Source organism: Lepidochelys kempii, chromosome 5 (assembly GCF_965140285.1).
Source record: "Lepidochelys kempii isolate rLepKem1 chromosome 5, rLepKem1.hap1, whole genome shotgun sequence".
NCBI classification, from domain to species: domain Eukaryota; kingdom Metazoa; phylum Chordata; order Testudines; family Cheloniidae; genus Lepidochelys; species Lepidochelys kempii.
The window spans coordinates 124,419,427-124,541,223 of record NC_136384.1 but is presented as its reverse complement, the minus strand read 5'-3'; the positions used below and the strand labels follow the sequence as shown (position 1 = coordinate 124,541,223).

General features: G+C 50.9%; 12 protein-coding genes across 12 annotated transcripts in view; all 12 read right to left on the bottom strand.

Annotated features, from left to right (window-relative positions):
• The window catches only part of LOC140912143 (perilipin-3), a 6,028-nt gene extending 3,473 nt beyond the window's left edge, over positions 1-2,555 (bottom strand). Inside the window, exons 1-3 of the mRNA XM_073346309.2 lie at positions 2,495-2,555; positions 1,040-1,110; positions 203-398 (exon numbers count right to left, since the gene is read on the bottom strand). Of these exons, the coding sequence (XP_073202410.1) occupies positions 203-398; positions 1,040-1,110; positions 2,495-2,555 (328 nt within the window). The remainder of the gene's footprint in view (positions 1-202; positions 399-1,039; positions 1,111-2,494) is intronic.
• Positions 2,556-7,469: 4,914 nt separating this feature from the next.
• Positions 7,470-13,228, bottom strand: LOC140912142 (perilipin-3). Its single transcript, XM_073346308.2, has 8 exons — positions 13,168-13,228; positions 12,089-12,159; positions 11,258-11,453; positions 10,472-10,554; positions 10,087-10,372; positions 9,172-9,362; positions 8,033-8,155; positions 7,470-7,935 (listed from the first exon to the last, which is right to left on the bottom strand). Exons 1-8 carry the CDS (start codon positions 13,226-13,228, stop codon positions 7,564-7,566), a joined length of 1,383 nt encoding a protein of 460 aa, XP_073202409.1. The 3' UTR covers positions 7,470-7,563.
• A 5,068-nt stretch (positions 13,229-18,296) lies between these two features.
• Positions 18,297-23,907, bottom strand: LOC140912141 (perilipin-3). Its single transcript, XM_073346307.2, has 8 exons — positions 23,856-23,907; positions 22,784-22,854; positions 21,964-22,159; positions 21,168-21,250; positions 20,783-21,068; positions 19,864-20,054; positions 18,768-18,890; positions 18,297-18,668 (listed from the first exon to the last, which is right to left on the bottom strand). Exons 2-8 carry the CDS (start codon positions 22,835-22,837, stop codon positions 18,297-18,299), a joined length of 1,305 nt encoding a protein of 434 aa, XP_073202408.1. The 5' UTR covers positions 22,838-22,854; positions 23,856-23,907.
• Positions 23,908-28,559: 4,652 nt separating this feature from the next.
• On the bottom strand, positions 28,560-34,844 carry LOC140912140 (perilipin-3). The gene is made up of 8 exons (XM_073346306.1): positions 34,784-34,844; positions 33,342-33,412; positions 32,496-32,691; positions 31,702-31,784; positions 31,326-31,596; positions 30,450-30,640; positions 29,313-29,435; positions 28,560-29,213 (listed from the first exon to the last, which is right to left on the bottom strand). The coding sequence occupies exons 1-8, from the start codon at positions 34,842-34,844 to the stop codon at positions 28,842-28,844; spliced, it is 1,368 nt and encodes a 455-aa protein (XP_073202407.1). The 3' UTR covers positions 28,560-28,841.
• A 4,337-nt stretch (positions 34,845-39,181) lies between these two features.
• LOC140912139 (perilipin-3) lies at positions 39,182-45,124 on the bottom strand. The gene is made up of 8 exons (XM_073346305.1): positions 45,064-45,124; positions 43,960-44,030; positions 43,140-43,335; positions 42,344-42,426; positions 41,953-42,238; positions 41,037-41,227; positions 39,900-40,022; positions 39,182-39,800 (listed from the first exon to the last, which is right to left on the bottom strand). The coding sequence occupies exons 1-8, from the start codon at positions 45,122-45,124 to the stop codon at positions 39,429-39,431; spliced, it is 1,383 nt and encodes a 460-aa protein (XP_073202406.1). The 3' UTR covers positions 39,182-39,428.
• Positions 45,125-49,772: 4,648 nt separating this feature from the next.
• On the bottom strand, positions 49,773-55,751 carry LOC140911974 (perilipin-3). The gene is made up of 8 exons (XM_078852680.1): positions 55,691-55,751; positions 54,587-54,657; positions 53,767-53,962; positions 52,971-53,053; positions 52,580-52,865; positions 51,663-51,853; positions 50,526-50,648; positions 49,773-50,426 (listed from the first exon to the last, which is right to left on the bottom strand). The coding sequence occupies exons 1-8, from the start codon at positions 55,749-55,751 to the stop codon at positions 50,055-50,057; spliced, it is 1,383 nt and encodes a 460-aa protein (XP_078708806.1). The 3' UTR covers positions 49,773-50,054.
• Positions 55,752-60,399: 4,648 nt separating this feature from the next.
• Positions 60,400-66,380, bottom strand: LOC140912137 (perilipin-3). The gene is made up of 8 exons (XM_073346302.1): positions 66,320-66,380; positions 65,216-65,286; positions 64,396-64,591; positions 63,600-63,682; positions 63,207-63,492; positions 62,290-62,480; positions 61,153-61,275; positions 60,400-61,053 (listed from the first exon to the last, which is right to left on the bottom strand). The coding sequence occupies exons 1-8, from the start codon at positions 66,378-66,380 to the stop codon at positions 60,682-60,684; spliced, it is 1,383 nt and encodes a 460-aa protein (XP_073202403.1). The 3' UTR covers positions 60,400-60,681.
• A 4,645-nt stretch (positions 66,381-71,025) lies between these two features.
• Positions 71,026-77,310, bottom strand: LOC140912136 (perilipin-3). Its single transcript, XM_073346301.1, has 8 exons — positions 77,250-77,310; positions 75,808-75,878; positions 74,962-75,157; positions 74,168-74,250; positions 73,792-74,062; positions 72,916-73,106; positions 71,779-71,901; positions 71,026-71,679 (listed from the first exon to the last, which is right to left on the bottom strand). Exons 1-8 carry the CDS (start codon positions 77,308-77,310, stop codon positions 71,308-71,310), a joined length of 1,368 nt encoding a protein of 455 aa, XP_073202402.1. The 3' UTR covers positions 71,026-71,307.
• Positions 77,311-81,641: 4,331 nt separating this feature from the next.
• On the bottom strand, positions 81,642-87,891 carry LOC144930543 (perilipin-3-like). The gene is made up of 8 exons (XM_078852679.1): positions 87,831-87,891; positions 86,389-86,459; positions 85,543-85,738; positions 84,749-84,831; positions 84,373-84,643; positions 83,497-83,687; positions 82,360-82,482; positions 81,642-82,260 (listed from the first exon to the last, which is right to left on the bottom strand). The coding sequence occupies exons 1-8, from the start codon at positions 87,889-87,891 to the stop codon at positions 81,889-81,891; spliced, it is 1,368 nt and encodes a 455-aa protein (XP_078708805.1). The 3' UTR covers positions 81,642-81,888.
• Positions 87,892-92,222: 4,331 nt separating this feature from the next.
• LOC140912135 (perilipin-3) lies at positions 92,223-98,164 on the bottom strand. Its single transcript, XM_073346300.1, has 8 exons — positions 98,104-98,164; positions 97,000-97,070; positions 96,180-96,375; positions 95,384-95,466; positions 94,993-95,278; positions 94,078-94,268; positions 92,941-93,063; positions 92,223-92,841 (listed from the first exon to the last, which is right to left on the bottom strand). The coding sequence occupies exons 1-8, from the start codon at positions 98,162-98,164 to the stop codon at positions 92,470-92,472; spliced, it is 1,383 nt and encodes a 460-aa protein (XP_073202401.1). The 3' UTR covers positions 92,223-92,469.
• A 4,642-nt stretch (positions 98,165-102,806) lies between these two features.
• Positions 102,807-109,091, bottom strand: LOC140912134 (perilipin-3). Its single transcript, XM_073346299.2, has 8 exons — positions 109,031-109,091; positions 107,589-107,659; positions 106,743-106,938; positions 105,949-106,031; positions 105,573-105,843; positions 104,697-104,887; positions 103,560-103,682; positions 102,807-103,460 (listed from the first exon to the last, which is right to left on the bottom strand). Exons 1-8 carry the CDS (start codon positions 109,089-109,091, stop codon positions 103,089-103,091), a joined length of 1,368 nt encoding a protein of 455 aa, XP_073202400.2. The 3' UTR covers positions 102,807-103,088.
• A 4,556-nt stretch (positions 109,092-113,647) lies between these two features.
• Positions 113,648-117,402, bottom strand: LOC140912133 (perilipin-3). The gene is made up of 7 exons (XM_073346298.2): positions 117,349-117,402; positions 116,529-116,724; positions 115,733-115,815; positions 115,342-115,627; positions 114,439-114,629; positions 114,119-114,241; positions 113,648-114,019 (listed from the first exon to the last, which is right to left on the bottom strand). Exons 1-7 carry the CDS (start codon positions 117,400-117,402, stop codon positions 113,648-113,650), a joined length of 1,305 nt encoding a protein of 434 aa, XP_073202399.2.
• Between the last annotated feature and the right edge of the window lie 4,395 nt (positions 117,403-121,797).

Sequence of the window (121,797 nt, the reverse complement as noted above, 5' to 3'; positions counted from 1 at the left end):
AGGCCAATGCCTTGGCCAGATCACGTCTAGGAGCTAGCTGAGTTGAGAGGAGCAGGAGAAGGGAGTCTGTGGATTCTGTTTGCGGCCAGTTGGAGGCCGAGTTCAGTAGTGGGCCTAGAGCCACTGTAGGCTGAGCCTGCCCCCAGACCCACCTCCCCCGCCACACACACAGGAGTGTTCCTGCCTCCCTTCCCTTACTCACGCTGTGGCTCCAGCTGGGCCAGGATGGGCTGTGCCCTGTTGATAGCAGCAGAGGTGATGGCCCTCTCCCCAGTCTCTACCACCTCACAGACCCCTTTGATGCCTGGGTGGGTCTCTTTGGTGGCAGCGTACCTGGCAGAGGCCATCTCACAGGCAGAGCTGACCAAGGGCAGGCCAGCCACCCTGTCCCCTGCAGTCTGGGGGAGGGAAAGAATCGTCAGCTGGGGAAGAGCTCCTGGCTTCTTAAGATGCCCCTCCTGTCTCTTTCCCTTTGCAACTGCCGATTCTGTAGGAGACTGTCCTCAGAGCTAGGCAGTCTCCTGTCCCTGTCAGCAGGGGTTCAGTGGCCTGCCTGTGACATTAGTTACACACCCAGAAGCCTGGTCCCATTGCTGAATATTGGCAGCTGTTCCAATCTCAGGAATGCCATTTGCACCTTGGCACTCCCACCAACAAAACAGAACTGTGTCACAGTCTCGTTCTGTCAGTGAGAGCAGGATGGAGAGACCTTTTGTCTTTCCCAGTGCAGTCTCTCCCGATCAGAAACCATGTCTCAGTCCGGGACACGGTACAATGCCCCACTCTTTTTTGAGGGCCCTTGGGCATTAGTCAGCGGGATTTGCCAGTGTTACAGTGCAGCCAGCAGTCAAAGGATCCCCAGTGCTCCTCCTGGCTTCAGGGGGCACTTGTGGGCAGCGACTACGGCACTCCGAGAACTAGAAATTGGAGCATTAGCTACTGTTGTGGTTACGAGTCCCTGTCTCCAGCAGTGGAGACATTCAAGCTAGAACAGCCCTTCCAGCCGCCAAGCACACCTGCCTCCCCAGGAGGGACCCACCTGTTGCTCCTCTGCCTGTGTCTCCACCTGTGGTTCATTTTCCTTAGCAGACATGGTGGAGTGAGATGTCCCTGTAAGACCCAAAAAGGAATATTGAGTGGCTACAGCAGGAAATAAAATCAGTATTGTGTAGGAACATCAGGAGAGCTGCTCCCGGTCCGTTTTCTCTAAGAGCCAGACCAGGTTGTCCCCCTGTAGGAAGTCTCTCTACAGAGAGAACAGGCCAGGGCCTTAGACCTTTCATGTAAGGCAGGCCCAGAAACAGAAACAGCCAGTTCGTCTGGGTGTTGTCTTCTATCCCCTCTAGTGGCACCAGGACCAGTTAGAGAGAGATTAACGCATCCACTCTACAGTCTTAGCTAAGAGCCATATGGCTTTTAGCTCATGCAGTGGAGCTAAATGCATGAGCCTCCAAAGGGCCTGGGTTTGATCCTGCTGATGACCAGGGTCTGTTGGTGTTACACATAGATAGATCGATATTATAGTCAGAAGAGACCATTATTGTCATCTAATCTGACCTCCTGCACAACGCAGGCCACAGAATCTCACCCACCCACTCCTGCAAAAACCCTCTCACTTATGTCTGAGCTACTGAAGTCCTCAAATCGTGGTTTAAAGACTTCAAGGAGCAGAGAATGCTCCAGCAAGTGAACCGTGCCCCATGCTATAGAGAGAGGGGTAAAACCTGCAGGACATTTTCCAATCTGCCCAAGAGGAAAATTCCTTCCTGACCGCAAATATGGCAATCAGCTAAACCCTGAGCATATGGGCAAGATCCACCAGCCAGATAACCAGGAAAGAATTCTCTGTAGCAACTCAGATCCCACCCGATGTAACACCCCATTTACACACTCCCAAAGCTTCTACTCTGACTTCAAGACCCAACAATACCTCCCAAGGGGAGCACCAGGACACCTGCACAGCTCATCAGAGGCATCTTCCTAGCTTAGTCTTTTCCCAGATTATACTCTGGGACAAATGGAATTAGCCCCAGTACAATCACTGACAGAAGTTATCCTGCTGAAGGTAGTAGCCATTGACTACACACACAGAACACTGAATTGAGAAGGTACCACTGGGGAGCCTTCAGGGACCTCCTGAGTGAGTAGTGTAGGAGTCTCCCTGGATACTGAATTACATAGGAGATGATCATAATGGTGCTTTCTGACCTTAATATCTATGAGTCTACATAGGAGATGCCCACTATGGCAGGCTGGTTATTTTAAAGCCGATTTAGCTGGTAAAAATACAAATATTTTCTATTGTCAGTTAAAGACTGGTCTGGTAAAGAAACAGATTCCAGTTCAGGTAAATTGACACCATCACTCCTAGAGGCAAGAGTGAGACCACTAACTAGAAAGCTAGGGCCAGGAAGCATTTCCCTTTCGGGAAGGCACCAGGCCTGTTTTCTTTTAGTGTTTCCTGCATTATCTGTTTCAGATACATATTGATTACCCAGCACTCCAGTCTCAGCTGAATCAGCCACCTCAGTCAAGTGTTTCCACCTGCAGATCATTAGGACAAACCAGAATTCAGACCACAGGCAGCAGTCCCAATCCCCATCCCAGAATGGGGGCAGCATAGCTTAGCTCAGCTCAGGTAGAGAGGGGAGTGGAGAGTTTTCCCATAGTCCAAGCTCTAATTTAGTTCTCTTTGTTAAATAGTCTATTCTTCTCTAGGGAAGCCTCCATCTCCTAGAACATACCATTAATCCAGGCCTCCCAGTCTGGAAGGCAGACAGTTACCTTCCCTGGACTGTTTGCTCAGAAGACTCAGCTAGAAATGCTTTACACAAGTACAGCTAGAAAGTACTGAAAGAAGCTAAGAGCTTCTGATCATTCAATCCTAGCTATTACTGGCCACCAGGAAAGACATTGGGTCACAATCTGTGTAAGAAAGAGCCCCCCTCTAAACACCCAGAGACATAGTACAGAGCTTAACCACACATCTTACCAAACTTCTACACTCCTAATCTTTCACCAATACTCAGACCTTCCCCAGGTCTCAGCCATTATATTCCTGTGATGATGTCATCATGGGGCTGGACACACTAAACAGACAGCTCAGGAGACCAATCACACAGCTGCATTCCCAACTTTACCCCGTGAGGGCTGTGAGCCTCTGAAAAGTTACAGGGTTTCGGAGTTGCCAGTTTTGGCTCCCGTTGGTCTCTCTGAAGAGCGCTTTTACGCTCCATTTCCCTGGTAACATTTTCAGTGTAGAAGGTTTTTTCTCACTAAAACAATCTAAGAGAGGAGAGTGCTGATTGCTCAAAGAGAGTTAGGTTGCCCTACACTGGGCAATAAGGGGTTAAAGACTGAGTGCAGTTAGCAGTTCCAATATAAGGGTCAGTTCAATACATGGAACCCCAGGCTCAGGGGAGCATTTGGGAAATGATGGTGTTGCCGGCACCCAGTGCCGAGAGGCTGAACAACAGCTTGAGTTGGTTCGTGACCCGGTGTGCTACACCCAATAATCACAACGCGGTGGAGAAGCAGAAAAGTTTATTTGCAGCTGCAAAAAGGTACAGGGAGAATACAATCTCAAATCCTGCACACAGAGGAGGAAGTTACACAGGCTTTTATACATCCTTTTTCCCAGCATACTTATCCAATAGCAAGCTGCCCCAAGTATCCATATAGCCAGCCAATCCAGTTCCCAGCTAGTTCCCTGAGTCTGTGTATCATTTGTTAAACTATACATAAAGCTGCTTTATTCAGCATTGTTCTTCCATATCTCCCCTGTTTGGCCTTGCTTAGTTTCAGGCAGTCTGACTCTGCAACATACTGTTGCAGATTCTCAGCATAACTGCTGTGTGTGCCTCCAGGCGGGGGGGCCAAGGACACTTGGGCCTAGTACGCAGAGCTGCTGCGAGTGCCTCCAGGCAGGAGGGGGGACCAAGGACACCTGGGCCTAGTGCGAGGGGGCTTCATCGACACTCGTGGTCTTCCATCCCCTCGAGTTACCTAGTGGCCATGCCCCAGTGTCCCCAACAATGGGGATGACACAGCCATAGGGAAGGACTAAGGGGGGAGACAAGCTCAGGGAAAAGTTTGGGCATGGGGGAGTCAGTCATAGCCACGATGCTCGGCTCTACCCTCTCCCCATTGTCATTCCTGGCCTAGTTACTCCAGTGCCAGGGCCCTTCCCAGCTGGAGTGACAGCAGATCACAGCATGTATAACTTCTTCCCATAACCTCCCCATCGCCCTTCACACAGGGAGTAAAATCAAAGCAGGGAATGACAGTGGCCTGGGGCTGAGGCAGGTGCTCACCTCACTCCTTTAAAGCAAGCCTAGATGTTCACACTCATGTGTCTGTCCCACAGGGGGATGTGAGTGGGCCTCCATCCAGACACACGACCTTCAGCGGTTGCAAAGGCTAGAGTGGGGCAGTGTTAGGCCCTGATTCTACAATGAGCCCTGCACAAACCAGCCCCTGCATTTACTCAGACCTCCAGTAACTTCAACAGGCAGTTGGGAAGAGTAGCTGAGTTCCAGAGAGCTCTGCACAGGTGCAAGTAACACCAGCACAGAGAGACCATTGCATGGTCAGGGCTTAGAAACCACCTTCCCACCCATAGCCCTCCCACACAGGCAGCCAGCAGAAAAAGCAAGCCCAACCATGTTCAGAACACACTACAAGTCTTTCTACCTGGTAGCTACAATCCCTAATTATGCAGGCAGTAGTGCCCTGGAAAGATAGCCAGTTGGGGGCAAGAAGCATCTCTTTCCTTTTCCAATTTCTCCTTTTAATATTCAGACCATTGGAGTGTAGCAAGTGTGATCTCTATGCTCACACCTTGGATCCTCCAACAGGCCTTTGGATTAAAGACTTGAGCCCATGGGTGAATCATGCTGGGGTTTGCTGAAATAACTCACTGCTCCTTGTGCCATAAATACTGTATCTGGTGGGTTAGTCAGTTACTGCATTTGCTTTGTATAACTTAAGATTGGTCCAGCAACTTTTTTGATGTGGTATCTTACGGCTGACCCTGGCTTGAGGATGTGTTAGAACCACCCCTTCCCTATGGAAAAATTAGCTGTAAGGGCTGTGCTGGGGAAATGTAGGCTGCAATGCTCTTCATGGTGTAAAGAAAATCCAGCTTCTTTCCAAGTTTGAAGCAAATATCTGCTGATGTGAAATCCACTCATTGACCTCACACATTTTATTAGACTTGGACTAAAGAGGAAAGAGCTTCACTGGGCTTGAACACAGAAGTCAGATTAGCTGACCAGTACTCCTGCAGTCTGTACTTACTCTTCCATATCCCTAAAAGGAGGAGGCTAAGACCTTTACTCACTCCAGCAGGGCTCCACCTAGCTATTGCTTTTACTCACTCTTCCCCGTGAGTTTGCTGGAGGGGCCATTTTTAATCCATAACAGAGCAGGGATTAAAACACACCTCCAGTTCCACAGGCAGACTAGCTTCAGTAATTGCTCCCTGTCAGTTAGGGAGTTTCTGACTTTTCTGCAGAAAAGGACCTAGGGGTTACAGTGGACAAGAAGCTGGATAGGAGTCAACAGGGTGCCCTTGTTGCCAAGGCGGCCAATGGCATTTTGGGCTGTATAAGTAGGGGCACTGCCAGCAGATCGAGGGATGTGATCGTCCCCCTCTATTTGACATTGGTGAGGCCTCATCTGGAGTAGTGTCTCCAGTTTTGGTCCCCACATTACAAGGAGGTGGTGAAAAAATTGGAAAGCGTCCAGCACAGGGCAACAAAAGTGATTAGGGGACGGGAACACATGACTTATGAGGAGGGGCTGGGGGAACTGGAATTGTTTAGTCTGCGGAAGAGAAGAATGAGGGGGGATTTGATAGCAGCTTTCAACTACCTGAAAGGGGATTCCAAAAAGGATGGATCTAGACTGTTCTCAGTGGTAGCAGATGACAAAACAAGGATCAATTGTCTCAAGCTGCAGTGGGTGAGGTTTAGGTTGGATATTAGAAAAAAACTTTTTCCACTAGGGGGGTAGTGAAGCACTGGAATGGGTTACCTCGGGAGGTGGTGGAATCTCCTTCCTTTGAAGTTTTTAAGGTCAGGCTTGACAAAGCCCTGGCTGGGATGCTTTAGTTGGGGATTGGTCCTGCTTTGAGCAGGGGGTTGGACTAACTGGCCTTCTGAGGTCCCTTCCAACCCTGATATTCTATGAAGAGCTTGGTATCCTCAGTCGATTGGAGAACAAGGCAGGCCCTTTCCAATGAGATGACCACTTTGTTACTAGTCTCCATCTCTGGGAGCAACACAGCCATTCCTGCTCATGATGCTGTTGCAGTGCTGAACCCGAGAGACCTTTCTATCCTAACTCAGGCTTGAGCTACTAAGGAACAGTGATGGAGCTGCCTAGATGACACTACCTACTTGTGACTTCAAGCACAGACAGAAGCTCTCAGGAAAATGCATTACAAGCCCAGCACTGGTCTGATTATGGATCTCCCACAACCCTGAGCCATGTGCCTGTACGGTTATTGACCAGGCTAGGTTTACACTAGGAAGTAGGAAAGGTTAGGCAGGTGCTTGGCTAACAGCAGGGAGGAAGGACGCAGGCTGGCTGATGTCCATGCTTCAGCAAGACTGGCTGCTGCTCTCTCTTGCAGCTGGTCTCCCTGTGTGTGCGCGCAGGGGTGCGTTTTGACAACTCCAGGCAACTGGGATTTAACAATTCACCATTCCTTTTCCTGAACACTTCCAACCTGTTGAGCTTCTTACACTGGATTAGAGGCAAAGCCTGGCAGTCTCCCACCACTGTATGTGACCCTTTTAACTTCGCTCATTACCAGTAGTAGGTTCTCAGCTCTCCACACACCCCATTTCCTCTCAAGGCCATAGTGCCGTAACACACTGGGCTCTTCCCTCTGTTACTTGGTCTCACAGTCTGTATTGTTGCCTCACTACACACTGGAAGCCAGATGAGTGCTCTCAATGGGCTGTTGCCTCCTTCTACATGAGAAAAGTCTCAATGGAAGAGAGTCAAATGGAGGCACCTGAAGAGATGCCTTCACCCAGGAGACAAGCTCAGCCATTCTGGAGCCCTGCCAGAGAAAAAGTAGGTGCAAGGGTGTGTGTGTGTGAGAGAAGAAGAGGGGGATGGGGTCATCTGTACAGTAAATGTTTGTAGAGAGCACGAGTCGGGGAGGGAATCACATTAAGCAGACAGGAATTTGAATGCAGTTGCAGTTTATTGGGACATTAAACCCTAGTTTTACACATTACACAGCTAGGAAAAAGATCAAGCTCAGGAGCACTTCCTATGTACGGAGGAAGACAGCTGTATGTATGTCCTGAGAGAAGCAGACTAGCCCTGCAAGGGATGCAGTCCTGCATGACTAGTGATGCCACCCTGTAACTGGTAATACATGGTTCTGGAGAAGTGGGCCTGGGAAAGGCCATTCAGGTTCTGCAGAAGGAAGACCTGACCTCAGTCCACCATCTGCCAAAGCAGGACTACGGCCTCAGCGAGGAGACCCCACACTAGCTATGCAGGCAATTCAGCTGGATTCCTTCCAGCAGCAGGGGGAACCCTTCAGGCCTCCACCTTCTTTCCTTCCTCCACCAGCTCATCAGGACACTGTGGGGAGTCTCCCACGGGAGTGAAGGGTCCCACAATCCAGTCCAGGGGAATGTTCTGCATCACGTATTCCAGGAGCTCATCCAGGGACTCCTGGGCCTTGGTCACCATCTCCCGACTCCGGGCAAGGGCACTGCTGGACAGATCTTGGAAACAGCCAGCACTGGAGAAGGACACCTGGAGCTCTTGTATACTGCTCGAGACCTGCTGGGCCTTGTCCTGGATAGTGCTGGGAAGGCCCTGGATGCTGCCCAGGAGAGTAAGGCAGGTGGTTTTCAGTTGCTGGGTGAGGCTCTGGGACATGGCTAGAGCCTGAGCTTCAACCTGCTGGAAGGAGAAAGAGACTGGAGTATCTGCAAGTTTCCCCTACAGATGGGGGGAGTTCACTGGAGCAAGGCTGTGAGGGCGAGAAGGAGGAGAATACCTTTGCGGAGTCAGGATCCTCCTGCCCTTCCAACTTCCCCCTGCAGTACTGGAGCCACATCTGGTACAGACGGTCCTGGCCATTGTGAAGCTTCTGATCTACGGCCTGCTTGGCATGGCTGATCTGCAGGAGGAGAGGGCAGTTAGCTGGGAAGAGCAGGAGGCGGCTGGCCAGGGAAGCTCTCCCACAGCTAGGTGTGGGCAGCAGGCAGGCAGCACTACTGCAGCGACACAGCTGGGCCCAGGAACAAACAGTGCCAATGGTACTGAGCATGGGAGGCTGCAGAGACCATGTCAAGGTTCCTCCCTGACTCTGAACTCTAGGGTACAGATATGGGGACCTGCATGAAAACCTCCTAAGCTTACTTTCACCAGCTTAGGTTAAAACTTCCCCAAGGTACAAATTAATTTTACCCTTTGCCCTTGGAATTTCTACTGCCACCACCAAACTCTAACTGGGTTTACTGGGAAACGTAGTTTGGACACGTCTTTCCTCCCAAAAACCCTTCCAACCTTTGCACCCCACTTCCTGGGGAAGGTTTGGTAAAAATCCTCACCAATTTGCATAGGTGACCTCAGACCCAAACCCTTGGATCTTAGCACAGTGAAAAAGCATTCAGTTTTCTTACAAGACAACTTTTAATAGAAGTAAAGGAATCACCTCTGTAAAATCAGGATGGTAGATACCTTACAGGGTAATTAGATTCAAAACAGAGAATCCTTCTAGGCAAAACCTTAAGTTACAAAAAAGACACACAGACTGGGATAGTCATTCTAGTCAGCACAAATCCTTTCTTAGCCATTTAAAGAAATCATAATCTAACACATACCTAGCTAGACTACTTACTAAAACGTTCTAAGACTCCATTCCTGTTCTGTTCCCAGCAAAAGCAGCATACAGACAGACACAGACCCTTTCTGTCTCTCCCTCCTCCCAGCTTTTGAAATTATCTTGTCTCCCCATTGGTCATTTAGGTCAGGTGCCAGCAAGGTTACCTTTAGCTTCTTAACCTTTTACTGGTGAGAGGACTTTTCCTCTGGCCAGGAGGGATTTTAAAGTGGTTTACCCTTCCCTTTATATTTATGACAGACCATGACCCACAGCAGCTACAGGGCAGGGGAGAGGGGTCTTGTTCCTACCAGGTCAATGATTTGCTGGAGCTGGGAGAGGGCCTCCAGGGTGCACTGCCTGGCTTGTCTCATCTTGCCCAGGGCGTGCTGGTAGGCTCGCTGGCGCAGCGTGCTCGACAGGGAACCCAGACGCACGTAGTAAGTCCGCTGCTCTGCGGGAGCCTCTCCAGACCCCTCCAGGGGAGTTGTGGCAAGCTCAGCTGGAAGGGGGAAGGGGTCAGTTGGCAGCAGTGGTGCAAGTCAGGCAGTAAGGTCAGGTACGCCGCACCATTAAGACATTTGTTGCTGGGATGACGTACTGAAATGACGTTCGGTATCCACTGAAAACCGCAGGGCTCTCAGGAACCGCAGCAGCGAAAGGAGCAGAATGCTGGCACCTCCTCCGGTGTGTCTGTACCGCCCCCAGCTGGCCCCCCACCAGCCCTTTCACGTAGTTGCATCTCCTGTCTGGAGTCTGTAGAGCCCCCCCACACAAGGCAGGGTGGGGTCACTTGGGGGGAGTCATGTGCTTCCCCCCCCCACGCTTGGGTCCCTCCCATGAGTCGCTGTACTGGTAAGAATTAAAACCTACGTGTACCACTAGTTGGTACGGCCAGGATACAAGGCAGGGATGCGTTCAGCCCTCCCAAAGCTTGTGACCAATGCAATCTTTCCCAGGGCACGTTTCGGTGCCCTGCAGCACTGACCAGTAAGGCAGCAGGTAGCTGCACAGGGAGCAGCATCAGAGGCATCAGACAGGGCGAGCGGAGGGCCCAGCATGAAGCAACTAAGGGAGGGCTAGGAGCCAAGCTAGGTCGCAAGCTAGCCCGAAGGAGAGGTGGCTCTTCTGGCAGCTCAGATGTGAACACTGAACAGCTGTGAATCCAAGCCGTGCCCGAAGACACCAGGGTCACATTGGTTTGTATTCAGCAGAGGGGATCTTACCAAGCTCCTCCTCCGTCATGGGGAGGTAGTAGTCCACCAGCTGCTCAGATTTCCCCAATGCTGTGTCTATGCCACTTGCAGCCATCTGCCCCATGCGGGAGCCCATCACTGTGCTCATGCTGCTGGTCATGGCAGATTTGGTCACCTCCACGCTCTCCTGGACAGCCCCTTGGGCCATGCCTACCATGCTGGTCACTGCATCCTTGGCCTCAGTGACAGGGCTGCAGACTGCATCCTTGACACCCACCATTGTGGCACGCACGAGGTCTTGGGCATCCAAAGCCACCTAGAGGAAAAGGGGTCAGAAGAGAGGTCACTGAACACCTAGCGGAAGTGAAGGGCCCACAGCCTCACCCTGCTCCAGCCGTGACACTCGTGTGGTTACCTTCTCAATCGGCTGCTGCAGGATGGGCAGCTGCTCCTCTAGTCTGTCCAGACTCCGACAGGCATATTCATTGGCTGCTGCAACTGAAACACAACCACAGAACTTGTTCCCTTAATTCCTTCATGTGCACAGATCTTGTGGGGCTGCTAATCTGTGTACATTGGAGGACTGGTGTTCCGAAGCAAGTGTCCCCAGGTTAGTGATGGGAAAGCCAAGGAAGAGGGGTTGGGCAAGTTGCCCAAGGCTATGGAGCCAGTCTGTTTCAGAGCCAGGTTTAGCACTTAGGAGATCCGGCTGCCAGTCATCTGTTCTGACACCCTCTGGAGAAGCTGGGGGTGGATGGAGTTTCCAGTACCTACAATGGGCTCAGATCCCTTCAGCATTGGAGCTGCTTCCTGTGCCCTCTAGCAGGTATTGCTCCATGGCATTAGGTGCCATACACAGTGCATGTGGCTGTGTGGTACTGGGCCAGCTATGCACACCAGGGATTGTGCCTGGGCACTGCCTGCCTCTAGGCCGGCCCAGCTCAGCACCAGTACCTGAGCAAGAGTCCCCAACAGCAGCTGCTGCAGTCCTCAGAGTCTCTCCACACAAGGCCAATGCCTTGGACAGATCACGTTTAGGAGTTCAAGGGAGCAGGAGAAAGGACTCTGTGGATTCCGTTTGTGGCCAGTTGGAGGCCGAGTTCAGTAGTGGGCCTAGAGCCACTGTAGGCTGAGCCTGTCCCCAGACCCACCTCCCCCGCAACACACACAGGAGTGTTCCTGTCTCCCTTCCCTTACTCACACTGTGGCTCCAGCTGGTCCAGGATGGGCCGTGCCCCGGTGATGGCAGCAGAGGTGATGGTCCTCACCCCAGTCTCTGCCACCTCACATATCGCTTTGATAGCTGGGTGGGTCTCTTTGGTGGCAGCGTAGCTGGCAGAGGCCATCTCACAGGCAGAGCTGACCAAGGGCAGGCCAGCCACCCTGTGCCCTGCAGTCTGAGGGAGGGAAAGAGGAGTCAGCTGAGGAAGAGCTCCTGGCTTCTCAAGGTGCCCCTCCTGTCTCTTTCCCTCACAACTACTGATTCTGTAGGAGACTGTCCTCAGAGCTAGGCAGTCTCTGGTCCCTGTCAGGAGGGGTTCAGTGGCCTGCCTGTGACATTAGTTACACACCCAGAAGCCTGGTCCCATGAGAACAGCTGCCTATATCCAGCAAGGTCTCAGGAACGCTGCTTTCGTCCTGGCACACCCACCAACAAAACAGAACTGTGTCACGGTCTCGTTCCATCAGTGAGAGCAGGAATGGAGAGACCTTTTGTCTTTCCTAGTGCAGTCTCTCCTGATCAGGTACCATGTCTCGCTCTAGCACCCGGTACAATGCCCCTACTGGGCATTATAATCAGCGGGATTTGCCAGTGTTCGAGTGGAGACAGCATACAGAGGGTCACCAGTGCCGATGCTCCTCCTGGCATCAGGGGGCACTTGTGGGCAGTGACTACGGCACTCTGAGAACTAGAACTTGGAGCTTTAGCTAGTGTTGTGGTTACGAGTCCCTGTCTCCAGCAGTGGAGACATTCAAGCTAGAACAGCCCTTCCAGCTGCCAAGCACACCTGCCTCCCCAGGAGGGACCCACCTGTTGCTCCTCTGCCTGGATCTCCACCTGTGGTTCATTTTCCTTAGCAGACATGGTGGAGTGAGATTTCCCTGCAAGACCCAAAAAGGAATATTGAGTGGCTACAGCAAGAAATAAAATCAATATTGTGTAGGAACACCAAGAGAGCTGCTCCCGGTCTGTTTTCTCTAAGAGCCAGGCCAGGTTGTCCCCCTGCAGTAAGTCTCTCTCTACAGAGAATAGGCCAGGGCCTTAAACCTTTGATCTAAGGCAGGCTCAGATACAGCCAGTCCCTCAAGCCCAGGGATGCACTTGTAATCCACACATCTTGTGGGTGTGTTCTTCTGTCCCATGTCGTGGCACCAGGACCAGTTAGAGAGGCAGAGATTAATTTATCGGCTTTACGGTCTTAGCTAAGAGCCTTATGGTCCAGAGGTCCCAGGTTTGATCCTGCCCATTACCAGGGTCGTTTGGCGTTACACACTCCCAAAGCTTCTCCTCAGACTTCTAGACCCAACAATGCCTCCCAAGGGGAGCACCAGGACACCTGCACAGCTCATCAGAGGCACCCTCCTAGTTTAGTCTTTTCCCAGATAGTACCGGGGCTAATTCCATTCGTCCCAGAGTACAATCACTGACAGAAGTTATCCTGCTGAAGGTAGTAGCCATTGACTACACACACAGAACACTGAATTGAGAAGGTACCACTGGGGAGCCTTCAGGGACCTCTTGAGTGAGTAGTGTAGGAGTCTCCCTGGATACGGAATTATATAGGAGATGATCATAATGGTGCCTTCTGACCTTAATATCTATGAGTCCACATGCCCACTATGGCAGGCAGATGCCCACTATGGCAGGCTGGTTATTTTAAAGCCAATTTAGCTGGTAAAAATACAAATATTTTCTACTGTCCGTTAGAGACTAGTCTGGAAAAGAAACAGATTCTAGTTCAGGTAAGTTGACACCATAACTCCTAGAGGCGAGAGTGAGACCACTAACTAGAAAGCTATGGCTAGGAAGCATTTCCCTTATGGGAAGGCACCAGGCCTGTTTTCCTTTAGTGTTTCCTGCATTATCTGTTTCAGATACATCTTGGTTACCCAGCACTCCAGTCTCAGCTGAATCAGCCACCTCAGTCAAGTGTTTCCACCTGCAGATCATTAGGACAAGCCAGAACTCAGACCACAGCCAGCAGTCCCAATCCCCATCCCTGAGTGGGAACAGCATAGCTTTGCTCAGGTAGAGAGGTAAGTGGGAGATTTTCCCCTAGTCCAAGCTCTAATTTAGTTCTCCTTCTTAAATATTCTATTCTCCTCTAGGGAAGCCTCCATCTCCTAGAACATACCATTACTCCAGGCCTCCCAGTCTGGAAGGCAGACAGTTACCTTCCCTGGACTGTTTGCTCAGAAGACTAAACTCAAAATGCTTTACAGAAGTACAACTACAAAGTACTGAAAGTAGTTAAGAGCTTCTGATCATTCAATCCTAGCCACTACTGGCCATCAGGCAAGACACTGGGTAACACTCTGTGTAAGAAAGAGCCCCCATCTAAACACCCAAAGAACCAGAAACATAGTACAGAGGTTAACCACACATCTTACCAAACTTCCACACTACTAATCCTTTGCCAGTAGTGGGACCTACCCCCCTCAGCCATTATATTCCTGTGATGATGTCATCATGGGGCTGGACACACTTGACAGACAGCTCAGGAGACCAATCACACAGCTGCATTCCCAACTTTACCCAGTGAGGGCTGTGAGCCTCTGAAAAGTTACAGGGTTTCGGAGTTGCCAGTTTTGGCTCCCGTTGGTCTCTCTGAAGAGTGCCTTTATGCTCCATTTCCCTGGTAACATTTTCAGTGTAGAAGGTTTTTTCTCACTAAAACAATCTAAGAGAGGAGAGTGCTGATTGCTCAAAGAGAGTTAGGTTGCCCCACCCTGGGCAATAAGGGGTTAAAGACTGAGTGCAGTTAGCAGTTCCAATATAAGGGTCAGTTCAATACGTGGAACCCCAGGCTCAGGGGAGCATTTGGGAAATGATGGGGATGACACAGCCACAGCGAAGGACTAAGAGGGGAGACAAGCTCAGGGAAAACTTTGGGCTGGGGGAGAGTCAGTCATAGCCACTATGCTCGGCTCTACCCTCTCCCCATTGTCATTCCTGGCCTAGTTACTCCAGTGCCAGGGCCCTTCCCAGCTGGAGTGACAGCAGATCACAGCATGTATAACTTCTTCCCATAACCTCCCCATCGCCCTTCACACAGGGAGTAAAATCAAAGCAGGGAGTGACAGTGGCCTGGGGCTGAGGCAGGTGCTCACCTCCCTCTTTTAAAGCAAGCCTAGATGTTCACACTCATGTGTCTGTCCCACAGGGGGATGTGAGTGGGCCTCCATCCAGACACACGACCTTCAGCTTTAGTGGCTGCAAGGGCCAGAGTGGGGCAGTGTTAGGCCCTGGTTCTACAATGAGCCCTGCACAAACCAGCCCCTGCCTTTACTCAGACCCCTAGTAACTTCAACAGGCAGTTGGGAAGAGTAGCTGAGTTCCAGAGAGCTCTGCACAGGTCCAAGTATCCCTAGCACAGAGAGACCATTGCATGGTCAGGGCTTAGAAACCACCTTCCCATCCATAGCCCTCCCACACAGGTAGCCAGAAGAAGAAGCAAGCCCAACCACGTTCAGAGCACACTACAAGTCTTCCTACCTGGGATCTACAGCTACAATCACTAATTATCCAGAGGGTGCAACCCAGGAGAAAAAGCCAGCCGGGGGCAGGAAGCATCTCTTTCCTTTTCCCATTCCTCCTTCTAATATTCAGACCATTGGGGTGTAGCTGGTGTGATCTCTATGCTCACACCTTGGATCCTCCAACATGCCTTTGTATTAAACACTCGAGCCCGTTGGTTTGGGGTTTGCTGAAATAACACACTGCTCCTTGTGCCATAAACTCTGCATGCGGTGGGTTAGTCAGTTACTGCATTTTCTTTGTATAGCTTCAAACTGGTCCAGCAACATTTTCAGTTGGGTTTCTTAGGTCTGACCCTGGCTTGGGGATGTGCTAGAACCGCTCCTTCTCTACGGAAAGATTAGCGGTAGGGGCTGTGCTTGGGAAATGTAGGCTGCAATGTTCTTCACAGTTGTCTTAATATAAAGGGAAGGGTAAACCCCTTTAAAATCCCCTTCTGGCCAGAGGAAAAATCCTCTCACCTAATAAAGGGTTAAGAAGCTAAAGGTAACCTCGCTGGCACCTGACCAAAATGACCAATGAGGAGACAAGATACTTTCAAAAGCTGGGAGGAGGGAGAGAAACAAAGGGTCTGGGGCTGCTGCTTTTGCCGGGGATAGACCAGGAATGGAGTCTTAGAACTTTTAGTAAGTAATCTAGCTAGATATGTGTTAGATTATGATTTCTTTAAATGGCTGAGAAAAGAATTGTGCTGAATTGAATGACTATTTCTGTCTGTGTGTCTTTTTTGTAACTTAAGGTTTTGCCTAGAGGGATTCTCTATGTTTTGAATCTAATTACCCTGTAAGGTATCTATGATCCTGATTTTACAGAGGTGATTCCTTTACTCCTATTTCTATTAAAAGTTTTCTTGTAAGAAAACTGAATGCTTTTTCCTTGTTCTCAGATCCAAGGGTTTGGGTCTGTGGTCACCTATGCAAATTGGTGAGGATTTTTACCAAACCTTTCCCAGGAAGTGGGATACAAGGGTTTGGAGGATTTTGGGGGGAAAGAAGTGTCCAAACTACATTTCCCAGTAAACCCAGTTTGAGTTTGCTGGTGGCAGTGGATATTCCAAGGACAAAGGATAAAATTAATTTGTACCTTGGGGAAGTTTTAACCTCAGCTGGTAAAAGTAAGCTTAGGATGTTTTCATGCAGGTCCCCACATCTGTACCCTAGAGTTCAGAGTGGGGGAGGAACCTTGACAACGGTGTAAAGAAAATCCAGCTCCTACCCAGGTTTGCAGCGAATATTTGCTAATGTGAAATCCACTCATTGACCTCATGCATTTTATTAAACTTGGACTAAAGAGGAAAGAGCTTCATTGGGCTTGAACACAGAAGACAGATTAGCTGACCAGCACTCCTGAAATCTGCATTTACTCTTCCACATCCCTAAAATGAGGCAGCTAGGACCTTTACTCACGCCAGCAGGGCTCCACCTAGCTAGCGTTGGAGGGGCTTCTGTTCAGCCAGAGCACAGCAGGGTTTGTAACACACCTCCAGTTACACAGGCAAATTAGCCTCTCAGTTAGGGAGTTTCTGACTTTGATATGAGACAACAGTGTGCCCTTGTTTCCAAGATGGCCAATGGCATTTTGGGCTGTGTAAATAGGGACATTGCCAGCAGATCGACAGACATGATTGTTCCCCTCTATTTGACATTGGTGAGGCCTCATCTGGACTACTATGTCCAGTTTTGGGCCCCACACTACAAAAAGGATGTGAAAAAAGTGTCCAGCAGAGGGCAACGATAATGATTAGGGGGACTGTACCATGACTTATGAGGAGCTTTCAACTACCTGAAAGGGGGTTCCAAAAAGGATGGATCTAGACTGTTCTCAGTGGTAGCAGATGACAAAACAAGGATCAATGGTCTCAAGCTGCAGTGGGCGAGGTTTAGGTTGGATATTAGGAAAAACTTTTTCCACTCGGAGGGTGGTGAAGCACTGGAATGGGTTACCTCGGGAGGTGGTGGAATCTCCTTCCTTTGAAGTTTTTAAGGTCAGGCTTGACAAAGCCCTGGCTGGGATGCTTTAGTTGGGGATTGGTCCTGCTTTGAGCAGGGGGTTGGACTAACTGGCCTTCTGAGGTCCCTTCCAACCCTGATATTCTATGAAGAGCTTGGTATCCTCAGTCGATTGGAGAACAAGGCAGGCCCTTTCCAATGAGATGACCACTTTGTTACTAGTCTCCATCTCTGGGAGCAACACAGCCATTCCTGCTCATGATGCTGTTGCAGTGCTGAACCCGAGAGACCTTTCTATCCTAACTCAGGCTTGAGCTACTAAGGAACAGTGATGGAGCTGCCTAGATGACACTACCTGCTTGTGACTTCAAGCACAGACAGAAGCTCTCAGGAAAATGCATTACAAGCCCAGCACTGGTCTGATCATGGATCTCCCACAACCCTGAGCCATGTGCCTGTACGGTTATTGACCTGGCTAGGTTTACACTAGGAAGTAGGAAAGGTTAGGCAGGTGCTTGGCTAACAGCAGGGAGGAAGGACGCAGGCTGGCTGATGTCCATGCTTCAGCAAGACTGTCTGCTGCTCTCTCTTGCAGCTAGTCTCCCTGTGTGTGCGCGCAGGGGTGCGTTTTGACAACTCCAGGCAACTGGGATTTAACAATTCACCATCCCTTTTCCTGGACACTTCCAACCTGTTGAGCTTCTTACACTGGATTAGAGGCAAAGCCTGGCAGTCTCCCACCACTGTATGTGACCCTTTTAACTTCGCTCATTACCAATAGTAGGTTCTCAGCTCTCCACACACCCCATTTCCTCTCAAGGCCATAGTGCCGTAACACACTGGGCTCTTCCCTCTGTTACTTGGTCTCACAGTCTGTATTGTTGCCTCACTACACACTGGAAGCCAGATGAGTGCTCTCAATGGGCTGTTGCCTCCTTCTACATGAGAAAAGTCTCAATGGAAGAGAGTCAAATGGAGGCACCTGAAGAGATGCCTTCACCCAGGAGACAAGCTCAGCCATTCTGGAGTCCTGCCAGAGAAAAAGTAGGTGCAAGGGTGTGTGTGTGTGTGAGAGAAGAAGAGGGGGATGGGGTCATCTGTACAGTAAATGTTTGTAGAGAGCACGAGTCAGGGAGGGAATCACATTAAGCAGACAGGAATTTGAATGCAGTTGCAGTTTATTGGGACATTAAACCCTAGTTTTACACATTACACAGCTAGGAAAAAGATCAAGCTCAGGAGCACTTCCTATGTACGGAGGAAGACAGCTGTATGTATGTCCTGAGAGAAGCAGACTAGCCCTGCAAGGGATGCAGTCCTGCATGACTAGTGATGCCACCCTGTAACTGGTGATACATGGTTCTGGGGAAGTGTGCGTGGGAAAGGACATTCAAGTTCTGTTCCTTCTGCAGAAGGAAGAGTTGACCTCAGCCCACCATCTGCCAAAACAGGACTACGGCCTCAGCGAGGAGACCCCACACTAGCTATGCAGGCAATTCAGCTGGATTCCTTCCAGCAGCAGGGGGAACCCTTCAGGCCTCCACCTTCTTTCCTTCCTCCACCAGCTGAGCAGGACACGGTGGGGAGTCTCCAGCAGGAGTGAAGGGTCCCACGATCCAGTCCAGGGGAATGTTCTGCGTCACGTATTCCAGCAGCTCATCCAGGGACTCCTGGGTCTTGGTCACCATCTCCCGACTCCGGGCCAGGACACTGCTGGACAGATCCTGGAAACAGCCGGCACTGGAGAAGGAGGCCTGGAGCTCTTGTATACTGCTCGAGACCTGCTGGGCCTTGTCCTGGATAGTGCTGGGAAGGCCCTGGATGCTGCCCAGGAGAGTAAGGCAGGTGGTTTTCAGTTGCTGGGTGAGGCTCTGGGATGTGGCTAGAGCCTGTGCTTCAACCTGCTGGAAGGAGAAAGAGAGACTGGAGTATCTGCAAGTCTCCCCTGCAGATGGGGGAAGTTCACTGGAGCAAGGCTGTGAGGGCGAGAAGGAGGAGAATACCTTTGCGGAGTCAGGATCCTCCTGCCCTTCCAACTTCCCCCTGCAGTACTGGAGCCACATCTGGTACAGACTGTCCTGGCCATTGTGAAGCTTCTGATCTACGGCCTGCTTGGCATGGCTCATCTGGAGGAGGAGAGGGCAGTTAGCTGGGAAGAGCAGGAGGCGGCTGGCCAGGGAAGCTCTCCCACAGCTAGGTGTGGGCAGCAGGCAGGCAGCACTACTGCAGCGACACAGCTGGGTCCTTGGAACCAACAGTGCCATTTACACTGAGCATGGGAGGCTGCAGAGACAGAGTCAAGGTTCCTCCCCCACTCTGAACTCTAGGGTACAGATATGGGGACCTGCATGAAAAACCTCCTAAGCTTACTTTCACCAGCTTAGGTTAAAACTTCCCCAAGGTACAAATTAATTTTACCCTTTGCCCTTGGAATTTCTACTGCCACCACCAAACTCTAACTGGGTTTACTGGGAAACGTAGTTTGGACACGTCTTTCCTCCCAGAAACCCTCCCAACCTTTGCACCCCACTTCCTGGGGAAGGTTTGGTAAAAATCCTCACCAATTTGCATAGGTGACCACAGACCCAAACCCTTGGATCTTAGCACAATGAAAAAGCATTCAGTTTTCTTACAAGACGACTTTTAATAGAAGTAAAGGAATCACCTCTGTAAAATCAGGATGGTAGATACCTTACAGGGTAATTAGATTCAAAACAGAGAATCCCTCTAGGCAAAACCTTAAGTTACAAAAAAAATACACAGACTGGGATAGTCAATCTAACACATACCTAGCTAGACTACTTACTAAAACATTCTAAGACTCCATTCCTGTTCTGTTCCCAGCAAAAGCAGCATACAGACAGACACAGACCCTTTCTGTCTCTCCCTCCTCCCAGCTTTTGAAAGTATCTTCTCTCCCCATTGGTCATTTAGGTCAGGTGCCAGCAAGGTTACCTTCAGCTTCTTAACCTTTTACTGGTGAGAGGACTTTTCCTCTGGCCAGGAGGGATTTTAAAGTGGTTTACCCTTCCCTTTATATTTATGACAGACCATGACCCACAGCAGCTACAGGGCAGGGGAGAGGGGTTGTGTTCCTACCAGGTCAATGATTTGCTGGAGCTGGGAGAGGGCCTCCAGGGTGCACTGCCTGGCTTGTCTCATCTTGCCCAGGGCGTGCTGGTAGGCTCGCTGACGCAGCGTGCTCGACAGGGAACCCAGACGCACGTAGTAACTCCGCTGCTCTGCGGGAGCCTCTCCAGGCCCCTCCAGGGGAGTTGTGGCAAGCTCAGCTGGAAGGGGGAAGGGGTCAGTTGGCAGCAGTGGTGCAAGTAAGGCAGTAAGGTCAGGTACGCCGCGCCGTTAAGACATTTGTTGCTGGGATGACGTACTGGAATGACGTTCGGTAGCCGCTGAAAACCGCAGGGCTCTCAGGAACCGCAGCAGCGAAAGGAGCAGAATGCTGGCACCTCCTCCGGTGTGTCTGTACCGCCCCCAGCTGGCCCCCCACCAGCCCTTTCACGTAGTTGCATCTCCTGTCTGGAGTCTGTAGAGCCCTCCCCGCACAAGGCAGGGTGGGGTCACTTGGGGGGAGTCATGTGCTTCCCCCCCCCCCCACGCTTGGGTCCCTCCCATGAGTCGCTGTACTGGTAAGAATTAAAACCTACGTGTACCACTAGTTGGTACGGCCAGGATACAAGGCAGGGATGCGTTCAGCCCTCCCAAAGCTTGTGACCGATGCAATCTTTCCCAGGGCACGTTTCGGTGCCCTGCAGCACTGACCAGTAAGGCAGCAGGTAGCTGCACAGGGAGCAGCATCAAAGGCATCAGACAGGGCGAGCGGAGGGCCCAGCATGAAGCAACTAAGGGAGGGCTAGGAGCCAAGCTAGGTCGCAAGCTAGCCCGAAGGAGAGGTGGCTCTTCTGGCAGCTCAGATGTGAACACTGAACAGCTGTGAATCCAAGCCGTGCCCAAAGACGCCAGGGTCACATTGGTTTGTATTCAGCAGAGGGGATCTTACCAAGCTCCTCCTCCGTCATGGGGAGGTAGTAGTCCACCAGCTGCTCAGATTTCCCCAATGCTGTGTCTATGCCACTTGCAGCCATCTGCCCCATGCAGGAGCCCATCACTGTGCTCATGCTGCTGGTCACGGTAGATTTGGTCACCTCCATGCTCTCCTGGACAGCCCCTTGGGCCATGCCCACCATGCTGGTCACTGCATCCTTGGCCTCAGTGACCGTGCTGCAGACTGCGTCCTTGGCACCCACCATTGTAGCACGCACGAGGTCTTGGGCATCCAAAGCCACCTATAGGAAAAGGGGTCAGAAGAGAGGTCACTGAACACCTAGCGGAAGTGAAGGGCCCACAGCCTCACCCTGCTCCAGCCGTGACACTCGTGTGGTTACCTTCTCAATCGGCTGCTGCAGGATGGGCAGCTGCTCCTCCAGTCTATCCAGACCCCGACAGGCATATTCATTGGCTGCTGCAACTGAAACATAACCACAGAACTCGTTCCCTTAATTCCTTCATGTGCACAGATCTTGTGGGGCTCCTAATCCGTATACACTGGAGGACTGGTGTTCCTAAGCAAGTCTCCCCAGGTTACTGATGGGAAAGCCAAGGAAGAGGGGTTGGGCCAATTGCCCAAGGCTCTGCAGCCAGTCTGTTTCAGAGCCAGGTTTAGCACTCAGGAGATCCGGCTGCAAGTCATCTGTTCATCCACCCCCAGCTTCTCCTAGAGGGTTTCAGGAGTCTCCAGTGCCTGCCATGGGCTCAGATCCTTTTAGCATAGGAGCTGCTCCCTGTGCCCTCTAGCAGGTATTGCTCCATGGCATTAGGTGCCATACACAGTGCATGTGGCTGTGTGGTACTGGGCCAGCCATGCACACCAGGGATTGTGGCTGGGCACTGCCTGCCTCTAGGCTGGTCCAGCTCACCCCTGGTACCTGAGCAGGAATCCCCACCAGCAGCTGCTGCAGCCGTCAGAACTCCTCCGCACAAGGCCAATGCCTTGGCCAGATCAAGTTTAGGAGCTCGCTGAGTTCAGGGGAGCAGGAGAAGAGAGTTTGTGGATTCTGTTTCCTGCCAGTTGGAGGCAGAGTTCAGTAGTGGGCCTAGAGCCACTGTAGGCTGAGCCTGCCCCCAGACCCACCTCCCCCGCCACACACACAGGAGTGTTCCTGCCTCCCTTCCCTTACTCACGCTGTGGCTCCAGCTGGTCCAGGATGGGCTGTGCCCCGGTAATGGCAGCAGAGGTGATGGCCCTCACCCCAGTCTCTACTACCTCACAGACCCCTTTGATGGCTGGGTGGGTCTCTTTGGTGGCAGCGTAGCTGGCAGAGGCCATCTCACAGGCAGAGCTGACCAAGGGCAGGCCAGCCACCCTGTTCCCTGCAGTCTAGGGGAGGGAAAGAGGAGTCAGTTGAAGAAGAGCTCCTGGCTTCTCAAGGTGCCCCTCCTGTCTCTTTTCCTCTGCAACTACTGATTCTGTAGGAGACTGCCCAGCTCTGAGGACAGTCTCCTGTCCATTTCAGCTGGGTTTCAGTGGCCTGCCTGTGAGATTAGTTACAGACCCAGAAGCCTGGTTCCATTGGAACAGCTGCCAATATTCAGCAAGGTCTCAGGAAAGCCGTTTCCATCCTGGCACACCCACCAACAAAACAGAATTGTGACACGATCTCGTTCCGTCAGCGAGAGCAGGAATGGAGAGACCTTTTGTCTTCTCAAGTGCAGTCTCTCTCGATCAGGAACCATGTCTCGGTCCAGCACCCGGTACAATGCCCCCACTGGGCATTGTAATCAACGGGAATTGCCAGTGTTCTAATGCAGACAGCATTCACAGGGTCACCTGAGCTCCTCCCGGATTCAGGAGGCACATGTGGGCAGTGACTACGGCACTCTGAGAGCTAGAATCATTGCCTAGTGTTGTGGTTATGAGTCCCTGTCTCCAGCAGTGGAGACATTCAAGCTTGAACAGCCCTTCCAGCCGCCAAGCACACCTGCCTCCCCAGGAGGGACCCACCTGTTGCTCCTCTGCCTGGATCTCCACCTGTGGTTCATTTTCCTTAGCAGACATGGTGGAGTGAGATGTCCCTGCAAGACCCAAAAAGGAATATTGAGTGGCTACAGCAGGAAACAGTGAAATCAAGGAATACCAGGAGAGCTGCTCCTGGTCCGTTTTCTCTAAGAGCCAGACCAGGTTGTCCCCCTGCAGTAAGTCTCTCTCTACAGAGAGCAGGCCAGGCCCTTAAAGCTTTGATCTAAGGCAGGCTCAGAAACAGCCAGTTCTTCAAGCCCAGGGATGCACTTGTAATCCACACATCTTGTGGGTGTGTTCTTCTGTCCCATGTCGTGGCACCAGGACCAGTTAGAGAGACAGAGATTAATTTATCGGCTTTACGGTCTTAGCTAAGAGCCTTATGATCCAGACGTCCCAGGTTTGATCCTGCCCATTACCAGGGTCTTTTGGCGTTACACACTCCCAAAGCTTCTCCTCAGACTTCTACACCCAACAATGCCTCCCAAGGGGAGCAAGAGGACACCTGCACAGCTCATCAGAGACACCCTCCTAGTTTAGTCTTTTCCCAGATAGTACCGGGGCTAATTCCATTTGTCCCAGAGTACAATCACTGACAGAAGTTATCCTGCAGAAGGAAGTCGCCATTGACTACACACACAGAACACTGAATTGAGAGGGTACCACTGGGGAGCCTTCAGGGACCTCTTGAGTGAGTAGTGTAGGAGTCTCCCTGGATACTGAATTACATAGAAGATGATCATAATGGTGCCTTCTGACCTTAATATCTATGAGTCCAAATGCCCACTATGGCAGGCAGATGCCCACTACGGCAGGCTGGTTATTTTAAAGCCAATTTAGCTGGTAAAAATACAAATATCTTCTATTGTCAGGTAAAGATGGTCTGGTAAAGGAACAGATTCCAGTTCAGGTAAGTTGACACCATCACTCCTAGAGGCGAGCGTGAGACCACTATCTAGAAAGCTATGGCCAGGAAGCATTTCCCTTATGGGAAGGCACCAGGCTTGTTTTCCTTTAGTGTTTCCTGCATTATCTGTTTCAGATACATATTGGTTACCCAGCACTCCAGTCTCAGCTGAATCAGCCACCTCAGTCAAGTGTTTCCACCTGCAGATCTTTAGGACAAGCCAGAACTCAGACCACAACCAGAAGTCCCAATCCCCATCCCTGCATGGGAACAGCATAGCTTTGCTCAGGTAGAGAGGTGAGTAGGAGTTTTTCCCCTAGTCCAAACTCTAATTTAGTTCTCCTTGTTAAATATTCTATTTTCCTCTAGGGAAGCCTCCATCTTCTTGAACATACCATTAATCCAGGCCTCCCAGTCTAGAAGGCAAATAGTTTCCTTCCCTGGACCATTTGCTCAGAAGACTGAACTCAAAATGCTTTACACAAGTACAACTACTAAGCACTGAAACTAGCTAAAAGCTTCTGACCATTCAATCCTAGCCACTACTGGCCATCAGGCAAGACATTGGGTCACACTCTGTGTAAGAAAAGAGCCCCCATCGAAACAAATACAGAACCTAGGAACCAGAGACATAAGACAGAAGTTAACCACACATCTTACCAAACTTCTACACTGCTAATCCTTCACCAATACTCAAACCTCCCTTAAGTCTCAGCCATTATATTCCTGTGATGATGTCATCATAGGGCTGGGCACACTTGACAGACAGCTCAGGAGACCAATCACACAGCTGCATTCTCTACTTTGCCCAGTGAGAGCTGTGAGCCCATGAAAAGTTACAGGGTGTGAGAGTTGCCAATCTTGGTTGGATGTGTTCCTGGAGGTCTCATCACATGACAATCTTTAATTAAAGATTAATCTTTAATTCCTAGAGAGTTCAGGACAATCCTGGAGGGCTGGCAAACCTAGTTTCAGATTATGAGCTGTTTGGGGCAGGCCTTTTACTCTGTGTTAAGACAGTACCTAGCACGATGGGATTTCAGTTCTGATTTTTGCTTTGAAATGCTACGGTCATACAAATAATAATAATGGTTCATATTCTCAGAGTACTCCGGTTGTTCTCTCTGAAGAGCGCCTTTACGCTCCATTTCCCTGGTCACATTTTCAGTGTAGAAGATTTTTGACAGTAAAACCATCTAAGAGAGGAGAGTGCTGGTAGCTGTTGTATTATTTTCCTTTCCTGCCCACTCCAAAAGAGGCTGGGGAAGTTATTCTGGCCCAGCTGGCACAAGATACTCCTCAGTACATTTATAGCTTTCCTGTTGGTTGATTTGTCCAGGGAAGAGAACATGGCACAGGTTTTTAAAGGTATTTAGCTATTGCTCCTCTCAGCATTGCAAGGCCTAAGTGAGTTAGGCCCAGAACCTCAAAGAGAGTCAGGTAGCCCCACACTGGGCAATAAGGGGTTAAAGACTGAGTGCAATTAGCAGTTCTAATATAAGTGTCAGTTCAATACGTGGAACCCCCAGGCTCAGGGGGAATCTGGGGAGCATTTGGGCAGATGCTGGGGGTGACACAGCCAAAGGGAAGCACTGAGTGGGGAGACAAGCTCAGGGAAAAATTTGGGGGGGGGTGTCAGTTATAGCCACTCGGCTCGGCTCTGCCCTTTCCCCATTATCATTCCTGGCCTAGTTACTCCAGTGCCAGGGTCCTTCCCAGCCAGAGTGACAGCAGATCACACCAGGCATAACTTCGTCCCATAACCTCCCTACACCTTTCACACAGGGAGTAAAATCAAACCAGGGAGTGCAAATTCCTGGAGCAGCTGAGCAGAGTGACAGTGGCCTGGGGCTGAGGCAGGTGCTCACCTCACTCCTTTAAAGCAGGCCTAGATGTTCATACCCATGTGTCTGTCCCACAGAGGGATGTGAGAGGGCCTCCATCTAAACACACAATCTTCAGTTTCAGTGGCTGCAAGGGCCAGAGTAGGGCCGTTTTAGGCTCTGATTCTACAATGAGCCCTGCACAAACTAGCCCCTGCATTTACTCAGACCCCCAGTAACTTCAACAGGCAGTTGGGAAGAGTAGCTGAGTTCCAGAGGGCTCTGCACAGGTGCAAGTATCTCTAGCACAGAGAGACCATTGCATGCTCAGGGCTTAGAAACCACCTTCCCATCCATAGCCCTCCCACACAGGCAGCCAGAAGAAGCAACAAGCCCAACCATGTTGAGAGCACACTACAAGTCTTCCTACCTGGGATCTACAGCTACAATCATTAATTATCGAGAGGGTGCCACCCAGGAGAGAAAGCCAGCTGGGGGCAGGAAGCATCTCTTTCCTTTTCCCATTCCTCCTTCTAATATTCAGACCATTGGGGTGTAGCTGGTGTGATCTCTATGCTCACACGTGGATCCTCCAACAGGCCTCTGGATTAAACAGTCGAGCCCATTGGTTTGGGGTTTGCTGAAATAACTCACTGCTCTTTGAATAAATACTGCACCTGGTGGGTTAGTCAGTCACTGAATTTGTTTTATATAACTTGAGAGTGGTGCAGCAACATTTTCCATCGGGTTTCTTAGGTCTGACCCTGCTTGGGGATGTGTTAGAACCGCTCCTTCTCTACGGAAAGAGTAGCTGCAGGGGCTGCGCTCGGGAAACGTAGGCTGCAATGTTCTTCATGGCGTAAAGAAAATCCAGCTCCCACTTCTCTCCAAGTTTGAAGCTAAGATCTGTTGATGTGAAATCCACTCATTGACATCACACATTTTATTAGACTTGGACGACAGAGGAAAGAGCTTCACTGGGCTTGGATACAGAAGTCACGTTAGCTGACCAGCACTCCTGAAGTCTATACTTACTCTTCCATATTCCTAAAAGGAGCAGACTAGGACCTTTACTCACCCCAGCAGGGCTCCACCTAGCTAGTGTGTTGGAGGGGCCTCTGTTAATCCAGAACACAGCAGGGTATGTAACACACTTCCAGTTACACAGGCAAATTAGCCTCAGTGATCGCTCACTGTCAGTTAGGGAGTTTCTGACTTTTCTGCAGAAAAGGACCTCGAAGTTACAGTGGACAAGAAACTGGCTATGAGTCAACAGTGTGCCCTTGTTGCCAAGACGGCCAATGACATTTTGGGTTGTGTAAATAGGGGTATTGCCAGCAAATCGACAGACATGATTGTTCTCCTCTATTCAACACTTGTGAGGCCTGATCTGGAGTACTATGTCCAGTTTTGGGCCCTACACTACAAAAAGGATGTGAAAAAATTGGAAAGTGTCCAGCAGAGGGCAGCAAAAATGTTTAGGGGACTGGAACACATGACTTATGAGGAGAGGCTGAGGGAACTGGAATTGTTTAGCCTGCAAAAGAGAAGAAGGGTGTGGGGGGGAGAATTGATAGCTGCTGTCAGCTACCTGAGAGGGAGTTCCAAAGAGGATGCATCTGGACTGTTCTCAGGGATACAGATGACAGAACAAGGATCAATGGTATCAAGTTGTAGTGGGGAAGGTTTAGGTTGGATATTAGGAAAAACTTTTTCACTAGAAGGGTGGTGAAGCACTGGAATGCGTTACCTAGGAAGGTGGTGGAGTCTCCTTCCTTTGAAGTTTTTAAGGTCGGGTTTGACAAAACCCTGGCTGGGATGATTTGACTGGGGATTGGTCCTGCTTTGATCAGGGGGTTGGATTAGATGACCTCCTACGGTCCATTCCAACCCCCATATTCTAGGGGTCTATGAAAACCTTTGTAGCCCCAGTCCACTGGGAGTACAAGACAGGCCCTGTTCAATGAGATCAGGAGTAACTAGCCCTGGGAGCTGCATCCATCACCACTTTGATTACTAGTCTCTATCTTTGAGAGCTACACACCCATTCCTGCTCATGGTGCTGTTGCAGTGCTGAACCCGAGAGACATTTCCTTGCCTGAAGCTTATTAATAGCTCAAGCCGGAGTTAGGATAAGCAAAAGTGATGGAGCTGCCTAGATGACACTAGGCACTTGTGACTTCAAGCATAGACACAAGCTCTCAGGAAAATGCATTACAAGCCCAGCACTGGTCCTACTATGGATCTCCCACAACCCTGAGCCATTAGCCTGGCTAGGTTTACACTAGGCAGTAGGAAATGTTAGGCAGGTGCTTGGCTAATGGCAGGTAGGAAGGATGCAGGCTGGCTGATGTCCATGCTTCAGCAGGACTATCTGCTGCTCTCTCTCTTGCAGCTAGTTTCCCTGTGTGTGTTTTGTTAAATCCCAGTTGCCTGGAGTTGTCAATTCACCATCTTTTCCTAGACACTTCCAACCTGTTGAGCTTCTTGCACTGAACTAGAGGCAAGGCCCGGCAGTCTCCCACCACTGTATGTGACCCTTTTAACTTTGCTCATTACCAGTAGTAGGTTCTCAGTTCTCCACACACCTCATTTCCTCTCAAGGCCATAGGGCACTATCTCAACAACCTGGGTCTTTCCCTCTGTTAGTTGGGTCTCAGAGCCTGTAATGTTGCCTTGCTAGCCACTGGAAGCCAGACGAGTGTTCTCAATGGGGAGAACACTGTTGCCTTCTTCTACATGAGGAAAGTCTCAATGGAAGAGTGTCAAATGGAGGCACCTGAAGAGATGCCTTCACCCAGGAGATGAGCTCAGCCATTCTGGAGCCCTTCCAGAGAAAGTGGGTGGAGGGGGTTTGTGTGTGTGAAGAAGAGGGGCATGGGGTCACCTCTACAGTATATGTTTCTACAGAGCATGAGCCAGGGAGGGAATCACATTAAGCAGACAGAAATTTGAATGCAGTTGAGGTTTATTGTAACATTAAACCCTAGTTTTACACATTAGAAAGCTAGGGAAAAGATCAAGCTCAGGAGCACTTCCTATGTACAGAGGAAGACAGCTGTATGTATGTCCTGAGAGAAGCAGACTAGCCCTGCAAGGGATGCAGTCCTGCATGACTAGTGATGCCACCCTGTAACTGGTAATACATGGTTCTGGAGAAGTGGGCCTGGGAAAGGCCATTCAGGTTCTGCAGAAGGAAGACCTGACCTCAGTCCACCATCTGCCAAAGCAGAACTGTGGCCTCAGCAGGGAGACCCCACACTAGCTATGCAGGCAATTCAGCTGGATTCCTTCCAGCAGCAGGGGGAACCCTTCAGGCCTCCACCTTCTTTCCTTCCTCCACCAGCTCAACAGGACACGGTGGAGAGTCTCCAGCAGGAGTGAAGGGTCCCACGATCCAGTCCAGGGGAATGTTCTGCGTCACGTATTCCAGCAGCTCATCCAGGGACTCCTGGGCCTTGGTCACCATCTCCCGACTCCGGGCCAGGGCACTGCTGGACAGATCCTGGAAACAGCCGGCACTGGAGAAGGAGGCCTGGAGCTCTTGTATACTGCTCGAGACCTGCTGGGCCTTGTCCTGGATAGTGCTGGGAAGGCCCTGGATGCTGCCCAGGAGAGTAAGGCAGGTGGTTTTCAGTTGCTGGGTGAGGGTCTGGGACGTGGCTAGAGCCTGAGCTTCAACCTGCTGGAAGGAGAAAGAGAGACTGGAGTATCTGCAAGTCTCCCCTGCAGATGGGGGGAGTTCACTGGAGCAAGGCTGTGAGGGCGAGAAGGAGGAGAATACCTTTGCGGAGTCAGGATCCTCCTGCCCTTCCAACTTCCCCCTGCAGTACTGGAGCCACATCTGGTACAGACGGTCCTGGCCATTGTGAAGCTTCTGATCTACGGCCTGCTTGGCATGGCTGATCTGCAGGAGGAGAGGGCAGTTAGCTGGGAAGAACAGGAGGCGGCTGGCCAGGGAAGCTCTCCCACAGCTAGGTGTGGGCAGCAGGCAGGCAGCACTACTGCAGCGACACAGCTGGGCCCAGGAACAAACAGTGCCAATGGCACTGAGCATGGGAGGCTGCAGAGACAGAGTCAAGGTTCCTCCCCCACTCTGAACTCTAGGGTACAGATATGGGGACCTGCATGAAAACCTCCTAAGCTTACTTTCACCAGCTTAGGTTAAAACTTCCCCAAGGTACAAATTAATTTTACCCTTTGCCCTTGGAATTTCTACTGCCACCACCAAACTCTAACTGGGTTTACTGGGAAACGTAGTTTGGACACGTCTTTCCTCCCAAAAACCCTCCCAACCCTTGCACCCCACTTCGTGGGGAAGGTTTGGTAAAAATCCTCACCAATTTGCATAGGTGACCTCAGACCCAAACCCTTGGATCTTAGAACAATGAAAAAGCATTCAGTTTTCTTACAAGACGACTTTTAATAGAAGTAAAGGAATCACCTCTGTAAAATCAGGATGGTAGATACCTTACAGGGTAATTAGATTCAAAACAGAGAATCCCTCTAGGCAAAACCTTAAATTACAAAAAAGACACACAGACTGGGATAGTCCTTGTAGCCAGCACAAATCTTTTCTTAGCCATTTAAAGAAATCATAATCTAACACATACCTAGCTAGACTACTTACTAAACGTTCTAAGACTCCATTCCTGTTCTGTTCCCAGCAAAAGCAGCATATAGACAGACACAGACCCTTGGTTTTCTCCCTCCTCCCAGCTTTTGAGAGTATCTTGTCTCCTCATTCGTCATTTAGGTCAGGTGCCAGCAAGGTTACCTTTAGCTTCTTAACCCTTTACAGGTGAGAGGACTTTTCCTCTGACCGGGAAGGATTTTAAAGTGGTTTACACTTCCCTTTATATTTATGACAGACCGTGACCCACAGCAGCTACAGGGCAAGGGAGAGGGGTCGTGTTCCTACCAGGTCAATGATTTGCTGGAGCTGGGAGAGGGCCTCCAGGGTGCGCTGCCTGGCTTGTCTCATCTTGCCCAGGGCGTGCTGGTAGGCTCGCTGGCGCAGCGTGCTCGACAGGGAACCCAGACGCACATAGTAACTCCGCTGCTCTGCGGGAGCCTCTCCAGACCCCTCCAGGGGAGTTGTGGCAAGCTCAGCTGGAAGGGGGAAGGGGTCAGTTGGCAGCAGTGGTGCAAGTCAGGCAGTAAGGTCAGGTACGCCGCGCCATTAATACATTTGTTGCTGGAATGACGTTCGGTATCCACTGAAAACCGCAGGGCTCTCAGGAACCGCAGCAGCGAAAGGAGCAGAACGCTGGCACCTCCTCCGGTGTGCCTGTACCACCCCCAGCTGGCCCCCCACAAGCCCTTCCACATAGTTGCATCTCCTGTCTGGAGTGTGTAGAGCCCTCCCCGCACGAGGCAGGATGGGGTCGTTTGGGGGGAGTGATGTGCCCCCCCACACTTTTGGGTCTGTCCCATGAGTTGCCGTACTGGTAAGAATTAAAATCTACTTGTACCACTGGTTGTCAGGGCCAGGATACAAGGCAGGAATGCGTTCAGTCCTCCCAGAGCTTGTGACCGATGCAATCTTTCCCAGGGCACCTTTGGATGCCCTGCAGCACCGACCAGTAAGGCAGTGGGTAGCAGCACAGAGAGCGTCAGAGCCATCGGACAGGGCTAGCGAGGGCCCAGCATGGAGGGCTAGTAGCCAAGCTAGGTTGCAAGGCAGCCCAAAGGAGAGGTGGCTCTTTTGGCAGCTCAGCTGTGAGCACTGTGAGTCCAAGCCACGCCCGAAGACACCAGGGTCACCTTGGTTTGTATTCAGCAGAGGGGATCTTACCGAGCTCCTCCTCTGTCATGGGGAGGTAGCAGTCCATCAGCTGCTCAGATTTCCCCAATGCTGCATCTATGACACTCGCAGCCATCTGCCCCATGCTGGAGCCCATCACTGTGCTCATGCTGCTGGTCACGGTGGATTTGGTCACCTCCACGCTCTCCTGGACAGCCCCTTGGGCCACACTCACCCTGCTGGTCACTGCATCCTTGGCCTCAGTGACCGTGCTGCAGACTGCATCCTTGGCACCCACCAGGTCTTGGGCATCCAAAGCCACCTAGAGGAAAAGGGGTCAGAGGAGAGGTCACTGAACACCTAGCGGAAGTGAAGGGCCTACAGCCTCATCCTGCTCCAGGACCAGCCGTGACACTCGTGTGGTTACCTTCTCAATCGGCTGCTGCAGGATGGGCAGCTGCTCCTCCAGTCTGTCCAGACCCCGACAGGCATATTCATTGGCTGCTGTAACTGAAACATAACCAAAGAACTCATTAACTTAATTCCTTCATGTGCACAGATCTTGTGGGGCTCCTAATCCGTGTACATTGGAGGACTGGTGTTCCTAAGCAAGTGTCCCCAGGTTACTGATGGGAAAGCCAAGGAAGAGGGGTTGGGCAAGTTGCCCAAGGCTATGGAGCCAGTCTGTTTCAGAGCCAGGTTTAGCACTCAGGAGATCCGGCTGCAAGTCATCTGTTCATCCACCCCCAGCTTCTCCTAGAGGGTTTCAGGGGTCTCCAGTGCCTGCCATGGGCTCAGATCCTTTTAGCATTGGAGCTGCTTCCTGTGCCCTCTAGCAGGTATTGCTCCATGGCATTAGGTCCCATACACAGTGCATGTGGCTGTGTGGTACTGGGCCAGCCATGCACACCAGGGATTCTGCCTGGGCACTGCTTGCCTCTAGGCTGGTCCAGCTCACCGCTGGTACCTGAGCAAGAATCCTTAACAGCAGCTGCTGCAGCAGTCAGAGCTGCTCCGCACAAGGCCAATGCCTTGGCTAGATCATGTCTAGGAGCTAGCTGAGTTGAGAGGAGCAGGAGAAGGGAGTCTGGATTCTGTTTGTGGCCAGTTGGAGGCTGAGTTCAGTAGTGGGCCTAGAGCCACTGTAGGCTGAGCCTGCCCCCAGACCCACCTCCCCCACTACACATACAGGAGTGTTCCTGTCTCCCTTCCCTTACTCACGCTGTGGCTCCAGCTGGGCCAGGATGGGCCGTGCCCCGTTGATAGCAGCAGAGGTGATGGCCCTCTCCCCAGTCTCTACCACCTCACAGACCCCTTTGATGCCTGGGTGGGTCTCTTTGGTGGCAGCGTAGCTGGCAGAGGCCATCTCACAGGCAGAGCTGACCAAGGGCAGGCCAGCCACCCTGTCCCCTGCAGTCTGGGGGAGGGAAAGAGTCGTCAGCTGGGGAAGAGCTCCTGGCTTCTTAAGATGCCCCTCCTGTCTCTTTCCCTTTGCAACTGCCGATTCTGTAGGAGACTGTCCTCAGAGCTAGGCAGTCTCCTGTCCCTGTCAGCAGGGGTTCAGTGGCCTGCCTGTGACATTAGTTACACACCCAGAAGCCTGGTCCCATTGGAACAGCTGCCAATATTCAGCAATCTCAGGAATGCCATTTGCACCTTGGCACTCCCACCAACAAAACAGAACTGTGTCACAGTCTCGTTCTGTCAGCGAGAGCAGGAATGGAGAGACCTTTTGTCTTTCCCAGTGCAGTCTCTCCCGATCAGGAACCATGTCTCAGTCCAGGAAACGGTACAATGCCCCACTCTTTTTTGCATTAGTCAACTTTTTTGGGCATTAGTCAACGGGATTTGTCAGTGTTACAGTGCAGCCAGCAGTCAAAGGGTCCCCAGTGCTCCTCCTGGCTTCAGGAGGCACTTGTGGGCAGTGACTACGGCACTCCGAGAACTAGAACTTGGAGCATTAGCTAGTGTTGTGGTTACGAGTCCCTGTCTCCAGCAGTGGAGACATTCAAGCTAGAACAGCCCTTCCAGCCGCCAAGCACACCTGCCTCCCCAGGAGGGACCCACCTGTTGCTCCTCTGCCTGGGTCTCCACCTGTGGTTCATTTTCCTTAGCAGACATGGTGGAGTGAGATGTCCCTGTAAGACCCAAAAAGGAATATTGAGTGGCTACAGCAGGAAATAAAATCAGTATTGTGTAGGAACATCAGGAGAGCTGCTCCCGGTCCGTTTTCTCTAAGAGCCAGACCAGGTTGTCCCCCTGTAGGAAGTCTCTCTACAGAGAGAACAGGCCAGGGCCTTAGACCTTTCATGTAAGGCAGGCCCAGAAACAGAAACAGCCAGTTCGTCTGGGTGTTGTCTTCTATCCCCTCTAGTGGCACCAGGACCAGTTAGAGAGAGATTAACGCATCCACTCTACAGTCTTAGCTAAGAGCCATATGGCTTTTAGCTCATGCAGTGGAGCTAAATGCATGAGCCTCCAAAGGGCCTGGGTTTGATCCTGCTGATGACCAGGGTCTGTTGGTGTTACACATAGATAGATCGATATTATAGTCAGAAGAGACCATTATTGTCATCTAATCTGACCTCCTGCACAACGCAGGCCACAGAATCTCACCCACCCACTCCTGCAAAAACCCTCTCACTTATGTCTGAGCTACTGAAGTCCTCAAATCGTGGTTTAAAGACTTCAAGGAGCAGAGAATGCTCCAGCAAGTGACCCGTGCCCCATGCTATAGAGAGAGGGGTAAAACCTGCAGGACATTTTCCAATCTGCCCAAGAGGAAAATTCCTTCCTGACCCCAAATATGGCAATCAGCTAAACCCTGAGCATATGGGCAAGATTCACCAGCCAGATAACCAGGAAAGAATTCTCTGTAGCAACTCAGATCCCACCCGATGTAACACCCCATTTACACACTCCCAAAGCTTCTACTCTGACTTCAAGACCCAACAATACCTCCCAAGGGGAGCACCAGGACACCTGCACAGCTCATCAGAGGCATCTTCCTAGCTTAGTCTTTTCCCAGATTATACTCTGGGACAAATGGAATTAGCCCCAGTACAATCACTGACAGAAGTTATCCTGCTGAAGGTAGTAGCCATTGACTACACACACAGAACACTGAATTGAGAAGGTACCATTGGCGAGCCTTCAGGGACCTCCAGAGTGAGTAGTGTTTAAGTCTCCCCAGATTCTGAGTTACATAGGAGAGGATCATAACGGTCCCTTCTGATCTATGATCTAGGAGATGCTCACTATGGCAGGCTGGTTATTTTAAAGCCGATTTAGCTGGTAAAAATACAAATATTTTCTATTGTCAGTTAAAGACTGGTCTGGTAAAGAAACAGATTCCAGTTCAGGTAAATTGACACCATCACTCCTAGAGGCAAGAGTGAGACCACTAACTAGAAAGCTAGGGCCAGGAAGCATTTCCCTTTCGGGAAGGCACCAGGCCTGTTTTCTTTTAGTGTTTCCTGCATTATCTGTTTCAGATACATATTGGTTACCCAGCACTCCAGTCTCAGCTGAATCAGCCACCTCAGTCAAGTGTTTCCACCTGCAGATCATTCGGACAAACCAGAATTCAGACCACAGCCAGCAGTCCCAATCCCCATCCCAGAATGGGGGCAGCATAGCTTAGCTCAGGTAGAGAGGTGAGTGGAGAGTTTTCCCATAGTCCAAGCTCTAATTTAGTTCTCCTTGTTAAATAGTCTATTCTTCTCTAGGGAAGCCTCCATCTCCTAGAACATACCATTAATCCAGGCCTCCCAGTCCGGAAGGCAGACAGTTACCTTCCCTGGACTGTTTGCTCCGAAGACTCAGCTAGAAATGCTTTACACAAGTACAGCTAGAAAGTACTGAAAGTAGCTAAGAGCTTCTGATCATTCAATCCTAGCTATTACTGGCCACTAGGAAAGACATTGGGTCACAATCTGTGTAAGAAAGAACCCCCATCTAAACACCCAAAGAACGAGAGACATAGTACAGAGCTTAACCACACATCTTACCAAACTTCAACACTCCTAATCTTTCGCCAATACTCAGACCTTCCCCAGGTCTCAGCCATTATATTCCTGTGATGATGTCATCATGGGGCTGGACACACTTGACAGACAGCTCAGGAGACCAATCACACAGCTGCATTCCCAACTTTACCCCGTGAGGGCTGTGAGCCTCTGAAAAGTTACAGGGTTTCGGAGTTGCCAGTTTTGGCTCCCGTTGGTCTCTCTGAAGAGCGCTTTTACGCTCCATTTCCCTGGTAACATTTTCAGTGTAGAAGGTTTTTTCTCACTAAAACAATCTAAGAGAGGAGAGTGCTGATTGCTCAAAGTGAGTTAGGTTGCCCCACACTGGGCAATAAGGGGTTAAAGACTGAGTGCAGTTAGCAGTTCCAATATAAGGGTCAGTTCAATACGTGGAACCCCAGGCTCAGGGGAGCATTTGGGAAATGATGGTGTTGCCGGCACCCAGTGCCGAGAGGCTGAACAACAGCTTGAGTTGGTTCGTTACCCGGGGTGCTACACCCAATAATCACAACGGGGTGGAGAAGCAGAAAAGTTTATTTGCAGCTGCAAAAAGGTACAGGGAGAATACAATCTCAAATCCTGCACACAAAGGAGGAAGTTACACAGGCTTTTATACATCCTTTTTCCCAGCATACTTATCCAATAGCAAGCTGCCCCAAGTATCCATATAGCCAGCCAATCCAGTTCCCAGCTAGTTCCCTGAGTCTCTGTATCATTTGTTAAACTATACATAAAGCTGCTTTATTCAGCATTGTTCTTCCATATCCCCCCTGTTTGGCCTTGCTTAGTTTCAGGCAGTCTGACTCTGCAACATACTGTTGCAGATTCTCAGCATAACTGCTGTGTGTGCCTCCAGGCGGGGGGGCCAAGGACACTAGATGTTCACACTCATGTGTCTGTCCCACAGGGGGATGTGAGTGGGCCTCCATCCAGACACACGACCTTCAGCGGTTGCAAAGGCTAGAGTGGGGCAGTGTTAGGTCCTGATTCTACAATGAGCCCTGCACAAACCAGCCCCTGCATTTACTCAGACCTCCAGTAACTTCAACAGGCAGTTGGGAAGAGTAGCTCAGTTCCAGAGAGCTCTGCACAGGTGCAAGTAACACCAGCACAGAGAGACCATTGCATGCTCAGGGCTTAGAAACCACCTTCCCACCCATAGCCCTCCCACACAGGCAGCCAGCAGAAAAAGCAAGCCCAACCATGTTCAGAACACACTACAAGTCTTTCTACCTGGTAGCTACAATCACTAATTATGCAGGGGGTAGTGCCCTGGAAAGATAGCCAGCTGGGGGCAGGAAGCATCTCTTTCCTTTTCCCATTTCTCCTTCTAATATTCAGACCATTGGAGTGTAGCAAGTGTGATCTCTATGCTCACACCTTGGATCCTCCAACAGGCCTTTGGATTAAACACTTGAGCCCATGGGTGAATCATGCTGGGGTTTGCTGAAATAACTCACTGCTCCTTGTGCCATAAATACTGCATCTGGTGGGTTAGTCAGTTACTGCATTTGCTTTGTATAACTTGAGATTGGTCCAGCAACTTTTTTGATGTGGTATCTTACGTCTGACCCTGGCTTGAGGATGTGTTAGAACCACCCCTTCCCTATGGAAAAATTAGCTGTAAGGGCTGTGCTGGGGAAATGTAGGCTGCAATGCTCTTCATGGTGTAAAGAAAATCCAGCTTCTTTCCAAGTTTGAAGCAAATATCTGCTGATGTGAAATCCACTCATTGACCTCACACATTTTATTAGACTTGGACTAAATAGCAAAGAGCTTCACTGGTCTTGGAAACAGAAGTCAGATTAGCTGACCAGTACTCCTGCAGTCTGTACTTTTCCATATCCCTAAAAGGAGGAGGCTAAGACCTTTACTCACTCCAGCAGGGCTCCACCTAGCTATTGCTTTTACTCACTCTTCCCTGTGAGTTTGCTGGAGGGGCCATTTTTAATCCATAACAGAGCAGGGTTTAAAACACACCTCCAGTTCCACAGGCAGACTAGCTTCAGTAATTGCTCCCTGTCAGTTAGGGAGTTTGACTTTTCTGCAGAAAAGGACCTAGGGGTTACAGTGGACAAGAAGCTGGATAGGAGTCAACAGTGTGCCCTTGTTGCCAAGAAGGCCAATGGCATTTTGGGCTGTATAAGTAGAGGCACTGCCAGCAGATCGAAGGATGTGATCGTCCCCCTCCATTCGACATTGGTGAGGCCTCATCTGGAGTAGTGTCTCCAGTTTTGGTCCCCACATTACAAGGAGGTGGTGAAAAAATTGGAAAGCGTCCAGCACAGGGCAACAAAAGTGATTAGGGGACGGGAACACATGACTTATGAGGAGTGGCTAGGGGAACTGGAATTGTTTAGTCTGCAGAAGAGAAGAACGGGGGGGGGGGGGTGGAATTTGATCGCAGCTTTCAACTACCTGAAAGGGGGTTCCAAAAAGGATGGATCTAGACTGTTCTCAGTGGTAGCAGATGAACAAACAAGGATCAATGGTCTCGAGCTGCAGTGGGCGAGGTTTAGGTTGGATATTAGGAAAAACTTTTTCCACTCGGAGGGTGGTGAAGCACTGGAATGGGTTACCTCGGGAGGTGGTGGAATCTCCTTCCTTTGAAGTTTTTAAGGTCAGGCTTGACAAAGCCCTGGCTAGGGTGATTTAGTTGGGGATTGGTCCTTCTTTGAGCAGGGGGTTGGACTAGATGACCTTCTGAGGTCCCTTCCAACCCTGATATTCTATGAAGAGCTTGGTATCCTCAGTCGATTGGAGAACAAGGCAGGCCCTTTCCAATGAGATGACCACTTTGTTACTAGTCTCCATCTCTGGGAGCAACACAGCCATTCCTGCTCATGGTGCTGTTACAGTGCTGAACCTGAGAGACCTTTCTATCCTAACTCAGGCTTGAGCTACTAAGGAACAGTGATGGAGCTGCCTAGATGACACTACCCCCTTGTGACTTCAAGCACAGACACAAGCTCTCAGGAAAATGCATTAAAAGCCCAGCACTGGTCTGATTATGGATCTCCCACAACCCTGAGCCATGTGCCTGTACGGTTATTGACCTGGCTAGGTTTACACTAGGCAGGAGGAAAGGTTAGGCAGGTGCTTGGCTAACAGCAGGGAGGAAGGACGCAGGCTGGCTGATGTCCATGCTTCAGCAAGACTGTCTGCTGCGCTCTCTCTTGCGGCTAGTCTCCCTGTGTGTGCGCGCAGGGGTGCGTTTTGACAACTCCAGGCAACTGGGATTTAACAATTCACCATCCCTTTTCCTGGACACTTCCAACCTGTCTGTTGAGCTTCTTACACTGGATTAGAGGCAAAGCCTGGCAGTCTCCCACCACTGTATGTGACCCTTTTAACTTCGCTCATTACCAATAGTAGGTTCTCAGCTCTCCACACACCCCATTTCCTCTCAAGGCCATAGCGCCGTAACACACTGGGCTCTTCCCTCTGTTACTTGGTCTCACAGTCTGTATTGTTGCCTCACTACACACTGGAAGCCAGATGAGTGTTCTCAATGGGGAGAACCCTGTTGCCTCCTTCTACATGAAAAAAGTCTCAATGGAAGAGAGAGTCAAATGGAGGCACCTGAAGAGATGCCTTCACCCAGGAGACAAGCTCAGCCATTCTGGAGCCCTGCCAGAGAAAAAGTAGGTGCAAGGGGTGTGTGTGTGTGGAGAAGAGGTGGATGGGGTCATCTGTACAGTAAATGTTTGTACAGAGCACGAGTTGGGGAGGGAATCACATTAAGCAGACAGGAATTTGAATGCAGTTGCAGTTTATTGTGACATTAAACCCTAGTTTTACACATTACACAGCTAGGAAAAATATCAAGCTGAGAAGCACTTCCTGTGTACAGAGGAAGACAGCTCTAGGTATGTCCTGAGAGAAGCAGACTAGCCCTGCAAGGGATGCAGTCCTGCATGACTAGTGATGCCACCCTGTAACTGGTAATACATGGTTCTGGGGAAGCATGCGTGGGAAATGACATTCAGGTTCTGTAATTCTGAGGTCAGCTCTTCCTTCTGCAGTCCACCATCTGCCAAAGCAGGACTACGGCCTCAGCGAGGAGACCCCACACTAGCTATGCAGGCAATTCAGCTGGATTCCTTCCAGCAGCAGGGGGAACCCTTCAGGCCTCCACCTTCTTTCCTTCCTCCACCAGCTCATCAGGACACTGTGGGGAGTCTCCCACGGGAGTGAAGGGTCCCACGATCCAGTCCAGGGGAATGTTCTGCATCACGTATTCCAGGAGCTCATCCAAGGACTTCTGGGCCTTGGTCACCATCTCCCGACTCCGGGCCAGGGCACTGCTGGACAGATCCTGGAAACAGCCAGCACTGGAGAAGGAGGCCTGGAGATCTTGTATACTGCTCGAGACCTGCTGGGCCTTGTCCTGGATAGTGCTGGGAAGGCCTTGGATGCTGCCCAGGAGAGTAAGGCAGGTGGTTTTCAGTTGCTGGGTGAGGCTCTGGGACATGGCTAGAGCCTGAGCTTCAACCTGCTGGAAGGAGAAAGAGAGACTGGAGTATCTGCAAGTCTCCCCTGCAGATGGGGGGAGTTCACTGGAGCAAGGCTGTGAGGGCGAGAAGGAGGAGAATACCTTTGCGGAGTCAGGATCCTCCTGCCCTTCCAACTTCCCCCTGCAGTACTGGAGCCACATCTGGTACAGACGGTCCTGGCCATTGTGAAGCTTCTGATCTACGGCCTGCTTGGCATGGCTGATCTGCAGGAGGAGAGGGCAGTTAGCTGGGAAGAGCAGGAGGCGGCTGGCCAGGGAAGCTCTCCCACAGCTAGGTGTGGGCAGCAGGCAGACAGCACTACTGCAGCGACACAGCTGGGCCCAGGAACAAACAGTGCCAATGGCACTGAGCATGGGAGGCTGCAGAGACAGAGTCAAGGTTCCTCCCCCACTCTGAACTCTAGGGTACAGATATGGGGACCTGCATGAAAACCTCCTAAGCTTACTTTCACCAGCTTAGGTTAAAACTTCCCCAAGGTACAAATTAATTTTACCCTTTGCCCTTGGAATTTCTACTGCCACCACCAAACTCTAACTGGGTTTACTGGGAAACGTAGTTTGGACACGTCTTTCCTCCCAAAAACCCTCCCAACCCTTGCACCCCACTTCGTGGGGAAGGTTTGGTAAAAATCCTCACCAATTTGCATAGGTGACCTCAGACCCAAACCCTTGGATCTTAGAACAATGAAAAAGCATTCAGTTTTCTTACAAGACGACTTTTAATAGAAGTAAAGGAATCACCTCTGTAAAATCAGGATGGTAGATACCTTACAGGGTAATTAGATTCAAAACAGAGAATCCCTCTAGGCAAAACCTTAAATTACAAAAAAGACACACAGACTGGGATAGTCCTTGTAGCCAGCACAAATCTTTTCTTAGCCATTTAAAGAAATCATAATCTAACACATACCTAGCTAGACTACTTACTAAACGTTCTAAGACTCCATTCCTGTTCTGTTCCCAGCAAAAGCAGCATATAGACAGACACAGACCCTTGGTTTTCTCCCTCCTCCCAGCTTTTGAGAGTATCTTGTCTCCTCATTCGTCATTTAGGTCAGGTGCCAGCAAGGTTACCTTTAGCTTCTTAACCCTTTACAGGTGAGAGGACTTTTCCTCTGACCGGGAGGGATTTTAAAGTGGTTTACACTTCCCTTTATATTTATGACAGACCGTGACCCACAGCAGCTACAGGGCAGGGGAGAGGGGTCGTGTTCCTACCAGGTCAATGATTTGCTGGAGCTGGGAGAGGGCCTCCAGGGTGCGCTGCCTGGCTTGTCTCATCTTGCCCAGGGCGTGCTGGTAGGCTCGCTGGCGCAGCGTGCTCGACAGGGAACCCAGGCGGACGTAGTAAGTCCGCTGCTCTGCAGGAGCCTCTCCAGGCCCCTCCAGGGGAGTTGTGGCAAGCTCAGCTGGAAGGGGGAAGAGGGCAGTTGGCAGCAGTGGTGCAAGTCAGGCAGTAAGGTCAGGTACGCCGTGCCGTTAAGACATTTGTTGCTGGGATAATGTACTGGAATGACTTTCAGTAGCCGCTGAAAACTGCAGGGCTCTCAGGAACCGCAGCAGCGAAAGGAGCAGAACGCTGGCACCTCCTCCGGTGTGTCTGTACCGCCCCCAGCTGGCCCCCCACCAGCCCTTCCATGTAGTTGCATCTCCTGTCTGGGGTCTGTAGAGCCCCCCACACAAGGCAGGGTGGGGTCGTTTGGGGGGGGGGGTCATGTGCCTCCCCCCGTTTTTGGGTCCCTCCCATGAGTTGCCATACTGGTAAGAGTTAAAATCTACTTGCACCACCGGTTGGCAGGGCCAGGATACAAGGCAGGGATGCCTTCAGCCCTCCCAAAGCTTGTGACCGATGCAATCTTTCCCAGGGCACGATTGGATGCCCTGCAGCACCGACCAGTAAGGCAGCAGGTAGCTGCACAGGGAGAAGCGTCAGAGCCATCAGAGAGGGCTAGCAGAGGGCCCAGCATGAAGGAACTAAGGGAGGGCTAGTAGCCAAGCTAGGTTGCAAGCTAGCCTTAAGGAGAGGTGGCTCTTTTGGCAGCTCAGCTGTGAGTACTGTGAACAGCTGAGAGTCCAAGCCGTGCCCAAAGACACCAGGGTCACATTGGTTTGTATTCAGCAGAGGGGAACTTACCGAGCTCCTCCTCTGTCATGGGGAGGTAGTAGTCCACCAGCTGCTCAGATTTCCCCAATGCTGTGTCTATGACACTCGCAGCCATCTGCCCCAAAGAGGAGCCCATCACTGTGCTCATGCTGCTGGTCACGGCAGATTTGGTCACCTCCACGCTCTCCTGGACAGCCCCTTGGGCCATGCCCACCATGCTGGTCACTGCATCCTTGGCCTCAGTGACCGGGCTGCAGACTGCATCCTTGGCACCCACCATTGTGGCACGCACGAGTTTTTGGGCATCCAAAGCCACCTAGAGGAAAAGGGGTCAGAAGAGAGGTCACTGAACACCTAGCAGAAATGAAGGGCCCACAGCCTCATCCTGCTCCAGGACCAGTCGTGACACTCGTGTGGTTACCTTCTCAATCGGCTGCTGCAGGATGGGCAGCTGCTCCTCCAGTCTGTCCAGACCCCGACAGGCATATTCATTGGCTGCTGCAACTGAAACATAACCACAGAACTCGTTCCCTTAATTCCTTCATGTGCACAGATCTCGTGGGGCTGCTAATCCCTGTACACTGGAGGACTGGTGTTCCTAAGCAAGTGTCCCCAGGTTACTGATGGGAAAGCCAAGGAAGAGGGTTTGGGCAATTTGCCCAAGGCTATGGAGCCAGTCTGTTTCAGAGCCAGGTTTAGCAGTCAGGAGATCTGGCTGCCAGTCATCTGTTCATCCACCCCCAGCTTCTCCTAGAGGTTTTCAGGAGTCTCCAGTGCCTGCCATGGGCTCAGATCCTTTTAGCATGGGAGCTGCTTCCTGTAGCCTCTAGCAGGTGTTGCTCCATGGCATTAGGTCCCATACACAGTGCATGTGGCTGTGTGGTACTGGGCCAGCCATGCACACCAGGGATTGTGGCTGGGCACTGCCTGCCTCTAGGCTGGTCCAGCTCACCCCTGGTACCTGAGCAGGAATCCCCACCAGCAGCTGCTGCAGCCGTCAGAACTCCTCCGCACAAGGCCAATGCCTTGGCCAGATCAAGTTTAGGAGCTCGCTGAGTTCAGGGAAGCAGGAGAAGGGAGTTTGTGGATTCTGTTTGCGGCCAGTTGGAGGCCGAGCTCAGTAGTGGGCCTAGAGCCACTGTAGGCTGAGCCTGCCCCCAGACCCACCTCCCCCGCCACACACACAGGAGTGTTCCTGCCTCCCTTCCCTTACTCACGCTGTGGCTCCAGCTGGTCCAGGATGGGCTGTGCCCCGGTAATGGCAGCAGAGGTGATGGCCCTCACCCCAGTCTCTACTACCTCACAGACCCCTTTGATGGCTGGGTGGGTTTCTTTGGTGGCAGCGTAGCTGGCAGAGGCCATCTCACAGGTAGAGCTGACCAAGGGCAGGCCAGCCACCCTGTCCCCTGCAGTCTAGGGGAGGGAAAGAGGAGTCAGTTGAGGAAGAGCTCCTGGCTTCTCAAGGTGCCCCTCCTGTCTCTTTTCCTCTGCAACTACTGATTCTGTAGGAGACTGCCCAGCTCTGAGGACAGTCTCCTGTCCATTTCACCTGGGTTTCAGTGGCCTGCCTGTGAGATTAGTTACAGACCCAGAAGCCTGGTTCCATTGGAACAGCTGCCTATATTCAGCAAGGTCTCAGGAATGCCGTTTCCATCCTAGCACACCCACCAACAAAACAGAACTGTGTCATGATCTCGTTCCGTCAGCGAGAGCAGGAATGGAGAGACCTTTTGTCTTTCCAAGTGCAGTCTCTCTCGATCAGGAACCATGTCTCGGTCCAGCACCCGGTACAATGCCCCCACTGGGCATTGCAATTAATGGGATTTGCCAGTGTTCTAATGCAGACAGCATTCACAGGGTCACCTGTGCTCCTCCCAGATTCAGCAGGCACATGTGGGCAGTGACTACGGCACTCTGAGAGCTAGAATCATTGGCTAGTGTTGTGGTTACGAGTCCCTGTCTCCAGCAGTGGAGACATTCAAGCTAGAACAGCCTTTCCAGCCGCCAAGCACACCTGCCTCCCCAGGAGGGACCCACCTGTTGCTCCTTTGCCTGGATCTCCACCTGTGGTTCATTTTCCTTAGCAGACATGGTGGAGTGAGATGTCCCTGCAAGACCCAAAAAGGAATATTGAGTGGCTACAGCAGGAAACAGTGAAATCAATCTTGTGTAGGAATACCAGGAGAGCTGCTCCCGGTCCGTTTTCTCTAAGAGCCAGACCAGGTTGTCCCCCTGCAGTAAGTCTCTCTCTACAGAGAGCAGGCCAGGCCCTTAAACCTTTGATCTAAGGCAGGCTCAGAGACAGCCAGTTCTTCAAGCCCAGGGATGCACTTGTAATCCACACATCTTGTGGGTGTGTTCTTCTGTCCCATCTCGTAGCACCAGGACCAGTTAGAGAGGCAGAGATTAATTTATTGGCTTTACCGTCTTAGCTAAGAGCCTTATGGCTTTTAACTCATGCAGTAGAGGCTCATGCATTTAGGACCAGAGGTCCCAGGTTTGATCCTGCCCATTACCAGGGTCTTTTGGCGTTACACACTCCCAAAGCTTCTCCTCAGACTTCTAGACCCAACAATGCCTCCCAAGGGGAGCACCAGGATACCTGCACAGCTCATCAGAGGCACCCTCCTACTTTAGTCTTTTCCTAGATTGTACCGGGGCTAATTCCATTCATCCCAGAGTACAATCACTGACAGAAGTTATCCTGCTGAAGGTAGTAGCCATTGACTACACACACAGAACACTGAATTGAGAAGGTACCACTGGGGAGCCTTCAGGGACCTCTTGAGTGAGTAGTGTAAGAGTCTCCCTGGATACTGAATTACATAGGAGATGATCATAATGGTGCCTTCTGACCTTAATATCTATGAGTCTACATAGGAGATGCCCACTATGGCAGGCTGGTTATTTTAAAGCCAATTTAGCTGGTAAAAATACAAATATCTTCTATTGTCAGGTAAAGATGGTCTGGTAAAGGAACAGATTCCAGTTTAGGTAAGTTGACACCATCACTCCTAGAGGCGAGAGTGAGACAACTAACTAGAAAGCTAGGGCCAGGAAGCATTTCCCTTATGGGAAGGCACCAGGCCTGTTTTCCTTTCATGTTTCCTGCAATATCTGTTTCAGATCCATATTGGTTACCCAGCACTCCAGTCTCAGCTGAATCAGCCACCTCAGTCAAGTGTTTCCACCTGCAGATCATTCGGACAAGCCAGAACTCAGACCACAACCAGAAGTCCCATTCCCCATCCCTGAGTGGGAACAGCATAGCTTTGCTCAGGTCGAGAGGTGAGTAGGAGTTTTTCCCCTAGTCGAAACTCTAAGTTAGTTCTCCTTCTTAAATATTCTATTCTCCTCTAGGGAAGCCTCCATCTCCTAGAACATACCATTACTCCAGGCCTCCCAGTCTGGAAGGCAAATAGTTTCCTTCCCTGGACCGTTTGCTCAGAAGACTGAACTCAAAATGCTTTACACAAGTACAGCCACTAAGCACTGAAACTAGCTAAGAGCTTCTGACCATTCAATCCTAGCCACTACTGGCCATCAGGCAAAACATTGGGTCACACTCTGTGTAAGAAAAGAGCCCCCATCGAAACCAATACAGAACCTAGGAACCAGAAACATAACACAGAGGTTAACCACACATCTTACCAAACTTCCACACTACTAATCCTTCACTAATGCTCAGACCTCCCTCAAGTCTCAGCCATTATATTCCTGTGATGATGTCATCATAGGGCTGGGCACACTTGACAGACAGCTCAGGAGACCAATCACACAGCTGCATTCTCTACTTTGCCCAGTGAGAGCTGTGAGCCCATGAAAAGTTACAGGGTGTGAGAGTTGCCAATCTTGGTTGGATGTGTTCCTGGAGGTCTCATCACATGACAATCTTTAATTAAAGATTAATCTTTAATTCCTGGAGAGTTCAGGACAATCCTGGAGGGCTGGCAAACCTAGTTTCAGATTATGAGCTGTTTGGGGCAGGCCTTTTACTCTGTGTTAAGACAGTACCTAGCACGATGGGATTCCAGTTCTGATTTTTGCTTTGAAATGCTACGGTCATACAAATAATAATAATGGTTCATATTCTCAGAGTACTCCAGTTGTTCTCTCTGAAGAGCGCCTTTACGCTCCATTTCCCTGGTCACATTTTCAGTGTAGAAGATTTTTGACAGTAAAACCGTCTAAGAGAGGAGAGTGCTGGTAGCTGTTGTATTATTTTCCTTTCCTGCCCACTCCAAAAGAGGCTGGGGAAGTTATTCTGGCCCAGCTGGCACAAGATACTCCTCAGTACATTTATAGCTTTCCTGTTGGTTGATTTGTCCAGGGAAGAGAACATGGCACAGGTTTTTAAAGGTATTTAGCTATTGCTCCTCTCAGCATTGCAAGGCCTAAGTGAGTTAGGCCCAGGACCTCAAAGAGAGTTAGGTAGCCCCACACTGGGCAATAAGGGGTTAAAGACTGAGTGCAATTAGCAGTTCCAATATAAGTGTCAGTTCAATACGTGGAACCCCCAGGCTCAGGGGGAATCTGGGGAGCATTTGGGCAGATGCTGGGGGTGACACAGCCAAAGGGAAGCACTAAGTGGGGAGACAAGCTCAGGGAAAAATTTTGGGGGGGGGTGTCAGTTATAGCCACTCGGCTCGGCTCTGCCCTCTCCCCATTATCATTCCTGGCCTAGTTACTCCAGTGCCAGGGTCCTTCCCAGCCAGAGTGACAGCAGATCACACCAGGCATAACTTCGTCCCATAACCTCCCTACACCTTTCACACAGGGAGTAAAATCAAACCAGGGAGTGCAAATTCCTGGAGCAGCTGAGCAGAGTGACAGTGGCCTGGGGCTGAGGCAGGTGCTCACCTCACTCCTTTAAAGCAGGCCTAGATGTTCATACCCATGTGTCTGTCCCACAGAGGGATGTGAGAGGGCCTCCATCTAAACACACGATCTTCAGTTTCAGTGGCTGCAAGGGCCAGAGTAGGGCCGTTTTAGGCTCTGATTCTACAATGAGCCCTGCACAAACTAGCCCCTGCATTTACTCAGACCCCCAGTAACTTCAACAGGCAGTTGGGAAGAGTAGCTGAGTTCCAGAGGGCTCTGCACAGGTGCAAGTATCTCTAGCACAGAGAGACCATTGCATGCTCAGGGCTTAGAAACCACCTTCCCATCCATAGCCCTCCCACACAGGCAGCCAGAAGAAGCAACAAGCCCAACCATGTTGAGAGCACACTACAAGTCTTCCTACCTGGGATCTACAGCTACAATCATTAATTATCGAGAGGGTGCCACCCAGGAGAGAAAGCCAGCTGGGGGCAGGAAGCATCTCTTTCCTTTTCCCATTCCTCCTTCTAATATTCAGACCATTGGGGTGTAGCTGGTGTGATCTCTATGCTCACACGTGGATCCTCCAACAGGCCTCTGGATTAAACAGTCGAGCCCATTGGTTTGGGGTTTGCTGAAATAACTCACTGCTCTTTGAATAAATACTGCACCCGGTGGGTTAGTCAGTCACTGAATTTGCTTTATATAACTTGAGAGTGGTGCAGCAACATTTTCCATCGGGTTTCTTAGGTCTGACCCTGCTTGGGGATGTGTTAGAACCGCTCCTTCTCTACGGAAAGAGTAGCTGCAGGGGCTGCGCTCGGGAAACGTAGGCTGCAATGTACTTCATGGCGTAAAGAAAATCCAGCTCCCACTTCTCTCCAAGTTTGAAGCTAAGATCTGTTGATGTGAAATCCACTCATTGACATCACACATTTTATTAGACTTGGACGAAAGAGGAAAGAGCTTCACTGGGCTTGGATACAGAAGTCACGTTAGCTGACCAGCACTCCTGAAGTCTACACTTACTCTTCCATATTCCTAAAAGGAGCAGACTAGGACCTTTACTCACCCCAGCAGGGCTCCACCTAGCTAGTGTGTTGGAGAGGCCTCTGTTAATCCAGAACACAGCAGGGTATGTAACACACTTCCAGTTACACAGGCAAATTAGCCTCAGTGATCGCTCACTGTCAGTTAGGGAGTTTCTGACTTTTCCTGCAGAAAAGGACCTCGAAGTTACAGTGGACAAGAAACTGGCTATGAGTCAACAGTGTGCCCTTGTTGCCAAGACGGCCAATGACATTTTGGGTTGTGTAAATAGGGGTATTGCCAGCAAATCGACAGACATGATTGTTCTCCTCTATTCAACACTTGTGAGGCCTGATCTGGAGTACTATGTCCAGTTTTGGGCCCTACACTACAAAAAGGATGTGAAAAAATTGGAAAGTGTCCAGCAGAGGGCAACAAAAATGTTTAGGGGACTGGAACACATGACTTATGAGGAGAGGCTGAGGGAACTGGAATTGTTTACCCTGCAGATGAGAAGAAGGTGGGGGGGGGGGGGGGGATTTGATAGCTACTTTCTGCTACTTGTCTCGAGTTCCAAAGAGGATGCATCTAGACTGTTCTCAGTGGTACAGATGACAGAACAAGGATCAATGGTATCAAGTTGTAGTGGGAAAGGTTTAGGTTGGATATTAGGAAAAACTTTTTCACTAGAAGGGTGGTGAAGCACTGGAATGCGTTACCTAGGAAGGTGGTGGAGTCTCCTTCCTTTGAAGTTTTTAAGGTCGGGTTTGACAAAACCCTGGCTGGGATGATTTAACTGGGGATTGGTCCTGCTTTGAGCAGGGGGTTGGATTAGATGACCTCCTACGGTCCATTCCAACCCCCATATTCTAGGGGTCTATGAAAACCTTTGTAGCCCCAGTCCACTGGGAGTACAAGACAGGCCCTGTTCAATGAGATCAGGAGTAACTAGCCCTGGGAGCTGCATCCATCACCACTTTGATTACTAGTCTCTATCTTTGAGAGCTACACACCCATTCCTGCTCATGGTGCTGTTGCAGTGCTGAACCCGAGAGACATTTCCTTGCCTGAAGCTTATTAATAGCTCAAGCCGGAGTTAGGATAAGCAAAAGTGATGGAGCTGCCTAGATGACACTAGGCACTTGTGACTTCAAGCATAGACACAAGCTCTCAGGAAAATGCATTACAAGCCCAGCACTGGTCCTACTATGGATCTCCCACAACCCTGAGCCATTAGCCTGGCTAGGTTTACACTAGGCAGTAGGAAATGTTAGGCAGGTGCTTGGCTAATGGCAGGTAGGAAGGATGCAGGCTGGCTGATGTCCATGCTTCAGCAGGACTATCTGCTGCTCTCTCTCTTGCAGCTAGTTTCCCTGTGTGTGTTTTGTTAAATCCCAGTTGCCTGGAGTTGTCAATTCACCATCTTTTCCTAGACACTTCCAACCTGTTGAGCTTCTTGCACTGAACTAGAGGCAAGGCCCGGCAGTCTCCCACCACTGTATGTGACCCTTTTAACTTTGCTCATTACCAGTAGTAGGTTCTCAGTTCTCCACACACCTCATTTCCTCTCAAGGCCATAGGGCACTATCTCAACAACCTGGGTCTTTCCCTCTGTTAGTTGGGTCTCAGAGCCTGTAATGTTGCCTTGCTAGCCACTGGAAGCCAGACGAGTGTTCTCAATGGGGAGAACACTGTTGCCTTCTTCTACATGAGGAAAGTCTCAATGGAAGAGTGTCAAATGGAGGCACCTGAAGAGATGCCTTCACCCAGGAGATGAGCTCAGCCATTCTGGAGCCCTTCCAGAGAAAGTGGGTGGAGGGGGTTTGTGTGTGTGAAGAAGAGGGGCATGGGGTCACCTCTACAGTATATGTTTCTACAGAGCATGAGCCAGGGAGGGAATCACATTAAGCAGACAGAAATTTGAATGCAGTTGAGGTTTATTGTAACATTAAACCCTAGTTTTACACATTAGAAAGCTAGGGAAAAGATCAAGCTCAGGAGCACTTCCTATGTACAGAGGAAGACAGCTGTATGTATGTCCTGAGAGAAGCAGACTAGCCCTGCAAGGGATGCAGTCCTGCATGACTAGTGATGCCACCCTGTAACTGGTAATACATGGTTCTGGAGAAGTGGGCCTGGGAAAGGCCATTCAGGTTCTGCAGAAGGAAGACCTGACCTCAGTCCACCATCTGCCAAAGCAGAACTGTGGCCTCAGCAGGGAGACCCCACACTAGCTATGCAGGCAATTCAGCTGGATTCCTTCCAGCAGCAGGGGGAACCCTTCAGGCCTCCACCTTCTTTCCTTCCTCCACCAGCTCAACAGGACACGGTGGAGAGTCTCCAGCAGGAGTGAAGGGTCCCACGATCCAGTCCAGGGGAATGTTCTGCGTCACGTATTCCAGCAGCTCATCCAGGGACTCCTGGGCCTTGGTCACCATCTCCCGACTCCGGGCCAGGGCACTGCTGGACAGATCCTGGAAACAGCCGGCACTGGAGAAGGAGGCCTGGAGCTCTTGTATACTGCTCGAGACCTGCTGGGCCTTGTCCTGGATAGTGCTGGGAAGGCCTTGGATGCTGCCCAGGAGAGTAAGGCAGGTGGTTTTCAGTTGCTGGGTGAGGCTCTGGGACATGGCTAGAGCCTGAGCTTCAACCTGCTGGAAGGAGAAAGAGAGACTGGAGTATCTGCAAGTCTCCCCTGCAGATGGGGGGAGTTCACTGGAGCAAGGCTGTGAGGGCGAGAAGGAGGAGAATACCTTTGCGGAGTCAGGATCCTCCTGCCCTTCCAACTTCCCCCTGCAGTACTGGAGCCACATCTGGTACAGACGGTCCTGGCCATTGTGAAGCTTCTGATCTACGGCCTGCTTGGCATGGCTGATCTGCAGGAGGAGAGGGCAGTTAGCTGGGAAGAGCAGGAGGCGGCTGGCCAGGGAAGCTCTCCCACAGCTAGGTGTGGGCAGCAGGCAGGCAGCACTACTGCAGCGACACAGCTGGGCCCAGGAACAAACAGTGCCAATGGCACTGAGCATGGGAGGCTGCAGAGACAGAGTCAAGGTTCCTCCCCCACTCTGAACTCTAGGGTACAGATATGGGGACCTGCATGAAAACCTCCTAAGCTTACTTTCACCAGCTTAGGTTAAAACTTCCCCAAGGTACAAATTAATTTTACCCTTTGCCCTTGGAATTTCTACTGCCACCACCAAACTCTAACTGGGTTTACTGGGAAACGTAGTTTGGACACGTCTTTCCTCCCAAAAACCCTCCCAACCCTTGCACCCCACTTCGTGGGGAAGGTTTGGTAAAAATCCTCACCAATTTGCATAGGTGACCTCAGACCCAAACCCTTGGATCTTAGAACAATGAAAAAGCATTCAGTTTTCTTACAAGACGACTTTTAATAGAAGTAAAGGAATCACCTCTGTAAAATCAGGATGGTAGATACCTTACAGGGTAATTAGATTCAAAACAGAGAATCCCTCTAGGCAAAACCTTAAATTACAAAAAAGACACACAGACTGGGATAGTCCTTGTAGCCAGCACAAATCTTTTCTTAGCCATTTAAAGAAATCATAATCTAACACATACCTAGCTAGACTACTTACTAAACGTTCTAAGACTCCATTCCTGTTCTGTTCCCAGCAAAAGCAGCATATAGACAGACACAGACCCTTGGTTTTCTCCCTCCTCCCAGCTTTTGAGAGTATCTTGTCTCCTCATTCGTCATTTAGGTCAGGTGCCAGCAAGGTTACCTTTAGCTTCTTAACCCTTTACAGGTGAGAGGACTTTTCCTCTGACCGGGAGGGATTTTAAAGTGGTTTACACTTCCCTTTATATTTATGACAGACCGTGACCCACAGCAGCTACAGGGCAGGGGAGAGGGGTCGTGTTCCTACCAGGTCAATGATTTGCTGGAGCTGGGAGAGGGCCTCCAGGGTGCGCTGCCTGGCTTGTCTCATCTTGCCCAGGGCGTGCTGGTAGGCTCGCTGGCGCAGCGTGCTCGACAGGGAACCCAGGCGGACGTAGTAAGTCCGCTGCTCTGCAGGAGCCTCTCCAGGCCCCTCCAGGGGAGTTGTGGCAAGCTCAGCTGGAAGGGGGAAGAGGGCAGTTGGCAGCAGTGGTGCAAGTCAGGCAGTAAGGTCAGGTACGCCGTGCCGTTAAGACATTTGTTGCTGGGATAATGTACTGGAATGACTTTCAGTAGCCGCTGAAAACTGCAGGGCTCTCAGGAACCGCAGCAGCGAAAGGAGCAGAACGCTGGCACCTCCTCCGGTGTGTCTGTACCGCCCCCAGCTGGCCCCCCACCAGCCCTTCCATGTAGTTGCATCTCCTGTCTGGGGTCTGTAGAGCCCCCCACACAAGGCAGGGTGGGGTCGTTTGGGGGGGGGGGGTCATGTGCCTCCCCCCGTTTTTGGGTCCCTCCCATGAGTTGCCATACTGGTAAGAGTTAAAATCTACTTGCACCACCGGTTGGCAGGGCCAGGATACAAGGCAGGGATGCCTTCAGCCCTCCCAAAGCTTGTGACCGATGCAATCTTTCCCAGGGCACGATTGGATGCCCTGCAGCACCGACCAGTAAGGCAGCAGGTAGCTGCACAGGGAGAAGCGTCAGAGCCATCAGAGAGGGCTAGCAGAGGGCCCAGCATGAAGGAACTAAGGGAGGGCTAGTAGCCAAGCTAGGTTGCAAGCTAGCCTTAAGGAGAGGTGGCTCTTTTGGCAGCTCAGCTGTGAGTACTGTGAACAGCTGAGAGTCCAAGCCGTGCCCAAAGACACCAGGGTCACATTGGTTTGTATTCAGCAGAGGGGAACTTACCGAGCTCCTCCTCTGTCATGGGGAGGTAGTAGTCCACCAGCTGCTCAGATTTCCCCAATGCTGTGTCTATGACACTCGCAGCCATCTGCCCCAAAGAGGAGCCCATCACTGTGCTCATGCTGCTGGTCACGGCAGATTTGGTCACCTCCACGCTCTCCTGGACAGCCCCTTGGGCCATGCCCACCATGCTGGTCACTGCATCCTTGGCCTCAGTGACCGGGCTGCAGACTGCATCCTTGGCACCCACCATTGTGGCACGCACGAGTTTTTGGGCATCCAAAGCCACCTAGAGGAAAAGGGGTCAGAAGAGAGGTCACTGAACACCTAGCAGAAATGAAGGGCCCACAGCCTCATCCTGCTCCAGGACCAGTCGTGACACTCGTGTGGTTACCTTCTCAATCGGCTGCTGCAGGATGGGCAGCTGCTCCTCCAGTCTGTCCAGACCCCGACAGGCATATTCATTGGCTGCTGCAACTGAAACATAACCACAGAACTCGTTCCCTTAATTCCTTCATGTGCACAGATCTCGTGGGGCTGCTAATCCCTGTACACTGGAGGACTGGTGTTCCTAAGCAAGTGTCCCCAGGTTACTGATGGGAAAGCCAAGGAAGAGGGTTTGGGCAATTTGCCCAAGGCTATGGAGCCAGTCTGTTTCAGAGCCAGGTTTAGCAGTCAGGAGATCTGGCTGCCAGTCATCTGTTCATCCACCCCCAGCTTCTCCTAGAGGTTTTCAGGAGTCTCCAGTGCCTGCCATGGGCTCAGATCCTTTTAGCATGGGAGCTGCTTCCTGTAGCCTCTAGCAGGTGTTGCTCCATGGCATTAGGTCCCATACACAGTGCATGTGGCTGTGTGGTACTGGGCCAGCCATGCACACCAGGGATTGTGGCTGGGCACTGCCTGCCTCTAGGCTGGTCCAGCTCACCCCTGGTACCTGAGCAGGAATCCCCACCAGCAGCTGCTGCAGCCGTCAGAACTCCTCCGCACAAGGCCAATGCCTTGGCCAGATCAAGTTTAGGAGCTCGCTGAGTTCAGGGAAGCAGGAGAAGGGAGTTTGTGGATTCTGTTTGCGGCCAGTTGGAGGCCGAGCTCAGTAGTGGGCCTAGAGCCACTGTAGGCTGAGCCTGCCCCCAGACCCACCTCCCCCGCCACACACACAGGAGTGTTCCTGCCTCCCTTCCCTTACTCACGCTGTGGCTCCAGCTGGTCCAGGATGGGCTGTGCCCCGGTAATGGCAGCAGAGGTGATGGCCCTCACCCCAGTCTCTACTACCTCACAGACCCCTTTGATGGCTGGGTGGGTTTCTTTGGTGGCAGCGTAGCTGGCAGAGGCCATCTCACAGGTAGAGCTGACCAAGGGCAGGCCAGCCACCCTGTCCCCTGCAGTCTAGGGGAGGGAAAGAGGAGTCAGTTGAGGAAGAGCTCCTGGCTTCTCAAGGTGCCCCTCCTGTCTCTTTTCCTCTGCAACTACTGATTCTGTAGGAGACTGCCCAGCTCTGAGGACAGTCTCCTGTCCATTTCACCTGGGTTTCAGTGGCCTGCCTGTGAGATTAGTTACAGACCCAGAAGCCTGGTTCCATTGGAACAGCTGCCTATATTCAGCAAGGTCTCAGGAATGCCGTTTCCATCCTAGCACACCCACCAACAAAACAGAACTGTGTCATGATCTCGTTCCGTCAGCGAGAGCAGGAATGGAGAGACCTTTTGTCTTTCCAAGTGCAGTCTCTCTCGATCAGGAACCATGTCTCGGTCCAGCACCCGGTACAATGCCCCCACTGGGCATTGCAATTAATGGGATTTGCCAGTGTTCTAATGCAGACAGCATTCACAGGGTCACCTGTGCTCCTCCCAGATTCAGCAGGCACATGTGGGCAGTGACTACGGCACTCTGAGAGCTAGAATCATTGGCTAGTGTTGTGGTTACGAGTCCCTGTCTCCAGCAGTGGAGACATTCAAGCTAGAACAGCCTTTCCAGCCGCCAAGCACACCTGCCTCCCCAGGAGGGACCCACCTGTTGCTCCTTTGCCTGGATCTCCACCTGTGGTTCATTTTCCTTAGCAGACATGGTGGAGTGAGATGTCCCTGCAAGACCCAAAAAGGAATATTGAGTGGCTACAGCAGGAAACAGTGAAATCAATCTTGTGTAGGAATACCAGGAGAGCTGCTCCCGGTCCGTTTTCTCTAAGAGCCAGACCAGGTTGTCCCCCTGCAGTAAGTCTCTCTCTACAGAGAGCAGGCCAGGCCCTTAAACCTTTGATCTAAGGCAGGCTCAGAGACAGCCAGTTCTTCAAGCCCAGGGATGCACTTGTAATCCACACATCTTGTGGGTGTGTTCTTCTGTCCCATCTCGTAGCACCAGGACCAGTTAGAGAGGCAGAGATTAATTTATTGGCTTTACCGTCTTAGCTAAGAGCCTTATGGCTTTTAACTCATGCAGTAGAGGCTCATGCATTTAGGACCAGAGGTCCCAGGTTTGATCCTGCCCATTACCAGGGTCTTTTGGCGTTACACACTCCCAAAGCTTCTCCTCAGACTTCTAGACCCAACAATGCCTCCCAAGGGGAGCACCAGGATACCTGCACAGCTCATCAGAGGCACCCTCCTACTTTAGTCTTTTCCTAGATTGTACCGGGGCTAATTCCATTCATCCCAGAGTACAATCACTGACAGAAGTTATCCTGCTGAAGGTAGTAGCCATTGACTACACACACAGAACACTGAATTGAGAAGGTACCACTGGGGAGCCTTCAGGGACCTCTTGAGTGAGTAGTGTAAGAGTCTCCCTGGATACTGAATTACATAGGAGATGATCATAATGGTGCCTTCTGACCTTAATATCTATGAGTCTACATAGGAGATGCCCACTATGGCAGGCTGGTTATTTTAAAGCCAATTTAGCTGGTAAAAATACAAATATCTTCTATTGTCAGGTAAAGATGGTCTGGTAAAGGAACAGATTCCAGTTTAGGTAAGTTGACACCATCACTCCTAGAGGCGAGAGTGAGACAACTAACTAGAAAGCTAGGGCCAGGAAGCATTTCCCTTATGGGAAGGCACCAGGCCTGTTTTCCTTTCATGTTTCCTGCAATATCTGTTTCAGATCCATATTGGTTACCCAGCACTCCAGTCTCAGCTGAATCAGCCACCTCAGTCAAGTGTTTCCACCTGCAGATCATTCGGACAAGCCAGAACTCAGACCACAACCAGAAGTCCCATTCCCCATCCCTGAGTGGGAACAGCATAGCTTTGCTCAGGTCGAGAGGTGAGTAGGAGTTTTTCCCCTAGTCGAAACTCTAAGTTAGTTCTCCTTCTTAAATATTCTATTCTCCTCTAGGGAAGCCTCCATCTCCTAGAACATACCATTACTCCAGGCCTCCCAGTCTGGAAGGCAAATAGTTTCCTTCCCTGGACCGTTTGCTCAGAAGACTGAACTCAAAATGCTTTACACAAGTACAGCCACTAAGCACTGAAACTAGCTAAGAGCTTCTGACCATTCAATCCTAGCCACTACTGGCCATCAGGCAAAACATTGGGTCACACTCTGTGTAAGAAAAGAGCCCCCATCGAAACCAATACAGAACCTAGGAACCAGAAACATAACACAGAGGTTAACCACACATCTTACCAAACTTCCACACTACTAATCCTTCACTAATGCTCAGACCTCCCTCAAGTCTCAGCCATTATATTCCTGTGATGATGTCATCATAGGGCTGGGCACACTTGACAGACAGCTCAGGAGACCAATCACACAGCTGCATTCTCTACTTTGCCCAGTGAGAGCTGTGAGCCCATGAAAAGTTACAGGGTGTGAGAGTTGCCAATCTTGGTTGGATGTGTTCCTGGAGGTCTCATCACATGACAATCTTTAATTAAAGATTAATCTTTAATTCCTGGAGAGTTCAGGACAATCCTGGAGGGCTGGCAAACCTAGTTTCAGATTATGAGCTGTTTGGGGCAGGCCTTTTACTCTGTGTTAAGACAGTACCTAGCACGATGGGATTCCAGTTCTGATTTTTGCTTTGAAATGCTACGGTCATACAAATAATAATAATGGTTCATATTCTCAGAGTACTCCAGTTGTTCTCTCTGAAGAGCGCCTTTACGCTCCATTTCCCTGGTCACATTTTCAGTGTAGAAGATTTTTGACAGTAAAACCGTCTAAGAGAGGAGAGTGCTGGTAGCTGTTGTATTATTTTCCTTTCCTGCCCACTCCAAAAGAGGCTGGGGAAGTTATTCTGGCCCAGCTGGCACAAGATACTCCTCAGTACATTTATAGCTTTCCTGTTGGTTGATTTGTCCAGGGAAGAGAACATGGCACAGGTTTTTAAAGGTATTTAGCTATTGCTCCTCTCAGCATTGCAAGGCCTAAGTGAGTTAGGCCCAGGACCTCAAAGAGAGTTAGGTAGCCCCACACTGGGCAATAAGGGGTTAAAGACTGAGTGCAATTAGCAGTTCCAATATAAGTGTCAGTTCAATACGTGGAACCCCCAGGCTCAGGGGGAATCTGGGGAGCATTTGGGCAGATGCTGGGGGTGACACAGCCAAAGGGAAGCACTAAGTGGGGAGACAAGCTCAGGGAAAAATTTTGGGGGGGGGTGTCAGTTATAGCCACTCGGCTCGGCTCTGCCCTCTCCCCATTATCATTCCTGGCCTAGTTACTCCAGTGCCAGGGTCCTTCCCAGCCAGAGTGACAGCAGATCACACCAGGCATAACTTCGTCCCATAACCTCCCTACACCTTTCACACAGGGAGTAAAATCAAACCAGGGAGTGCAAATTCCTGGAGCAGCTGAGCAGAGTGACAGTGGCCTGGGGCTGAGGCAGGTGCTCACCTCACTCCTTTAAAGCAGGCCTAGATGTTCATACCCATGTGTCTGTCCCACAGAGGGATGTGAGAGGGCCTCCATCTAAACACACGATCTTCAGTTTCAGTGGCTGCAAGGGCCAGAGTAGGGCCGTTTTAGGCTCTGATTCTACAATGAGCCCTGCACAAACTAGCCCCTGCATTTACTCAGACCCCCAGTAACTTCAACAGGCAGTTGGGAAGAGTAGCTGAGTTCCAGAGGGCTCTGCACAGGTGCAAGTATCTCTAGCACAGAGAGACCATTGCATGCTCAGGGCTTAGAAACCACCTTCCCATCCATAGCCCTCCCACACAGGCAGCCAGAAGAAGCAACAAGCCCAACCATGTTGAGAGCACACTACAAGTCTTCCTACCTGGGATCTACAGCTACAATCATTAATTATCGAGAGGGTGCCACCCAGGAGAGAAAGCCAGCTGGGGGCAGGAAGCATCTCTTTCCTTTTCCCATTCCTCCTTCTAATATTCAGACCATTGGGGTGTAGCTGGTGTGATCTCTATGCTCACACGTGGATCCTCCAACAGGCCTCTGGATTAAACAGTCGAGCCCATTGGTTTGGGGTTTGCTGAAATAACTCACTGCTCTTTGAATAAATACTGCACCCGGTGGGTTAGTCAGTCACTGAATTTGCTTTATATAACTTGAGAGTGGTGCAGCAACATTTTCCATCGGGTTTCTTAGGTCTGACCCTGCTTGGGGATGTGTTAGAACCGCTCCTTCTCTACGGAAAGAGTAGCTGCAGGGGCTGCGCTCGGGAAACGTAGGCTGCAATGTACTTCATGGCGTAAAGAAAATCCAGCTCCCACTTCTCTCCAAGTTTGAAGCTAAGATCTGTTGATGTGAAATCCACTCATTGACATCACACATTTTATTAGACTTGGACGAAAGAGGAAAGAGCTTCACTGGGCTTGGATACAGAAGTCACGTTAGCTGACCAGCACTCCTGAAGTCTACACTTACTCTTCCATATTCCTAAAAGGAGCAGACTAGGACCTTTACTCACCCCAGCAGGGCTCCACCTAGCTAGTGTGTTGGAGAGGCCTCTGTTAATCCAGAACACAGCAGGGTATGTAACACACTTCCAGTTACACAGGCAAATTAGCCTCAGTGATCGCTCACTGTCAGTTAGGGAGTTTCTGACTTTTCCTGCAGAAAAGGACCTCGAAGTTACAGTGGACAAGAAACTGGCTATGAGTCAACAGTGTGCCCTTGTTGCCAAGACGGCCAATGACATTTTGGGTTGTGTAAATAGGGGTATTGCCAGCAAATCGACAGACATGATTGTTCTCCTCTATTCAACACTTGTGAGGCCTGATCTGGAGTACTATGTCCAGTTTTGGGCCCTACACTACAAAAAGGATGTGAAAAAATTGGAAAGTGTCCAGCAGAGGGCAACAAAAATGTTTAGGGGACTGGAACACATGACTTATGAGGAGAGGCTGAGGGAACTGGAATTGTTTACCCTGCAGATGAGAAGAAGGTGGGGGGGGGGGGGGGGATTTGATAGCTACTTTCTGCTACTTGTCTCGAGTTCCAAAGAGGATGCATCTAGACTGTTCTCAGTGGTACAGATGACAGAACAAGGATCAATGGTATCAAGTTGTAGTGGGAAAGGTTTAGGTTGGATATTAGGAAAAACTTTTTCACTAGAAGGGTGGTGAAGCACTGGAATGCGTTACCTAGGAAGGTGGTGGAGTCTCCTTCCTTTGAAGTTTTTAAGGTCGGGTTTGACAAAACCCTGGCTGGGATGATTTAACTGGGGATTGGTCCTGCTTTGAGCAGGGGGTTGGATTAGATGACCTCCTACGGTCCATTCCAACCCCCATATTCTAGGGGTCTATGAAAACCTTTGTAGCCCCAGTCCACTGGGAGTACAAGACAGGCCCTGTTCAATGAGATCAGGAGTAACTAGCCCTGGGAGCTGCATCCATCACCACTTTGATTACTAGTCTCTATCTTTGAGAGCTACACACCCATTCCTGCTCATGGTGCTGTTGCAGTGCTGAACCCGAGAGACATTTCCTTGCCTGAAGCTTATTAATAGCTCAAGCCGGAGTTAGGATAAGCAAAAGTGATGGAGCTGCCTAGATGACACTAGGCACTTGTGACTTCAAGCATAGACACAAGCTCTCAGGAAAATGCATTACAAGCCCAGCACTGGTCCTACTATGGATCTCCCACAACCCTGAGCCATTAGCCTGGCTAGGTTTACACTAGGCAGTAGGAAATGTTAGGCAGGTGCTTGGCTAATGGCAGGTAGGAAGGATGCAGGCTGGCTGATGTCCATGCTTCAGCAGGACTATCTGCTGCTCTCTCTCTTGCAGCTAGTTTCCCTGTGTGTGTTTTGTTAAATCCCAGTTGCCTGGAGTTGTCAATTCACCATCTTTTCCTAGACACTTCCAACCTGTTGAGCTTCTTGCACTGAACTAGAGGCAAGGCCCGGCAGTCTCCCACCACTGTATGTGACCCTTTTAACTTTGCTCATTACCAGTAGTAGGTTCTCAGTTCTCCACACACCTCATTTCCTCTCAAGGCCATAGGGCACTATCTCAACAACCTGGGTCTTTCCCTCTGTTAGTTGGGTCTCAGAGCCTGTAATGTTGCCTTGCTAGCCACTGGAAGCCAGACGAGTGTTCTCAATGGGGAGAACACTGTTGCCTTCTTCTACATGAGGAAAGTCTCAATGGAAGAGTGTCAAATGGAGGCACCTGAAGAGATGCCTTCACCCAGGAGATGAGCTCAGCCATTCTGGAGCCCTTCCAGAGAAAGTGGGTGGAGGGGGTTTGTGTGTGTGAAGAAGAGGGGCATGGGGTCACCTCTACAGTATATGTTTCTACAGAGCATGAGCCAGGGAGGGAATCACATTAAGCAGACAGAAATTTGAATGCAGTTGAGGTTTATTGTAACATTAAACCCTAGTTTTACACATTAGAAAGCTAGGGAAAAGATCAAGCTCAGGAGCACTTCCTATGTACAGAGGAAGACAGCTGTATGTATGTCCTGAGAGAAGCAGACTAGCCCTGCAAGGGATGCAGTCCTGCATGACTAGTGATGCCACCCTGTAACTGGTAATACATGGTTCTGGAGAAGTGGGCCTGGGAAAGGCCATTCAGGTTCTGCAGAAGGAAGACCTGACCTCAGTCCACCATCTGCCAAAGCAGAACTGTGGCCTCAGCAGGGAGACCCCACACTAGCTATGCAGGCAATTCAGCTGGATTCCTTCCAGCAGCAGGGGGAACCCTTCAGGCCTCCACCTTCTTTCCTTCCTCCACCAGCTCAACAGGACACGGTGGAGAGTCTCCAGCAGGAGTGAAGGGTCCCACGATCCAGTCCAGGGGAATGTTCTGCGTCACGTATTCCAGCAGCTCATCCAGGGACTCCTGGGCCTTGGTCACCATCTCCCGACTCCGGGCCAGGGCACTGCTGGACAGATCCTGGAAACAGCCGGCACTGGAGAAGGAGGCCTGGAGCTCTTGTATACTGCTCGAGACCTGCTGGGCCTTGTCCTGGATAGTGCTGGGAAGGCCCTGGATGCTGCCCAGGAGAGTAAGGCAGGTGGTTTTCAGTTGCTGGGTGAGGGTCTGGGATGTGGCTAGAGCCTGAGCTTCAACCTGCTGGAAGGAGAAAGAGAGACTGGAGTATCTGCAAGTCTCCCCTGCAGATGGGGGGAGTTCACTGGAGCAAGGCTGTGAGGGCGAGAAGGAGGAGAATACCTTTGCGGAGTCAGGATCCTCCTGCCCTTCCAACTTCCCCCTGCAGTACTGGAGCCACATCTGGTACAGACGGTCCTGGCCATTGTGAAGCTTCTGATCTACGGCCTGCTTGGCATGGCTGATCTGCAGGAGGAGAGGGCAGTTAGCTGGGAAGAGCAGGAGGCGGCTGGCCAGGGAAGCTCTCCCACAGCTAGGTGTGGGCAGCAGGCAGGCAGCACTACTGCAGCGACACAGCTGGGCCCAGGAACAAACAGTGCCAATGGCACTGAGCATGGGAGGCTGCAGAGACAGAGTCAAGGTTCCTCCCCCACTCTGAACTCTAGGGTACAGATATGGGGACCTGCATGAAAACCTCCTAAGCTTACTTTCACCAGCTTAGGTTAAAACTTCCCCAAGGTACAAATTAATTTTACCCTTTGCCCTTGGAATTTCTACTGCCACCACCAAACTCTAACTGGGTTTACTGGGAAACGTAGTTTGGACACGTCTTTCCTCCCAAAAACCCTCCCAACCCTTGCACCCCACTTCGTGGGGAAGGTTTGGTAAAAATCCTCACCAATTTGCATAGGTGACCTCAGACCCAAACCCTTGGATCTTAGAACAATGAAAAAGCATTCAGTTTTCTTACAAGACGACTTTTAATAGAAGTAAAGGAATCACCTCTGTAAAATCAGGATGGTAGATACCTTACAGGGTAATTAGATTCAAAACAGAGAATCCCTCTAGGCAAAACCTTAAATTACAAAAAAGACACACAGACTGGGATAGTCCTTGTAGCCAGCACAAATCTTTTCTTAGCCATTTAAAGAAATCATAATCTAACACATACCTAGCTAGACTACTTACTAAACGTTCTAAGACTCCATTCCTGTTCTGTTCCCAGCAAAAGCAGCATATAGACAGACACAGACCCTTGGTTTTCTCCCTCCTCCCAGCTTTTGAGAGTATCTTGTCTCCTCATTCGTCATTTAGGTCAGGTGCCAGCAAGGTTACCTTTAGCTTCTTAACCCTTTACAGGTGAGAGGACTTTTCCTCTGACCGGGAGGGATTTTAAAGTGGTTTACACTTCCCTTTATATTTATGACAGACCGTGACCCACAGCAGCTACAGGGCAGGGGAGAGGGGTCGTGTTCCTACCAGGTCAATGATTTGCTGGAGCTGGGAGAGGGCCTCCAGGGTGCGCTGCCTGGCTTGTCTCATCTTGCCCAGGGCGTGCTGGTAGGCTCGCTGGCGCAGCGTGCTCGACAGGGAACCCAGGCGGACGTAGTAAGTCCGCTGCTCTGCAGGAGCCTCTCCAGGCCCCTCCAGGGGAGTTGTGGCAAGCTCAGCTGGAAGGGGGAAGAGGGCAGTTGGCAGCAGTGGTGCAAGTCAGGCAGTAAGGTCAGGTACGCCGTGCCGTTAAGACATTTGTTGCTGGGATAATGTACTGGAATGACTTTCAGTAGCCGCTGAAAACTGCAGGGCTCTCAGGAACCGCAGCAGCGAAAGGAGCAGAACGCTGGCACCTCCTCCGGTGTGTCTGTACCGCCCCCAGCTGGCCCCCCACCAGCCCTTCCATGTAGTTGCATCTCCTGTCTGGGGTCTGTAGAGCCCCCCACACAAGGCAGGGTGGGGTCGTTTGGGGGGGGGGGGTCATGTGCCTCCCCCCGTTTTTGGGTCCCTCCCATGAGTTGCCATACTGGTAAGAGTTAAAATCTACTTGCACCACCGGTTGGCAGGGCCAGGATACAAGGCAGGGATGCCTTCAGCCCTCCCAAAGCTTGTGACCGATGCAATCTTTCCCAGGGCACGATTGGATGCCCTGCAGCACCGACCAGTAAGGCAGCAGGTAGCTGCACAGGGAGAAGCGTCAGAGCCATCAGAGAGGGCTAGCAGAGGGCCCAGCATGAAGGAACTAAGGGAGGGCTAGTAGCCAAGCTAGGTTGCAAGCTAGCCTTAAGGAGAGGTGGCTCTTTTGGCAGCTCAGCTGTGAGTACTGTGAACAGCTGAGAGTCCAAGCCGTGCCCAAAGACACCAGGGTCACATTGGTTTGTATTCAGCAGAGGGGAACTTACCGAGCTCCTCCTCTGTCATGGGGAGGTAGTAGTCCACCAGCTGCTCAGATTTCCCCAATGCTGTGTCTATGACACTCGCAGCCATCTGCCCCAAAGAGGAGCCCATCACTGTGCTCATGCTGCTGGTCACGGCAGATTTGGTCACCTCCACGCTCTCCTGGACAGCCCCTTGGGCCATGCCCACCATGCTGGTCACTGCATCCTTGGCCTCAGTGACCGGGCTGCAGACTGCATCCTTGGCACCCACCATTGTGGCACGCACGAGTTTTTGGGCATCCAAAGCCACCTAGAGGAAAAGGGGTCAGAAGAGAGGTCACTGAACACCTAGCAGAAATGAAGGGCCCACAGCCTCATCCTGCTCCAGGACCAGTCGTGACACTCGTGTGTGGTTACCTTCTCAATCGGCTGCTGCAGGATGGGCAGCTGCTCCTCCAGTCTGTCCAGACCCCGACAGGCATATTCATTGGCTGCTGCAACTGAAACATAACCACAGAACTCGTTCCCTTAATTCCTTCATGTGCACAGATCTCGTGGGGCTGCTAATCCCTGTACACTGGAGGACTGGTGTTCCTAAGCAAGTGTCCCCAGGTTACTGATGGGAAAGCCAAGGAAGAGGGTTTGGGCAATTTGCCCAAGGCTATGGAGCCAGTCTGTTTCAGAGCCAGGTTTAGCAGTCAGGAGATCTGGCTGCCAGTCATCTGTTCATCCACCCCCAGCTTCTCCTAGAGGTTTTCAGGAGTCTCCAGTGCCTGCCATGGGCTCAGATCCTTTTAGCATGGGAGCTGCTTCCTGTAGCCTCTAGCAGGTGTTGCTCCATGGCATTAGGTCCCATACACAGTGCATGTGGCTGTGTGGTACTGGGCCAGCCATGCACACCAGGGATTGTGGCTGGGCACTGCCTGCCTCTAGGCTGGTCCAGCTCACCCCTGGTACCTGAGCAGGAATCCCCACCAGCAGCTGCTGCAGCCGTCAGAACTCCTCCGCACAAGGCCAATGCCTTGGCCAGATCAAGTTTAGGAGCTCGCTGAGTTCAGGGAAGCAGGAGAAGGGAGTTTGTGGATTCTGTTTGCGGCCAGTTGGAGGCCGAGCTCAGTAGTGGGCCTAGAGCCACTGTAGGCTGAGCCTGCCCCCAGACCCACCTCCCCCGCCACACACACAGGAGTGTTCCTGCCTCCCTTCCCTTACTCACGCTGTGGCTCCAGCTGGTCCAGGATGGGCTGTGCCCCGGTAATGGCAGCAGAGGTGATGGCCCTCACCCCAGTCTCTACTACCTCACAGACCCCTTTGATGGCTGGGTGGGTTTCTTTGGTGGCAGCGTAGCTGGCAGAGGCCATCTCACAGGTAGAGCTGACCAAGGGCAGGCCAGCCACCCTGTCCCCTGCAGTCTAGGGGAGGGAAAGAGGAGTCAGTTGAGGAAGAGCTCCTGGCTTCTCAAGGTGCCCCTCCTGTCTCTTTTCCTCTGCAACTACTGATTCTGTAGGAGACTGCCCAGCTCTGAGGACAGTCTCCTGTCCATTTCACCTGGGTTTCAGTGGCCTGCCTGTGAGATTAGTTACAGACCCAGAAGCCTGGTTCCATTGGAACAGCTGCCTATATTCAGCAAGGTCTCAGGAATGCCGTTTCCATCCTAGCACACCCACCAACAAAACAGAACTGTGTCATGATCTCGTTCCGTCAGCGAGAGCAGGAATGGAGAGACCTTTTGTCTTTCCAAGTGCAGTCTCTCTCGATCAGGAACCATGTCTCGGTCCAGCACCCGGTACAATGCCCCCACTGGGCATTGCAATTAATGGGATTTGCCAGTGTTCTAATGCAGACAGCATTCACAGGGTCACCTGTGCTCCTCCCAGATTCAGCAGGCACATGTGGGCAGTGACTACGGCACTCTGAGAGCTAGAATCATTGGCTAGTGTTGTGGTTACGAGTCCCTGTCTCCAGCAGTGGAGACATTCAAGCTAGAACAGCCTTTCCAGCCGCCAAGCACACCTGCCTCCCCAGGAGGGACCCACCTGTTGCTCCTTTGCCTGGATCTCCACCTGTGGTTCATTTTCCTTAGCAGACATGGTGGAGTGAGATGTCCCTGCAAGACCCAAAAAGGAATATTGAGTGGCTACAGCAGGAAACAGTGAAATCAATCTTGTGTAGGAATACCAGGAGAGCTGCTCCCGGTCCGTTTTCTCTAAGAGCCAGACCAGGTTGTCCCCCTGCAGTAAGTCTCTCTCTACAGAGAGCAGGCCAGGCCCTTAAACCTTTGATCTAAGGCAGGCTCAGAGACAGCCAGTTCTTCAAGCCCAGGGATGCACTTGTAATCCACACATCTTGTGGGTGTGTTCTTCTGTCCCATCTCGTAGCACCAGGACCAGTTAGAGAGGCAGAGATTAATTTATTGGCTTTACCGTCTTAGCTAAGAGCCTTATGGCTTTTAACTCATGCAGTAGAGGCTCATGCATTTAGGACCAGAGGTCCCAGGTTTGATCCTGCCCATTACCAGGGTCTTTTGGCGTTACACACTCCCAAAGCTTCTCCTCAGACTTCTAGACCCAACAATGCCTCCCAAGGGGAGCACCAGGATACCTGCACAGCTCATCAGAGGCACCCTCCTACTTTAGTCTTTTCCTAGATTGTACCGGGGCTAATTCCATTCATCCCAGAGTACAATCACTGACAGAAGTTATCCTGCTGAAGGTAGTAGCCATTGACTACACACACAGAACACTGAATTGAGAAGGTACCACTGGGGAGCCTTCAGGGACCTCTTGAGTGAGTAGTGTAAGAGTCTCCCTGGATACTGAATTACATAGGAGATGATCATAATGGTGCCTTCTGACCTTAATATCTATGAGTCTACATAGGAGATGCCCACTATGGCAGGCTGGTTATTTTAAAGCCAATTTAGCTGGTAAAAATACAAATATCTTCTATTGTCAGGTAAAGATGGTCTGGTAAAGGAACAGATTCCAGTTTAGGTAAGTTGACACCATCACTCCTAGAGGCGAGAGTGAGACAACTAACTAGAAAGCTAGGGCCAGGAAGCATTTCCCTTATGGGAAGGCACCAGGCCTGTTTTCCTTTCATGTTTCCTGCAATATCTGTTTCAGATCCATATTGGTTACCCAGCACTCCAGTCTCAGCTGAATCAGCCACCTCAGTCAAGTGTTTCCACCTGCAGATCATTCGGACAAGCCAGAACTCAGACCACAACCAGAAGTCCCATTCCCCATCCCTGAGTGGGAACAGCATAGCTTTGCTCAGGTCGAGAGGTGAGTAGGAGTTTTTCCCCTAGTCGAAACTCTAAGTTAGTTCTCCTTCTTAAATATTCTATTCTCCTCTAGGGAAGCCTCCATCTCCTAGAACATACCATTACTCCAGGCCTCCCAGTCTGGAAGGCAAATAGTTTCCTTCCCTGGACCGTTTGCTCAGAAGACTGAACTCAAAATGCTTTACACAAGTACAGCCACTAAGCACTGAAACTAGCTAAGAGCTTCTGACCATTCAATCCTAGCCACTACTGGCCATCAGGCAAAACATTGGGTCACACTCTGTGTAAGAAAAGAGCCCCCATCGAAACCAATACAGAACCTAGGAACCAGAAACATAACACAGAGGTTAACCACACATCTTACCAAACTTCCACACTACTAATCCTTCACTAATGCTCAGACCTCCCTCAAGTCTCAGCCATTATATTCCTGTGATGATGTCATCATAGGGCTGGGCACACTTGACAGACAGCTCAGGAGACCAATCACACAGCTGCATTCTCTACTTTGCCCAGTGAGAGCTGTGAGCCCATGAAAAGTTACAGGGTGTGAGAGTTGCCAATCTTGGTTGGATGTGTTCCTGGAGGTCTCATCACATGACAATCTTTAATTAAAGATTAATCTTTAATTCCTGGAGAGTTCAGGACAATCCTGGAGGGCTGGCAAACCTAGTTTCAGATTATGAGCTGTTTGGGGCAGGCCTTTTACTCTGTGTTAAGACAGTACCTAGCACGATGGGATTCCAGTTCTGATTTTTGCTTTGAAATGCTACGGTCATACAAATAATAATAATGGTTCATATTCTCAGAGTACTCCAGTTGTTCTCTCTGAAGAGCGCCTTTACGCTCCATTTCCCTGGTCACATTTTCAGTGTAGAAGATTTTTGACAGTAAAACCGTCTAAGAGAGGAGAGTGCTGGTAGCTGTTGTATTATTTTCCTTTCCTGCCCACTCCAAAAGAGGCTGGGGAAGTTATTCTGGCCCAGCTGGCACAAGATACTCCTCAGTACATTTATAGCTTTCCTGTTGGTTGATTTGTCCAGGGAAGAGAACATGGCACAGGTTTTTAAAGGTATTTAGCTATTGCTCCTCTCAGCATTGCAAGGCCTAAGTGAGTTAGGCCCAGGACCTCAAAGAGAGTTAGGTAGCCCCACACTGGGCAATAAGGGGTTAAAGACTGAGTGCAATTAGCAGTTCCAATATAAGTGTCAGTTCTATACGTGGAACCCCCAGGCTCAGGGGGAATCTGGGGAGCATTTGGGCAGATGCTGGGGGTGACACAGCCAAAGGGAAGCACTAAGTGGGGAGACAAGCTCAGGGAAAAATTTTGGGGGGGGGTGTCAGTTATAGCCACTCGGCTCGGCTCTGCCCTCTCCCCATTATCATTCCTGGCCTAGTTACTCCAGTGCCAGGGTCCTTCCCAGCCAGAGTGACAGCAGATCACACCAGGCATAACTTCGTCCCATAACCTCCCTACACCTTTCACACAGGGAGTAAAATCAAACCAGGGAGTGCAAATTCCTGGAGCAGCTGAGCAGAGTGACAGTGGCCTGGGGCTGAGGCAGGTGCTCACCTCACTCCTTTAAAGCAGGCCTAGATGTTCATACCCATGTGTCTGTCCCACAGAGGGATGTGAGAGGGCCTCCATCTAAACACACGATCTTCAGTTTCAGTGGCTGCAAGGGCCAGAGTAGGGCCGTTTTAGGCTCTGATTCTACAATGAGCCCTGCACAAACTAGCCCCTGCATTTACTCAGACCCCCAGTAACTTCAACAGGCAGTTGGGAAGAGTAGCTGAGTTCCAGAGGGCTCTGCACAGGTGCAAGTATCTCTAGCACAGAGAGACCATTGCATGCTCAGGGCTTAGAAACCACCTTCCCATCCATAGCCCTCCCACACAGGCAGCCAGAAGAAGCAACAAGCCCAACCATGTTGAGAGCACACTACAAGTCTTCCTACCTGGGATCTACAGCTACAATCATTAATTATCGAGAGGGTGCCACCCAGGAGAGAAAGCCAGCTGGGGGCAGGAAGCATCTCTTTCCTTTTCCCATTCCTCCTTCTAATATTCAGACCATTGGGGTGTAGCTGGTGTGATCTCTATGCTCACACGTGGATCCTCCAACAGGCCTCTGGATTAAACAGTCGAGCCCATTGGTTTGGGGTTTGCTGAAATAACTCACTGCTCTTTGAATAAATACTGCACCCGGTGGGTTAGTCAGTCACTGAATTTGCTTTATATAACTTGAGAGTGGTGCAGCAACATTTTCCATCGGGTTTCTTAGGTCTGACCCTGCTTGGGGATGTGTTAGAACCGCTCCTTCTCTACGGAAAGAGTAGCTGCAGGGGCTGCGCTCGGGAAACGTAGGCTGCAATGTACTTCATGGCGTAAAGAAAATCCAGCTCCCACTTCTCTCCAAGTTTGAAGCTAAGATCTGTTGATGTGAAATCCACTCATTGACATCACACATTTTATTAGACTTGGACGAAAGAGGAAAGAGCTTCACTGGGCTTGGATACAGAAGTCACGTTAGCTGACCAGCACTCCTGAAGTCTACACTTACTCTTCCATATTCCTAAAAGGAGCAGACTAGGACCTTTACTCACCCCAGCAGGGCTCCACCTAGCTAGTGTGTTGGAGAGGCCTCTGTTAATCCAGAACACAGCAGGGTATGTAACACACTTCCAGTTACACAGGCAAATTAGCCTCAGTGATCGCTCACTGTCAGTTAGGGAGTTTCTGACTTTTCCTGCAGAAAAGGACCTCGAAGTTACAGTGGACAAGAAACTGGCTATGAGTCAACAGTGTGCCCTTGTTGCCAAGACGGCCAATGACATTTTGGGTTGTGTAAATAGGGGTATTGCCAGCAAATCGACAGACATGATTGTTCTCCTCTATTCAACACTTGTGAGGCCTGATCTGGAGTACTATGTCCAGTTTTGGGCCCTACACTACAAAAAGGATGTGAAAAAATTGGAAAGTGTCCAGCAGAGGGCAACAAAAATGTTTAGGGGACTGGAACACATGACTTATGAGGAGAGGCTGAGGGAACTGGAATTGTTTACCCTGCAGATGAGAAGAAGGTGGGGGGGGGGGGGATTTGATAGCTACTTTCTGCTACTTGTCTCGAGTTCCAAAGAGGATGCATCTAGACTGTTCTCAGTGGTACAGATGACAGAACAAGGATCAATGGTATCAAGTTGTAGTGGGAAAGGTTTAGGTTGGATATTAGGAAAAACTTTTTCACTAGAAGGGTGGTGAAGCACTGGAATGCGTTACCTAGGAAGGTGGTGGAGTCTCCTTCCTTTGAAGTTTTTAAGGTCGGGTTTGACAAAACCCTGGCTGGGATGATTTAACTGGGGATTGGTCCTGCTTTGAGCAGGGGGTTGGATTAGATGACCTCCTACGGTCCATTCCAACCCCCATATTCTAGGGGTCTATGAAAACCTTTGTAGCCCCAGTCCACTGGGAGTACAAGACAGGCCCTGTTCAATGAGATCAGGAGTAACTAGCCCTGGGAGCTGCATCCATCACCACTTTGATTACTAGTCTCTATCTTTGAGAGCTACACACCCATTCCTGCTCATGGTGCTGTTGCAGTGCTGAACCCGAGAGACATTTCCTTGCCTGAAGCTTATTAATAGCTCAAGCCGGAGTTAGGATAAGCAAAAGTGATGGAGCTGCCTAGATGACACTAGGCACTTGTGACTTCAAGCATAGACACAAGCTCTCAGGAAAATGCATTACAAGCCCAGCACTGGTCCTACTATGGATCTCCCACAACCCTGAGCCATTAGCCTGGCTAGGTTTACACTAGGCAGTAGGAAATGTTAGGCAGGTGCTTGGCTAATGGCAGGTAGGAAGGATGCAGGCTGGCTGATGTCCATGCTTCAGCAGGACTATCTGCTGCTCTCTCTCTTGCAGCTAGTTTCCCTGTGTGTGTTTTGTTAAATCCCAGTTGCCTGGAGTTGTCAATTCACCATCTTTTCCTAGACACTTCCAACCTGTTGAGCTTCTTGCACTGAACTAGAGGCAAGGCCCGGCAGTCTCCCACCACTGTATGTGACCCTTTTAACTTTGCTCATTACCAGTAGTAGGTTCTCAGTTCTCCACACACCTCATTTCCTCTCAAGGCCATAGGGCACTATCTCAACAACCTGGGTCTTTCCCTCTGTTAGTTGGGTCTCAGAGCCTGTAATGTTGCCTTGCTAGCCACTGGAAGCCAGACGAGTGTTCTCAATGGGGAGAACACTGTTGCCTTCTTCTACATGAGGAAAGTCTCAATGGAAGAGTGTCAAATGGAGGCACCTGAAGAGATGCCTTCACCCAGGAGATGAGCTCAGCCATTCTGGAGCCCTTCCAGAGAAAGTGGGTGGAGGGGGTTTGTGTGTGTGAAGAAGAGGGGCATGGGGTCACCTCTACAGTATATGTTTCTACAGAGCATGAGCCAGGGAGGGAATCACATTAAGCAGACAGAAATTTGAATGCAGTTGAGGTTTATTGTAACATTAAACCCTAGTTTTACACATTAGAAAGCTAGGGAAAAGATCAAGCTCAGGAGCACTTCCTATGTACAGAGGAAGACAGCTGTATGTATGTCCTGAGAGAAGCAGACTAGCCCTGCAAGGGATGCAGTCCTGCATGACTAGTGATGCCACCCTGTAACTGGTAATACATGGTTCTGGAGAAGTGGGCCTGGGAAAGGCCATTCAGGTTCTGCAGAAGGAAGACCTGACCTCAGTCCACCATCTGCCAAAGCAGAACTGTGGCCTCAGCAGGGAGACCCCACACTAGCTATGCAGGCAATTCAGCTGGATTCCTTCCAGCAGCAGGGGGAACCCTTCAGGCCTCCACCTTCTTTCCTTCCTCCACCAGCTCAACAGGACACGGTGGAGAGTCTCCAGCAGGAGTGAAGGGTCCCACGATCCAGTCCAGGGGAATGTTCTGCGTCACGTATTCCAGCAGCTCATCCAGGGACTCCTGGGCCTTGGTCACCATCTCCCGACTCCGGGCCAGGGCACTGCTGGACAGATCCTGGAAACAGCCGGCACTGGAGAAGGAGGCCTGGAGCTCTTGTATACTGCTCGAGACCTGCTGGGCCTTGTCCTGGATAGTGCTGGGAAGGCCCTGGATGCTGCCCAGGAGAGTAAGGCAGGTGGTTTTCAGTTGCTGGGTGAGGGTCTGGGATGTGGCTAGAGCCTGAGCTTCAACCTGCTGGAAGGAGAAAGAGAGACTGGAGTATCTGCAAGTCTCCCCTGCAGATGTGGGGAGTTCACTGGAGCAAGGCTGTGAGGGCGAGAAGGAGGAGAATACCTTTGCGGAGTCAGGATCCTCCTGCCCTTCCAACTTCCCCCTGCAGTACTGGAGCCACATCTGGTACAGACGGTCCTGGCCATTGTGAAGCTTCTGATCTACGGCCTGCTTGGCATGGCTGATCTGCAGGAGGAGAGGGCAGTTAGCTGGGAAGAGCAGGAGGCGGCTGGCCAGGGAAGCTCTCCCACAGCTAGGTGTGGGCAGCAGGCAGGCAGCACTACTGCAGCGACACAGCTGGGCCCAGGAACAAACAGTGCCAATGGCACTGAGCATGGGAGGCTGCAGAGACAGAGTCAAGGTTCCTCCCCCACTCTGAACTCTAGGGTACAGATATGGGGACCTGCATGAAAACCTCCTAAGCTTACTTTCACCAGCTTAGGTTAAAACTTCCCCAAGGTACAAATTAATTTTACCCTTTGCCCTTGGAATTTCTACTGCCACCACCAAACTCTAACTGGGTTTACTGGGAAACGTAGTTTGGACACGTCTTTCCTCCCAAAAACCCTCCCAACCCTTGCACCCCACTTCGTGGGGAAGGTTTGGTAAAAATCCTCACCAATTTGCATAGGTGACCTCAGACCCAAACCCTTGGATCTTAGAACAATGAAAAAGCATTCAGTTTTCTTACAAGACGACTTTTAATAGAAGTAAAGGAATCACCTCTGTAAAATCAGGATGGTAGATACCTTACAGGGTAATTAGATTCAAAACAGAGAATCCCTCTAGGCAAAACCTTAAATTACAAAAAAGACACACAGACTGGGATAGTCCTTGTAGCCAGCACAAATCTTTTCTTAGCCATTTAAAGAAATCATAATCTAACACATACCTAGCTAGACTACTTACTAAACGTTCTAAGACTCCATTCCTGTTCTGTTCCCAGCAAAAGCAGCATATAGACAGACACAGACCCTTGGTTTTCTCCCTCCTCCCAGCTTTTGAGAGTATCTTGTCTCCTCATTCGTCATTTAGGTCAGGTGCCAGCAAGGTTACCTTTAGCTTCTTAACCCTTTACAGGTGAGAGGACTTTTCCTCTGACCGGGAAGGATTTTAAAGTGGTTTACACTTCCCTTTATATTTATGACAGACCGTGACCCACAGCAGCTACAGGGCAAGGGAGAGGGGTCGTGTTCCTACCAGGTCAATGATTTGCTGGAGCTGGGAGAGGGCCTCCAGGGTGCGCTGCCTGGCTTGTCTCATCTTGCCCAGGGCGTGCTGGTAGGCTCGCTGGCGCAGCGTGCTCGACAGGGAACCCAGACGCACATAGTAACTCCGCTGCTCTGCGGGAGCCTCTCCAGACCCCTCCAGGGGAGTTGTGGCAAGCTCAGCTGGAAGGGGGAAGGGGTCAGTTGGCAGCAGTGGTGCAAGTCAGGCAGTAAGGTCAGGTACGCCGCGCCATTAATACATTTGTTGCTGGAATGACGTTCGGTATCCACTGAAAACCGCAGGGCTCTCAGGAACCGCAGCAGCGAAAGGAGCAGAACGCTGGCACCTCCTCCGGTGTGCCTGTACCACCCCCAGCTGGCCCCCCACAAGCCCTTCCACATAGTTGCATCTCCTGTCTGGAGTGTGTAGAGCCCTCCCCGCACGAGGCAGGATGGGGTCGTTTGGGGGGAGTGATGTGCCCCCCCACACTTTTGGGTCTGTCCCATGAGTTGCCGTACTGGTAAGAATTAAAATCTACTTGTACCACTGGTTGTCAGGGCCAGGATACAAGGCAGGAATGCGTTCAGTCCTCCCAGAGCTTGTGACCGATGCAATCTTTCCCAGGGCACCTTTGGATGCCCTGCAGCACCGACCAGTAAGGCAGTGGGTAGCAGCACAGAGAGCGTCAGAGCCATCGGACAGGGCTAGCGAGGGCCCAGCATGGAGGGCTAGTAGCCAAGCTAGGTTGCAAGGCAGCCCAAAGGAGAGGTGGCTCTTTTGGCAGCTCAGCTGTGAGCACTGTGAGTCCAAGCCACGCCCGAAGACACCAGGGTCACCTTGGTTTGTATTCAGCAGAGGGGATCTTACCGAGCTCCTCCTCTGTCATGGGGAGGTAGCAGTCCATCAGCTGCTCAGATTTCCCCAATGCTGCATCTATGACACTCGCAGCCATCTGCCCCATGCTGGAGCCCATCACTGTGCTCATGCTGCTGGTCACGGTGGATTTGGTCACCTCCACGCTCTCCTGGACAGCCCCTTGGGCCACACTCACCCTGCTGGTCACTGCATCCTTGGCCTCAGTGACCGTGCTGCAGACTGCATCCTTGGCACCCACCAGGTCTTGGGCATCCAAAGCCACCTAGAGGAAAAGGGGTCAGAGGAGAGGTCACTGAACACCTAGCGGAAGTGAAGGGCCTACAGCCTCATCCTGCTCCAGGACCAGCCGTGACACTCGTGTGGTTACCTTCTCAATCGGCTGCTGCAGGATGGGCAGCTGCTCCTCCAGTCTGTCCAGACCCCGACAGGCATATTCATTGGCTGCTGTAACTGAAACATAACCAAAGAACTCATTAACTTAATTCCTTCATGTGCACAGATCTTGTGGGGCTCCTAATCCGTGTACATTGGAGGACTGGTGTTCCTAAGCAAGTGTCCCCAGGTTACTGATGGGAAAGCCAAGGAAGAGGGGTTGGGCAAGTTGCCCAAGGCTATGGAGCCAGTCTGTTTCAGAGCCAGGTTTAGCACTCAGGAGATCCGGCTGCAAGTCATCTGTTCATCCACCCCCAGCTTCTCCTAGAGGGTTTCAGGGGTCTCCAGTGCCTGCCATGGGCTCAGATCCTTTTAGCATTGGAGCTGCTTCCTGTGCCCTCTAGCAGGTATTGCTCCATGGCATTAGGTCCCATACACAGTGCATGTGGCTGTGTGGTACTGGGCCAGCCATGCACACCAGGGATTCTGCCTGGGCACTGCTTGCCTCTAGGCTGGTCCAGCTCACCGCTGGTACCTGAGCAAGAATCCTTAACAGCAGCTGCTGCAGCAGTCAGAGCTGCTCCGCACAAGGCCAATGCCTTGGCTAGATCATGTCTAGGAGCTAGCTGAGTTGAGAGGAGCAGGAGAAGGGAGTCTGGATTCTGTTTGTGGCCAGTTGGAGGCCGAGTTCAGTAGTGGGCCTAGAGCCACTGTAGGCTGAGCCTGCCCCCAGACCCACCTCCCCCACTACACATACAGGAGTGTTCCTGTCTCCCTTCCCTTACTCACGCTGTGGCTCCAGCTGGGCCAGGATGGGCCGTGCCCCGTTGATAGCAGCAGAGGTGATGGCCCTCTCCCCAGTCTCTACCACCTCACAGACCCCTTTGATGCCTGGGTGGGTCTCTTTGGTGGCAGCGTAGCTGGCAGAGGCCATCTCACAGGCAGAGCTGACCAAGGGCAGGCCAGCCACCCTGTCCCCTGCAGTCTGGGGGAGGGAAAGAGTCGTCAGCTGGGGAAGAGCTCCTGGCTTCTTAAGATGCCCCTCCTGTCTCTTTCCCTTTGCAACTGCCGATTCTGTAGGAGACTGTCCTCAGAGCTAGGCAGTCTCCTGTCCCTGTCAGCAGGGGTTCAGTGGCCTGCCTGTGACATTAGTTACACACCCAGAAGCCTGGTCCCATTGGAACAGCTGCCAATATTCAGCAATCTCAGGAATGCCATTTGCACCTTGGCACTCCCACCAACAAAACAGAACTGTGTCACAGTCTCGTTCTGTCAGCGAGAGCAGGAATGGAGAGACCTTTTGTCTTTCCCAGTGCAGTCTCTCCCGATCAGGAACCATGTCTCAGTCCAGGAAACGGTACAATGCCCCACTCTTTTTTGCATTAGTCAACTTTTTTGGGCATTAGTCAACGGGATTTGTCAGTGTTACAGTGCAGCCAGCAGTCAAAGGGTCCCCAGTGCTCCTCCTGGCTTCAGGAGGCACTTGTGGGCAGTGACTACGGCACTCCGAGAACTAGAACTTGGAGCATTAGCTAGTGTTGTGGTTACGAGTCCCTGTCTCCAGCAGTGGAGACATTCAAGCTAGAACAGCCCTTCCAGCCGCCAAGCACACCTGCCTCCCCAGGAGGGACCCACCTGTTGCTCCTCTGCCTGGGTCTCCACCTGTGGTTCATTTTCCTTAGCAGACATGGTGGAGTGAGATGTCCCTGTAAGACCCAAAAAGGAATATTGAGTGGCTACAGCAGGAAATAAAATCAGTATTGTGTAGGAACATCAGGAGAGCTGCTCCCGGTCCGTTTTCTCTAAGAGCCAGACCAGGTTGTCCCCCTGTAGGAAGTCTCTCTACAGAGAGAACAGGCCAGGGCCTTAGACCTTTCATGTAAGGCAGGCCCAGAAACAGAAACAGCCAGTTCGTCTGGGTGTTGTCTTCTATCCCCTCTAGTGGCACCAGGACCAGTTAGAGAGAGATTAACGCATCCACTCTACAGTCTTAGCTAAGAGCCATATGGCTTTTAGCTCATGCAGTGGAGCTAAATGCATGAGCCTCCAAAGGGCCTGGGTTTGATCCTGCTGATGACCAGGGTCTGTTGGTGTTACACATAGATAGATCGATATTATAGTCAGAAGAGACCATTATTGTCATCTAATCTGACCTCCTGCACAACGCAGGCCACAGAATCTCACCCACCCACTCCTGCAAAAACCCTCTCACTTATGTCTGAGCTACTGAAGTCCTCAAATCGTGGTTTAAAGACTTCAAGGAGCAGAGAATGCTCCAGCAAGTGACCCGTGCCCCATGCTATAGAGAGAGGGGTAAAACCTGCAGGACATTTTCCAATCTGCCCAAGAGGAAAATTCCTTCCTGACCCCAAATATGGCAATCAGCTAAACCCTGAGCATATGGGCAAGATTCACCAGCCAGATAACCAGGAAAGAATTCTCTGTAGCAACTCAGATCCCACCCGATGTAACACCCCATTTACACACTCCCAAAGCTTCTACTCTGACTTCAAGACCCAACAATACCTCCCAAGGGGAGCACCAGGACACCTGCACAGCTCATCAGAGGCATCTTCCTAGCTTAGTCTTTTCCCAGATTATACTCTGGGACAAATGGAATTAGCCCCAGTACAATCACTGACAGAAGTTATCCTGCTGAAGGTAGTAGCCATTGACTACACACACAGAACACTGAATTGAGAAGGTACCATTGGCGAGCCTTCAGGGACCTCCAGAGTGAGTAGTGTTTAAGTCTCCCCGGATTCTGAGTTACATAGGAGAGGATCATAACGGTCCCTTCTGATCTATGATCTAGGAGATGCTCACTATGGCAGGCTGGTTATTTTAAAGCCGATTTAGCTGGTAAAAATACAAATATTTTCTATTGTCAGTTAAAGACTGGTCTGGTAAAGAAACAGATTCCAGTTCAGGTAAATTGACACCATCACTCCTAGAGGCAAGAGTGAGACCACTAACTAGAAAGCTAGGGCCAGGAAGCATTTCCCTTTCGGGAAGGCACCAGGCCTGTTTTCTTTTAGTGTTTCCTGCATTATCTGTTTCAGATACATATTGGTTACCCAGCACTCCAGTCTCAGCTGAATCAGCCACCTCAGTCAAGTGTTTCCACCTGCAGATCATTCGGACAAACCAGAATTCAGACCACAGCCAGCAGTCCCAATCCCCATCCCAGAATGGGGGCAGCATAGCTTAGCTCAGGTAGAGAGGTGAGTGGAGAGTTTTCCCATAGTCCAAGCTCTAATTTAGTTCTCCTTGTTAAATAGTCTATTCTTCTCTAGGGAAGCCTCCATCTCCTAGAACATACCATTAATCCAGGCCTCCCAGTCCGGAAGGCAGACAGTTACCTTCCCTGGACTGTTTGCTCCGAAGACTCAGCTAGAAATGCTTTACACAAGTACAGCTAGAAAGTACTGAAAGTAGCTAAGAGCTTCTGATCATTCAATCCTAGCTATTACTGGCCACTAGGAAAGACATTGGGTCACAATCTGTGTAAGAAAGAACCCCCATCTAAACACCCAAAGAACGAGAGACATAGTACAGAGCTTAACCACACATCTTACCAAACTTCAACACTCCTAATCTTTCACCAATACTCAGACCTTCCCCAGGTCTCAGCCATTATATTCCTGTGATGATGTCATCATGGGGCTGGACACACTTGACAGACAGCTCAGGAGACCAATCACACAGCTGCATTCCCAACTTTACCCCGTGAGGGCTGTGAGCCTCTGAAAAGTTACAGGGTTTCGGAGTTGCCAGTTTTGGCTCCCGTTGGTCTCTCTGAAGAGCGCTTTTACGCTCCATTTCCCTGGTAACATTTTCAGTGTAGAAGGTTTTTTCTCACTAAAACAATCTAAGAGAGGAGAGTGCTGATTGCTCAAAGTGAGTTAGGTTGCCCCACACTGGGCAATAAGGGGTTAAAGACTGAGTGCAGTTAGCAGTTCCAATATAAGGGTCAGTTCAATACGTGGAACCCCAGGCTCAGGGGAGCATTTGGGAAATGATGGTGTTGCCGGCACCCAGTGCCGAGAGGCTGAACAACAGCTTGAGTTGGTTCGTTACCCGGGGTGCTACACCCAATAATCACAACGGGGTGGAGAAGCAGAAAAGTTTATTTGCAGCTGCAAAAAGGTACAGGGAGAATACAATCTCAAATCCTGCACACAAAGGAGGAAGTTACACAGGCTTTTATACATCCTTTTTCCCAGCATACTTATCCAATAGCAAGCTGCCCCAAGTATCCATATAGCCAGCCAATCCAGTTCCCAGCTAGTTCCCTGAGTCTCTGTATCATTTGTTAAACTATACATAAAGCTGCTTTATTCAGCATTGTTCTTCCATATCCCCCCTGTTTGGCCTTGCTTAGTTTCAGGCAGTCTGACTCTGCAACATACTGTTGCAGATTCTCAGCATAACTGCTGTGTGTGCCTCCAGGCGGGGGGGCCAAGGACACTAGATGTTCACACTCATGTGTCTGTCCCACAGGGGGATGTGAGTGGGCCTCCATCCAGACACACGACCTTCAGCGGTTGCAAAGGCTAGAGTGGGGCAGTGTTAGGTCCTGATTCTACAATGAGCCCTGCACAAACCAGCCCCTGCATTTACTCAGACCTCCAGTAACTTCAACAGGCAGTTGGGAAGAGTAGCTCAGTTCCAGAGAGCTCTGCACAGATGCAAGTAACACCAGCACAGAGAGACCATTGCATGCTCAGGGCTTAGAAACCACCTTCCCACCCATAGCCCTCCCACACAGGCAGCCAGCAGAAAAAGCAAGCCCAACCATGTTCAGAACACACTACAAGTCTTTCTACCTGGTAGCTACAATCACTAATTATGCAGGGGGTAGTGCCCTGGAAAGATAGCCAGCTGGGGGCAGGAAGCATCTCTTTCCTTTTCCCATTTCTCCTTCTAATATTCAGACCATTGGAGTGTAGCAAGTGTGATCTCTATGCTCACACCTTGGATCCTCCAACAGGCCTTTGGATTAAACACTTGAGCCCATGGGTGAATCATGCTGGGGTTTGCTGAAATAACTCACTGCTCCTTGTGCCATAAATACTGCATCTGGTGGGTTAGTCAGTTACTGCATTTGCTTTGTATAACTTGAGATTGGTCCAGCAACTTTTTTGATGTGGTATCTTACGTCTGACCCTGGCTTGTGGATGTGTTAGAACCACCCCTTCCCTATGGAAAAATTAGCTGTAAGGGCTGTGCTGGGGAAATGTAGGCTGCAATGCTCTTCATGGTGTAAAGAAAATCCAGCTTCTTTCCAAGTTTGAAGCAAATATCTGCTGATGTGAAATCCACTCATTGACCTCACACATTTTATTAGACTTGGACTAAATAGCAAAGAGCTTCACTGGTCTTGGAAACAGAAGTCAGATTAGCTGACCAGTACTCCTGCAGTCTGTACTTTTCCATATCCCTAAAAGGAGGAGGCTAAGACCTTTACTCACTCCAGCAGGGCTCCACCTAGCTATTGCTTTTACTCACTCTTCCCTGTGAGTTTGCTGGAGGGGCCATTTTTAATCCATAACAGAGCAGGGTTTAAAACACACCTCCAGTTCCACAGGCAGACTAGCTTCAGTAATTGCTCCCTGTCAGTTAGGGAGTTTGACTTTTCTGCAGAAAAGGACCTAGGGGTTACAGTGGACAAGAAGCTGGATAGGAGTCAACAGTGTGCCCTTGTTGCCAAGAAGGCCAATGGCATTTTGGGCTGTATAAGTAGAGGCACTGCCAGCAGATCGAAGGATGTGATCGTCCCCCTCCATTCGACATTGGTGAGGCCTCATCTGGAGTAGTGTCTCCAGTTTTGGTCCCCACATTACAAGGAGGTGGTGAAAAAATTGGAAAGCATCCAGCACAGGGCAACAAAAGTGATTAGGGGACGGGAACACATGACTTATGAGGAGTGGCTAGGGGAACTGGAATTGTTTAGTCTGCAGAAGAGAAGAACGGGGGGGGGGGTGGAATTTGATCGCAGCTTTCAACTACCTGAAAGGGGGTTCCAAAAAGGATGGATCTAGACTGTTCTCAGTGGTAGCAGATGAACAAACAAGGATCAATGGTCTCGAGCTGCAGTGGGCGAGGTTTAGGTTGGATATTAGGAAAAACTTTTTCCACTCGGAGGGTGGTGAAGCACTGGAATGGGTTACCTCGGGAGGTGGTGGAATCTCCTTCCTTTGAAGTTTTTAAGGTCAGGCTTGACAAAGCCCTGGCTAGGGTGATTTAGTTGGGGATTGGTCCTTCTTTGAGCAGGGGGTTGGACTAGATGACCTTCTGAGGTCCCTTCCAACCCTGATATTCTATGAAGAGCTTGGTATCCTCAGTCGATTGGAGAACAAGGCAGGCCCTTTCCAATGAGATGACCACTTTGTTACTAGTCTCCATCTCTGGGAGCAACACAGCCATTCCTGCTCATGGTGCTGTTACAGTGCTGAACCTGAGAGACCTTTCTATCCTAACTCAGGCTTGAGCTACTAAGGAACAGTGATGGAGCTGCCTAGATGACACTACCCCCTTGTGACTTCAAGCACAGACACAAGCTCTCAGGAAAATGCATTAAAAGCCCAGCACTGGTCTGATTATGGATCTCCCACAACCCTGAGCCATGTGCCTGTACGGTTATTGACCTGGCTAGGTTTACACTAGGCAGGAGGAAAGGTTAGGCAGGTGCTTGGCTAACAGCAGGGAGGAAGGACGCAGGCTGGCTGATGTCCATGCTTCAGCAAGACTGTCTGCTGCGCTCTCTCTTGCGGCTAGTCTCCCTGTGTGTGCGCGCAGGGGTGCGTTTTGACAACTCCAGGCAACTGGGATTTAACAATTCACCATCCCTTTTCCTGGACACTTCCAACCTGTTGAGCTTCTTACACTGGATTAGAGGCAAAGCCTGGCAGTCTCCCACCACTGTATGTGACCCTTTTAACTTCGCTCATTACCAATAGTAGGTTCTCAGCTCTCCACACACCCCATTTCCTCTCAAGGCCATAGCGCCGTAACACACTGGGCTCTTCCCTCTGTTACTTGGTCTCACAGTCTGTATTGTTGCCTCACTACACACTGGAAGCCAGATGAGTGTTCTCAATGGGGAGAACCCTGTTGCCTCCTTCTACATGAGAAAAGTCTCAATGGAAGAGAGAGTCAAATGGAGGCACCTGAAGAGATGCCTTCACCCAGGAGACAAGCTCAGCCATTCTGGAGCCCTGCCAGAGAAAAAGTAGGTGCAAGGGGTGTGTGTGTGTGGAGAAGAGGTGGATGGGGTCATCTGTACAGTAAATGTTTGTACAGAGCACGAGTTGGGGAGGGAATCACATTAAGCAGACAGGAATTTGAATGCAGTTGCAGTTTATTGTGACATTAAACCCTAGTTTTACACATTACACAGCTAGGAAAAATATCAAGCTGAGAAGCACTTCCTGTGTACAGAGGAAGACAGCTCTAGGTATGTCCTGAGAGAAGCAGACTAGCCCTGCAAGGGATGCAGTCCTGCATGACTAGTGATGCCACCCTGTAACTGGTAATACATGGTTCTGGGGAAGCATGCGTGGGAAATGACATTCAGGTTCTGTAATTCTGAGGTCAGCTCTTCCTTCTGCAGTCCACCATCTGCCAAAGCAGGACTACGGCCTCAGCGAGGAGACCCCACACTAGCTATGCAGGCAATTCAGCTGGATTCCTTCCAGCAGCAGGGGGAACCCTTCAGGCCTCCACCTTCTTTCCTTCCTCCACCAGCTCATCAGGACACTGTGGGGAGTCTCCCACGGGAGTGAAGGGTCCCACGATCCAGTCCAGGGGAATGTTCTGCATCACGTATTCCAGGAGCTCATCCAAGGACTTCTGGGCCTTGGTCACCATCTCCCGACTCCGGGCCAGGGCACTGCTGGACAGATCCTGGAAACAGCCAGCACTGGAGAAGGAGGCCTGGAGATCTTGTATACTGCTCGAGACCTGCTGGGCCTTGTCCTGGATAGTGCTGGGAAGGCCTTGGATGCTGCCCAGGAGAGTAAGGCAGGTGGTTTTCAGTTGCTGGGTGAGGCTCTGGGACATGGCTAGAGCCTGAGCTTCAACCTGCTGGAAGGAGAAAGAGAGACTGGAGTATCTGCAAGTCTCCCCTGCAGATGGGGGGAGTTCACTGGAGCAAGGCTGTGAGGGCGAGAAGGAGGAGAATACCTTTGCGGAGTCAGGATCCTCCTGCCCTTCCAACTTCCCCCTGCAGTACTGGAGCCACATCTGGTACAGACGGTCCTGGCCATTGTGAAGCTTCTGATCTACGGCCTGCTTGGCATGGCTGATCTGCAGGAGGAGAGGGCAGTTAGCTGGGAAGAGCAGGAGGCGGCTGGCCAGGGAAGCTCTCCCACAGCTAGGTGTGGGCAGCAGGCAGGCAGCACTACTGCAGCGACACAGCTGGGCCCAGGAACAAACAGTGCCAATGGCACTGAGCATGGGAGGCTGCAGAGACAGAGTCAAGGTTCCTCCCCCACTCTGAACTCTAGGGTACAGATATGGGGACCTGCATGAAAACCTCCTAAGCTTACTTTCACCAGCTTAGGTTAAAACTTCCCCAAGGTACAAATTAATTTTACCCTTTGCCCTTGGAATTTCTACTGCCACCACCAAACTCTAACTGGGTTTACTGGGAAACGTAGTTTGGACACGTCTTTCCTCCCAAAAACCCTCCCAACCCTTGCACCCCACTTCGTGGGGAAGGTTTGGTAAAAATCCTCACCAATTTGCATAGGTGACCTCAGACCCAAACCCTTGGATCTTAGAACAATGAAAAAGCATTCAGTTTTCTTACAAGACGACTTTTAATAGAAGTAAAGGAATCACCTCTGTAAAATCAGGATGGTAGATACCTTACAGGGTAATTAGATTCAAAACAGAGAATCCCTCTAGGCAAAACCTTAAATTACAAAAAAGACACACAGACTGGGATAGTCCTTGTAGCCAGCACAAATCTTTTCTTAGCCATTTAAAGAAATCATAATCTAACACATACCTAGCTAGACTACTTACTAAACGTTCTAAGACTCCATTCCTGTTCTGTTCCCAGCAAAAGCAGCATATAGACAGACACAGACCCTTGGTTTTCTCCCTCCTCCCAGCTTTTGAGAGTATCTTGTCTCCTCATTCGTCATTTAGGTCAGGTGCCAGCAAGGTTACCTTTAGCTTCTTAACCCTTTACAGGTGAGAGGACTTTTCCTCTGACCGGGAAGGATTTTAAAGTGGTTTACACTTCCCTTTATATTTATGACAGACCGTGACCCACAGCAGCTACAGGGCAAGGGAGAGGGGTCGTGTTCCTACCAGGTCAATGATTTGCTGGAGCTGGGAGAGGGCCTCCAGGGTGCGCTGCCTGGCTTGTCTCATCTTGCCCAGGGCGTGCTGGTAGGCTCGCTGGCGCAGCGTGCTCGACAGGGAACCCAGACGCACATAGTAACTCCGCTGCTCTGCGGGAGCCTCTCCAGACCCCTCCAGGGGAGTTGTGGCAAGCTCAGCTGGAAGGGGGAAGGGGTCAGTTGGCAGCAGTGGTGCAAGTCAGGCAGTAAGGTCAGGTACGCCGCGCCATTAATACATTTGTTGCTGGAATGACGTTCGGTATCCACTGAAAACCGCAGGGCTCTCAGGAACCGCAGCAGCGAAAGGAGCAGAACGCTGGCACCTCCTCCGGTGTGCCTGTACCACCCCCAGCTGGCCCCCCACAAGCCCTTCCACATAGTTGCATCTCCTGTCTGGAGTGTGTAGAGCCCTCCCCGCACGAGGCAGGATGGGGTCGTTTGGGGGGAGTGATGTGCCCCCCCACACTTTTGGGTCTGTCCCATGAGTTGCCGTACTGGTAAGAATTAAAATCTACTTGTACCACTGGTTGTCAGGGCCAGGATACAAGGCAGGAATGCGTTCAGTCCTCCCAGAGCTTATGACCGATGCAATCTTTCCCAGGGCACCTTTGGATGCCCTGCAGCACCGACCAGTAAGGCAGTGGGTAGCAGCACAGAGAGCGTCAGAGCCATCGGACAGGGCTAGCGAGGGCCCAGCATGGAGGGCTAGTAGCCAAGCTAGGTTGCAAGGCAGCCCAAAGGAGAGGTGGCTCTTTTGGCAGCTCAGCTGTGAGCACTGTGAGTCCAAGCCACGCCCGAAGACACCAGGGTCACCTTGGTTTGTATTCAGCAGAGGGGATCTTACCGAGCTCCTCCTCTGTCATGGGGAGGTAGCAGTCCATCAGCTGCTCAGATTTCCCCAATGCTGCATCTATGACACTCGCAGCCATCTGCCCCATGCTGGAGCCCATCACTGTGCTCATGCTGCTGGTCACGGTGGATTTGGTCACCTCCACGCTCTCCTGGACAGCCCCTTGGGCCACACTCACCCTGCTGGTCACTGCATCCTTGGCCTCAGTGACCGTGCTGCAGACTGCATCCTTGGCACCCACCAGGTCTTGGGCATCCAAAGCCACCTAGAGGAAAAGGGGTCAGAGGAGAGGTCACTGAACACCTAGCGGAAGTGAAGGGCCTACAGCCTCATCCTGCTCCAGGACCAGCCGTGACACTCGTGTGGTTACCTTCTCAATCGGCTGCTGCAGGATGGGCAGCTGCTCCTCCAGTCTGTCCAGACCCCGACAGGCATATTCATTGGCTGCTGTAACTGAAACATAACCAAAGAACTCATTAACTTAATTCCTTCATGTGCACAGATCTTGTGGGGCTCCTAATCCGTGTACATTGGAGGACTGGTGTTCCTAAGCAAGTGTCCCCAGGTTACTGATGGGAAAGCCAAGGAAGAGGGGTTGGGCAAGTTGCCCAAGGCTATGGAGCCAGTCTGTTTCAGAGCCAGGTTTAGCACTCAGGAGATCCGGCTGCAAGTCATCTGTTCATCCACCCCCAGCTTCTCCTAGAGGGTTTCAGGGGTCTCCAGTGCCTGCCATGGGCTCAGATCCTTTTAGCATTGGAGCTGCTTCCTGTGCCCTCTAGCAGGTATTGCTCCATGGCATTAGGTCCCATACACAGTGCATGTGGCTGTGTGGTACTGGGCCAGCCATGCACACCAGGGATTCTGCCTGGGCACTGCTTGCCTCTAGGCTGGTCCAGCTCACCGCTGGTACCTGAGCAAGAATCCTTAACAGCAGCTGCTGCAGCAGTCAGAGCTGCTCCGCACAAGGCCAATGCCTTGGCTAGATCATGTCTAGGAGCTAGCTGAGTTGAGAGGAGCAGGAGAAGGGAGTCTGGATTCTGTTTGTGGCCAGTTGGAGGCCGAGTTCAGTAGTGGGCCTAGAGCCACTGTAGGCTGAGCCTGCCCCCAGACCCACCTCCCCCACTACACATACAGGAGTGTTCCTGTCTCCCTTCCCTTACTCACGCTGTGGCTCCAGCTGGGCCAGGATGGGCCGTGCCCCGTTGATAGCAGCAGAGGTGATGGCCCTCTCCCCAGTCTCTACCACCTCACAGACCCCTTTGATGCCTGGGTGGGTCTCTTTGGTGGCAGCGTAGCTGGCAGAGGCCATCTCACAGGCAGAGCTGACCAAGGGCAGGCCAGCCACCCTGTCCCCTGCAGTCTGGGGGAGGGAAAGAGTCGTCAGCTGGGGAAGAGCTCCTGGCTTCTTAAGATGCCCCTCCTGTCTCTTTCCCTTTGCAACTGCCGATTCTGTAGGAGACTGTCCTCAGAGCTAGGCAGTCTCCTGTCCCTGTCAGCAGGGGTTCAGTGGCCTGCCTGTGACATTAGTTACACACCCAGAAGCCTGGTCCCATTGGAACAGCTGCCAATATTCAGCAATCTCAGGAATGCCATTTGCACCTTGGCACTCCCACCAACAAAACAGAACTGTGTCACAGTCTCGTTCTGTCAGCGAGAGCAGGAATGGAGAGACCTTTTGTCTTTCCCAGTGCAGTCTCTCCCGATCAGGAACCATGTCTCAGTCCAGGAAACGGTACAATGCCCCACTCTTTTTTGCATTAGTCAACTTTTTTGGGCATTAGTCAACGGGATTTGTCAGTGTTACAGTGCAGCCAGCAGTCAAAGGGTCCCCAGTGCTCCTCCTGGCTTCAGGAGGCACTTGTGGGCAGTGACTACGGCACTCCGAGAACTAGAACTTGGAGCATTAGCTAGTGTTGTGGTTACGAGTCCCTGTCTCCAGCAGTGGAGACATTCAAGCTAGAACAGCCCTTCCAGCCGCCAAGCACACCTGCCTCCCCAGGAGGGACCCACCTGTTGCTCCTCTGCCTGGGTCTCCACCTGTGGTTCATTTTCCTTAGCAGACATGGTGGAGTGAGATGTCCCTGTAAGACCCAAAAAGGAATATTGAGTGGCTACAGCAGGAAATAAAATCAGTATTGTGTAGGAACATCAGGAGAGCTGCTCCCGGTCCGTTTTCTCTAAGAGCCAGACCAGGTTGTCCCCCTGTAGGAAGTCTCTCTACAGAGAGAACAGGCCAGGGCCTTAGACCTTTCATGTAAGGCAGGCCCAGAAACAGAAACAGCCAGTTCGTCTGGGTGTTGTCTTCTATCCCCTCTAGTGGCACCAGGACCAGTTAGAGAGAGATTAACGCATCCACTCTACAGTCTTAGCTAAGAGCCATATGGCTTTTAGCTCATGCAGTGGAGCTAAATGCATGAGCCTCCAAAGGGCCTGGGTTTGATCCTGCTGATGACCAGGGTCTGTTGGTGTTACACATAGATAGATCGATATTATAGTCAGAAGAGACCATTATTGTCATCTAATCTGACCTCCTGCACAACGCAGGCCACAGAATCTCACCCACCCACTCCTGCAAAAACCCTCTCACTTATGTCTGAGCTACTGAAGTCCTCAAATCGTGGTTTAAAGACTTCAAGGAGCAGAGAATGCTCCAGCAAGTGACCCGTGCCCCATGCTATAGAGAGAGGGGTAAAACCTGCAGGACATTTTCCAATCTGCCCAAGAGGAAAATTCCTTCCTGACCCCAAATATGGCAATCAGCTAAACCCTGAGCATATGGGCAAGATTCACCAGCCAGATAACCAGGAAAGAATTCTCTGTAGCAACTCAGATCCCACCCGATGTAACACCCCATTTACACACTCCCAAAGCTTCTACTCTGACTTCAAGACCCAACAATACCTCCCAAGGGGAGCACCAGGACACCTGCACAGCTCATCAGAGGCATCTTCCTAGCTTAGTCTTTTCCCAGATTATACTCTGGGACAAATGGAATTAGCCCCAGTACAATCACTGACAGAAGTTATCCTGCTGAAGGTAGTAGCCATTGACTACACACACAGAACACTGAATTGAGAAGGTACCATTGGCGAGCCTTCAGGGACCTCCAGAGTGAGTAGTGTTTAAGTCTCCCCGGATTCTGAGTTACATAGGAGAGGATCATAACGGTCCCTTCTGATCTATGATCTAGGAGATGCTCACTATGGCAGGCTGGTTATTTTAAAGCCGATTTAGCTGGTAAAAATACAAATATTTTCTATTGTCAGTTAAAGACTGGTCTGGTAAAGAAACAGATTCCAGTTCAGGTAAATTGACACCATCACTCCTAGAGGCAAGAGTGAGACCACTAACTAGAAAGCTAGGGCCAGGAAGCATTTCCCTTTCGGGAAGGCACCAGGCCTGTTTTCTTTTAGTGTTTCCTGCATTATCTGTTTCAGATACATATTGGTTACCCAGCACTCCAGTCTCAGCTGAATCAGCCACCTCAGTCAAGTGTTTCCACCTGCAGATCATTCGGACAAACCAGAATTCAGACCACAGCCAGCAGTCCCAATCCCCATCCCAGAATGGGGGCAGCATAGCTTAGCTCAGGTAGAGAGGTGAGTGGAGAGTTTTCCCATAGTCCAAGCTCTAATTTAGTTCTCCTTGTTAAATAGTCTATTCTTCTCTAGGGAAGCCTCCATCTCCTAGAACATACCATTAATCCAGGCCTCCCAGTCCGGAAGGCAGACAGTTACCTTCCCTGGACTGTTTGCTCCGAAGACTCAGCTAGAAATGCTTTACACAAGTACAGCTAGAAAGTACTGAAAGTAGCTAAGAGCTTCTGATCATTCAATCCTAGCTATTACTGGCCACTAGGAAAGACATTGGGTCACAATCTGTGTAAGAAAGAACCCCCATCTAAACACCCAAAGAACGAGAGACATAGTACAGAGCTTAACCACACATCTTACCAAACTTCAACACTCCTAATCTTTCACCAATACTCAGACCTTCCCCAGGTCTCAGCCATTATATTCCTGTGATGATGTCATCATGGGGCTGGACACACTTGACAGACAGCTCAGGAGACCAATCACACAGCTGCATTCCCAACTTTACCCCGTGAGGGCTGTGAGCCTCTGAAAAGTTACAGGGTTTCGGAGTTGCCAGTTTTGGCTCCCGTTGGTCTCTCTGAAGAGCGCTTTTACGCTCCATTTCCCTGGTAACATTTTCAGTGTAGAAGGTTTTTTCTCACTAAAACAATCTAAGAGAGGAGAGTGCTGATTGCTCAAAGTGAGTTAGGTTGCCCCACACTGGGCAATAAGGGGTTAAAGACTGAGTGCAGTTAGCAGTTCCAATATAAGGGTCAGTTCAATACGTGGAACCCCAGGCTCAGGGGAGCATTTGGGAAATGATGGTGTTGCCGGCACCCAGTGCCGAGAGGCTGAACAACAGCTTGAGTTGGTTCGTTACCCGGGGTGCTACACCCAATAATCACAACGGGGTGGAGAAGCAGAAAAGTTTATTTGCAGCTGCAAAAAGGTACAGGGAGAATACAATCTCAAATCCTGCACACAAAGGAGGAAGTTACACAGGCTTTTATACATCCTTTTTCCCAGCATACTTATCCAATAGCAAGCTGCCCCAAGTATCCATATAGCCAGCCAATCCAGTTCCCAGCTAGTTCCCTGAGTCTCTGTATCATTTGTTAAACTATACATAAAGCTGCTTTATTCAGCATTGTTCTTCCATATCCCCCCTGTTTGGCCTTGCTTAGTTTCAGGCAGTCTGACTCTGCAACATACTGTTGCAGATTCTCAGCATAACTGCTGTGTGTGCCTCCAGGCGGGGGGGCCAAGGACACTAGATGTTCACACTCATGTGTCTGTCCCACAGGGGGATGTGAGTGGGCCTCCATCCAGACACACGACCTTCAGCGGTTGCAAAGGCTAGAGTGGGGCAGTGTTAGGTCCTGATTCTACAATGAGCCCTGCACAAACCAGCCCCTGCATTTACTCAGACCTCCAGTAACTTCAACAGGCAGTTGGGAAGAGTAGCTCAGTTCCAGAGAGCTCTGCACAGATGCAAGTAACACCAGCACAGAGAGACCATTGCATGCTCAGGGCTTAGAAACCACCTTCCCACCCATAGCCCTCCCACACAGGCAGCCAGCAGAAAAAGCAAGCCCAACCATGTTCAGAACACACTACAAGTCTTTCTACCTGGTAGCTACAATCACTAATTATGCAGGGGGTAGTGCCCTGGAAAGATAGCCAGCTGGGGGCAGGAAGCATCTCTTTCCTTTTCCCATTTCTCCTTCTAATATTCAGACCATTGGAGTGTAGCAAGTGTGATCTCTATGCTCACACCTTGGATCCTCCAACAGGCCTTTGGATTAAACACTTGAGCCCATGGGTGAATCATGCTGGGGTTTGCTGAAATAACTCACTGCTCCTTGTGCCATAAATACTGCATCTGGTGGGTTAGTCAGTTACTGCATTTGCTTTGTATAACTTGAGATTGGTCCAGCAACTTTTTTGATGTGGTATCTTACGTCTGACCCTGGCTTGTGGATGTGTTAGAACCACCCCTTCCCTATGGAAAAATTAGCTGTAAGGGCTGTGCTGGGGAAATGTAGGCTGCAATGCTCTTCATGGTGTAAAGAAAATCCAGCTTCTTTCCAAGTTTGAAGCAAATATCTGCTGATGTGAAATCCACTCATTGACCTCACACATTTTATTAGACTTGGACTAAATAGCAAAGAGCTTCACTGGTCTTGGAAACAGAAGTCAGATTAGCTGACCAGTACTCCTGCAGTCTGTACTTTTCCATATCCCTAAAAGGAGGAGGCTAAGACCTTTACTCACTCCAGCAGGGCTCCACCTAGCTATTGCTTTTACTCACTCTTCCCTGTGAGTTTGCTGGAGGGGCCATTTTTAATCCATAACAGAGCAGGGTTTAAAACACACCTCCAGTTCCACAGGCAGACTAGCTTCAGTAATTGCTCCCTGTCAGTTAGGGAGTTTGACTTTTCTGCAGAAAAGGACCTAGGGGTTACAGTGGACAAGAAGCTGGATAGGAGTCAACAGTGTGCCCTTGTTGCCAAGAAGGCCAATGGCATTTTGGGCTGTATAAGTAGAGGCACTGCCAGCAGATCGAAGGATGTGATCGTCCCCCTCCATTCGACATTGGTGAGGCCTCATCTGGAGTAGTGTCTCCAGTTTTGGTCCCCACATTACAAGGAGGTGGTGAAAAAATTGGAAAGCGTCCAGCACAGGGCAACAAAAGTGATTAGGGGACGGGAACACATGACTTATGAGGAGTGGCTAGGGGAACTGGAATTGTTTAGTCTGCAGAAGAGAAGAACGGGGGGGGGGGTGGAATTTGATCGCAGCTTTCAACTACCTGAAAGGGGGTTCCAAAAAGGATGGATCTAGACTGTTCTCAGTGGTAGCAGATGAACAAACAAGGATCAATGGTCTCGAGCTGCAGTGGGCGAGGTTTAGGTTGGATATTAGGAAAAACTTTTTCCACTCGGAGGGTGGTGAAGCACTGGAATGGGTTACCTCGGGAGGTGGTGGAATCTCCTTCCTTTGAAGTTTTTAAGGTCAGGCTTGACAAAGCCCTGGCTAGGGTGATTTAGTTGGGGATTGGTCCTTCTTTGAGCAGGGGGTTGGACTAGATGACCTTCTGAGGTCCCTTCCAACCCTGATATTCTATGAAGAGCTTGGTATCCTCAGTCGATTGGAGAACAAGGCAGGCCCTTTCCAATGAGATGACCACTTTGTTACTAGTCTCCATCTCTGGGAGCAACACAGCCATTCCTGCTCATGGTGCTGTTACAGTGCTGAACCTGAGAGACCTTTCTATCCTAACTCAGGCTTGAGCTACTAAGGAACAGTGATGGAGCTGCCTAGATGACACTACCCCCTTGTGACTTCAAGCACAGACACAAGCTCTCAGGAAAATGCATTAAAAGCCCAGCACTGGTCTGATTATGGATCTCCCACAACCCTGAGCCATGTGCCTGTACGGTTATTGACCTGGCTAGGTTTACACTAGGCAGGAGGAAAGGTTAGGCAGGTGCTTGGCTAACAGCAGGGAGGAAGGACGCAGGCTGGCTGATGTCCATGCTTCAGCAAGACTGTCTGCTGCGCTCTCTCTTGCGGCTAGTCTCCCTGTGTGTGCGCGCAGGGGTGCGTTTTGACAACTCCAGGCAACTGGGATTTAACAATTCACCATCCCTTTTCCTGGACACTTCCAACCTGTTGAGCTTCTTACACTGGATTAGAGGCAAAGCCTGGCAGTCTCCCACCACTGTATGTGACCCTTTTAACTTCGCTCATTACCAATAGTAGGTTCTCAGCTCTCCACACACCCCATTTCCTCTCAAGGCCATAGCGCCGTAACACACTGGGCTCTTCCCTCTGTTACTTGGTCTCACAGTCTGTATTGTTGCCTCACTACACACTGGAAGCCAGATGAGTGTTCTCAATGGGGAGAACCCTGTTGCCTCCTTCTACATGAGAAAAGTCTCAATGGAAGAGAGAGTCAAATGGAGGCACCTGAAGAGATGCCTTCACCCAGGAGACAAGCTCAGCCATTCTGGAGCCCTGCCAGAGAAAAAGTAGGTGCAAGGGGTGTGTGTGTGTGGAGAAGAGGTGGATGGGGTCATCTGTACAGTAAATGTTTGTACAGAGCACGAGTTGGGGAGGGAATCACATTAAGCAGACAGGAATTTGAATGCAGTTGCAGTTTATTGTGACATTAAACCCTAGTTTTACACATTACACAGCTAGGAAAAATATCAAGCTGAGAAGCACTTCCTGTGTACAGAGGAAGACAGCTCTAGGTATGTCCTGAGAGAAGCAGACTAGCCCTGCAAGGGATGCAGTCCTGCATGACTAGTGATGCCACCCTGTAACTGGTAATACATGGTTCTGGGGAAGCATGCGTGGGAAATGACATTCAGGTTCTGTAATTCTGAGGTCAGCTCTTCCTTCTGCAGTCCACCATCTGCCAAAGCAGGACTACGGCCTCAGCGAGGAGACCCCACACTAGCTATGCAGGCAATTCAGCTGGATTCCTTCCAGCAGCAGGGGGAACCCTTCAGGCCTCCACCTTCTTTCCTTCCTCCACCAGCTCATCAGGACACTGTGGGGAGTCTCCCACGGGAGTGAAGGGTCCCACGATCCAGTCCAGGGGAATGTTCTGCATCACGTATTCCAGGAGCTCATCCAAGGACTTCTGGGCCTTGGTCACCATCTCCCGACTCCGGGCCAGGGCACTGCTGGACAGATCCTGGAAACAGCCAGCACTGGAGAAGGAGGCCTGGAGATCTTGTATACTGCTCGAGACCTGCTGGGCCTTGTCCTGGATAGTGCTGGGAAGGCCTTGGATGCTGCCCAGGAGAGTAAGGCAGGTGGTTTTCAGTTGCTGGGTGAGGCTCTGGGACATGGCTAGAGCCTGAGCTTCAACCTGCTGGAAGGAGAAAGAGAGACTGGAGTATCTGCAAGTCTCCCCTGCAGATGGGGGGAGTTCACTGGAGCAAGGCTGTGAGGGCGAGAAGGAGGAGAATACCTTTGCGGAGTCAGGATCCTCCTGCCCTTCCAACTTCCCCCTGCAGTACTGGAGCCACATCTGGTACAGACGGTCCTGGCCATTGTGAAGCTTCTGATCTACGGCCTGCTTGGCATGGCTGATCTGCAGGAGGAGAGGGCAGTTAGCTGGGAAGAGCAGGAGGCGGCTGGCCAGGGAAGCTCTCCCACAGCTAGGTGTGGGCAGCAGGCAGGCAGCACTACTGCAGCGACACAGCTGGGCCCAGGAACAAACAGTGCCAATGGCACTGAGCATGGGAGGCTGCAGAGACAGAGTCAAGGTTCCTCCCCCACTCTGAACTCTAGGGTACAGATATGGGGACCTGCATGAAAACCTCCTAAGCTTACTTTCACCAGCTTAGGTTAAAACTTCCCCAAGGTACAAATTAATTTTACCCTTTGCCCTTGGAATTTCTACTGCCACCACCAAACTCTAACTGGGTTTACTGGGAAACGTAGTTTGGACACGTCTTTCCTCCCAAAAACCCTCCCAACCCTTGCACCCCACTTCGTGGGGAAGGTTTGGTAAAAATCCTCACCAATTTGCATAGGTGACCTCAGACCCAAACCCTTGGATCTTAGAACAATGAAAAAGCATTCAGTTTTCTTACAAGACGACTTTTAATAGAAGTAAAGGAATCACCTCTGTAAAATCAGGATGGTAGATACCTTACAGGGTAATTAGATTCAAAACAGAGAATCCCTCTAGGCAAAACCTTAAATTACAAAAAAGACACACAGACTGGGATAGTCCTTGTAGCCAGCACAAATCTTTTCTTAGCCATTTAAAGAAATCATAATCTAACACATACCTAGCTAGACTACTTACTAAACGTTCTAAGACTCCATTCCTGTTCTGTTCCCAGCAAAAGCAGCATATAGACAGACACAGACCCTTGGTTTTCTCCCTCCTCCCAGCTTTTGAGAGTATCTTGTCTCCTCATTCGTCATTTAGGTCAGGTGCCAGCAAGGTTACCTTTAGCTTCTTAACCCTTTACAGGTGAGAGGACTTTTCCTCTGACCGGGAGGGATTTTAAAGTGGTTTACACTTCCCTTTATATTTATGACAGACCGTGACCCACAGCAGCTACAGGGCAGGGGAGAGGGGTCGTGTTCCTACCAGGTCAATGATTTGCTGGAGCTGGGAGAGGGCCTCCAGGGTGCGCTGCCTGGCTTGTCTCATCTTGCCCAGGGCGTGCTGGTAGGCTCGCTGGCGCAGCGTGCTCGACAGGGAACCCAGGCGGACGTAGTAAGTCCGCTGCTCTGCAGGAGCCTCTCCAGGCCCCTCCAGGGGAGTTGTGGCAAGCTCAGCTGGAAGGGGGAAGAGGGCAGTTGGCAGCAGTGGTGCAAGTCAGGCAGTAAGGTCAGGTACGCCGTGCCGTTAAGACATTTGTTGCTGGGATAATGTACTGGAATGACTTTCAGTAGCCGCTGAAAACTGCAGGGCTCTCAGGAACCGCAGCAGCGAAAGGAGCAGAACGCTGGCACCTCCTCCGGTGTGTCTGTACCGCCCCCAGCTGGCCCCCCACCAGCCCTTCCATGTAGTTGCATCTCCTGTCTGGGGTCTGTAGAGCCCCCCACACAAGGCAGGGTGGGGTCGTTTGGGGGGGGGGTCATGTGCCTCCCCCCGTTTTTGGGTCCCTCCCATGAGTTGCCATACTGGTAAGAGTTAAAATCTACTTGCACCACCGGTTGGCAGGGCCAGGATACAAGGCAGGGATGCCTTCAGCCCTCCCAAAGCTTGTGACCGATGCAATCTTTCCCAGGGCACGATTGGATGCCCTGCAGCACCGACCAGTAAGGCAGCAGGTAGCTGCACAGGGAGAAGCGTCAGAGCCATCAGAGAGGGCTAGCAGAGGGCCCAGCATGAAGGAACTAAGGGAGGGCTAGTAGCCAAGCTAGGTTGCAAGCTAGCCTTAAGGAGAGGTGGCTCTTTTGGCAGCTCAGCTGTGAGTACTGTGAACAGCTGAGAGTCCAAGCCGTGCCCAAAGACACCAGGGTCACATTGGTTTGTATTCAGCAGAGGGGAACTTACCGAGCTCCTCCTCTGTCATGGGGAGGTAGTAGTCCACCAGCTGCTCAGATTTCCCCAATGCTGTGTCTATGACACTCGCAGCCATCTGCCCCAAAGAGGAGCCCATCACTGTGCTCATGCTGCTGGTCACGGCAGATTTGGTCACCTCCACGCTCTCCTGGACAGCCCCTTGGGCCATGCCCACCATGCTGGTCACTGCATCCTTGGCCTCAGTGACCGGGCTGCAGACTGCATCCTTGGCACCCACCATTGTGGCACGCACGAGTTTTTGGGCATCCAAAGCCACCTAGAGGAAAAGGGGTCAGAAGAGAGGTCACTGAACACCTAGCAGAAATGAAGGGCCCACAGCCTCATCCTGCTCCAGGACCAGTCGTGACACTCGTGTGGTTACCTTCTCAATCGGCTGCTGCAGGATGGGCAGCTGCTCCTCCAGTCTGTCCAGACCCCGACAGGCATATTCATTGGCTGCTGCAACTGAAACATAACCACAGAACTCGTTCCCTTAATTCCTTCATGTGCACAGATCTCGTGGGGCTGCTAATCCCTGTACACTGGAGGACTGGTGTTCCTAAGCAAGTGTCCCCAGGTTACTGATGGGAAAGCCAAGGAAGAGGGTTTGGGCAATTTGCCCAAGGCTATGGAGCCAGTCTGTTTCAGAGCCAGGTTTAGCAGTCAGGAGATCTGGCTGCCAGTCATCTGTTCATCCACCCCCAGCTTCTCCTAGAGGTTTTCAGGAGTCTCCAGTGCCTGCCATGGGCTCAGATCCTTTTAGCATGGGAGCTGCTTCCTGTAGCCTCTAGCAGGTGTTGCTCCATGGCATTAGGTCCCATACACAGTGCATGTGGCTGTGTGGTACTGGGCCAGCCATGCACACCAGGGATTGTGGCTGGGCACTGCCTGCCTCTAGGCTGGTCCAGCTCACCCCTGGTACCTGAGCAGGAATCCCCACCAGCAGCTGCTGCAGCCGTCAGAACTCCTCCGCACAAGGCCAATGCCTTGGCCAGATCAAGTTTAGGAGCTCGCTGAGTTCAGGGAAGCAGGAGAAGGGAGTTTGTGGATTCTGTTTGCGGCCAGTTGGAGGCCGAGCTCAGTAGTGGGCCTAGAGCCACTGTAGGCTGAGCCTGCCCCCAGACCCACCTCCCCCGCCACACACACAGGAGTGTTCCTGCCTCCCTTCCCTTACTCACGCTGTGGCTCCAGCTGGTCCAGGATGGGCTGTGCCCCGGTAATGGCAGCAGAGGTGATGGCCCTCACCCCAGTCTCTACTACCTCACAGACCCCTTTGATGGCTGGGTGGGTTTCTTTGGTGGCAGCGTAGCTGGCAGAGGCCATCTCACAGGTAGAGCTGACCAAGGGCAGGCCAGCCACCCTGTCCCCTGCAGTCTAGGGGAGGGAAAGAGGAGTCAGTTGAGGAAGAGCTCCTGGCTTCTCAAGGTGCCCCTCCTGTCTCTTTTCCTCTGCAACTACTGATTCTGTAGGAGACTGCCCAGCTCTGAGGACAGTCTCCTGTCCATTTCACCTGGGTTTCAGTGGCCTGCCTGTGAGATTAGTTACAGACCCAGAAGCCTGGTTCCATTGGAACAGCTGCCTATATTCAGCAAGGTCTCAGGAATGCCGTTTCCATCCTAGCACACCCACCAACAAAACAGAACTGTGTCATGATCTCGTTCCGTCAGCGAGAGCAGGAATGGAGAGACCTTTTGTCTTTCCAAGTGCAGTCTCTCTCGATCAGGAACCATGTCTCGGTCCAGCACCCGGTACAATGCCCCCACTGGGCATTGCAATTAATGGGATTTGCCAGTGTTCTAATGCAGACAGCATTCACAGGGTCACCTGTGCTCCTCCCAGATTCAGCAGGCACATGTGGGCAGTGACTACGGCACTCTGAGAGCTAGAATCATTGGCTAGTGTTGTGGTTACGAGTCCCTGTCTCCAGCAGTGGAGACATTCAAGCTAGAACAGCCTTTCCAGCCGCCAAGCACACCTGCCTCCCCAGGAGGGACCCACCTGTTGCTCCTTTGCCTGGATCTCCACCTGTGGTTCATTTTCCTTAGCAGACATGGTGGAGTGAGATGTCCCTGCAAGACCCAAAAAGGAATATTGAGTGGCTACAGCAGGAAACAGTGAAATCAATCTTGTGTAGGAATACCAGGAGAGCTGCTCCCGGTCCGTTTTCTCTAAGAGCCAGACCAGGTTGTCCCCCTGCAGTAAGTCTCTCTCTACAGAGAGCAGGCCAGGCCCTTAAACCTTTGATCTAAGGCAGGCTCAGAGACAGCCAGTTCTTCAAGCCCAGGGATGCACTTGTAATCCACACATCTTGTGGGTGTGTTCTTCTGTCCCATCTCGTAGCACCAGGACCAGTTAGAGAGGCAGAGATTAATTTATTGGCTTTACCGTCTTAGCTAAGAGCCTTATGGCTTTTAACTCATGCAGTAGAGGCTCATGCATTTAGGACCAGAGGTCCCAGGTTTGATCCTGCCCATTACCAGGGTCTTTTGGCGTTACACACTCCCAAAGCTTCTCCTCAGACTTCTAGACCCAACAATGCCTCCCAAGGGGAGCACCAGGATACCTGCACAGCTCATCAGAGGCACCCTCCTACTTTAGTCTTTTCCTAGATTGTACCGGGGCTAATTCCATTCATCCCAGAGTACAATCACTGACAGAAGTTATCCTGCTGAAGGTAGTAGCCATTGACTACACACACAGAACACTGAATTGAGAAGGTACCACTGGGGAGCCTTCAGGGACCTCTTGAGTGAGTAGTGTAAGAGTCTCCCTGGATACTGAATTACATAGGAGATGATCATAATGGTGCCTTCTGACCTTAATATCTATGAGTCTACATAGGAGATGCCCACTATGGCAGGCTGGTTATTTTAAAGCCAATTTAGCTGGTAAAAATACAAATATCTTCTATTGTCAGGTAAAGATGGTCTGGTAAAGGAACAGATTCCAGTTTAGGTAAGTTGACACCATCACTCCTAGAGGCGAGAGTGAGACAACTAACTAGAAAGCTAGGGCCAGGAAGCATTTCCCTTATGGGAAGGCACCAGGCCTGTTTTCCTTTCATGTTTCCTGCAATATCTGTTTCAGATCCATATTGGTTACCCAGCACTCCAGTCTCAGCTGAATCAGCCACCTCAGTCAAGTGTTTCCACCTGCAGATCATTCGGACAAGCCAGAACTCAGACCACAACCAGAAGTCCCATTCCCCATCCCTGAGTGGGAACAGCATAGCTTTGCTCAGGTCGAGAGGTGAGTAGGAGTTTTTCCCCTAGTCGAAACTCTAAGTTAGTTCTCCTTCTTAAATATTCTATTCTCCTCTAGGGAAGCCTCCATCTCCTAGAACATACCATTACTCCAGGCCTCCCAGTCTGGAAGGCAAATAGTTTCCTTCCCTGGACCGTTTGCTCAGAAGACTGAACTCAAAATGCTTTACACAAGTACAGCCACTAAGCACTGAAACTAGCTAAGAGCTTCTGACCATTCAATCCTAGCCACTACTGGCCATCAGGCAAAACATTGGGTCACACTCTGTGTAAGAAAAGAGCCCCCATCGAAACCAATACAGAACCTAGGAACCAGAAACATAACACAGAGGTTAACCACACATCTTACCAAACTTCCACACTACTAATCCTTCACTAATGCTCAGACCTCCCTCAAGTCTCAGCCATTATATTCCTGTGATGATGTCATCATAGGGCTGGGCACACTTGACAGACAGCTCAGGAGACCAATCACACAGCTGCATTCTCTACTTTGCCCAGTGAGAGCTGTGAGCCCATGAAAAGTTACAGGGTGTGAGAGTTGCCAATCTTGGTTGGATGTGTTCCTGGAGGTCTCATCACATGACAATCTTTAATTAAAGATTAATCTTTAATTCCTGGAGAGTTCAGGACAATCCTGGAGGGCTGGCAAACCTAGTTTCAGATTATGAGCTGTTTGGGGCAGGCCTTTTACTCTGTGTTAAGACAGTACCTAGCACGATGGGATTCCAGTTCTGATTTTTGCTTTGAAATGCTACGGTCATACAAATAATAATAATGGTTCATATTCTCAGAGTACTCCAGTTGTTCTCTCTGAAGAGCGCCTTTACGCTCCATTTCCCTGGTCACATTTTCAGTGTAGAAGATTTTTGACAGTAAAACCGTCTAAGAGAGGAGAGTGCTGGTAGCTGTTGTATTATTTTCCTTTCCTGCCCACTCCAAAAGAGGCTGGGGAAGTTATTCTGGCCCAGCTGGCACAAGATACTCCTCAGTACATTTATAGCTTTCCTGTTGGTTGATTTGTCCAGGGAAGAGAACATGGCACAGGTTTTTAAAGGTATTTAGCTATTGCTCCTCTCAGCATTGCAAGGCCTAAGTGAGTTAGGCCCAGGACCTCAAAGAGAGTTAGGTAGCCCCACACTGGGCAATAAGGGGTTAAAGACTGAGTGCAATTAGCAGTTCCAATATAAGTGTCAGTTCTATACGTGGAACCCCCAGGCTCAGGGGGAATCTGGGGAGCATTTGGGCAGATGCTGGGGGTGACACAGCCAAAGGGAAGCACTAAGTGGGGAGACAAGCTCAGGGAAAAATTTTGGGGGGGGGTGTCAGTTATAGCCACTCGGCTCGGCTCTGCCCTCTCCCCATTATCATTCCTGGCCTAGTTACTCCAGTGCCAGGGTCCTTCCCAGCCAGAGTGACAGCAGATCACACCAGGCATAACTTCGTCCCATAACCTCCCTACACCTTTCACACAGGGAGTAAAATCAAACCAGGGAGTGCAAATTCCTGGAGCAGCTGAGCAGAGTGACAGTGGCCTGGGGCTGAGGCAGGTGCTCACCTCACTCCTTTAAAGCAGGCCTAGATGTTCATACCCATGTGTCTGTCCCACAGAGGGATGTGAGAGGGCCTCCATCTAAACACACGATCTTCAGTTTCAGTGGCTGCAAGGGCCAGAGTAGGGCCGTTTTAGGCTCTGATTCTACAATGAGCCCTGCACAAACTAGCCCCTGCATTTACTCAGACCCCCAGTAACTTCAACAGGCAGTTGGGAAGAGTAGCTGAGTTCCAGAGGGCTCTGCACAGGTGCAAGTATCTCTAGCACAGAGAGACCATTGCATGCTCAGGGCTTAGAAACCACCTTCCCATCCATAGCCCTCCCACACAGGCAGCCAGAAGAAGCAACAAGCCCAACCATGTTGAGAGCACACTACAAGTCTTCCTACCTGGGATCTACAGCTACAATCATTAATTATCGAGAGGGTGCCACCCAGGAGAGAAAGCCAGCTGGGGGCAGGAAGCATCTCTTTCCTTTTCCCATTCCTCCTTCTAATATTCAGACCATTGGGGTGTAGCTGGTGTGATCTCTATGCTCACACGTGGATCCTCCAACAGGCCTCTGGATTAAACAGTCGAGCCCATTGGTTTGGGGTTTGCTGAAATAACTCACTGCTCTTTGAATAAATACTGCACCCGGTGGGTTAGTCAGTCACTGAATTTGCTTTATATAACTTGAGAGTGGTGCAGCAACATTTTCCATCGGGTTTCTTAGGTCTGACCCTGCTTGGGGATGTGTTAGAACCGCTCCTTCTCTACGGAAAGAGTAGCTGCAGGGGCTGCGCTCGGGAAACGTAGGCTGCAATGTACTTCATGGCGTAAAGAAAATCCAGCTCCCACTTCTCTCCAAGTTTGAAGCTAAGATCTGTTGATGTGAAATCCACTCATTGACATCACACATTTTATTAGACTTGGACGACAGAGGAAAGAGCTTCACTGGGCTTGGATACAGAAGTCACGTTAGCTGACCAGCACTCCTGAAGTCTACACTTACTCTTCCATATTCCTAAAAGGAGCAGACTAGGACCTTTACTCACCCCAGCAGGGCTCCACCTAGCTAGTGTGTTGGAGAGGCCTCTGTTAATCCAGAACACAGCAGGGTATGTAACACACTTCCAGTTACACAGGCAAATTAGCCTCAGTGATCGCTCACTGTCAGTTAGGGAGTTTCTGACTTTTCCTGCAGAAAAGGACCTCGAAGTTACAGTGGACAAGAAACTGGCTATGAGTCAACAGTGTGCCCTTGTTGCCAAGACGGCCAATGACATTTTGGGTTGTGTAAATAGGGGTATTGCCAGCAAATCGACAGACATGATTGTTCTCCTCTATTCAACACTTGTGAGGCCTGATCTGGAGTACTATGTCCAGTTTTGGGCCCTACACTACAAAAAGGATGTGAAAAAATTGGAAAGTGTCCAGCAGAGGGCAACAAAAATGTTTAGGGGACTGGAACACATGACTTATGAGGAGAGGCTGAGGGAACTGGAATTGTTTACCCTGCAGATGAGAAGAAGGTGGGGGGGGGGATTTGATAGCTACTTTCTGCTACTTGTCTCGAGTTCCAAAGAGGATGCATCTAGACTGTTCTCAGTGGTACAGATGACAGAACAAGGATCAATGGTATCAAGTTGTAGTGGGAAAGGTTTAGGTTGGATATTAGGAAAAACTTTTTCACTAGAAGGGTGGTGAAGCACTGGAATGCGTTACCTAGGAAGGTGGTGGAGTCTCCTTCCTTTGAAGTTTTTAAGGTCGGGTTTGACAAAACCCTGGCTGGGATGATTTAACTGGGGATTGGTCCTGCTTTGAGCAGGGGGTTGGATTAGATGACCTCCTACGGTCCATTCCAACCCCCATATTCTAGGGGTCTATGAAAACCTTTGTAGCCCCAGTCCACTGGGAGTACAAGACAGGCCCTGTTCAATGAGATCAGGAGTAACTAGCCCTGGGAGCTGCATCCATCACCACTTTGATTACTAGTCTCTATCTTTGAGAGCTACACACCCATTCCTGCTCATGGTGCTGTTGCAGTGCTGAACCCGAGAGACATTTCCTTGCCTGAAGCTTATTAATAGCTCAAGCCGGAGTTAGGATAAGCAAAAGTGATGGAGCTGCCTAGATGACACTAGGCACTTGTGACTTCAAGCATAGACACAAGCTCTCAGGAAAATGCATTACAAGCCCAGCACTGGTCCTACTATGGATCTCCCACAACCCTGAGCCATTAGCCTGGCTAGGTTTACACTAGGCAGTAGGAAATGTTAGGCAGGTGCTTGGCTAATGGCAGGTAGGAAGGATGCAGGCTGGCTGATGTCCATGCTTCAGCAGGACTATCTGCTGCTCTCTCTCTTGCAGCTAGTTTCCCTGTGTGTGTTTTGTTAAATCCCAGTTGCCTGGAGTTGTCAATTCACCATCTTTTCCTAGACACTTCCAACCTGTTGAGCTTCTTGCACTGAACTAGAGGCAAGGCCCGGCAGTCTCCCACCACTGTATGTGACCCTTTTAACTTTGCTCATTACCAGTAGTAGGTTCTCAGTTCTCCACACACCTCATTTCCTCTCAAGGCCATAGGGCACTATCTCAACAACCTGGGTCTTTCCCTCTGTTAGTTGGGTCTCAGAGCCTGTAATGTTGCCTTGCTAGCCACTGGAAGCCAGACGAGTGTTCTCAATGGGGAGAACACTGTTGCCTTCTTCTACATGAGGAAAGTCTCAATGGAAGAGTGTCAAATGGAGGCACCTGAAGAGATGCCTTCACCCAGGAGATGAGCTCAGCCATTCTGGAGCCCTTCCAGAGAAAGTGGGTGGAGGGGGTTTGTGTGTGTGAAGAAGAGGGGCATGGGGTCACCTCTACAGTATATGTTTCTACAGAGCATGAGCCAGGGAGGGAATCACATTAAGCAGACAGAAATTTGAATGCAGTTGAGGTTTATTGTAACATTAAACCCTAGTTTTACACATTAGAAAGCTAGGGAAAAGATCAAGCTCAGGAGCACTTCCTATGTACAGAGGAAGACAGCTGTATGTATGTCCTGAGAGAAGCAGACTAGCCCTGCAAGGGATGCAGTCCTGCATGACTAGTGATGCCACCCTGTAACTGGTAATACATGGTTCTGGAGAAGTGGGCCTGGGAAAGGCCATTCAGGTTCTGCAGAAGGAAGACCTGACCTCAGTCCACCATCTGCCAAAGCAGAACTGTGGCCTCAGCAGGGAGACCCCACACTAGCTATGCAGGCAATTCAGCTGGATTCCTTCCAGCAGCAGGGGGAACCCTTCAGGCCTCCACCTTCTTTCCTTCCTCCACCAGCTCAACAGGACACGGTGGAGAGTCTCCAGCAGGAGTGAAGGGTCCCACGATCCAGTCCAGGGGAATGTTCTGCGTCACGTATTCCAGCAGCTCATCCAGGGACTCCTGGGCCTTGGTCACCATCTCCCGACTCCGGGCCAGGGCACTGCTGGACAGATCCTGGAAACAGCCGGCACTGGAGAAGGAGGCCTGGAGCTCTTGTATACTGCTCGAGACCTGCTGGGCCTTGTCCTGGATAGTGCTGGGAAGGCCCTGGATGCTGCCCAGGAGAGTAAGGCAGGTGGTTTTCAGTTGCTGGGTGAGGGTCTGGGATGTGGCTAGAGCCTGAGCTTCAACCTGCTGGAAGGAGAAAGAGAGACTGGAGTATCTGCAAGTCTCCCCTGCAGATGGGGGGAGTTCACTGGAGCAAGGCTGTGAGGGCGAGAAGGAGGAGAATACCTTTGCGGAGTCAGGATCCTCCTGCCCTTCCAACTTCCCCCTGCAGTACTGGAGCCACATCTGGTACAGACGGTCCTGGCCATTGTGAAGCTTCTGATCTATGGCCTGCTTGGCATGGCTGATCTGCAGGAGGAGAGGGCAGTTAGCTGGGAAGAGCAGGAGGCGGCTGGCCAGGGAAGCTCTCCCACAGCTAGGTGTGGGCAGCAGGCAGGCAGCACTACTGCAGCGACACAGCTGGGCCCAGGAACAAACAGTGCCAATGGCACTGAGCATGGGAGGCTGCAGAGACAGAGTCAAGGTTCCTCCCCCACTCTGAACTCTAGGGTACAGATATGGGGACCTGCATGAAAACCTCCTAAGCTTACTTTCACCAGCTTAGGTTAAAACTTCCCCAAGGTACAAATTAATTTTACCCTTTGCCCTTGGAATTTCTACTGCCACCACCAAACTCTAACTGGGTTTACTGGGAAACTTAGTTTGGACACGTCTTTCCTCCCAAAAACCCTCCCAACCCTTGCACCCCACTTCGTGGGGAAGGTTTGGTAAAAATCCTCACCAATTTGCATAGGTGACCTCAGACCCAAACCCTTGGATCTTAGAACAATGAAAAAGCATTCAGTTTTCTTACAAGACGACTTTTAATAGAAGTAAAGGAATCACCTCTGTAAAATCAGGATGGTAGATACCTTACAGGGTAATTAGATTCAAAACAGAGAATCCCTCTAGGCAAAACCTTAAATTACAAAAAAGACACACAGACTGGGATAGTCCTTGTAGCCAGCACAAATCTTTTCTTAGCCATTTAAAGAAATCATAATCTAACACATACCTAGCTAGACTACTTACTAAACGTTCTAAGACTCCATTCCTGTTCTGTTCCCAGCAAAAGCAGCATATAGACAGACACAGACCCTTGGTTTTCTCCCTCCTCCCAGCTTTTGAGAGTATCTTGTCTCCTCATTCGTCATTTAGGTCAGGTGCCAGCAAGGTTACCTTTAGCTTCTTAACCCTTTACAGGTGAGAGGACTTTTCCTCTGACCGGGAAGGATTTTAAAGTGGTTTACACTTCCCTTTATATTTATGACAGACCGTGACCCACAGCAGCTACAGGGCAAGGGAGAGGGGTCGTGTTCCTACCAGGTCAATGATTTGCTGGAGCTGGGAGAGGGCCTCCAGGGTGCGCTGCCTGGCTTGTCTCATCTTGCCCAGGGCGTGCTGGTAGGCTCGCTGGCGCAGCGTGCTCGACAGGGAACCCAGACGCACATAGTAACTCCGCTGCTCTGCGGGAGCCTCTCCAGACCCCTCCAGGGGAGTTGTGGCAAGCTCAGCTGGAAGGGGGAAGGGGTCAGTTGGCAGCAGTGGTGCAAGTCAGGCAGTAAGGTCAGGTACGCCGCGCCATTAATACATTTGTTGCTGGAATGACGTTCGGTATCCACTGAAAACCGCAGGGCTCTCAGGAACCGCAGCAGCGAAAGGAGCAGAACGCTGGCACCTCCTCCGGTGTGCCTGTACCACCCCCAGCTGGCCCCCCACAAGCCCTTCCACATAGTTGCATCTCCTGTCTGGAGTGTGTAGAGCCCTCCCCGCACGAGGCAGGATGGGGTCGTTTGGGGGGAGTGATGTGCCCCCCCACACTTTTGGGTCTGTCCCATGAGTTGCCGTACTGGTAAGAATTAAAATCTACTTGTACCACTGGTTGTCAGGGCCAGGATACAAGGCAGGAATGCGTTCAGTCCTCCCAGAGCTTGTGACCGATGCAATCTTTCCCAGGGCACCTTTGGATGCCCTGCAGCACCGACCAGTAAGGCAGTGGGTAGCAGCACAGAGAGCGTCAGAGCCATCGGACAGGGCTAGCGAGGGCCCAGCATGGAGGGCTAGTAGCCAAGCTAGGTTGCAAGGCAGCCCAAAGGAGAGGTGGCTCTTTTGGCAGCTCAGCTGTGAGCACTGTGAGTCCAAGCCACGCCCGAAGACACCAGGGTCACCTTGGTTTGTATTCAGCAGAGGGGATCTTACCGAGCTCCTCCTCTGTCATGGGGAGGTAGCAGTCCATCAGCTGCTCAGATTTCCCCAATGCTGCATCTATGACACTCGCAGCCATCTGCCCCATGCTGGAGCCCATCACTGTGCTCATGCTGCTGGTCACGGTGGATTTGGTCACCTCCACGCTCTCCTGGACAGCCCCTTGGGCCACACTCACCCTGCTGGTCACTGCATCCTTGGCCTCAGTGACCGTGCTGCAGACTGCATCCTTGGCACCCACCAGGTCTTGGGCATCCAAAGCCACCTAGAGGAAAAGGGGTCAGAGGAGAGGTCACTGAACACCTAGCGGAAGTGAAGGGCCTACAGCCTCATCCTGCTCCAGGACCAGCCGTGACACTCGTGTGGTTACCTTCTCAATCGGCTGCTGCAGGATGGGCAGCTGCTCCTCCAGTCTGTCCAGACCCCGACAGGCATATTCATTGGCTGCTGTAACTGAAACATAACCAAAGAACTCATTAACTTAATTCCTTCATGTGCACAGATCTTGTGGGGCTCCTAATCCGTGTACATTGGAGGACTGGTGTTCCTAAGCAAGTGTCCCCAGGTTACTGATGGGAAAGCCAAGGAAGAGGGGTTGGGCAAGTTGCCCAAGGCTATGGAGCCAGTCTGTTTCAGAGCCAGGTTTAGCACTCAGGAGATCCGGCTGCAAGTCATCTGTTCATCCACCCCCAGCTTCTCCTAGAGGGTTTCAGGGGTCTCCAGTGCCTGCCATGGGCTCAGATCCTTTTAGCATTGGAGCTGCTTCCTGTGCCCTCTAGCAGGTATTGCTCCATGGCATTAGGTCCCATACACAGTGCATGTGGCTGTGTGGTACTGGGCCAGCCATGCACACCAGGGATTCTGCCTGGGCACTGCTTGCCTCTAGGCTGGTCCAGCTCACCGCTGGTACCTGAGCAAGAATCCTTAACAGCAGCTGCTGCAGCAGTCAGAGCTGCTCCGCACAAGGCCAATGCCTTGGCTAGATCATGTCTAGGAGCTAGCTGAGTTGAGAGGAGCAGGAGAAGGGAGTCTGGATTCTGTTTGTGGCCAGTTGGAGGCCGAGTTCAGTAGTGGGCCTAGAGCCACTGTAGGCTGAGCCTGCCCCCAGACCCACCTCCCCCACTACACATACAGGAGTGTTCCTGTCTCCCTTCCCTTACTCACGCTGTGGCTCCAGCTGGGCCAGGATGGGCCGTGCCCCGTTGATAGCAGCAGAGGTGATGGCCCTCTCCCCAGTCTCTACCACCTCACAGACCCCTTTGATGCCTGGGTGGGTCTCTTTGGTGGCAGCGTAGCTGGCAGAGGCCATCTCACAGGCAGAGCTGACCAAGGGCAGGCCAGCCACCCTGTCCCCTGCAGTCTGGGGGAGGGAAAGAGTCGTCAGCTGGGGAAGAGCTCCTGGCTTCTTAAGATGCCCCTCCTGTCTCTTTCCCTTTGCAACTGCCGATTCTGTAGGAGACTGTCCTCAGAGCTAGGCAGTCTCCTGTCCCTGTCAGCAGGGGTTCAGTGGCCTGCCTGTGACATTAGTTACACACCCAGAAGCCTGGTCCCATTGGAACAGCTGCCAATATTCAGCAATCTCAGGAATGCCATTTGCACCTTGGCACTCCCACCAACAAAACAGAACTGTGTCACAGTCTCGTTCTGTCAGCGAGAGCAGGAATGGAGAGACCTTTTGTCTTTCCCAGTGCAGTCTCTCCCGATCAGGAACCATGTCTCAGTCCAGGAAACGGTACAATGCCCCACTCTTTTTTGCATTAGTCAACTTTTTTGGGCATTAGTCAACGGGATTTGTCAGTGTTACAGTGCAGCCAGCAGTCAAAGGGTCCCCAGTGCTCCTCCTGGCTTCAGGAGGCACTTGTGGGCAGTGACTACGGCACTCCGAGAACTAGAACTTGGAGCATTAGCTAGTGTTGTGGTTACGAGTCCCTGTCTCCAGCAGTGGAGACATTCAAGCTAGAACAGCCCTTCCAGCCGCCAAGCACACCTGCCTCCCCAGGAGGGACCCACCTGTTGCTCCTCTGCCTGGGTCTCCACCTGTGGTTCATTTTCCTTAGCAGACATGGTGGAGTGAGATGTCCCTGTAAGACCCAAAAAGGAATATTGAGTGGCTACAGCAGGAAATAAAATCAGTATTGTGTAGGAACATCAGGAGAGCTGCTCCCGGTCCGTTTTCTCTAAGAGCCAGACCAGGTTGTCCCCCTGTAGGAAGTCTCTCTACAGAGAGAACAGGCCAGGGCCTTAGACCTTTCATGTAAGGCAGGCCCAGAAACAGAAACAGCCAGTTCGTCTGGGTGTTGTCTTCTATCCCCTCTAGTGGCACCAGGACCAGTTAGAGAGAGATTAACGCATCCACTCTACAGTCTTAGCTAAGAGCCATATGGCTTTTAGCTCATGCAGTGGAGCTAAATGCATGAGCCTCCAAAGGGCCTGGGTTTGATCCTGCTGATGACCAGGGTCTGTTGGTGTTACACATAGATAGATCGATATTATAGTCAGAAGAGACCATTGTCGTCATCTAATCTGACCTCCTGCACAACGCAGGCCACAGAATCTCACCCACCCACTCCTGCAAAAACCCTCTCACTTATGTCTGAGCTACTGAAGTCCTCAAATCGTGGTTTAAAGACTTCAAGGAGCAGAGAATGCTCCAGCAAGTGACCCGTGCCCCATGCTATAGAGAGAGGGGTAAAACCTGCAGGACATTTTCCAATCTGCCCAAGAGGAAAATTCCTTCCTGACCCCAAATATGGCAATCAGCTAAACCCTGAGCATATGGGCAAGATTCACCAGCCAGATAACCAGGAAAGAATTCTCTGTAGCAACTCAGATCCCACCCGATGTAACACCCCATTTACACACTCCCAAAGCTTCTACTCTGACTTCAAGACCCAACAATACCTCCCAAGGGGAGCACCAGGACACCTGCACAGCTCATCAGAGGCATCTTCCTAGCTTAGTCTTTTCCCAGATTATACTCTGGGACAAATGGAATTAGCCCCAGTACAATCACTGACAGAAGTTATCCTGCTGAAGGTAGTAGCCATTGACTACACACACAGAACACTGAATTGAGAAGGTACCATTGGCGAGCCTTCAGGGACCTCCAGAGTGAGTAGTGTTTAAGTCTCCCCGGATTCTGAGTTACATAGGAGAGGATCATAACGGTCCCTTCTGATCTATGATCTAGGAGATGCTCACTATGGCAGGCTGGTTATTTTAAAGCCGATTTAGCTGGTAAAAATACAAATATTTTCTATTGTCAGTTAAAGACTGGTCTGGTAAAGAAACAGATTCCAGTTCAGGTAAATTGACACCATCACTCCTAGAGGCAAGAGTGAGACCACTAACTAGAAAGCTAGGGCCAGGAAGCATTTCCCTTTCGGGAAGGCACCAGGCCTGTTTTCTTTTAGTGTTTCCTGCATTATCTGTTTCAGATACATATTGGTTACCCAGCACTCCAGTCTCAGCTGAATCAGCCACCTCAGTCAAGTGTTTCCACCTGCAGATCATTCGGACAAACCAGAATTCAGACCACAGCCAGCAGTCCCAATCCCCATCCCAGAATGGGGGCAGCATAGCTTAGCTCAGGTAGAGAGGTGAGTGGAGAGTTTTCCCATAGTCCAAGCTCTAATTTAGTTCTCCTTGTTAAATAATCTATTCTTCTCTAGGGAAGCCTCCATCTCCTAGAACATACCATTAATCCAGGCCTCCCAGTCCGGAAGGCAGACAGTTACCTTCCCTGGACTGTTTGCTCCGAAGACTCAGCTAGAAATGCTTTACACAAGTACAGCTAGAAAGTACTGAAAGTAGCTAAGAGCTTCTGATCATTCAATCCTAGCTATTACTGGCCACTAGGAAAGACATTGGGTCACAATCTGTGTAAGAAAGAACCCCCATCTAAACACCCAAAGAACGAGAGACATAGTACAGAGCTTAACCACACATCTTACCAAACTTCAACACTCCTAATCTTTCACCAATACTCAGACCTTCCCCAGGTCTCAGCCATTATATTCCTGTGATGATGTCATCATGGGGCTGGACACACTTGACAGACAGCTCAGGAGACCAATCACACAGCTGCATTCCCAACTTTACCCCGTGAGGGCTGTGAGCCTCTGAAAAGTTACAGGGTTTCGGAGTTGCCAGTTTTGGCTCCCGTTGGTCTCTCTGAAGAGCGCTTTTACGCTCCATTTCCCTGGTAACATTTTCAGTGTAGAAGGTTTTTTCTCACTAAAACAATCTAAGAGAGGAGAGTGCTGATTGCTCAAAGTGAGTTAGGTTGCCCCACACTGGGCAATAAGGGGTTAAAGACTGAGTGCAGTTAGCAGTTCCAATATAAGGGTCAGTTCAATACGTGGAACCCCAGGCTCAGGGGAGCATTTGGGAAATGATGGTGTTGCCGGCACCCAGTGCCGAGAGGCTGAACAACAGCTTGAGTTGGTTCGTTACCCGGGGTGCTACACCCAATAATCACAACGGGGTGGAGAAGCAGAAAAGTTTATTTGCAGCTGCAAAAAGGTACAGGGAGAATACAATCTCAAATCCTGCACACAAAGGAGGAAGTTACACAGGCTTTTATACATCCTTTTTCCCAGCATACTTATCCAATAGCAAGCTGCCCCAAGTATCCATATAGCCAGCCAATCCAGTTCCCAGCTAGTTCCCTGAGTCTCTGTATCATTTGTTAAACTATACATAAAGCTGCTTTATTCAGCATTGTTCTTCCATATCCCCCCTGTTTGGCCTTGCTTAGTTTCAGGCAGTCTGACTCTGCAACATACTGTTGCAGATTCTCAGCATAACTGCTGTGTGTGCCTCCAGGCGGGGGGGCCAAGGACACTAGATGTTCACACTCATGTGTCTGTCCCACAGGGGGATGTGAGTGGGCCTCCATCCAGACACACGACCTTCAGCGGTTGCAAAGGCTAGAGTGGGGCAGTGTTAGGTCCTGATTCTACAATGAGCCCTGCACAAACCAGCCCCTGCATTTACTCAGACCTCCAGTAACTTCAACAGGCAGTTGGGAAGAGTAGCTCAGTTCCAGAGAGCTCTGCACAGATGCAAGTAACACCAGCACAGAGAGACCATTGCATGGTCAGGGCTTAGAAACCACCTTCCCATCCATAGCCCTCCCACACAGGCAGCCAGCAGAAAAAGCAAGCCCAACCATGTTCAGAACACACTACAAGTCTTTCTACCTGGTAGCTACAATCCCTAATTATGCAGGCGGTAATGCCCTGGAAAGATAGCCAGCTGGGGGCAGGAAGCATCTCTTTCCTTTTCCCATTTCTCCTTCTAATATTCAGACCATTGGAGTGTAGCAAGTGTGACCTCTATGCTCACACCTTGGATCCTCCAACAGGCCTTTGGATTAAACACTTGAGCCCATGGGTGAATCATGCGGGGGTTTGCTGAAATAACTCACTGCTCCTTGTGCTATAAATACTGTATCTGGTGGGTTAGTCAGTTACTGCATTTGCTTTGTATAACTTAAGATTGGTCCAGCAACTTTTTTGATGTGGTATCTTACGTCTGACCCTGGCTTGAGGATGTGTTAGAAGCACCCCTTCCCTATGGAAAAATTAGCTGTAGGGACTGTGCTGGGGAAATGTAGGCTGCAATGCTCTTCATGGTGTAAAGAAAATCCAGCTTCTTTCCAAGTTTGAAGCAAATATCTGCTGATGTGAAATCCACTCATTGACCTCACACATTTTATTAGACTTGGACTAAAGAGGAAAGAGCTTTACTGGGCTTGCACACAGAAGTCAGATTAGCTGACCAGTACTCCTGCAGTCTGTACTTACTCTTCCATATCCCTAAAAGGAGGAGGCTAAGACCTTTACTCACTCCAGCAGGGCTCCACCTAGCTATTGCTTTTACTCACTCTTCCCTGTGAGTTTGCTGGAGGGGCCATTTTTAATCCATAACAGAGCAGGGTTTAAAACACACCTCCAGTTCCACAGGCAGATTAGCTTCAGTAATTGCTCCCTGTCAGTTAGGGAGTTTCTGACTTTTCTGCAGAAAAGGACCTAGGGGTTACAGTGGACAAGAAGCTGGATAGGAGTCAACAGTGTGCCCTTGTTGCCAAGGCGGCCAATGGCATTTTGGGCTGTATAAGTAGGGGCACTGCCAGCAGATCGAGGGATGTGATCGTCCCCCTCTATTTGACATTGTTGAGGCCTCATCTGGAGTAGTGTGTCCAGTTTTGGTCCCCACATTACAAGGAGGTGGTGAAAAAATTGGAAAGCGTCCAGCACAGGGCAACAAAAGTGATTAGGGGACGGGAACACATGACTTATGAGGAGTGGCTGGGGGAACTGGAATTGTTTAGTCTGCGGAAGAGAAGAATGAGGGGGGGATTTGATAGCAGCTTTCAACTACCTGAAAGGGGATTCCAAAAAGGATGGATCTAGACTGTTCTCAGTGGTAGCAGATGACAAAACAAGGATCAATGGTCTCAAGCTGCAGTGGGTGAGGTTTAGGTTGGATATTAGAAAAAACTTTTTCCACTAGGGGGGTAGTGAAGCACTGGAATGGGTTACCTCGGGAGGTGGTGGAATCTCCTTCCTTTGAAGTTTTTAAGGTCAGGCTTGACAAAGCCGTGGCTGGGATGCTTTAGTTGGGGATTGGTCCTGCTTTGAGCAGGGGGTTGGACTAAATGGCCTTCTGAGGTCCCTTCCAACCCTGATATTCTATGAACAGCTTGGTATCCTCAGTCGATTGGAGAACAAGGAAGGCCCTTTCCAATGAGATGACCACTTTGTTACTAGTCTCCATCTCTGGGAGCAACACAGCCATTCCTGCTCATGGTGCTGTTGCAGTGCTGAACCCGAGAGACCTTTCTATCCTAACTCAGGCTTGAGCTACTAAGGAACAGTGATGGAGCTGCCTAGATGACACTACCCCCTTGTGACTTCAAGCACAGACACAAGCTCTCAGGAAAATGCATTACAAGCCCAGCACTGGTCTGATCATGGATCTCCCACAACCCTGAGCCATGTGCCTGTACGGTTATTGACCTGGCTAGGTTTACACTAGGCAGGAGGAAAGGTTAGGCAGGTGCTTGGCTAACAGCAGGGAGGAAGGACGCAGGCTGGCTGATGTCCATGCTTCAGCAAGACTGGCTGCTGCTCTCTCTCTCTTGCAGCTAGTCTCCCTGTGTGTGCGCGCAGGGGTGCGTTTTGACAACTCCAGGCAACTGGGATTTAACAATTCACCATCCCTTTTCCTGGACACTTCCAACCTGTTGAGCTTCTTACACTGGATTAGAGGCAAAGCCTGGCAGTCTCCCACCACTGTATGTGACCCTTTTAACTTCGCTCATTACCAATAGTAGGTTCTCAGCTCTCCACACACCCCATTTCCTCTCAAGGCCATAGCGCCGTAACACACTGGGCTCTTCCCTCTGTTACTTGGTCTCACAGTCTGTATTGTTGCCTCACTACACACTGGAAGCCAGATGAGTGCTCTCAATGGGCTGTTGCCTCCTTCTACATGAGAAAAGTCTCAATGGAAGAGAGTCCAATGGAGGCACCTGAAGAGATGCCTTCACCCAGGAGACAAGCTCAGCCATTCTGGAGTCCTGCCAGAGAAAAAGGGTGTGTGTGAAGAAGAGGTGGATGGGGTCATCTGTACAGTAAATGTTTGTACAGAGCACAAGTCAGGGAGGGAATCACATTAAGCAGACAGGAATTTGAATGCAGTTGCAGTTTATTGTAACATTAAACCCTAGTTTTACACATTACACAGCTAGGGAAAATATCAAGCTGACAAGCACTTCCTGTGTACAGAGGAAGACAGCTCTAGGTATGTCCTGAGAGAAGCAGACTAGCCCTGCAAGGGATGCAGTCCTGCATGACTAGTGATGCCACCCTGTAACTGGCAATACATGGTTCTGGGGAAGCGTGCCTGGGAAATGACATTCAGGTTCTGTAATTCTGAGGTCAGCTCTTCCTTCTGCAGTCCACCATCTGCCAAAGCAGGACTACGGCTTCAGCGAGGAGACCCCACACTAGCTATGCAGGCAATTCAGCTGGATTCCTTCCAGCAGCAGGGGGAACCCTTCAGGCCTCCACCTTCTTTCCTTCCTCCACCAGCTTATTAGGACACTGTGGGGAGTCTCCAGCAGGAGTGAAGGGTCCCACGATCCAATCCAGGGGAATGTTCTGCATCACATATTCCAGGAGCTCATCCAAGGACTCCTGGGCCTTGGTCACCATCTCCTGACTCCGGGCAAGGGCACTGCTGGACAGATCCTGGAAACAGGCGGCACTGGAGAAGGAGGCCTGGAGATCTTCTGTACTGCTCGAGATCTGCTGGGCCTTGTCCTGGATAGTGCTGGGAAGGCCCTGGATGCTGCCCAGAAGAGTAAGGCAGGTGGTTTTCAGTTGCTGGGTGAGGCTCTGGGACATGGCTAGAGCCTGAGCTTCAACCTGCTGGAAGGAGAAAGAGAGACTGGAGTATCTGCAAGTCTCCCCTGCAGATGTGGGGAGTTCACTGGAGCAAGGCTCTCAGGGCGAGAAGGAGGAGAATACCTTTGCGGAGTCAGGATCCTCCTGGCCTTCCAACTTCCCCCTGCAGCACTGGACCCACATCTGGTACAGACGGTCCTGGCCATTGTGAAGCTTCTGATCTACGGCCTGCTTGGCATGGCTGATCTGCAGGGGGAAAGGGCAGTTGGCTGCTGTCCAGGGAAACTCTCCCACAGCTAGGTGTGGGCAGCAGGCAGGCAGCACTACTGCAGTGACATAGCTGGGCCCAGGAACAAACAGTGCCAAAGGCACTGAGCATGGAAGGCTGCAGAGACCGTGACCCACAGCAGCTACAGGGCAGGGGAGAGGGGTCTTGTTCCTACCAGGTCAATGATTTGCTGGAGCTGGGAGAGGGCCTCCAGGGTGCGCTGCCTGGCTTGTCTCATCTTGCCCAGGGCGTGCTGGTAGGCTCGCTGGCGCAGTGTGCTCGACAGGGAACCCAGGCGCACGTAGTAACTCCGCTGCTCTACGGGAGCCTCTCCAGACCCCTCCAGGGGAGTTGTGGCAAGCTCAGCTGGAAGGGGGAAGGGGTCAGTTGGCAGCAGTGGTGCAAGTAAGGCAGCAAGGTCAGGTACGCCGCGCCATTAAGACATTTGTTGCTGGGATGACGTCCTGGAATGACGTTCGGTGTCCACTGAAAACTGCAGGGCTCTCAGGAACCGCAGCAGCGAAAGTAGCAGAACGCTGGCAGCTCCTCCGGTGTGTCTGTACCGCCCCCAGCTGGCCCCCCACCAGCCCTTCCACGTAGTTGCATCTCCTGTCTGGAGACTGTAGAGCCCCCCGCACAAGGCGGGGGGGGGGGGTCATGTGCCTACCCCCCGCTTTTGGGTCCCTCCCATGAGTTGCCATACTGGTAAGAGTTAAAATCTACTTGCACCACCGGTTGGCAGGGCCAGGATACAAGGCAGGGATGCCTTCAGCCCTCCCAAAGCTTGTGACCGATGCAATCTTTCCCAGGGCACGATTGGATGCCCTGCAGCACCGACCAGTAAGGCAGCAGGTAGCTGCACAGGGAGAAGCGTCAGAGCCATCAGAGAGGACTATCAGAGGGCCCAGCATGAAGGAACTAAGGGAGGGCTAGTAGCCAAGCTAGGTTGCAAGCTAGCCTTAAGGAGAGATGGCTCTTTTGGCAGCTCAGCTGTGAGCACTGTGAACAGCTGTGAGTCCAAGCCGTGCCCAAAGACACCACGGTCACATTGGTTTGTATTCAGCAGAGGGGATCTTACCAAGCTCCTCCTCGGTCATGGGGAGGTAGTAGTCCACCAGCTGCTCAGATTTCCCCAATGCTGTGTCTATGACACTTCCAGCCATCTGCCCCATACGGGAGCCCATCACTGTGCTCATGCTGCTGGTCACAGCAGATTTGGTCACCTCTACGCTCTCCTGGACAGCCCCTTGGGCCATGCCCACCATGCTGGTCACTGCATCCTTGGCCTCAGTGACCGGGCTGCAGACTGCATCCTTGGCACCCACCATTGTGGCACGCACGAGTTCTTGGGCATCCAAAGCCACCTAGAGGAAAAGGGATCTGAAGAGAGGTCACTGAACACCTAGCAGAAGTGAAGGTCCCACAGCCTCATCCTGCTCCAGGACCAGCCGTGACACTCGTGTGGTTACCTTCTCAATCGGCTGCTGCAGGATGGGCAGCTGCTCCTCCAGTCTGTCCAGACCCCGACAGGCATATTCATTGGCTGCTGCAACTGAAACATAACCACAGAACTCGTTCCCTTAATTCCTTCATGTGCACAGATCTCGTGGGGCTGCTAATCCGTGTACACTGGAGGACTGGTGTTCCTAAGCAAGTGTCCCCAGGTTACTGATGGGAAAGCCAAGGAAGAGGGGTTGGGCAATTTGCCCAAGGCTATGGAGCCAGTCTGTTTCAGAGCCAGGTTTAGCAGTCAGGAGATCCGGCTGCCAGTCATCTGTTCATCCACCCCCAGCTTCTCCTAGAGGGTTTCAGGGGTCTCCAGTGCCTGCCATGGGCTCAGATCCTTTTAGCATGGGAGCTGCTTCCTGTACCCTCTAGCAGGTGTTGCTCCATGGCATTAGGTGCCATACACAGTGCATGTGGCTGTGTGGTACTGGGCCAGCCATGCACACCAGGGATTGTGGCTGGGCACTGCCTGCCTCTAGGCTGGTCCAGCTCACCGCTGGTACCTGAGCAGGAATCCCCACCAGCAGCTGCTGCAGCCGTCAGAACTCCTCCGCACAAGGCCAATGCCTTGGCCAGATCAAGTTTAGGAGCTCGCTGAGTTCAGGGAAGCAGGAGAAGGGAGTTTGTGGATTCTGTTTGCGGCCAGTTGGAGGCCGAGCTCAGTAGTGGGCCTAGAGCCACTGTAGGCTGAGCCTGCCCCCAGACCCACCTCCCCCGCCACACACACAGGAGTGTTCCTGCCTCCCTTCCCTTACTCACGCTGTGGCTCCAGCTGGTCCAGGATGGGCTGTGCCCCGGTAATGGCAGCAGAGGTGATGGCCCTCACCCCAGTCTCTACTACCTCACAGACCCCTTTGATGGCTGGGTGGGTTTCTTTGGTGGCAGCGTAGCTGGCAGAGGCCATCTCACAGGTAGAGCTGACCAAGGGCAGGCTAGCCATCCTGTCCCCTGCAGTCTAGGGGAGGGAAAGAGGAGTCAGTTGAGGAAGAGCTCCTGGCTTCTCAAGGTGCCCCTCCTGTCTCTTTTCCTCTGCAACTACTGATTCTGTAGGAGACTGCCCAGCTCTGAGGACAGTCTCCTGTCCATTTCAGCTGGGTTTCAGTGGCCTGCCTGTGAGATTAGTTACAGACCCAGAAGGCTGGTTCCATTGGAACAGCTGCCAATATTCAGCAAGGTCTCAGGAATGCCGTTTCCATCCTGGCACACCCACCAACAAAACAGAACTGTGTCATGATCTCGTTCCGTCAGCGAGAGCAGGAATGGAGAGACCTTTTGTCTTTTCAAGTGCAGTCTCTCTCGATCAGGAACCATGTCTCGGTCCAGCACCCGGTACAATGCCCCCACTGGGCATTGCAATCAACGGGATTTGCCAGTGTTCTAATGCAGACAGCATTCACAGGGTCACCTGTGCTCCTCCCAGATTCAGGAGGCACATGTGGGCAGTGACTACGGCACTCTGAGAGCTAGAATCATTGCCTAGTGTTGTGGTTACGAGTCCCTGTCTCCAGCAGTGGAGACATTCAAGCTAGAACAGCCTTTCAGGCCGCCAAGCACACCTGCCTCCCCAGGAGGGACCCACCTGTTGCTCCTCTGCCTGGATCTCCACCTGTGGTTCATTTTCCTTAGCAGACATGGTGGAGTGAGATGTCCGTGCAAGACCCAAAAAGGAATATTGAGTGGCCACAGCAGGAAACAGTGAAATCAAACTTGTGTAGGAATACCAGGAGTGCTGCTCCCGGTCCATTTTCTGTAAGAGCCAGACCAGGTTGTCCTCCTGCAGTAAGTCTCTCTCTACAGAGAGCAGGCCAGGCCCTTAAACCTTTGATCTAAGGCAGGCTCAGAGACAGCCAGTTCTTCAAGCCCAGGGATGCACTTGTAATCCACACATCTTGTGGGTGTGTTCTTCTGTCCCATCTCGTGGCACCAGGACCAGTTAGAGAGGCAGAGATTAATTTATTGGCTTTACCGTCTTAGCTAAGAACCTTATGTCTTTTAGCTCATGCAGTAGAGGCTCATGCATTTAGGTCCAGAGGTCTCAGGTTTGATCCTGCCCATTACCAGGGTCTTTTGGTGTTACACACTCCCAAAGCTTCTCCTCAGACTTCTAGACCCAACAATGCCTCCCAAGGGGAGCACCAGGACACCTGCACAGCTCATCAGAGGCACCCTCCTACTTTAGTCTTTTCCCAGATAGTACCGGGGCTAATTCCATTCGTCCCAGAGTACAATCACTGACAGAAGTTATCCTGCTGAAGGTAGTAGCCATTGACTACACACACAGAACACTGAATTGAGAAGGTACCACTGGGGAGCCTTCAGGGACCTCTTGCGTGAGTAGTGTAGGAGACTCCCTGGATACTGAATTACATAGGAGATGATCATAATGGTGCCTTCTGACCTTAATATCTATGAGTCTACATAGGAGATGCCCACTATGGCAGGCTGGTTATTTTAAAGCCAATTTAGCTGGTAAAAATACAAATATCTTCTATTGTCAGGTAAAGATGGTCTGGTAAAGGAACAGATTCCAGTTTAGGTAAGTTGACACCATCACTCCTAGAGGCGAGAGTGAGACCACTAACTAGAAAGCTAGGGCCAGGAAGCATTTCCCTTATGGGAAGGCACCAGGCCTGTTTTCCTTTAGTATTTCCTGCATTATCTGTTTCAGATCCATATTGGTTACCCAGCACTCCAATCTCAGCTGAATCAGCCACCTCAGTCAAGTGTTTCCACCTGCAGATCTTTAGGACAAGCCAGAACTCAGACCACAACCAGAAGTCCCATTCCCCATCCCTGAGTGGGAACAGCATAGCTTTGCTCAGGTCGAGAGGTGAGTAGGAGTTTTTCCCCTAGTCGAAACTCTAATTTAGTTATCCTTGTTAAATATTCTATTCTCCTCTAGGGAAGCCTCCATCTCCTAGAACATTCCATTAATCCAGGCCTCCCAGTCTGGAAGGCAAATAGTTTCCTTCCCTGGACCGTTTGCTCAGAAGACTGAACTCAAAATGCTTTACACAAGTACAGCTACTAAGCACTGAAACTAGCTAAGAGCTTCTGACCATTCAATCCTAGCCACTACTGGCCATCAGGCAAGACATTGGGTCACACTCTGTGTAAGAAAAGAGCCCCCATCGAAACAGAACCTAGGAACCAGAGACATAACACAGAGGTTAACCACACATCTTACCAAACTTCCACACTACTAATCCTTCACCAATACTCAGACCTCCCTCAAGTCTCAGCCATTATATTCCTGTGATGTCATCATGGGGTTGGACACACTTGACAGACAGCTCAGGAGACCAATCACACAGCTGCATTCTCTACTTTGCCCAGTGAGAGCTGTGAGCCCATGAAAAGTTACAGGGTGTGAGAGTTGCCAATCTTGGTTGGATGTGTTCCTGGAGGTCTCATCACATGACAATCTTTAATTAAAGATTAATCTTTAATTCCTGGAGAGTTCAGGACAATCCTGGAGGGCTGGCAAACCTAGTTTCAGATTATGAGCTGTTTGGGGCAGGCCTTTTACTCTCTGTTAAGACAGAGATGGGATTCCAGTTTTGATTTTTGTTTTGAAATGCTACGGTCATACAAACAATAATAATGGTTCATATTCTCAGAGTACTCCGTTTGTTCTCTCTGAAGAGCGCCTTTACGCTCCATTTCCCTGGTAACATTTTCAGTGTAGAAGAGTTTTGACAGTAAAACCGTCTAAGAGAGGAGAGTGCTGGTAGCTGTTGTATTATTTTCCTTTCCTGCCCACTCCAAAAGAGGCTGGGGAAGTTATTCTGGCCCAGCTGGCACAAGATACTCCTCAGTTCATTTATAGCTTTCCTGTTGGTTGACTTGTCCAGGGAAGAGAACATGGCACAGGTTTTTAAAGGTATTTAGCTATTGCTCCTCTCAGCATTGCAAGGCCTAAGTGAGTTAGGCCCAGAACCTCAAAGAGAGTTAGGTAGCCCCACACTGGGCAATAAGGGGTTAAAGACTGAGTGCAATTAGCAGTTCTAATATAAGTGTCAGTTCAATACGTGGAACCCCCAGGCTCAGGGGGAATCTGGGGAGCATTTGGGCAGATGCTGGGGGTGACACAGCCAAAGGGAAGCACTGAGTGGGGAGACAAGCTCAGGGAAAAATTGGGGGGGGTGTCAGTTATAGCCACTCGGCTCGGCTCTGCCCTCTCCCCATTATCATTCCTGGCCTAGTTACTCCAGTGCCAGGGTCCTTCCCAGCCAGAGTGACAGCAGATCACACCAGGCATAACTTCGTCCCATAACCTCCCTACACCTTTCACACAGGGAGTAAAATCAAACCAGGGAGTGCAAATGCCTGGAGCAGCTGAGCAGAGTGACAGTGGCCTGGAGCTGAGGCAGGTGCTCACCTCCCTCCTTTAAAGCAAGCCTAGATGTTCATACCCATGTGTCTGTCCCACAGAGGGATGTGAGAGGGCCTCCATCTAAACACAAGATCTTCAGCTTCAGTGGCTGCAAGGGCCAGAGTGGGGCGGTTTTAGGCTCTGATTCTACAATGAGCCCTGCACAAACCAGCCCCTGCATTTACTCAGACCCCAGTAACTTCAACAAGCAGTTGGGAAGAGTAGCTGAGTTCCAGAGGGCTCTGCTCAGATGCAAGTATCTCTAGCACAGAGAGACCATTGCATGCTCAGGGCTTAGAAACCACCTTCCCATCCATAGCCCTCCCACACAGGCAGCCAGAAAAAGCAGCAAGCCCAACCATGTTGAGAGCACACTACAAGTCTTCCTACCTGGGATCTACAGCTACAATCACTAATTATCCAGAGGGTGCCACCCAGGAGAGAAAGCCAGCTGGGGGCAGGAAGCATCTCTTTCCTTTTCCCATTCCTCCTTCTAATATTCAGACCATTGGGGTGTAGCTGGTGTGATCTCTATGCGCACACATGGATCCTCCAACAGGCCTCTGGATTAAACAGTCGAGCCCATTGGTTTGGGGTTTGCTGAAATAACTCACTGCTCTTTGAATAAATACTGCACCCGGTGGGTTAGTCAGTCACTGAACTTGCTTTATAAAACTTGAGAGTGGTGCAGCAACATTTTCCATCAGGTTTCTTAGGTCTGACCCTGCTTGGGGATGTGTTAGAACCGCTCCTTCTCTACGGAAAGATTAGCTGCAGGGGCTGCGCTCGGGAAACGTAGGCTGCAATGTTCTTCATGGCGTAAAGAAAATCCAGCTCCCACTTCTATCCAAGTTTGAAGCTAATAACTGTTGATGTGAAATCCACTCATTGACATCACACATTTTATTAGACTTGGACGAAAGAGGAAAGAGCTTCACTGGGCTTGGATACAGAAGTCACGTTAGCTGACCAGCACTCCTGAAGTCTGCACTTACTCTTCCATATTCCTAAAAGGAGCAGACTAGGACCTTTACTCACCCCAGCAGGGCTCCACCTAGCTAGTGTGTTGGAGAGGCCTCTGTTAATCCAGAACACAGCAGGGTATGTAACACACTTCCAGTTACACAGGCAAATTAGCCTCAGGATCGCTCACTGTCAGTTAGGGAGTTTCTGACTTTTCTGCAGAAAAGGACCTCGAAGTTACAGTGGACAAGAAACTGGCTATGAGTCAACAGTGTGCCCTTGTTGCCAAGACGGCCAATGACATTTTGGGTTGTGTAAATAGGGGCATTGCCAGCAAATTGACAGACATGATTGTTCTCCTCTATTCAACATTTGTGAGGCCTGATCTGGAGTACTATGTCCAGTTTTGGGCCCTACACTACAAAAAGGATGTGAAAAAATTGGAAAGTGTCCAGCAGAGGGCAACAAAAATGTTTAGGGGACTGGAACACATGACTTATAAGGAGAGGCTGAGGGAACTGGAATTGTTTAGCCTGCAGAAGAGAAGAAGGGGGGGGAGATTTGATAGTTGCTTTCAGCTACCTCAGAGGGAGTTCCAAAGAGGATGTATCTAGACTGTTCTTAGTGGTACACATGACAGAACAAGGATCAATGGTATCAAGTTGTAGTGGGGAAGGTTTAGGTTGGATA

What these genes read in the sequence shown, in the direction of transcription:
- LOC140912135 (XM_073346300.1), bottom strand. Translation starts at nt 98,164, where the DNA reads ATGATCTGCAGGTGGAAACACTTGACTGAGGTGGCTGATTCAGCTGAG. An exon ending in AGCTGAGACTGGAGTGCTGG is followed by an intron (nt 97,071 to 98,103) that starts GTAACCAATATG and finishes TGGGTCTTGCAG; the next exon opens with GGACATCTCACTCCACCATG. An exon ending in TCCAGCAAATCATTGACCTG is followed by an intron (nt 93,064 to 94,077) that starts GTAGGAACACGA and finishes CTCCTCCTGCAG; the next exon opens with ATCAGCCATGCCAAGCAGGC.
- LOC140912139 (XM_073346305.1), bottom strand. Translation starts at nt 45,124, where the DNA reads ATGATCTGCAGGTGGAAACACTTGACTGAGGTGGCTGATTCAGCTGAG. An exon ending in TCCAGGCAAAGGAGCAACAG is followed by an intron (nt 43,336 to 43,959) that starts GTGGGTCCCTCC and finishes TCCCTCCCCTAG; the next exon opens with ACTGCAGGGGACAGGGTGGC. An exon ending in TCCAGCAAATCATTGACCTG is followed by an intron (nt 40,023 to 41,036) that starts GTAGGAACACGA and finishes CTCCTCCTGCAG; the next exon opens with ATCAGCCATGCCAAGCAGGC.
- LOC140912137 (XM_073346302.1), bottom strand. Translation starts at nt 66,380, where the DNA reads ATGATCTGCAGGTGGAAACACTTGACTGAGGTGGCTGATTCAGCTGAG. An exon ending in CATGACAGAGGAGGAGCTCG is followed by an intron (nt 62,481 to 63,206) that starts GTAAGTTCCCCT and finishes TCCCCCTTCCAG; the next exon opens with CTGAGCTTGCCACAACTCCC. An exon ending in AGGATCCTGACTCCGCAAAG is followed by an intron (nt 61,054 to 61,152) that starts GTATTCTCCTCC and finishes TTCTCCTTCCAG; the next exon opens with CAGGTTGAAGCTCAGGCTCT.
- LOC140912134 (XM_073346299.2), bottom strand. Translation starts at nt 109,091, where the DNA reads ATGATCTGCAGGTGGAAACACTTGACTGAGGTGGCTGATTCAGCTGAG. An exon ending in CCCAGGCAGAGGAGCAACAG is followed by an intron (nt 106,939 to 107,588) that starts GTGGGTCCCTCC and finishes TCCCTCCCCCAG; the next exon opens with ACTGCAGGGGACAGGGTGGC. An exon ending in CATGACAGAGGAGGAGCTCG is followed by an intron (nt 104,888 to 105,572) that starts GTAAGATCCCCT and finishes TCCCCCTTCCAG; the next exon opens with CTGAGCTTGCCACAACTCCC.
- LOC140912140 (XM_073346306.1), bottom strand. Translation starts at nt 34,844, where the DNA reads ATGATCTGCAGGTGGAAACACTTGACTGAGGTGGCTGATTCAGCTGAG. An exon ending in GGCCCAGCTGGAGCCACAGC is followed by an intron (nt 31,785 to 32,495) that starts GTGAGTAAGGGA and finishes GTTATGTTTCAG; the next exon opens with TTACAGCAGCCAATGAATAT. An exon ending in TCCAGCAAATCATTGACCTG is followed by an intron (nt 29,436 to 30,449) that starts GTAGGAACACGA and finishes CTCCTCCTGCAG; the next exon opens with ATCAGCCATGCCAAGCAGGC.
- LOC140912142 (XM_073346308.2), bottom strand. Translation starts at nt 13,228, where the DNA reads ATGATCTGCAGGTGGAAACACTTGACTGAGGTGGCTGATTCAGCTGAG. An exon ending in TCCAGGCAGAGGAGCAACAG is followed by an intron (nt 11,454 to 12,088) that starts GTGGGTCCCTCC and finishes TCCCTCCCTCAG; the next exon opens with ACTGCAGGGCACAGGGTGGC. An exon ending in AGGATCCTGACTCCGCAAAG is followed by an intron (nt 7,936 to 8,032) that starts GTATTCTCCTCC and finishes TTCTCCTTCCAG; the next exon opens with CAGGTTGAAGCTCAGGCTCT.
- LOC140911974 (XM_078852680.1), bottom strand. Translation starts at nt 55,751, where the DNA reads ATGATCTGCAGGTGGAAACACTTGACTGAGGTGGCTGATTCAGCTGAG. An exon ending in TCCAGGCAAAGGAGCAACAG is followed by an intron (nt 53,963 to 54,586) that starts GTGGGTCCCTCC and finishes TCCCTCCCCTAG; the next exon opens with ACTGCAGGGGACAGGGTGGC. An exon ending in CATGACAGAGGAGGAGCTCG is followed by an intron (nt 51,854 to 52,579) that starts GTAAGTTCCCCT and finishes TCCCCCTTCCAG; the next exon opens with CTGAGCTTGCCACAACTCCC.
- LOC144930543 (XM_078852679.1), bottom strand. Translation starts at nt 87,891, where the DNA reads ATGATCTGCAGGTGGAAACACTTGACTGAGGTGGCTGATTCAGCTGAG. An exon ending in AGCTGAGACTGGAGTGCTGG is followed by an intron (nt 86,460 to 87,830) that starts GTAACCAATATG and finishes TGGGTCTTACAG; the next exon opens with GGACATCTCACTCCACCATG. An exon ending in GGCCCAGCTGGAGCCACAGC is followed by an intron (nt 84,832 to 85,542) that starts GTGAGTAAGGGA and finishes GTTATGTTTCAG; the next exon opens with TTACAGCAGCCAATGAATAT.
- LOC140912133 (XM_073346298.2), bottom strand. Translation starts at nt 117,402, where the DNA reads ATGTCTGCTAAGGAAAATGAACCACAGGTGGAGATCCAGGCAGAGGAG. An exon ending in TCCAGGCAGAGGAGCAACAG is followed by an intron (nt 116,725 to 117,348) that starts GTGGGTCCCTCC and finishes TCCCTCCCCTAG; the next exon opens with ACTGCAGGGGACAGGATGGC. An exon ending in AGGATCCTGACTCCGCAAAG is followed by an intron (nt 114,020 to 114,118) that starts GTATTCTCCTCC and finishes TTCTCCTTCCAG; the next exon opens with CAGGTTGAAGCTCAGGCTCT.
- LOC140912141 (XM_073346307.2), bottom strand. Translation starts at nt 22,837, where the DNA reads ATGTCTGCTAAGGAAAATGAACCACAGGTGGAGATCCAGGCAGAGGAG. An exon ending in GGACCAGCTGGAGCCACAGC is followed by an intron (nt 21,251 to 21,963) that starts GTGAGTAAGGGA and finishes GTTATGTTTCAG; the next exon opens with TTGCAGCAGCCAATGAATAT. An exon ending in AGGATCCTGACTCCGCAAAG is followed by an intron (nt 18,669 to 18,767) that starts GTATTCTCCTCC and finishes TTCTCCTTCCAG; the next exon opens with CAGGTTGAAGCACAGGCTCT.
- LOC140912136 (XM_073346301.1), bottom strand. Translation starts at nt 77,310, where the DNA reads ATGATCTGCAGGTGGAAACACTTGACTGAGGTGGCTGATTCAGCTGAG. An exon ending in CCCAGGCAGAGGAGCAACAG is followed by an intron (nt 75,158 to 75,807) that starts GTGGGTCCCTCC and finishes TCCCTCCCCCAG; the next exon opens with ACTGCAGGGGACAGGGTGGC. An exon ending in AGGATCCTGACTCCGCAAAG is followed by an intron (nt 71,680 to 71,778) that starts GTATTCTCCTCC and finishes TTCTCCTTCCAG; the next exon opens with CAGGTTGAAGCTCAGGCTCT.